This window comes from Vipera ursinii (assembly GCF_947247035.1).
Source record: "Vipera ursinii genome assembly, chromosome: 3".
NCBI classification, from domain to species: domain Eukaryota; kingdom Metazoa; phylum Chordata; class Lepidosauria; order Squamata; family Viperidae; genus Vipera; species Vipera ursinii.
Window position 1 is genome coordinate 82,357,899 of NC_139516.1, and position 144,179 is coordinate 82,502,077.

The window sequence follows — 144,179 nt, forward strand, 5'->3', positions numbered from 1 at the left end:
TTTATTGAGAGGGAGGCAGGGAGGCAGAGAGAGAGGGAGAATTCAAGGAGCCCTTTTTTTGCATTAAGTAATCATATGTGTGCTGCCACCACGTGGCTGTTCTTGGGAAATTACCAATATGCTAATTGGGTCTGCCAGTACCTTCCCCCTTTGTGATGTATTTCCTATCCTGCTCATGATGCTCTACTAGGATCCACCCCTTCTGGGTTGGACTTCCTCCTTCTCCTTGCTCCCTTGTGTTCCATCCTCCATTGTAACATCTGAACACAAGCCATGCGGACAGTAATCCTGTTACTGTCTTTTGACCTTAAAGTACCAACCAGATTCAACTGACCACACCTTCTCTGCTGTAACCACCTTCTACATGCAAAATAAAGGTATTTCAGATGAACCAAGTGCTTTATGAGTTCACTGTCTGCAAAGGGCCATTAAATGTGACTAAATTCGCTTAAACAGACCAATAAGTGTCTTAACAAGGAATTAAAATCACGATCACAACGTGTCTGTAGCAGAACAATATGCAAAACATTTGGTGACAAAGGAAATAGTGTAGAGATCATGAGTAAGAAGGTCATTGCCTTCTTTCTTCCTAATAATGATGGAGTTCCTAATAATGACTTGTTCTTCTGGATTCTTGGGAAAAGAAAGGATGAGTTCTCCATCTGAGCACATGGGAGTCATTCAAGAAGAGAAATGCTCTACCAGACATGTGAAATTCGAGACGTCACGTGACGTCGCGAGACGTATCGGGACTGTTTTGCCATTGCCGGCAATGGGGTGAGCGTGGCTTCTGGATGATGTGTCCGGCCAGCCGGCCGGCAGTTTGACACCTCTGCATGATCTCTGCAAGCTTCTTTGCAAAGCCCATGTGGAAGACAGAGATCCATCTCAGTTCCAGAACTAGTCCAATCTTTCTGAGCTTGCTGAATATGTCTCATGAAGCAGGTTAATATTCCCATCTAGTTAATTTGTACTTTCCTAAGAGCTATGAATGACTTTGCTTTAACAAAAAACAAAAAACAAATAAACTCCAAAGCAACACACATGAAAAAAAAGCATTGCTGGCAGCTCAACTGAATGGGAGCAACTCGTGATCATATTTCAGAATACAGATTTGAATCATTTTGACTGCAACTTTGGAAAACAATACAATGAAAGTGATGTTGGCGATCAAAAGCTTTTGGCCTCTTTCTTTCCCTCCTTACACCAACATTAAAAAAGATGGTTTTTTTGGGGGGGTGGGGGGGTCTGTATCCTGATGTGACTGATAGACTGATAGAATCCAATAGTTAAATTGCAAAGATCTGGAATTAATGGTAGTATAGCGGTAAAAGTAGCATAAACAATTTGCTTAAAAATCTAGCTGGCAAGAACAGAAGCTTTAATGTAGTCTGAATAGAACATTGAGTAACAGGGTTGGAAGGGACTCTATACTAGGGGTCTGCAACCATAACAACTTTAAGACTTGTGGACTTCAGCTCCCAGAATTCCTCAACCAGCTATGCTGGTTGAGGAATTCTGGGAGCTGAAGTCCACAAGTCTTAAAGTTGTCAAGGTTGCAGACCCCTGCTCTCTACCATTCCGAACAAATGGCTGTTCAATCTCTTCTTGAAAACCACCAGCAGTGGTGCAACCCGGAACCTCTGCAGGTAAACCCTTCCACTGATTAATTGTTCTCACAGTCAGGAAATTTCTCCTTAGTTCTAAGTTGAATTTCTCTTTAATGGGTGGATCTTCCACCCATTATTTCTTGTCCTGCCCTCCTGAATAAGTTCAGGCAAACCCATTTTGAATCACTCAGAATTCCAGCCCTGGGTGTCATCAGGATATTTACTACCAAATCCATAAGTAGCTAATTGATCTCTTATTAAAGAGAAAATGCTAGTGTCCAAATGCTACTAATTATTATTATTTTTTTCTGCTCATAAGGTTCTTTAAAAAACCTGATTACCAGCTTTTATAGATGGGGGAATCGGTTATAACTTTGAAGCTATTATCTTATTGGAACCCCCAGAGTAAACTTATCACCTGGAAAACATTTTACATGGACAATTTGACTTTCAAGCAGAGTGTCATAATATACCCTAGATGAAAATCTAAAATAAATTATATGGCATTCAGCCTTTCTAGTGCAGGAATTTATTGTTCCCACACTACAGTAATTTTGAAAACTGTTTTCCTTAAGCTACCAAGATGTGAAATATTATTAATTGCCTGAACTTTTAAGAATATCCTGATTGGCTGATATATAGAAGTTCGGATTCATTTTTATGGAGTAGCAAGCTTATCACAAACTGTATTGCAACAACTAAACTGCTAACTTAATTTCCTTGCAGGACCCAAAAAACACTTATATCACCACTATCCCCAATGTGTGTTGGCATTTCAGTTCAGCTTTTCAAAAAGGGAGAATTTGGCCATGCCTCTCTCTTAATACAGTAGCCTGGGACAAACCTATCCCAATAAGAGGGGCGGGTGTTGTGATTCAGCGTCAGCCTGTTATACCGGCAGCTGAGTCTGATGATTCTGAAGAGGAGGAGGAGGAGGGGTTTGGAGAGCCTTTGGTGTCAGAGGGAGGCTCTGATGCACTGCAGGACTCTCAGCCTGGCCCCTCCCACCATGTTCCTCATCAGACTCAGCCTTGTGAGCACAAGGTATTGGACGTAGATGATTCACAGCTGGATCTATTCAGGGACGCTAGGAGCAGGAGGCGATCCAGCAGAGTAGAACAGAGAAAGGCAATGAGGCAACTCGGTGAGAGGAGGAGAAGGCAATGAGAAGCCACACCTTGGGACTGCTAATAAAAGGGGAAGGTGTGGGAGATGCTGGTTGCTGAAGGCAACCGTTTGAAGATCTTCTGCTAGAGTCCTGGTCTGTTATTCCTGTTTAACTGTTCTTTGAACTTTTGGTTTAATTCTTGTTTGAACTTTTGATTTCTTTGTAAATAAATTTGGTTGGGTTTTTCCAGCCTGTTAACTATAAAAAGGGGTTGTCCCTGACATTCAAACAGGGCTGGTCGTAGGCTGGACCAGAACAGCAGGTTTTAAATCAGCCAAGTTTTTCCTTTCCCTTCTTCAACCCACTGGACCTGAGAATGCATGATTTCAGGCAAATGATTGGGAAGAATAAAAATTGATTGTACTTTCTAATGGGGTGAAGTAAAAAGCAACATATTGCAATTACATGCTTGTGCTTCTCAGTCATGCATTTTCAGTGTCCTCCTTCCTCAACAGAGCTGACTGCACAAGAATAGCAATGCTTTTAGAGGGCAATCACAAAAGATGATGTACACCAGAACTGCCCTGACGTAAGCCAGATCTGCCTATTTAAATTTATAGCCCGGCATTCTGCCTTGTGGCCATTATAGGCTCTCTATATTTCATGCTTCTCTTGAAATGGCGTTGCCAGGGATGCGATCTGTCATCAGACCATCTAAACTAAACCTTTATTTTTTAAGTGTTCTGACGAGTTTGAAGAGCTATAGTTTCTCTCTCATTGCTCTTGAACGGCCAAGAAGAATTTGCTTTTGGAAGGAGACATGGATTTTTTTAAAAAAAATCCACTGAAATAATAAGAGTTGATGACTGGTGTTCCATGATACCCCTCACCAACTGAACCCTCCACGTAGCTCAAGATTTATGCAGATTTAATATTATGGTCAAGCCAAGAGGCCAAAAATGCTGGTTGCAGGAACGGTCATCTCCCTCAGTCAAACTGATAGACTGATGCATAAGGAGGAATTTGGCAGGCATGTCCAGTTGGGGAGAACCAGTTTGGTGTAGTAGTTAAGGTACTAACTAGAGTAAAAATCTGGAGACTGTGAGTTGTAGCCTCATCTTAGGCAGGAAGCCAGCTAGCTGACCTCAGGCCAGTCACTCTCTCACAGCCCTAAGAAAAATATGATCAACCACTTCTGAAACACCTTGCCAGGAAAACTGCAGGGACCCCCAAATTGGAATTAGTGTGCCCTCAGTTGTCTTTAGCATGATCCCTCATGTTCAGCAAATGGGAATGAAAGTGATATTAAAAGGACCTCAAGGTGATTTTTCCAAACATCCCCGCTAAGTTCTTCCCATTTGCATCACTGGTTGCTGGTCTTGGGAGAGGGCAGATATCCTTAAAGAGATTCCATATGGAATAGATTCATCCTGGGTCATTCTTTTCTTTAATCTGAGCAATAGACATATGCTTATCAATTGCTTATCTGTTCTTTGTTAACCAAAAGAACATCCTTTTAGGGCCATCAACCTATTGTTCAGGCTAAGAGATCTGCTTTACTGACTCTCTCTCTCTTTTCTCTTTGAAGCATCTTATCAGACTCCCTTCTGTTAGTCTTGACTGCAACTTTTGTCCCTATTTTCCCAAGGTTAATTTCTTATAAAATGAGAAGTAAATTCCACTTTTCTGTCTTGCTCTAACCTCCCCTCTCCTCTCCTCTCTTTATCCATAGCTGAAGTCACTCAAGGAAAAATTCAGAAAGAGCCAGGTATGGATAATAATAACTCTCTGTGTAGAAATGCCAACAGAACTGGGGCTGGGGCAAGACCCAAGGTCATAATAGGAGAAAACATTGAAGAAGTTTCGAATGAAGTTTATCTTTCTGACTCTTCTTCTTACTCTGTCTCTCTCAATATTGAACAACCATGAAGTTGTTCCATAACTCACTGTTAAGCACCAGGAAATATATTTAGAGGGCTACTAAAATTGTCTCAAAATGTTAATTGGAAGATCTCCTAAATCCAAAAAGTTAATAGCCATAGAATACTTACCTACTAGGACTGGAACTTTAGGGAGAAGAAGGTATTTATTTCACTTTAGATATATGCATATAAAATTTGTCATCTCTTTGGGAAAGGTCAAATTAAGGGATAAACAATTCACAGATTACTGGATTACTCTATTGTTATAGATATAATAACATTCTTGACCACTGAAATTCTGCCAAGTATCCTTTTAATTCTTAAGAAAATCAAAGTGGGATTATCTTGAGTTTCTTTCTCACCCCTTCTTCTTTCCCAGGATTGTCACTTACTTCATGGTTCTTTCATTCCTTGGATTATCTGCATACACTTCCACATAATTACACTCTTAAAATTTGGGGGGCGGGGACCTTTCTAAATGCATAGCTTCTTTACTATCACTGTTTCTGTAGTTTTGTTATTTTTAATTCTGAAAAGCTGCTTTTCATTGCCTGGGAAGGACAAGCGTGACATCTGTCAATGACCCATTAAAGTAGATACCTCTTTTTCCAAGACCACACAGCTGGAGCAGCTGGTATAAAATGCTGCTAAATGGCATTGCATAATTAATAAGTCATAGATAAGTGGTACATTCATGCTCCTATACTTCCTCTCTTCCTTTTGGGAACTGAATCTGAAGCCTTCCTCGCTCCTAAATCATATGTTTTTAGAACTACAAGAAAGCATACCAACCTTTGACGTTGCTAGAATTCTTTTTAGCATTTTTCAAATTATTCCTTTTTAAAATAATCCTTTCCTAACATGGCCCTCTTCAGTTTCATGGGACTAGAATTTTCATCACCCCCATGCTGGCTAAGGAACTAATAGGCTTGGATTAATTCATTAGCAGTCACCAGATTGTGAATGGGGTTTCATTTTATTTTTGTTTTTAATACGTAATCAAGCTTACAAAAAGGTAGTTTAATTAGTACAGATTTAAAAATATATAGAGTGGGTAAAATTAACACTGCTTACACACATTTGGAAATGCAATCAATTGTTGCCTCTGCCAAGAATAAACTAGGAAGGGGAGAGAATGGGAAGGACACAATCTGACCTTAATATGTGTAGTTCTCCAAACTTGCACCGTAGCAACGTATATTTTTCAATATTCCTCTCTGAGCTGAAATCATGTCATTTATATGCAAATGAGACCACATTCTGCAGCTGTATCTTCTCTCCTGAAGCTCTGGGAATTATTTGCACTTAATAATATCTCATAAATAGATTTTGGCCTTAAACAGGTGGGGGAGTAGCAAATTGATCATATCAATTTTCAGTTGCAAGTTTCTTTTCATATTTGAAGCCAGGCATCTTTTAATAGATAGTTTCACAGTTACAAGTAAATCACAATTTCATTTACACAAACAAAAGCTTTCTCCCATGTATATATTATTTTACCATCAATAAGAAGGAGGCTTTTTTTAAAAAAAAAGACACACAAAACATAATTCTAAACGTTGTAATGTTTGATATTTTATAAAATGAACCATCCTCCTAGAAAAGACCACCATCTTCTAAGTAGCCTGGATAGTGACCTTTAAGAGTTTTTGAATTTTTCTTTTGCATGGCTTTCTTACTTGAAAAATTATGTATATAATATAAGTATATTATGTATACTTATACTAAACTATTTGAGTCGTTCAAGCAGGGACTGCTAGGAACCAGAAATGGTAAATGGATGCATTAAAGAAATCTTTCTCCAAAAAATGACATTTTCAGGGAACAAAATACTATTGTGGGGCCAGTTTTGCGGATGGATGGGGTTTTTTTTGGTTATTGTCCAGACACATTTATTGTTTATTTATTAACTTACTTATCCATTTGTATACCACCCAGGGTCATTTTAGGAGATGGATGGTCTCTAAATATGATCATAAACAAATAAATAAATAAATTTAGGTACCACCCATCTCACTGTAAGGTGAAAGACTGTCCTTTTGATGTTCTTTCATTTCTGCCTTTATTCCAAAAAGCTATTTTCTGCACTTGGTGGTTGTCTTCTTCGTAGCATGCTTTACCGAAATAATACCTTTCCTACAAGAATTGCAGCCTTTTTCTTTCACCCTGAATGTATTTGGTAATAGCTGCCCCTATAGCCGAAGCAGGGTTCTTTCCAGTGATGGGATTCAGCCAGTTCGCACCAGTTCGGCAGAACCAGTAGCTGATTTTTTTGTTGCCCAAGCCCAGAATGGACTTCCAGAAGCAGCACCCACTCAGAGAACCGGTTGTTCACATATTTGAATCCCACCACTGGTTCTTTCTCTTCCCTCTCCTTGCCCCTAACTGGGTAGGCAGTGTTTTTCCGTGTTCGAGGTGGGCCAATATTATTGAAGGGATTTTATTGTGCTTATGATTTTAGTATGTTTAAGCTTGACACTAGCAGCTATTTTATATATGTAGTAACCATTTTATATTGATACTTGTAGTGTTACTATGTAGTCATTGTTTTGTTACTTTGTAATCATTATTTTCTAGCCAATTGCCTGAGGAGATGCTTTATGTATATTGGAAAAGTAAAAGTCTCATGTTAAACATATTCCTTACATGAAAAGAGCACAGTAAGGGGAGGTGGAAAAGGAGTTACGGATGGAGCCTGGGATGCTGTGTATGAGTCATCATCTTGGAATTGTTTTTCTGTGCTACCTGGCTCCTGATACAGACACCTGATCTTTTTGTTCAGAAAAGGTACAGTATAAAAGGTGGAAGACATCTTTCCTGGTTGTTGCCTTCATCCTTCTACCAGCCACGAAGAGAGATAAGGTCACCCCTCTCTGTTTTGAACAAAATTAAGTTGTAATTCTTTGCTGAAACCTCGGCTCAGGAGTTTCTTTTGGCTCTTTTAAATTCCTGAGTAGCGCTGGGACAATTGTGAGGCTAAGTGGAAAACCTCACATTATGAAAGCAGGGCAATATTTTTCTAGATCTCTTCTGTGCTTCTTCTTGTTAAATTATTGCTTATTTTTATCTGAATTATCGGAATATCAACTCATGCGCTCTTACATACGTCACATGCTAATATGAAATTGAACTAACGTAATCTCCCTTAATTTGCAATCTTTTCTTTTCTCTTTTGGCCCTTCCCCTTTTTCTTTTTCTTTTCATTGTTTGTGCTGCTTGTCTTAAGACCGACCTCCTAAGGCACGTAGCTATGAAAATGCTATGATATCGATTCCTTGTCTGTGTTGGAATTTGGAACCCTCGCTTCTAGAGACATTCAGAACAGGTGGCTGTGCTCTGGGAAGACGAGCTCTCTGGTATGAAATTTATTTTATTAGGTTGTTTTTTTTAATCCTGTCCTTATTACTTGTATAAGTGATTCCAGGCAGCGAACATACCTAATCCTCCTTCCTCCTCCTATTTTCCCTACAAAAACAACCCTGTAGGAACTGAGAAAGAATGATTTGCCCAAAGTCACCCAGCCAACTTTCATGCCCGAGGCCAGGCTGGAACTGACAGTCTCCTGGTTTCTAAGCCAGCATCCTAATAATCACTAACCAAACTCCAAATCAAAGATGCCTCATTATTCAATTATTCCCCTTTGCTGCAGAAGATGTCTTCACCAAGGGACAGTATGCTGGGATTGTACATCTGACCCTATAACTCATGACTTACAATTATCATGGCTAGTGTTGAATGAAAAAATCTTCATCAGGGTCCAGTCCAAGCTGGGGATAAACAAAACAGAGACTGCTTTCAAAAGGAGGTTGTGGTTTATTGAAGAGCAGAACCACAAGACATGAGGCTCTGGAGCAGCTGATCACATGTAGCTGGGAGTGGTGGAGTTTTTATACCTTCTGGGACTTTTGTGTTTGGAGTTCCTGTTTCTGTGGCATGAACTTTGGCCTGAGCTTTGGAGCGTGCCCTTTTTGGTATTGGTGGGTTAGTCCTCTTATGTCCCAAAGGTCATATCCTGCTTCTCTGGGGCTGGGGCTGATGGCTTATTTCCTGTGTTGGATTTCTTGGGTGAGGGGTGGCTGGTTCTAATTCTATCACTCTGCTATTGTTAACTATCAGTTTTGCTGCAAGTTCCTGTCTTGAATGGGCTTCTGCCTGGAAGTATTTGTTCATGAATGGGGTCTCAGACTTTCTGAATGGGATTATGAAATGTGCATTTCTACAGACCTGACCTGTGCCTGGGGCTATTATGAAAAACTGGACTGGGTTTTCTGCCTTTAAGATCCTTTATAATGTCCCCCAAAATATTTTTTTCTCTGGGGGGGCGGGGTGCTGTCCTCCTACACTAGTTACACTTATTTTACAACAAATCCAAGCGAAGAAGGTTCATCTCCTTCAGGGTGATTGCTTCCCAACAAGCCAGAGAAAGGCATAGAAAACACTCAAATTCTACAGGGAAAATGAACAGGAAGGGTCAATGGGAGTTTGCCAGGGCAATGAGCTAAAGGCAATGGTGGGATTCAGAGGGTTTGCACCACTTCAGCAGAACCAGTAGCTAATTTTATGTTGCCCAGGCCCAGAATGGACTTCTGGAAGCGGCATCCACACAGAGAACCGGTTGTTCACATATTTGAATCCCACCACTGGCCAAAGATAGTCTTTAAGCAATTTTCCCTTTTAAATCAAGAGGTTAATTTGAAAGCCTGGACATAAAGGGAATAAAGAAAATATAGGGCCACCACCAGCAATGCCTCTAGGGACAAATGAAAAGGAACAGATAGAAAGAAGTCTGCAGATCTTGTGGATGTTTATATCAATGCCTGACAATAAGGCAGTGATGTTTGCAGCAAGTACAGTCTTGTAGTGGTCCTTGAAGTAAATGGCCCCTTTTCAGGTGACAAAGAATTTGTCACATCAAATAAGATTTTATAGCAGAAGCAGGCAAAGAACACACTTTCTGCAAAGAAGACAAGTGAATAAAGGAGTAACCCTACTGGTTGAAAATAAAAACTACAAATAAGAGACATTAGAAGAGGTCTCTGTTTCCTTGCAATTCAGAAAGTATCCAGAGACTCACAGAAGAAATGGGTCTGAACCATCAGGGGAAGTAAATAAGACATTAAGGGAGCAACTATGTCCTGCAATAAGACAGAAGTATTGTCTTATCTTCACTTCAACAAAAAGCTAAAATTAGATCCAATTTGGTCCTTTTCTCACTTTACTCAGAAATAATATTGGAGTAGTTGATACCTCACTATTCCAAGGCTTTGAAACAAATGTGTGCCAGCAGGTGTGTGAAATGTATTGTCTACCAAAAGCAAAAATGTGACAGAACAACTTTCAACATTTATTTATTTATTTAGAGGCTGCCTGACTCCAAGCCACTTTGGGTGGCTTACAAAAAGTAGAAATTTATCAAGTCCATTGAAGGGCATTGTTTCTTGCTAATTCACGCTAATTCACAAGGAAGCTATAAATATATCATGTTGACTTGAAAGATCTAGGAAGGATGTATAACATTCTGGAAGTTTGGATGATGTTTTTATCCGTTCTTGAAGTCTATGGAAAGAGATGAGAAAAGAAAACAAGAAATTGACTTTAAGTACCATGAGAGGAGAATTTTGGCTTCTGGAATCATAACTAGAATGATCTAGATCAGTGTTTCTCAACCTTGGCAACTTTAAGAGGTGTGAATTTCAACTCCCAGAATTCCCCAACCAGTGCGATGGCAAACTGGATTAAGGGAAGTTTTAAACTATGGGATCGGAGAATTTTTTAAAAAAATACTGAACAGAGTTTGCCATAAAGACTTATGTGCTGCTAAAAGAATTAGGATGTAACAGTCAGGTTTTTAGAACCAATTGTAAAATAGTAATGAATATCAAACAACAAATATAATTACTTTTCATTATTCAACATTTACTTTGGACCAAATGAAATATAATGGAAAGCACTTTGCTGGCTATTTTACATTTCTATTTTGAACTATTTCATTTCAAAATAAACTACAAAATATAAAACTGCATCTTGCTCTTAAAACAATGTGCCTCCATATTACTGAGCTTATCTGATGTGTGATATTGTATGCTCTGATGTGTTACTGGAAACATGTCTAAGCAGTAAAAGCAAAGGTATTTTTGTGGCGATTCCTTTGAGGTTCTGATTTTTCAGAGAAGGAATTTTTTTTTAAAAAAATAAATGTTTCCATTTCATGTTCAGGTGCAGATTCTGTCAAACTCACTTTATAATTCAAATCAATACACCAGGTAAGAGAAAATATATATATAATGGTGCTGAAATAAAATTAAAAGCAGGTAGCAACATGTACAGTAGTTTATTACCAAACTCAAACCAGTATGATGGCAAATGTGACTCTTGTTATATTGAATTTTCCTTTGTTTACCTTGTTATAAGAAAAATATAGTTGTGATGCAAATTGTATAGACTCTTCTGTTGAATAACAGCTTTAGCATTCTACTATGTCATTTGAGAGTTAGATATCTCATTTCTTTCCTTTCTGAATAAGGAGTGCCGTATAGTGTTACATTTTAGTTGGAGAAATACATGATACTAATGATTTAAGTAAGCATCTGCACTTGGAGTAATTTCTGTAGCAGCTGGATCATTGTCCCATATGAGTTCCGTGTAACCCTAGTAAAACTTTGTTTCAGCAATCAGCTTTTAGAGAAACTATAAAGGTACAGGAGTCCTTGGCTTTCAACCATTTGTTTACTGACCATTCAAAGTAGCACTGAAAAAATGACTTATGACCGTTTTTCACACTTATGACCATTATAACCTCCCCATGGTCATGAGATCAAAATTTGGATGCTTGACAAGTGACTCATATTTATGATGGTTGCAGTGTCCCGGGGTCATGTAATCACTTTTTGTGACCTTCTGGCAAGCAAAGTGAATAGGGAAGCCAGATTCACTTTACAGCGATTTTACTAACTTAACAACTGCAGTGATTCACTTAACATCTGTGGCAAGAAAGATTGCAAAATGGGGAAAATTCATTTAACAACTGTCTTGCTTAGCAATGGAAATTTTGGGCTCAATTGTGGTGGTAAGTCGATGTCTACCTGTAGGCACTCAAACTTCCAAAATTTCTCTCATGGCTTTAAAACAGGGCACCCCAAAGTGGTCAATATCAACCTCCAAGCTTCAATGGGACTATCTAAGGCAGGGGTAGGGAACCTTGGCTCTTTTATGACTCATGGACTTCAACTCCCAGAATCCCTGAGTCAGCATGGCTGGTTCAGGAATTCTGGGTATTGAAATCCACAAGTCATAAAAGAGCCAAGGTTGCCTACCCCTGATCTAAGGAAATGATTATTTTTACTATGACTATTGTTTTTGGTAGCTATATTATACTTAGTTAAAGAAGGAATTATTACATTATTTTTCTATAATAAATGATTGGAGGTTGATGAACAAGCTGAAACTTTATCAAGGGGTCAATGAGCTGAAGAGTTTGGAGACACCTACTTTAAAAGTTACAGACCATGACCTTTGCATCCTTCCTTATTCCACTCCTTCAAGAGTCATGGAAACTTCCACTACTGCAAAATTACATGTGGGTGACAGTTCTGTTTCTTCTGCTTTCCTGACCAAAACAGACTTATCTGGTAAAAGGTACAAGTATGCAGTAGAGTCAGCTAGGTTGCTGATAAGGGTGTAAACAGAACAACTAACAAGCACATGCAAGGCGGGCATTTCTTTTTTACCTTCTAATCTGGAGGTTTAGGGCAGTAGTATCCTACAGTTTTCCACAGTACAGTATATTATTCCTAATGTCGTTCATTTCTGATGAATCTTTAATGTGATAAAAGGTGAACCACCAAAATAGGGCTCATAAAACCAGCTCACATGTTACTATAAGAACAAGCTGAGGTCGGGCCAAAGAGTGTTCCTGGAAATTAGGGAGCTAATATGGAAAATGTTCTGGATGCTGCCTCGTGTTCTCCATTGTCCTAAGAAGTGTGAGTATGGTTTCAGAGAGATCTTGGGGTTTCCCCTGTGGATTTGTTGGGTAGTTTAGTTGAGGCTTTGGGACACATTTCCTCTATGTGGCCACTCCTTATGTGCCAATCCAGGATGCTTCTTGGTTTATTGGAAAGCTCTTGGAAACGAAGAAGAAGAAACACTAAGCACCATTGGAGGAAATTTGAAGCAAATCTGACCAGACAGGTAAGAGCCCACATTAGGGATTACCTTGTAATGATAAAGACAATGAAACATGAATGTGTTTCTGCCATTATTATATCCATTGATAGCCGTCCCTGTTGGGTAAGGAAGGCTCCCTGGAACATCTGCTGAGCCACTATGAAGACTATTTACCCTATCTAGTGGATGGAGGGATGCGGTGGCTCAGTGGGTTAGGACACTGAGCTTGTTGACCAGATGGTCGGCAGTTTGGCAGGTCAAATCCTGAGTGCCGCGTAACAGAGTGAGCGCCTGTTACTCGTCCCAGCTTCTGCCAACCTAGCAGTTCGAAAGCACGTAAAAATGCAAGTAGAAAAATAGGGACCACTACAGTGGGAAGGTAACAGCATTCCGTGCGCCTTTGGTGTCTAGTCATGCTGGCCACATGACCACGGAGACGTCCTCGGACAAGCGGTGGCTCTTCGGCTTTGAAACAGAGATGAGCACCTGCCCCTAGATTCGGAAACGACTAGCACGCACGTGCGGGGGAACCTTTACCTTTACCTTAGTGGATGGAAGTCATTCAAATCTACTCCAACTTAGACTCTGAATGGGCAGGGCAGGCTGAGGTGCATGAGGCACAATCTGGGGTTGTGCACAATCCGGGGTTAAAATTGAGTGGGTGACTCCTGAGAAGGGGACAGGACTCTCTGTAATGTCAGCACCACCAGCTATTTTGTTTATTGGATTGAACCTCTTCGGGGTCATGAAAGCTGCCAGGAAAGTCAGCTGCAGTTGGGTCCATGCTGTGCGGTCAAATCTCTTTACAAAAGGGAGTGACACTTCTTGCCTTGAAAGTGGAGATGGTGTACCCTTTCTCAAGAATCTTATTCTTGGACCTAACTATTGTCAATAAAATGTAAACCATTATATTGATTTTTGAAAATATCAATCATTATCATTCCCAAATTCAGTTGTCCTACATTTGCTTTTTTAATTGAAATTTAATTGAATAAGGACAGCTTCCCTAGGCAGGCCCAAGGTCGAAAGATACTGTATAATTGGGTATCATCAATGTACTGATGACACTGAACTGTAAGATGGTGGATGGCCTTGCCCAACTGTAAGATGGTGGATAGCCTTGCCTAGCATGTAGATGTTGAAGAGGAGGTTAAGAAAGAGTAAAACCCTGTGGCACCCCACAAAGGACCCTATTGATCAACCTCTCTACCCTGACCACATTTTATTATTCTCCTCAATGTAGTTGTTAAATATGCCTGGAGGCTGTGCGAGTGCGAATGGGGAAGAACTGTCTCAAACTTAATCCTATTAAAATTGGCAGAATACAGGGGAGCAAAAGGGAAAAGATTGTGGGAGATAGGCAAGTGAGGGTTGTTGAAGTGCACCCATTGTTGGAGTTGGGCAATGTAAAAATTTAATTAAACATTAAACAAACATTTGAGAACATATTGAAACAGTTATCAAAAAGATTCCCCTGAAACTGATTTCTGGGAGAGGCTAGACTCTAAAAGAAACATGAAACCAGCCAGAATTAATTAGTGGAGAAAACAATATATTTTTTTGTTTGGCACAACACAGATTTTATACTCCTGTAGATTTCATATTTATTATAAGACATTCTTAACAAGAAATGTACTGTAGTAACGAGAGATGTAGCGGAAATTGTTTGTTAAAAGTTTTATTGGACATAGTCTACCAGAAATCTGTTCTATCATTCATAACTTCAAAACTTGCTGATGGATTTTACTCTTATCCTGTGGTAGAATATGGAAATTAAAGCCTCTTAAAATAAAAAGCGCAGTGTAAAGTATATTGCAAAAAGAACTGAAGCTGTTCCCTAAGGTATGAGAGACAGATTATTGATGAGCAGCATATGAAAATTGAAAGCAGTATTACATAAAGAAAAAAAAGTTGTAAGAAGAAACTTCAAATTTATCTTTTGAACATTAATCACTTTTAAGACTGAAATAAAAACATTAATAACTACTAATCCCACCCTTGGGCAAGATTTAATTTGAGAAGAAAAAGAAAGCAACCCGGAGAGTTATTTTTTTTCCGTAGTGCTATCTGATATAAAATCTACCCAAAATGTAAGGTGGGAGGATAATATTCCATTCATTTCATCTAAGAGTCAGACTGATAACCCTCATGTATCTACTAAGAATTAAACCCCACTTATGCCATTGGATTTTCTCCTGGGTAGATAAGTAAACAGTAGGACTAAATCTGTTTATATTGATCAATTGTTTCCAGTATGATTGTGGAATGCTCTAGAAAGCTGCAAATCATTTTAACAGGGGCTGCCACAAAGGAGAGAGAGTCAAGCTATTCTCCAAAGCACCTGAAGACAGGACAAGAAGCAACGGATGGAAACTAGTCAAGGAGAGAAGCAACCTAGAACTAAGGAGAAACTTCCTGACAGTTAGAACAATTAACCAGTGGAACAACCTGCCTCCAGAAGCGGTGAATGCTCCAACACTGGAAGTTTTTAAGAAGAGACTGGACAGCCATTTGTCTGAAATGGTATAGGGTTTCCTGCCTGAGCAGGAGGTTGGACTAGATGGCCTCCAAAGTCCCTTCCAACTTCTTCTTCTTCTTCTTCCTCTTCCTCTTCCTCTTCCTCTTCTTCTTCTTCTTCTTCTTCTTCTTCTTCTTCTTCTTCTTCTTATTATTATTATTATTATTATTATTATTATTATTATTATTATTATTTATTTATTTATTTATTTAATTAATTAATTTTGAGATGAGAGCCACGGGTGGCTGAAGAGGAAAGCAAGTAATAGGTATGACTGAAGGAAGAACAAAGATTTGAATCTAATATATACCAGTTTTCACACCAAAATTAAAAAGACTTGTTTCTTTGGCTTTCATCACTGAATTAGTTTCTGAGAACTTGGATCTGTTAAAACTCAAAAAACTTAATCAATTTCTATTGATTGCCCTTAAGTTTCTGCATACCAACTGGACACATAGTAAGATTCAGTGAATGACAATGGAATATTTACAAACATTTGAGCCGTACTTCTTAGAGCTATACATTTCTGTTTTTATGATTGACACATATATAAACATAAATGGCCAAAGACCACTGTATGTGCTGCCTTTAGTTCTTTAGTACATTTTTTTCTTAAAGTAGAACCCATGGGCTCCTCCAAAGAAGCTCTGATATTGGGGAAAGGGTTTTTTAGAGGTCACCAGAATTGCATGCAGAAGGAACAGCTGAGAAACATACATACATTTACAGTATGCTCATGTTTTTTATAAACAGCATTCTATTCTATATGGTAATATCCCAATGCCCAGTTAAAATATATATTTTCTATGACAAAAAACCCCCTCATTCATGAAAATATTTGGATCCAATGCATTCTTACCCTTGTTGAATAAAAACCAATGTGAGATAATAGTATTTAAAACTACAAAGAGTTGGCAATACACTCACAAGCACACACTTAATTTTAAAATGCAAAGTTAATACAAGTAATTGACAGATATAAAAATCTGGAAAAAGTACTTTTTTCAGTAATAATTTAAGAATAAAGCTATTGTGGTGTAGTGGTTAAAGGTGCTGAGTTAGAGGTTTTGAGGCCATGAGTTCTAGTCCTGCCTTGGGTTTAAAGCCAACTGGACAGCCTTAGCCTAGTCCCACTCTCTCTCAGCCCTAAAAAGAATGCAAGGGCAAGTTGCTTCTGAAATCTTGCCAAGAAAACTGCAGGGATTTGTCTAAGCAGCCACTAGTTGTCAACACTGACCAAAGGAAAGAAAACAATAAAAAAATAAAAAGTAGTTCACAAAGATATTTATTTAAGATATATATTTAGCAAAGATATTATTTTCCAGAATAAAACTGTAAAATTTAAAATTCAAAAATAGTATATTTTGAATACAATCTTATCTAATGAAATGTTTTGACATTTAAATAATATTACAGTTTAAGTATATGAATAAGTAAATATATAATGTTTTGGTAATTGCGGTATTATCCATATAGCAAAATTGACTATCAATGAATTATTAGAAACCGAAAAAGTAGAAAATTCTCATCCTCAAAATTAAGATTTATTCTTCTCCACTGATAAAATATTTTGTTTATGAGCATTAGAAAAGGCCATCAAATATGCCAAGAAAAGGCTTAATATCACCATCATCATCATCAAGCTGTTGCCTAGGACAAAAAAAATCACAAAGAAGATATTATTTCTACTATATAAACCTTATAAAAATTTCTAGGTTTAACATAATACGGAAAAGCTGTTAAACCAAAATATTGTACTAAAGTATAAATTGAAAGAAAAATTATTCCTGGAAACCACTACATAATTTCAGAATGACAACGGTCCTGATATTGATCTGGATGAGGAACAAAGTGTTCCAGGATTTTCTAGAATATTTCATTCCTAAAGCAATGACTTTTGTAGAACCCTAATTATTTGTATGTCAATAGTGAGCATTCTCAAGGGTGTATAGAGAACAGTCAAATATCCATTAACTAAGTCAGGAAGAAAAAGTTTAGAATCTATACTTTGGAGCATACAGACACATAGCACTGTGGACTGCAATAGACAATCTTCTGTGTTTATGGTTTTACTGTTGCCTGAAATATAGAAATTAGTTGAGTTGTGTCTATATACTGTTCAGTTCCAGAGAGTGCAGATTCGCAGCCATACATGGGAGAAGTCTGAGATATATAGTAGGAAGGTAAAAAAAAGTTGCTTAGTTGTGAGTTTAAAGGTAAAAGGTAAAGGTTCCCCTGCACATGCGTGCTAGTCGTTTCCAACTCTAGGGGCCGGTGCTCATGTCCGTTTCAAAGCCGAAGAGCCAGTGCTTGTTCGAGGACATCTCCGTGGTCATGTGGCCGGCATGACTAGATGCCAAAGGCGCACGGAACGCTGTTACCTTCCCACCATAGTGGTCCCTATTTTTCTACTTGCATTTTTACGTGCTTTCGAACTGCTAGGTTGGCAGAAGCTGGGATGAGTAACAAGCGCTCACTCTGCTACGCGGCACTCGGGATTCGACCTACCAAACTGCCGACCTTCTGATCGACAAGCTCAGCGTCCTAACACACTGAGCCACCACGTCCCTTGTGAGTTTATGACCTTTGAAATACATGTTCAGCAATCATTATGCAAATTTCAGTTTGGTGATTCTACTAAAATGTTTCTTAATACCTAAGATCAGCCCCCTTTGTCATATTTCTGTTGGTTAAAAAAAAGTCTGCCTTTCCAGCAATTTGGTAAGATCTCAAGGCTGTTTCTGAGGTTGCAGTTAATTGTGCCATTTTCAGGTTTTCTGGTGGATTATATTCTTCTTGAAGTCTAAACTGTAACACAAAACCCCCCAAAACAAGTGGATATATTTAGCACCATAAGAATAACAATTTACTTCTGTATTACATAATTTTACACAATTGAGTCTTAAATAAAAACTTAAGGCCTAATATTATAACAGGGTGATTCTATGCTATATTGTACAGAGAATATTTCTCAAGGGTCCAAGTATCAAAAGTGACACTAAATTCAGAAATATTTCCCGGTGTATTTCTCTTTACCACAATACAAATATCAAATAAACAATGAAGTCATAACTGATCTTTTCCCCTAGATATCTTCCCTGTAAAATATCCTAGTTAAAATTGATAATTCCTTAGCAAAAAAGAAAACTATGTAGGAGAAGCTGAGGAGGTAGGCCCCAAGTAGATACTTAAGGCACTGTGGGCCACATTGGTCCCATGGACTGGCATCTTGCTATCCATAATATAGTCGATCAACTACAGAGCTAACTAGTGGAAAAAAATAAAGATAGAAAAAAATGTGGCCCCTACTTCCCAAACTTGTAGATATGACCAGGACCAAACCCATTTCACCACTGTACTTAATTCCATCACAGCCATAAACGAGCATCCCTGCCTTCAGAAAGAGCTTCTATCTAACCAAAGAATAGAAACTTCACTCACTGCTTATGCTATAACCTAAGGACGGCCTTAATAAAGAATTGCAATAAAATAATTAGGTGATTAAGGTATCATCCTTAATCAAAGTCAGGCAGTTGATTAGCATCTCCTGAACAATGCCGCTGCCTCTTCTGAAAGTGGCACTTTTGCCTAACAACAGAAATGCCCCAGGCACACAGTCAAGGACCTGCTGAATTTCCCCAATATTTACCAACCAATTCAACTCTGAGCATTTTCTGCCTGTAGCCCTCAACTTCTATAAAACTCTTTGCTTTCCCATTGTTTGGCGTCCCACTTTCTTGTAAAACTCATTGAATAATTTTTTTGGTTATTTCTACTCTTTGTGGAACCCTTTTCTTTTTTCTGAATTTTTCAAACAGCAACAATCTTCCAGAAAATGCTACGGAATCACAGACATCCAAGTATGTGCAACTGTTGTCTCTGTCTCAGTCATGTACACAGACAAACGTCAGAAAAATTTAACAGGTAAAATTGGTAATAAACATAATAAAAACTAGGTGTGTTCTCAATACACATTTAGCACAATTTTAGACCAGCAAGATTATCAGATTTGAGAATCATCACTTACAATATTTTGACTTTCATATTCTGTAAATAATTTGCTACTGGATGGAGGAGTCAGTGAGGGGGAGTAAGAATTTTGCAGGTAGATATCAGGTTTCATTTTATCTATAGAATAACTGGGGGGAAAACAGAACCCAAAACAAAATTAAATACTGTGAAATAAAAAATTATTGTATAAGATTTTAAAAATGTATAAGGTTTTATGTAACATTTTGAAGCATTTTTATTCTAGACGTACAAGATGCATAGTAGCTGTAACAATATATATATTGCACTCCACTCTAATTATACAGTACTTATATTTAGGATGTTTCTGGAGAAGATTTATTTACAACAGGGGTGTCAAACTGCCGGCCCACAGGCAGATGCATCATGTGGAAGCCGCGCCCACCCCATTGCCGGCAATGGCAAAACTGTCCTGATACATTGCACGACGTCACGTGACGTCACGAGTTTGACATGTCTGGTTCACTTAACAACTCTGGCAAGAAAGGTTGTAAAATAGAGCAAAACTCACTTAACAAATGTTTCACTTAGCAACAGAATTTTGGGCTCAGTTGTGGTCATAAGTCGACTACCTGTAGTTATTTTACTACTTTTATAGATACCTTTTAAAAGGTACTCCAGGAGGTTTATTCTGAGTATTTTGGCAAAATGATGAGTTTTTTCTCAAATTCTGCATGCACATGTTTCTAGATTCCAGCGGAGAAGATTCTAAAACATAAAAATAATGCCAAACATCTTGCAAATAGTATCCAAAGATATCTGAAATTGATCTGATATATGTAGCATTTTAGTACTATAATAAAAAGGATTGGTCCTTGATTGATTTAAAAAAAACAGCTGTAGACTAAATAAGTAAAAAGTAATCCCATAAAAAGGCAATGGAAAGACACTTCTGCATTACTGCCAAATATTTGCACTAATATTTTAATACAGTCACAGGAGTTAAACTCAGCAAAACAAAATCTTTATCAAAACAAAATCTAATCAATCATACAGCTTGCTTATTTGTGGTTTAAATCTATCATCTTCCTCAATGATATACTGCAAACTACACCTTTCTTTTTAACATCCTGCTTGTCTATATTCCTAAAATCAATACATGGAAAGATCAGATATGAGAATTAAGTGTATCCAAATTATTAAGTGTATTCCAAATTATTAAGGAATTATCCCGGCATGCCACTATGGGTATGCTATGTTATGTTTTAGAAACTGTATTCTATTATTTTATTTGCCCCTTTTTATATAATAAAAATAATATTTGAGCCATTTGTTAAAAACATTTTATGCACTGTGTTTGTGGCCGGAGAGGCTTTCTATTTTTAAGCTGAAACTAATAATGCAGATTTTATATACAAAATACTAGTACATAGTTTAAACTAAAATTAGATACTACATTTAATTTTTACCTGGATCTTTTAACTTCTGCATATTAGCAGTAAAAGCATTGCCATTTACAAAACTCCCATCATCATAATCATTCCAAATTTCATTTCCTAATTCAAAATTTACATTCAAAGTTTCAGAAAACAAACAGATGCTTTTATCTGCATCAGTCAAGTTGCTCATTGGAGATTCTTCAAGACTTTTGTTTGAGCTCATTGTTGGGTCATTGTTTTCCTCAGACTGCTTGATAGCAAAGAAATCTAAATTTGACATAACAATAATATTCAAATACAATTTCTTACTTTATTAAAATAATACGTTTATCCAATTTAAACAAAAAGACAAGTGAACACACACCGTTTTTGGAAGCAGGTATCTAATAGGGAGCAGATATTTATTTATAAAATGTGCATTGGGTTGCATTCATTTTTACAAGCTTTTCTAATTATTATATACTTATCTGAAACATTCATATTCAGATACTTATGGCACTGTCTTGGACAATACTTGTATAATTTTGTGTTAAAATCTACAAAATAAGGATAGGTAAAGGTAAAGGTTCCCCCGCACATGCATGCTAGTCGTTTCTGACTCTAGGGGCCAGTGCTCATTTCCGTTTCAAAGCCGAAGAGCCAGCGCTTGTCCAAGGACGTCTCCGTGGTCATGTGGCTGGCATGACTAGACGCCAAAGGCGCACGGAACGCTGTTACCTTCCCACCGTAGTGGTCCCTATTTTTCTACTTGCATTTTTACGTGCTTTTGAACTGCTAGGTTGGCAGAAGCTGGGACGAGTAACAGGCGCTCACTCTGTTACACGGCATTCGGGATTCGACCCGCCAAACTGCCGACCATCTGATCGACAAGCTCAGCATCCTAACCCAGTTTATTCCTTTATGTTACCATATAATGAAGCAAAGTAGCATGATATTCCCAAATACTTAGTGCAATTAATTTATATTATTGAAACTGCAGGAATTAAAAGCATTGAACTGTGACTAAATTGTGGCCAAGTAAAATAAATGCTAGAATTGTTAGAAATGTACCATTCATTTTGTGAACTTCAGGTTCCAGTTGAAATCTTTGAGAAACATCAGAACTGTAGACATCTTCTGCTAAAGGGGATCTTGGATGTTGTACATGCTCTATTCTTTAGAAAAATGAGAAAATGAAATTAGTCTTTTAGCCTCATAAAGCCCTGTAGCTGTTGTCATTAGTTTGGTCTTCTTTATGTATAATTTTAATCCAAGTGCTCCTTGATATTCCCTATCAGAGCTTGCAGATCCTTTGCATTTTCAGCTTTCCAAGTTGTGTCATCAGCATACAGCAGTTTACTGATGTTTTTTCTTCCAGTTTTAAAACCACTCTTATCTTCTTCCAGCCCTACTTCTCTTAATGTATATAGAGTATTCATGAGGGCTAAATAAGCTACGGAATGAAATGTAGATTGACCTGTTAGCTATTATGTCATTCTCCAGATTTGCTGGTGTAGCTTGGTTAGAACCTTGACTGATTCTTATCTTCCTTGCCATATTTCTGATTTCATCAGTTCCTGTAATCTTCCTACCAAGTAAAATGTGCCAATACCTATTGATTCTATGAGTGCCGATCTAACTTCATCTTCTAGTACAAGAGACTCTAGTAGAAGTAGGTATCTTAGATATTGAATTTCTGCCACATATACTGTACTTCAGTATACTCGTTCCATCTTTGTTCTTCTTTGAATCAATTACTATCTGCCACTGGCATCCTTTAGTATACCAATTCGAGGTGGGAATCTCCTTCTGAGGTCAAAGATAATGCCTTTGCCATTATCACTAAAGTGATCTTGCATTTCCAGCATCTTCCTGTACTGGTACTGCCCAGTTAAAAGTGCCTACTTGCTTTAGCTGGGCAACTTGCAGAATCTTTATGCCTTGTATTTTTTTAGCCCTTCTTCTTACAAACAGCTCCTCCTGTCGTGTGTGTCTGTGTGTGTGGTTAGGAGTGTTCACTTTAAATCTAGATGATATACAGTATAGTCATAACTAACACAGGGCTTCATCTTGGCATGCCCCTTAATTTCTTCCAGATATTGAACTTCACTATACAGTAATTTAGCAACACTCCCAGATTATATTGTTTCCTAGTAAATCAACGGAATCACAACCTGCATACTATTTGTTCAAGTTATTCGGTATTCATTTTCCAAGCGTGTTTTAATGCTCTCCCCTCTGCAGTTATGGATGGCAGGTATAAAGGAATCCCTTGTGTTTCAGGTGAAACTGAAACACTAAAACATGTTTTTCTAAGATGTAAATTCTATGCAGAACTGTGTTATCAATTAATTCACTTTCTGGAAACGCTACCTTGCCCCCAGATCAAGGTTATCTAGAAGTTTTCTTAAATCACAAACATTCTGAAATCACTGTTTTAACATACAAATCTTGTGCTGTGGTGATAAAGTTATGTCATATCCAGATTTGTTATTAAAGTACATCATGTATTGAACTGTTATATTATTATATTTTGGGATTGTATCAGATTTGTTCTAATTTATGTCTTACTAATCTTGAATCCTAATAAAGAAAGACAATGATGATAGATGACTCTTACTATTACTATAGTACCTTGGCAATGCTGGAAGAAAAGCTTTTGGAATATAACTAAATTGTTTAAGATCAACTTTTCCAGATTTATTTGACATCTGCATCTAAAAGGTAGAAAAAGATTATTATTATTATAATATATATGGACACATATACTTGTTTCCTGTATAGAAAATGAGAAACCATAACTAATAAAAACTATATATTAACATTATGTTTCATACTTGATATGTTTTTATATGGTAGAAAATAGCACTTTGTGTATGTAGAAAATGAGAGAGATCTACTTATGTATGGGTCCAGAGCTTTCTATGGTTAAAATATTGGATTAGGAGCCAGCTGGGTGATATTTTGAACCTGTTACTCTCTCTTAGACTTAGATCTGGAAGCTGAAAAATATCTTGCTACCAACATGTACTAAACCAACAGAATAGATAACAGGGCATAACCTTCAGTGAAAATGGCTTTATATGGGAATGGATTGATCTGGAATGATGATAGAGATTTTATTGAATAGCAGCTTTGAATTATGCAAAGACCTCAGCAAACAAAGGGTGGCTATAAATCTATTTATAGTTTATTATTATAGTGTATTATAGAAATATAATGTATTATATTTCATTTATTATCATGTTGTAATCATTTTATGGTAAGAGAAAATTCCTACAAAAAGGAAGAATAGTTTGAAATCTGTACATTTGTTTAAGTTTAGCAAAGGGGAAGAATAGATGGCAATCCCACAGAAATAAAAAAGTTTGCACCGTAAAAATTTAAGAACAGAGCACAAAATTTATCCCCAAACCTTGCTTAGTTGGCAGGCAAGAAACATTGTCAAACTTTTGTCTGCAAAGAGTAGCACAATGTACAGTATTCAATCTTGATTTGCTATTCAATCCAACAATCATACTCAAATTAGCCACTAATGCTTAAAGAAATCATATATGCCAAAATGCATATAACGTTTTCATTTCAAAGCTACCTACGGTGGAATACTGGTGTCAGCTTCTACCCTACACTGATTCCAAATAAATTGTCTAGAAAATTATAAACATTTATTTCCCAATAGTTTTTTCTGGAATAATTTGTACTATCACCTTAATCTTTTTTGTAGGCATTTTTTTAATGTTAATATAATGTCCTGCCACTTTTCCTATTTCATATAAAATATTCAACATTAGATATTATATTTCACTAACTAAAATGCTCTTAATTGCAAATATAGCTATTTTGTTTAAAAAGGACACATATATTCTTCCAGATTCATATACCTTTAGTCTCTTGACTGGGGGAATGGCAGATTCAGCATTCCGGTTTCTTAAGTCAGTAAGATATGAACAAAAAGCTGACTCATTCTTCGTGTTAGATTTCTCTGAAACTCCAATTTTACCTTAAAAATGTAATATATATTTTCATTTTATATTTAAAATTTATTTTTGTTACAGAAAACTAGAAATAAAAGAAAAATAGTTTATAGAAATTTCAAATAAGCTCTTGTATGGCAACAGCCAACCACTTCTATAATTGCACATACCAATTATTTCTAAATAATTCTTAAATCCATTTTTAATAAAAAAAAACCAGAAGCAGTGAGGAATATAGGGCAGTTTTGAGTAAAATGCAATGATGATCTGTTCATTTTTATTGACTTTTGGTCTGTTTTTTATTATACTCTTCAAGATGCACATTTTTTTAAAATTGTGGGTTTGGGCTGTGCATTGTATGCCATCAAGAGTCATTAGGGAGTCTTGCAAGCAGTTTTCAAATTGAATAAATAAATATTGAGGCAACGTCATAGCATTCACAGAACAAAGCACATTAATTTAAAATCTTAACTCAAAAACCTCCACAAATAAACCCCAAACCAACAACCCTTTTCTGAATATATAACAGCTTAGACCATCAATATTTTCCAAAGCTAGCCTAGGCATATATACTGTGAAAGAATGATTACTACCTGGCTATGTTTACTATAAATGTGCATCCAATAATTTGTTAAAAATAGTTTTTTGCCAGTGAAACAAGAGATACACTTGGATATCTTTCTTTAAAATGTCTACCTTTTTGCTATGGGATATCTGTAGCAAGTATGAAATAATCTTGAACGGCAAATTAGAGAAGGCCTGAGAAAACAGCTACATTTTGAGGAGCATTTTAAAGACAAAAGCTCTGTTGTTCTTTAAGATGATGATAGTTTCTGATCTTGTACTTTGAAATGCTTTTAGTCCCAGTGGCATACGTCCAATTTACCAAATTACTCCTCAGATGCCAGAATAAGGAATAGAATAAACTATAAGGAATCTAAAGATGTCAAAATTGTATATAAATTTTAAATCAGATTTTTTTAAAAAATAATAATAATCACAATGACTTATGAGACAATATAATTCCTCATCTCATTCCTCTAGTCACATATCTGTCATGTTCCAAATGCAAAACCTCCTCCAATATGCCCACTTTTAAAAGATCCACAAGAGTTTACATTTATGAGTATGTACACATTTTCTAAATCTAAACTCAAGAGACTGAGTGAATCCTTCTCATAATTCTTTATATGCAAACTGTTGTGTATGTAAATAGTTATTAACATGGCAAGTAAGAGATTGCAAACACATTGCAGCTTAGCAAGGTTCAGAGCGGGAAATTAAGGTGCATTCATTGGACGCCACAACCTAGGAGCGGGAAAAGAGTCTCCATTGATTGGTTACAGTTCAAAGGCTTTCTCTATAAAAGGGTTGCAACATTTGACAGTTGACAGTTGACTTTGTGTATTCAATAAACTCGTTCATTGTTAAACCACTCTGAGTCCCCGTCAATTAGAACCAAACAACTGGCGACGAAGGTGGGATTGACAGAAGACCAGAGAATTGGCGGAATTGTCGCGAAAGGCGGCAAATTCAGAGCGAGTCACAGTCAACCGAGCGGCCGCGGCAGAATAAGAAAAAAATTCTCCGAATGGCGCAAATAGGGTCATTGAAGGAATTCGACCCAAACTTCCCCGAAGATTGGGAAGAATACATCGGTCAAGTCGAAGGGTTCCTGTTAGTGAACGGAATCACAGATGACCGTAAAAAAGCGGCGGCATTATTGACGATCTGCGGCACACCGGTCTACAGAGTCGCTGTCGGACTGTGTCAACCGCAACCAGTCTCTAGCGTGCCTTATGCCGACCTCCTCGCTAAATTAAAGGTCCACTTTACACCCCGAAGGTCCGAACTCTTTTGGCGGCGCATCTTCGAAAAGAGGAATCAGAGACCGGGAGAGTCCATACAAAAATTTGTCGCTGCCGTCAGGGAAGCCGCAGTACGATGTAAATACGATAATTTAGAAATAAGAATTCGGGACAGAGTAGTACTGGGCTTGCGTGATGAACAACTACAAAACAGAATAATCGCCAAACCCACCGGCGATTTGCAGGAAGTGCTCGACGAACTTCTAACTTACGAGTCAACCGGGTATCGCGACCCCCCCCCGCAGTAGCATGGCAGCAGCGCCCGAGATCAACCAAGCGGGCTATGTGGACTGCGGGGAGGTGGACCAGCAGTGGGAGGAAGAGATCGCCGAAGTCTCCAGGCGATTTGGAAAGATGGCACCTAGACAACCCAGAAGTGAGGGGCCCGAACCTGGCCGCCGTCAACAACCCGCAACTCCGCAAAGACAACCGACCGGGGCACAACGACCGTGGCGGGACACCGCAACCAGACCGCGCGACAACGATAGCCAGAACCGATGCGGCAGCTGCGGCGGCAACCATCCCCACGCATCCTGCCGATTCCGTACTGCCAAGTGCAGGGCATGCGGCAAGACCGGCCACATCCAGGCCATCTGCAGAAACCGCGCTCGCGACAACCGTCTGAACGAAGTCGATGTGTGGCCTGAGGGTAAGGTAACCCCTAATGCTAGTGGCAAGGAGACCCCTAAAAACCGGGTTAAAATTCCAATTCGAGGGGAGGTGGCGCGAATCAATAGGAGAAGGCCGGGAAGTGGTCACAATTTTCCGGATGGAAAATTAAAAATCACAGTCCTTCTACAAGGGGTCCCTTGCAGAATGGAAATCGACTCAGGGGCTTCAGTGTCGATAATTTCCACTGAAACCCTTGAGAGAATTGAACAAATAAGTGGAAAAAGAATTCCACTTAGTCCAACAAATATTCAATTATCGGACTTTCAAAAAAGTCCAATAAAAGTAAAAGGGAAGACCAGCCTTAGTGTAAAATTTAAGGGGTTCAAGGGGGTCTTAGATCTAATAGTTACAGAGGGGAATAGGACTAGCTTAATCGGACTTAATTGGTTCCCTGCCCTGGGAATTTGGATTGGGGGAATAAATTCAGTGATTAAAAATAAGACCCTCGAATCCGTCTGCAATGAATTTGCAGACGTATTCGATGGATCACTGGGCAAGTACAAAGGGCCCCCCATTAACTTCAACCTAGACCCCTCAGTAAAACCAATCAGGCTTAAGGCCCGAAGGGTACCTTTCGCCTTAAAGGGAAAAATCGAGGCCGAGCTCGACCGGCTTGTAGGCCAAGGAGTATTAGAACCTGTTGAGGGCGGTTTGTGGGAAACGCCGATTGTCACACCCCTCAAACCCAACGGGGATGTGAGAATCTGCGCTGACTACAAAGCCACCCTCAACATTGGAATGAAAAAGCATGCTTACCCGGTCCCGACGGTGAAGCAGGTCCTCGCCACGATCCAGGACGCCGCCATTTTCGCCAAGCTAGACTTGGCGCATGCGTACTTACAGTTGACTGTTTCTAAAGAGGCTGCAGAGGCACAGACGATCGTTACCCACAAGGGGGCGTTCCGAGTTCACAGACTGCAATTTGGAATTGCAGCAGCTCCAGGCATCTTCCAAGAAGTGATGGAGAGGACCTTAAAGGGCATACCTGGAGTATGCCCTTACTTCGATGATGTCCTAATAGCTGGAAGGGATGAAGGAATGTTAGTAGAGCGGCTGGAACAGGTACTGGGTAGATTTAGGAAGGCTGGATTGAAACTAAAGAAGGAAAAGTGTAGCATAGGGGTTAAATCCACTGATTTTTTGGGGTTCAGGATTGACAAAAGTGGAATCCACCCTACCCTGAAAAAATTAAAGCAATCAAAGGGGCCCCAGAACCAAGGAACAAGGCGGAACTACAGGCCTTCCTTGGCTTGGTAAATTTTTACCACACGTTTGTGCCACATAAGGCTGCCATTGCAGAACCCTTACACAGACTCTTAGATAAGAAGACCCCTTGGCAATGGCAGAACAAGCACAAAGCGAGTTTCCAAACTTTAAAAGACATCCTTTCCAGTAATTCAACTGTAACCCACTTTATAGAAAACAAACCAATCTACCTGGCGTGCGATGCTTCGCCATATGGCGTAGGGGCTGTGATCAGCCACTTAGACAACCAAGGAATACAAAGACCCATTGCATACTACTCCCGCACACTAACCAAGGCAGAGCGGAACTATGCGCAAATAGACAGGGAGGCATTAGCCATAGTGGCAGGAGTTAAAAAGTTCCACGACTACCTGTATGGTAGGAACTTTACTATACTAACGGACCACAAACCCTTGCTGGGACTGTTTACCACAGATAAACAGACTCCCCAAATTATGTCACCCAGGATGCTGAGGTGGTCCATTTTCCTCTCAGCATACTCATTTTCCCTCCAATACAGACCAGGTAAGGACATGGGTCATGCAGACGCTCTTAGCAGATTGCCCCTAAGCACAACAGAGGAGGACCCTGCCCCAGTGGGACAAATAATGTCCCTACAGGACATTCCTGATTTGCCCTTAACTGCAAAAGACATTGCTGAGGCAACCAATAAGGACCTCACCTTAAGGAGAGTAATGGCCTGGGTCATGAGCGGTTGGCCTAACACCAAACCAGACGAAATATACAGTCCATATTTCAGAAGGAAAGATGAAGTGTCAGTTCATTTGGGATGCTTACTCTGGGGAACTCGTGTAGTTATTCCAGGAATCCACAAATCAGCTATTCTACTAGAATTGCATGAGGGACATCCTGGAATAGTAAGGATGAAGGCGTTGGCTAGGAGTCACTTGTGGTGGCCAGGACTGGACAACGACATTGAGGAATGTGTTGCCAATTGCCATCTGTGCCAACGTTCCAGGCCTGAACAACAACATATCCGCACACATAAATGGGAACAAGCTAGGAATCCTTGGTCCAGGATTCATATCGACTTTGCTGGACCCTTCCAAGGGTTAACGTTCCTAGTAGTGGTTGACAGCTACTCTAGATGGCTAGAGGTAGTACCGGTCAGTTCAGTAACTTCAGGCAGAACCATACAGGCATTAAGGGGCCTCTTTGCCACTCACGGGTTGCCGGATTTAATTGTGTCTGATAATGGGCCACAATTCACATCTATTGAATTTCAGGATTTCCTCAAGGCCAACTCGATTAAGCACAAGACTTCAGCACCCTTCCACCCCTCCACCAACGGATTGGCTGAAAGAAATGTGAGGACCACGAAGGACGCTTTAAAAAGAATTATTCGAGGTGACTGGCATCAGAGACTGGCAGAGTTCTTGTTGGCTCAGCACACGACCCCATGTTCTGCTACAGGGAAAAGTCCAGCTGAAATGAGGTGGGGCAGGAGATTATCCACCAAATTGGACAGATTGCACCCTGACAGACTGCAAACAAACATTGAATTAGACATTCCTAACAGAACATTTAAAGTGGGGGATTTGATCTGGGCCAGAAACTATGCCCAAGGGGACAAATGGATTCCAGGGGTGGTGACTGAAATCTTAGGTCCCCTGTCGTACACTATTGAGGGGGAAGGGAACAGGATCTGTAAAAGACACGTAGACCAGCTGAGGAAAAGATCTAGTGGTTGGGTGCCAGTTGAGGGGGACCAAAGCATAGTAGGGGGAAACAGTACAGATAACAACAGGCCAGAGAGTGGCGTAGAGGAGGGGCAAAATGACTCATTCCCTCGTACCCAACAACAACAATTCAGTCAAATTGAATGGGAAATACCCCTGCGGAGTAGGCCAGTGACCACTGAATTACAAACACAAACTAATACACAAGACAGCACATCTGTAGCCAGCAACCCAGAGCCCAGGCCCAGCAGTGACAAGCTGCCAAGCAGTCAACCAGGAAGAGGGGTCCCTAGCAGCCAAAGTAACAGATACCCTTCTAGAATACATAGGCCACCAAAATACCTAAAGGATTTTGTAAAGAAATAACATCAACTGGGGGGTAAGGGGTGTTGTGTATGTAAATAGTTATTAACATGGCAAGTAAGAGATTGCAAACACATTGCAGCTTAGCAAGGTTCAGAGCGGGAAATTAAGGTGCATTCATTGGACGCCACAACCTAGGAGCGGGAAAAGAGTCTCCATTGATTGGTTACAGTTCAAAGGCTTTCTCTATAAAAGGGTTGCAACATTTGACAGTTGACAGTTGACTTTGTGTATTCAATAAACTCGTTCATTGTTAAACCACTCTGAGTCCCCGTCAATTAGAACCAAACACAAACTATATCATTCATAAGTTACAATAAGAAAATGAACTCACAACAGTCATGTCCACATGTTTCTTTATTTTTGCAGTGGTGATTGCATTTTCTATTTCCATTCTTTATGCTTAGTGATTCTTGGCTACAAGTGGTTTCTACTGTTTTATGATAGTTTGATCAAATGAAAGAAAAAAAAAGCTTTAAACATATCACAATCAAATACATGATAATCAGTGAAAAATTGCAGCATTTGCAAGATATTTTACTGTTTTTTCATAAATTCTATAATGTAATACATAAGTGAAGATGGAACAGATAGAAAACATTTGAAAATGATCATGTAGGAAATAGGATATGAGATGATAAGCCTACTAAAATTACTATATTTTAAGTGAATTTATCCTTAATCTACAAGTTTATACACTGGCACTTTAATGTCAGAATGAAAGGATATAAGGAATACAGTATACATTCTGTTTCTAAAAATTTTGTACCAAATTAAATCCCACTGTGTTCAAAAATTCATCTGAGGATGCTACAATTTAAATAAAAACCAACTTAAAATATACAGATTCAAAAAAACAAGATACATATACATTAGGAATCTATTTTATATATTATTTTTAATGAATTGGCCTAAAATCATAAGAAAGTTGCATGCTATTTAAAGTATTAGAACCAACCTTTAAAACAACAAAAATCCATCAGAATTCTAGCACTATTTATCATCACAAAGAGAATACCTCAGGCAAATTTCAAACATCTACTAAATAAGTGGGATTTGCATTTTGAATATTAACCCAAAAGCACATTGATTTTTCTTGTTTGCCAACTCATCTCATAATTATTTTAATATTCTCAATCAAAAACTTTCGAAGTAGGCCTGTACCCTTTATATTCATACATTATTCACCATCAAACTGGGTTCTGACATCAAACACTTAACCTAAAATCCATTCTGCCCCTAGCAATAAATATTTAGTATAGAATTTTTGTTTACCTTTATTTGTTCTTAATTTTGATGACCCTACTGAAGAAGTTTGAGAGCTATCAGGTTTTCCATGAGTGATCATAATTCCAACCTTCTTTGGTCCTAAGTAAAATGGTTTATATTTCTGCTGAATATCCAGTCCAACTATTAGGGGAGAAAATTATATATTTAGCTTTGCAAATATATCTGCATATATATGAATGGAGGGAACAGAAGAAAAAGCAAGTTTAATGCAAATCCCACTTTCTTGCCAAGAGAATGTTACGATCGCTACATGAACTATGCCCTTCAGGATTTAAATCCAGCCTCCACTCGTCCAGTAGCAAAATTTTGTACTGCTGTAATGATAATAAGGGCAAACGCCTCAAGAACTAAAGATCCTTATTCATATTACTACTTTGCTTCGTTATTTTCCAATAATTTTTAGAGAATGTATATATTTTAACGTTTACCTTTTGTGCTGATCTGTGACCATAATAGATTTGATTCTGATTCTGAATGTCACGATTCATGCATTTTACATTATAAATAGAGTGTAATACTGGATCAGAAGCTAATTTGAATATTTAAATATATCTGTCATTGAACTTCTCCCTTTTTCTTTTTCCAATGTTTTTTTTTCCTATTGACTGTATCTTTCAACAAGGCAGCAGAGAGTGGGAGAAAATATAGGTATGCATTCTGTTTGATAACAATAACACTTTTTATAGGTCCACATGATCTAGGAGCTATATACTAGATAAAATATACATACTATACATACATAATATTTACTTGCCATTATAAAAATAAATCTAGTTTGTTTCATATTTTGTATAATAAAAAATATAAAATAACAATTATTTTATTAATTATATTTTAAATATTATTTTTATAAATAATACAAGGTGGTGAATATCCTTTCTCCTACTTTCCCCACAAAAACCACCATGTGAGGTGAGTTAGGCTGAGTGACTGGCCCAAAGTCACCCAGCTGGCTTTTGTGGCTAAGGCACTAAAACTCATGGTCTCACAGACTCTAGCCTAGAAGCTTAACCCCGGACTAAATTAGTTTATCTTCTATGACAATCTTTGTCAATCTATTGGGCTTCTCTGACAGTTTGGCTGGGAGCCTTGTATGATTGTTTTAGGATATTTCAATCAATAACTTATGTTTCAGATCTCCATCGCTTTTTGTTCAAATTCACTGGATAACTTTTTTCATTACACAAAATGGTGTAAAGCAGAAATGTAGTTTCACTGTAAAATCAGCATATATTGATTTAAAAAAACATGTAACCTGAAAGATTCTCAGTTTAAAACTTAGGAGACTTATTTTTAAAATCCATATCCATAAATGAATTTACCATATTCAGAACTGATTAGATTTATATTAAGCTCATCAGAATTAACAGCTCTTCTCACTTCAATCTTTTTTGTCCAGTTTCCAGTTTTCAGCAAAGCAGAATCCCTGCAAAGTATATAATGAATCAATAGCTTAAAATTGAATATACAAAATTGTACAATTGTTAAAGTTTCAAAATAATTTAAATTTACTCACATAATCTTTTGTCTAAAAATCACATTATTATCATTATCTCCTATTACTAGGGTTGCATAATGAGAATCTGGAGCAGTTCTTTTTATCTGCAGCTGTTCAAAGTTGGTTAATATGATTGTCACTATGATTTCAGCTACTGCTTCGTTGTACTTTGCCATCTTGAAAATAAATGACATACAATTCAAAAATAAAACTAGCTTTGGCATATGATATGTTAAAGAAATATGAATAGATTCATATTGACTGAAGTCAGATACCACACTAAGCTAGTTGAATGTTATGACACACCTGTAATGATGCCATCCCCCCAAATACCACCAGTACATCCCATAGTCTGATACATAAATTATAAAATATAGAATGCAGAATAACAGAGTTGGAAGGGACTAGAAGTCCAACCCCGTGCTCAAGCAGGAGACCCTATACCATTTCGGACAAACGGCTGTCCAATCATTTCTTTAAAATCTCCAGTGATGGAGCACCCACAACTTCTGAAGGCAAGCTGTTCTGTCAGATAATTTTTTCCCTAGTTCTAGGTTGGACCTCTCTTTAATAAGTTTCCATCCATTACTTCTTGTCTTGCCTTCAAGTGCTTTGGAGAATAGGTTGACCCACTCTTCACTATGACATTCTCTCAAATATTGGAAGTCTGTTATTGTGTCACCCCTAGTTGGAGCATTGGTATGATGATAATTTCCCTTGCCCTTGGCCTATTGTATATACCCATAGTATTAACAAATATTTAGAAAATCAAGGCATATCAAACTGAGGAGAAAACATGGATGATGAGGAGATGCCTCTTAAGTAGCTGCTATATCTAGTTCCTAGATCACTTTTCCTTTGCAGGATTCATAGGCTTAGAGATCATACCTGGGTGCATTCTTTTTACCCTCCATACCATAGAATTAAATAATCCCAGGCAGAGGTAGACAATAGTTATTTAAGTGCAAACATCACTCATTAGTGATATGACAGATAGTATGACCAAATAGTGTTATCTTGCTATATTGTAATGAAGCATCTGTTGTTCTAGCCACAGAGCAAATTTCTCAATTTTTCCAATCTATGATTAGAAATCTTCACTATAGGCTTTCTAGTGTATCACACTTCATACTGTACTAGTTGACTCCAGTACATCAATATGAATTACTGGCTCCACCGTTTGAAGACTTTTTTGGTAATTATTTAGTGCAGCACCTAAAACACAAGTGTAGAATAGAATAGAATAGAATAGAATAGAATAGAATAGAATAGAATAGAATAGAATAGAATAGAATAGAATAGAATAGAATAGAATAGAATAGAATAGAATAGAATAGGAGCTGGAAGGGACCTTGGAGGTCTTCTAGTCCAACCCCCCGCTCAAGCAGGAGAACCTATACCATCTCAGACAAGTGACTGTCTAGTCTCTTCTTAAAAACCTCCAGTGATGGAGTGCCCATGATTTCTGAAGGCACGCAGTTCCACTGGTTAATTGTCTTCACTGTTAGGAAGTTTCTTCTTAATTCCAGGTTGCTTTTCTCTTTGGCCAGTTTCCAAACATTGTTTCTTGTCCTGCCCTCTGGTGCTTTGGAGAATAATCTGACCCCCTCTTCTTTGTGGCAGCCCCTCAAATACTGGAATACTGCTATCATGTCACACCTATTTCTTCTTTTCTGTAGACTAGCCAAACCCAAGTCCTGCAGCCGTTCTTCATATGTGCTGGTCTCCAGGCCTCTGATCATTTTAGTTGCTCTTCTCTGAACTTTTTCAAAAGTCTCAACATCTTTTTTAGGAAGGAGAGTTTCTTCTAAGTTTTCTTTTCAATTCAGTTCTTTTGCAATGGGAACACAAAACAAAAATATACCTGCTCTATGTTAAGTTCATATTTTGGAAGATGTGCTACTGATTCTTTAATTTGATTTCCAAAAGGAGGATGTCTGTTCAAAATCTGGAAATTTAAATTCAGATAGCACTCATATTAATTTAGAACATAGACCAATATTTGCTAAACAGAGCACAAAACCTATTTAGAAAACATAGTTCTCCTAGCATTATATTGTTATCATTTTTCTTTAAATCAATCAAAATGGCAACAGTGCCATTTTGGGATAATTTATGTCAGTTTGTCTGTCTTCCTTAGGGCACATCCACACAAACGTATGCCATTGGATTGAAAATGCCTTGTCAAATGTTCATTAAAAATGTATCTCGATGCAGATTTCCCCTTATCCCCAGCCTATTACTGAAACAATTAACTCCAGATTTTTCCAAACAGATGTGGAAATGCTGTTTTCAATCTTCTCCCAACACAAGCCTTGCATGATATATGGTATTTTGGCAGCATCTATATTGACGACATAGTTAGAAGCAGCAATCTGGTCAGGGAATGAAATCCAATAGTCTCTGCAATATAACTTGCCCAGCAGGAAACTCTAAGCACAATTCTCCAGCCTCATTAATGAGGCAGAATGAAGACTAGCTATGTAAATAGAGCAAATATATTCTGACCTTTTATATCCCACCTTATGGGTTGGAGAACAGGACATTAAACTGGCTATCTGAATATGCCTTCAGGATGATCTAAATAAATTTCCCGTATTCAACCAGCTACTTACTTTTTTTTTCTTACTTTCAGCTGCCATTTCCAATCCTCCCCCACCACCAATGACAGTTATCCACTGAATTTATCAAATGAAATAAGAATGGTAAAAACTATGTGTACTACAGCTATAACAAATAATTACATTTTTGTTCAACTCTTCTATCAGTTACAAATAATTCTGCAATTTTGGCAGTATGAATTCCTTTTCTGTTTTTCTCACCTCAGATACCTTACTATACTAGTATCTGGTCTTGAAAAACTATGAATTCCTGACAACAGGATATTTTGAAGATACTGCTTATATTATTACTCAATACATTTTAAAAAATATTATACATAATCTCAGGAATAATAAATCTAGTATGGTGTGAACAGAAAGTCTCTTGTTTTAAGGCATTTTTCTACCTCTCCTCTCTATAACAGACTTATCAAAAAATAAATATAAGGAAAGTTATAGAGGGAAAAGACCTCTCTTATTACCACTTCTGCAGATGGAAATACTCATTTCACTGGAAAAACAGCTGTGTGTTCCTTCAAGTTATTTGTATGCTTTATTTAGAAAACAGCAGAATACAAATCAGATAACATGTGATCAAAAGTAGAATAGTATATGTAACACACAACATAAAAATTATAAAAGAAGTACCAATTCAAGCTCTCTTGCATTTATATCTTCTATTTTTTTAAAGGATGTCAGTCCTGCATTCATCATTGCATTTGATAAAGTCATGCCTGTTGAAAATGGAAATATGCTAAAGATTAATTTATCAAACTGCATTTCCTCATAACTTATCTTTTTTACTAGTAAGCAAGTATAAAATATCATTTAAAGTAAGCATAATAATATCTACTCTGAAATATATTTCAAAATGGCCATCTGTCAGGGAGTTGTGGCTGATGGTTTAAGGATGGTGAGTTTTGACTAGATCGCAGTTTGGGTGGTTTATCCCTGGAGGTATTTTAGACTGAAGGCCAGGTAATAGGGAAAAAAGTGCAACAACAGCAGAGATTGTGGGCAAACTCCAAAGCACCAACAATATCCAGCTGAGTGGCTGAAGCATGGTGTGATGGTTCTCCATTCACTTAATAACTTGAGAAGTAGCTTAATGATCACAACTGAAAGTGCTGGGATGGCAATCATTGAGCAAAGCAGTCACATGGGTGTCTTGTTTACTAAATGCTTTGCTCAACAACCAATATTACAGTCCGAGTTTTGGTTGTTAAGCAAGGATTATCTGTAATTATTTTAAATCTGATATTTAAAAATACAATAGAAAATCTAGGAATCATCCTCAATATTATTTTGCAGTTTGTACTTCTAATGTATAACATACTGCTGTACAAAATTCTCATCACTGTTGCCACTTCCTTTTGTAAAGCTAAGCAGCATATTAATTAAAATAAGAAAGGTCTAGAAATATGCATGGATTCTGAATAGTTTTGCAAGTGATATTTAATGTAATATGATGCACATTTCCCCTGCATTTCAATTTTCCTCAATATCTAGAGAGCTTTCTCCAGTCTGAGGATGGAAAAAGAAAACAATTCTATCATACTATTTTTTATGCTATGAGATTGAAATGATTAGACTTTACCCTAAATAGAAAAATGGTTAACTTTTTTATTGTATCCTAAGTTGAAAGGTAGAATAATTTTTATGGTACCTACCAATTTTTTCTAGCTGCTTGGATATATAAAGTGAATTTTCCCAAAGTCTACATCTGAAGCACTTTGCTAAAATCAAAGCGTTTAGTAATACAGTAAAGTTGTTTTGACGGGTAGCCAGAAATTCAGATAACCCTACACAAGAAAAGAAACAAGTGTAAAAAACAGGAAGAGATAGAAAAAAATACATGCTAATACATGTACATGATAATAGTGTATATTATCATTATTATATTATATGGTTCATTGCACAGTCAGCCAGATGTTGAGACTGGATTTGTCATTTTTGTCTACCTACTGAATTCTTTTCAATGACCTGGAATAGGCAAATGTAGATATTTGATGGTATTACAGATATTGTCGCAGGATGTAAGCTTATTATTATTATTTAAAATACATTGCTTCTGTTTTACTTTTATAAATCACTCAGACTTATTAGAAAATCAGTGGCTCTAGAAATTTAAATTAGTGACTGACTCATTTAGTGACCATCTCCAGTTATGATGGTGATTAGAAAAATAACTTTGTGTCCAGTCTTTGCAGATCTGTAAAGCAAAGGAAAGCTGAACATTTTAAAATTTGCACTGTTTCATTTAGCAGCCACTATACGTAATAACTGAGTTGCCAGTTCCATTTTTGGTCACTAAACAAGAATTAGCTGTATGCAAATATGTAATAAAAATAGTAATTTTAAATTTTACCATACATTTTGTAAGTCTTATGCCATTTCTAAAAATGTTTCCTATATCTTGCGTCAAGGTGAAATCTTGGATGGGAATGCATCCTAACTGTGCCTGAATAAGACTGAAAAAGAAGTTACAAATTTTTCAAAATATTGAAAACACCAATATGTAAATATCATAAAGAGTAAATCCACTGATTTTATAAAAAAAAAACAAGCTCAATAGCAATAGCACTTAGACTTATATACCGCTTCACAGTGCTTTACTGCCCTCTCTAAGCGGTTTACAGTGTCAGCATATTGCCCCCAATAATCTGGGTCCTCATTTTACCAACCTCAGAAGGATGGAAGGCTGAGTCAACCTTGAGCTGGTGAGACTTGAACTGCCAAACTGCTGACAGCCAGCAGTCAGGAGAATTAGCATGCAGTACTGCATTGTAACCGCTAGAGCCATCACGGCTCTAGATAAAAATCTAGAGAGGATGGAGTATAAGAAAATACCATACAATAATTCATCAATAATCCTTATTACTATTTTAAAATAATAATAATATATTGCATAAAATAATTACCAGTTTACTTTCATTTCTCTTGTTTTTATTTTTCCTTCCATTGGATATCTGTACATAAAATATACAGGTTTTTATTTACGTGCTAAACAAGTGGCATTAACTTAGAACATAAAATGAAATGCATTTCCCATTATCAAAATGACATAGCGGTATCATACATATAAAAAAGAGTTTAGTAAGATTTATTTAGAACTATATTACTATAGAGTTATAGTTTCAGAGCAGGGTTATTGGACTTGTGGCCCTCCAGATGCTCTTGAATTAATCTGTTCAGTTTGGGGCATGTGGACTTGAGATGGGGTTTGCCAATCTCTGGGAAAATAAAATTTCTCCATACTTTATGGCTTCAAATGTGCACATTATTTATTTATTTATTATTTATTTATTTATTTATTTATTTATTTATTATTTTTTAATTCCATTTATATCCCGCCCTTCTCCGAAGACTCAGGGTGGCTTACAAGCTTAGCAGTAGCCTTCATTCTATGCATATGCCTGCTTATTAGGGCTTTCACACACACACCCCAAGCGGCATTATTACAAAGTCAGCTTAATTGCCCCCAACAATCTGGGTCCTCATTTTACCTACCTCGGAAGGATGGAAGGCTGAGTCAACCTTGAGCCTGGTGGGATGCGAACCTGCACTAATTGCAGGCAGCTGGTGTTACTTAAGGAGGCATTAGCCCACTGCTCCACCAAGGCCCTATTTATTTATTTATTTATTAGATTTATATACCGCTCTTCTCCCGTAGGACTCAGGGCGGTTCACAAGGTTTTTAAAAGCAATACAACAAATTACAAAACTTAAAATCAATTAAAAAGATTATATTGACCTTGAAATAAAACCCCAATTAAAATACAATTAAAATCCCAATTAATATTCTCAGTCCAGGCCAGAAAGCTCAAAGAGCCAGGTCTTCAGGTCCCTGCAGAATGTGCGAAGGTCAGGGGCAGTCCTCAGCTCTACAGGCAGCGGGTTCCAAAGGGCAGGCGCACCCACAGAGAAGGCCCTCCCCCTGGGTATTGTCCGCCAGCAATCTTTTACCGGCGGTACCCTGAGAAGACCCTCCCTGTGGGAGCGCACAGGATGAAGGGAGCTTGATGCCAGCAGCAGGTGTTCCCTCAGATATCCCAGACCCAAGCCATTTAGGGCTTTATAGGTCATCACCAGCACCTTGAATCTCACCCGGAGGGCAACCGGAAGCCAATGCAGCTCGTGGAGCAGAGGTGTTACATGGGAGTATCAGGAAACCCCCATCACAACCCACGCGGCTGCATTCTGCACCAGCTGAAGCCTCCGGGTGGTCCCCAAGGGCAGCCCCATGTAGAGAGCGTTGCAGTAGTCCAATCGGGAGGTCACGAGCGCATGAGTGACTGTGTGCAGGGCATCTCGGTCCAGGTAGGGCCGCAACTGGCGCACCAAGCGAACCTGGGCAAAAGCCCCCCTGGTCACGGCTCCTATATGGTCTTCAAAACTGAGCCGTGAATCCAGGAGGACGCCCAAGTTGCGAGCCCTGTTGACAGGGGGTAACACCTCACCCCCCATCATTAAAGGTGGAATGGACTGGTTAGTCCGAGATGCCGGTATGCACAGCCACTCAGTTTTGGCAGGAATGAGACGAAGCCTGTTTCTCTCCATCCAGACCTGGACTGCCTCCAGGCAACGGGACATCACGGCGAGGGCATCACTGGGTTGGTTCAGGGTGGAGAAAAAAAGTTGGGTATCATCAGAGTACTGATGCTACCCCACCCCGAAACTACAAATGATCTCACCCAGCGGCTTCATATAGATGTTGAACAGGAGGGGAGAGAGAACCGACCCCTGAGGAACTCCACAAACGAGAGGCCTCGAGGCAGACCTCTGCCCTCCTGTCAACACCGATTGCGAATGGCCCAGGAGATAGGAGGAGAACCACTGCAAGACACTCCCAACCCCCTGAGACGCCGCAATAGGATACCATGGTCAATGGTATCAAAAGCCGCTGAGAGATCTAATAGAACTAAGACAGAGGAGCAACCCCTGTCCCGAGCCCGCCAGAGATCATTCACCAGTGCGACCAATGCCGTCTCCATGCTGTACCCGGGCCTAAAACCTGATTGGTATGGGTCCAGATAATCAGTTTCCTCCAGGAACAGAGGAAGCCGATGCGCCACCATGCTCTCAACAACCTTCGCCAAAAAGCGAAGGTTGGAGACAGGACGATAGTTGTTTAAAATCGCTGGGTCCAGGGCAGGCTTCTTGAGAAGGGGCCTCACCACCGCCTCCTTCAAAGCAGTGGGGAAGATACCCTCACTCAAAGAGGCAGATATTACTGCCTGGAACCAGCTTCGTGTCTCCTCCAGAGCCACATAAATCAGCCAAGAGGGACACGGGTCCAATAAACAGGTGGTGGAACTCAGCCTCCCCATAATCCTGTCCACATCATCAGGGGAAACAGGATCGAACTCAGTCCAGATAACATGCTCAAGACCATCCAATTCCTCCACATCAGACTCTGCCCAGTTAGAGTCCAAAACGGCCTGGATCTGAGCAATTTTGTCCGTTAGATGATGACTAAACTCCTCGGCCCACCCCTGCAAGGGCTCCTCTCTCACCTCCTGATTAAGGAGGGAGCGAGTCACCCTAAACAGGGCGGCTTTTAACATTGAAAGCTCTAATGGGTGTGGCTCCCCACCCACTGATCCCAGTGAGCTGCTCATTTTTTGAGAGCTCTCAAAAACAGGTGAAGAGATGTTTGGACATTTCCTGTGGTGATTACAACTGGACATCTGAGCTTACTCTTTCATGATACAATCGGTAGAGCAGGCTTGCTTATCTACTTTATTGCATCTCTAGAAAGTAAGGTGCACTGTTTAAAATGATCTGGCTCCTACTGGCCATAAGACCAAGCTATTATAATTTTTTGTGATTCTTTTATTGAGCAATTTGGGTATGCAACTGTTCTTACTCATTCTAAATTGGAAGCTGGATAGAAAGAATCTTTAGATGACAGATATATCATTTTGTAATGTTACCCCAAACAATTTGGTGGACTGGAGGAAGTCAGTTCATTGGGATGGGAAGAAAGTTCAGTGGTGTTGATCATAGTATCCTTCTAGACAATTTGTATGGGTTTGAAGGCACCATATAACAGCATTTCTATCCCTTACTGAGTAGGTAGGTCCCATTTTGTGTTGGAGGCAAGAGGTTGGTCCCTCCAGTATGAAGTATCCCAGAGCTCAGTTTTTTTCCTTAATTTTATTTAATATTCATGCAAAACTGCTGGGAGAGGTTATCTTTCAGTTCACAGTGAGACGATATCAACATGTGAACTGATACAAAGCTGCATCATCTACCAAATAGGAGATCTGGTAGACGTTATGACCTGGTGTTTGGAAACTTAGAAGGGGAGAAACAGGTTCAGACTCAATCCAAGCAAGTTTGGGTTAAAGCCTACTAATCCCCACAAAAATACCATAATAGATTCTTGATGAGATTGTGATTCCCCAGGTTTGCAATCTGGAAGTTCTTCTGAATTTGGGGGTCTTGCTAGAATAGCAGGTAAAGGACATGGCCAGGAAAGTCTTTGCCCAAGCATTGACATCTCCAATATGAAATAGAATTAACTGTAAGTAGGGCAGAATTTATAATAACTTATCATGTAGGTTTTAAGCACATATACTATGCAGAAGACAAAAATATTGCTATAATTAAAATTACTCCTTAGTTAAAAATAATTTTAAACTTGTACCTTATGTTCATCCACTTCTTATCTTTGTTCAAGGAATTCAGTACTTTTTTCTCATTTGTTCTTAATTTGATGTCTGAAAATTCACTGCAACCAGATATCAATACAACCTGCAATAGTTTCTTTCATTAATTTTGTTCTATTTTTGTTCTGTTTATTTCAATATATATTTTAAGCATTTACTTTAAAAAGTATCTAATTACTTGGATGGAATTGAGAGAAATAGGTTCAGAATGATCTCTGGCGATTCAGTTTTAATAGTTCACAAGACTTGATGGAGGTATTATTTAGTTTGTTTTTATTTGTGGTTGTTATTTTTATATGATTATTTAGCTTATCCATTTTTGTAGAAAAACAGAATGCATTGATCTTAGTAGAATTTACTTTTGAACAGACAGACATTGGATAATGTTGTTTTTATTACCAAGCCTGGAAGAATAATCTATAGTTTTTCCTGGAATACAGCTGGACAGTTTAATATGCAGCAGCAGGAGGAAAAACAATACATTCATGTAATGGGTTAGTGCTGAGTACTAAGAAATTTACGAACCAAATTTTGAGAATAAAATATATTGCTTACATTGCTGCTGTTGTTTTATTATTTATTTCTTAACTTTATCCAAATTGTCAGTATCAAGATACCACATATTGTGTTGTGTACATAGTTTTGGGAGTGGTTTCCCTTCGGTGGGAAAACCTAGTGCAATCATTGGCTGTTACTTCCCGGCGGGAGATTCTGAGCTGGGGATTGGTTATGTTCGAATGGAACCTAGTATTTAAGGTAGGGTTCAACGGCTGCTAGCCAGTTGACCCATGTGAGTTCTAATAAACGTTCCTTGTTTGACTTTGCTGTCTCCGCTCGTCATTCCAGACATAACATATTGGGTACATTTAACAGAGTCCCTACACAAGCATGTAACACCCTAAAAAACAAAGAATCTGTTTTTAAAAGTATCCCATGCATTTGAGCCAGGAGGTTAAACAAGCTCTGACTGCTACTGTTGTTCTATTATGAGTTGGAATAGCTGTTCGTGACCTCAGGCATTTATGATTTAAGTTGTTTAAATTGTTGCTTTTAATTTTGTATACCACCTAGAGTCACTGCAGTGAGATGGGAGGTCATATAAATTCTACAAATAAATAAAATTTGATTGGTTCATATTTATCACAGTTGTACTGTAAGGATAAAACCTGGCTTTACATATTAATTTCTCTCATTACAGTCTGTATTTCATTGAATACTTTTAATTTTTTGCTATAAACAGACTTTCAAAATATGACTAATACTTCTGAAAATCAGGATAACACCAAACAGCTACAGTTGACAGAGCATCATCATAAACCCATGTTTATTTATGTAACATCGAATACATTCAAAATTAAATGGGAACTAAATTTCTTTGATAGATAATCCCAGTGCTACCATACAAATACCAAAATTCACAGTTCAATGAATATTGTTCAAATTCTCATGCACAGAAAAATGCCAAATAATATCTCAACTGGTCTAATGGAACCCCTCCCAACACTATAGACAAAAAAGAAAAGCAATGAAAAATATTTGTCTGTTTTGCCAGAAAATGCCTTTCTATGTTATATATCACTAAAACAGTTTAAATATCCTGCTTACATTTATTGTTTCATGTATTGCTGTGGTTCTCATATAATATGCTTCAGCACAAAAACTCTGTCATAAAAACAATTTAAAGGCTTTTTCATATTTCTTTCATTAGGTTTTTAGTCCAAATATTATCCAAATACAGGGAAAATTATGTGTGACATTTCAAGGCAAAGTGAGATTTAATTGCTCCACAGGATAAGTATTTCATGAGCAAATTGCCTAAGCAAAACGGATAACTTCTCCCAATTTTTTAGATAATTAATTTTTCATTTAGAATTTGGGGGCAGATTGGGTACATTTTGTCCAAACTGAAATTAAAAAGGGCTTAGATTATTTATTTATTTACTCAGTATGTATGACCCCCCCCAACCTATCACAGTAACTCTGAGCAGCTAATAGCATATAAAAAGAGTAAAAAATAAACATAGGCAACAATACATTGACGTTAGATCCATAACATACACTTTAGCTGTACTAAAGTCTGTACTAAATACTTACTAAAGCTGAACCACAATAAATGTATACAAATAATATAAGTAATAAAGGCAAAAAGAAAGATGAAAAGTTGTATCCACTCAGCATTAGTTATTTATTTAAAGTCTAAAATGTTAAAGTCTAAAATGTAATAAGATTTGACATCTGCAGCAAGAACTTTTCGAAAAAATATTACAGTATTTTAATATGAAAGCCAGGTTGGTCAGTAATTAAGGCACCAGGATAGAATTCAAGAGACTATGAGGTCTAATCCCACCTTGGACACAAAGCTACCTGAGTTCCCTTGGGCCAATCACTCTCTTTCAGCCCTAGGAAGCAAGCAATTACAAACTTCTGAAGTCTTGCCAGTGAAAAATAATGATTTGGTAATGTGGTGTAATGTAATGTGGTCTTCTTTAAATCAGTTATCCCCAACCTTTATGGCTTGGTGACCCAGCAGGGGGCTAGAGGGGAATCGGACTGTGAGCGGTGGGCCAATGTGCACGCGCGTACACACGCAGCTTGACTTGTGTGAGCAACAGGTTGGCGTTCACATGCATGTGTGCACACGGGTGCATGTGTGCCAGCCTGCCACTTGTGCAAGTTGAGGTGCATGCGCATGTGCCCACAGCTCATAGGGCCTGGTTCCAAATAGGCCACATGCCAGTAGTGCAGGAGCTGGGGACCCCTGCTTTAAATAGACTATTCTTGTGAGTCCCAGAGAATTGGTGATCCAGTTCCACAAATGTTATTTTCAAGTAGAACAGATTGTTTTCTAATAACTTTGCATTAGAGTTTAATGCCATTCCTGATAATTGTACTATACAAATTCTTCTAGTAGCTTGCACAATAATTAATGAACTACAAGTAATTTCTTCTCCAGCTCACAACTCTGATCACAGATCTAAACTAAATGGCATGAATTATGTAAAGTTTCAGTAAAAAGCAACTTTCAAAAATCTGAAACCGTAAATGGGTTTTCAGCTTTGTAAGAATATTAATTCTTCATATGAATAATAACATTACCAGTTCAGATAAAGTTACTGTTCCATTAATCATGAAACACTTTTTTACAGTATCAAATGCAATATAATACCAAGCCATCTGCCGTCCAGTTTCTGTAGAAAAAATACATAAAATTAAATTTTTTAATAAGTGAAATATAAAAGGCAATTTTTTATAGTTGAATAATCGTTTTAAATTACATGAACACGTATATTAGGAAAACCCTTTTTTATTAGTAAGTTCTCTTTTGGAACCAATTATCTAAAGAAGTGGGAGATTCCTCTTCACTGGATTGGCTAGATAAAGATTTGTCCCATGTTTGGGGCCTAGCCATGTAATCTAATAGTTAACAAGCATTTGTCATATATCTCCCCTTGCTTCTCTGCTAACAAAGCAAGAGAGATCCTGTGGCTTAGAGGTGAAAACAACTGCCTAATGTGTAATCAGCCCAGGTTCGAATCTCGGAAGGGTATGGCTGACTGATGAAAACTAATAAGTTTGAAATGCATATCAGTCTCCCTTAATTCTTTGTTAGCAACTTAAAAAAATTTTTACACAAATATGAGCTGTCACCGGTGTGACTTCTGCCTGTCGATGGCCTTCAGGATAGGCTGACACAGGAGATAAAGATTTGTCGCATGTTTGGGGCCTAGCAAGGTAATCTAATAGTTAACAAGCATTTGTCATATACACATATACATATACATATAGATAGATAGATAGATAGATAGATAGATAGATAGATAGATAGATAGATAGATAGATAGATAGATAGATAGATCGATCTTTGGTCATTCGGGTTTTCTCCCACGTAGAATTGAAGGTATAAGAGCAACGTTTTGACGAAATCTCATCCGTCATCCTCAGGCTGATGGCTTCAGCTTCGTTCAAGCCACCAGCCTGAGGATGATGGATGAGATTTCGTCAAAACGTTGCTCTTATACCTTCAATTCTACGTGGGAAAAAACCTGAATGACCAAAGATTTACATACAAACACCCATGAAAACCTCAGAAAACACACACACACACACACACACACACACACACACACACATATATATATATATATATATGTATATATATATATATATATATGTATATATGTGTATATATATATATATATATATATATATATATATATATATATATATATATATATATATATTCGGGTTTTTCCCCGCGTAGAACTAAAGGTGTAGGCGCAACGTTTCGACGGAATCCCATCCGTCATCATCAGGCTGGTGGCTTTAGCTTCCTTCTTCTGAGAGAAGCATGTGGCTGTTTGTTCCTCTTTTTTAAACTGCCAGAGGGGGTGTGTTCTGTGGGTGGAGGTGTGCTCTGATTGGGTGGGGGATTAAGTGTGTTCTGATTGGGTGGGAGTGTGTTTTGAATGGTGGGTGTGTTCTGATTGGGTGGGGGTGTGTTTTGAGTGGATGGGCTGGTATCTATATATATCCAGAGGGCAGTTTAAAAAAGAAGAAAAAACAGCCACTATCACACACTTCTCCCACAAGAACGAAGCTGAAGTCACCAGCCTGAGGATGACGGATGAGATTTTGTCGAAACATTGCCCTGATACCTCCAATTATATATAGGTGGCTAGAAAGGCCCAACAGAGGCTTCACTTTCTTAGGGTCTTGCGGAAGAACAGGCTAGAACAACAGCTAATGACCCTCTTTTACCGGTGTACTATAGAGAGCGTCCTCTCGTATGGTATTGTGGTTTGGAATGCTGGTCTGACAGCCGCGGATAGGAAAGTATTACAGAGGGTAGTGAGCACAGCACAAGACATTGTGGGCTGTCCCCTGACACCACTGGATGACATCGCCAGGGCTCGTTGCCTTGGAAGAGTGAGGAAGATTCTCAGGGATGACTCACACCCTGGACGGTATCTCTTTACTCTCCTACCATCCGGTAGGAGTTATAGGAATATAGCCAGCCATACCAACAGGCTGAAAAATAGCTTTTATCCGTGGGCTGTTAGGCTTTTAAATGGGACATAATCTTATGCAGAATTGACTTGGGAGGCCGGTGTGTGGTGTAGTTGGTTCACATAGTGTGGTGGGATGGAGGGTTTGTTGTCACTGTGTGTTGGGGGGAGAGAGCATGGGGGGAGGCTCAGCTAATCTCAATGTACACATGTTGTACTTTGACAATAAAGGCATATATATATATATATATATATATATATATATATATATATATATATATATATATATATATATATACACACACATATATATATACATATATGTTATCAAGAAGCTGCCCTTAATTTATGGAATGCTCTAAGAAAAGGAGGAACAAAGTTTGCAACTGGAATTGGTCACAGTTAACACTTTTCTGAAACCTGAGAGTTGCAGTGAGTAGTGCCATGATACCGGTAGGCAGAACCAGGGCTTTTTTTTCTCATAGAACGCTCAGAACAGAGTTCTGGCACCTTTTTTGGATTGAACCTTGTAGGATAGGCAAGGAGGGTTGTATGACATGTGTGAGTTCCGGCACATTTTTCTTATACAAAAAAAGCACTGGGCAGAACCATGATACTATAAATGTGGCTAACATATTTTGTTCTGATATTATTTTCTACTGGATTTTTTAAAAACTACTGTTATGCCTATTTTATGGCTGATATTACAGTTTTCAGGTGTTTACTGAGAATGACAAAAACTACATTATCAATTTTCAGTCATTATGGAAAGAAACAAATGGATACATAAAAGAGACTTGAGAGAAGTATGAAGTCTTGCAATTGCAGATTGCTCTAGGGTACAGTTTTTATGAGAACAATGCAACCCCCCCCCAAAACATTTGGAATATTAAAATATTAAAAAATAAATTCTGAGCATTCAGATAATAAGACATTATGTAATATTACCTGTGGTTTTGAAATAGAGATTATGATCCATTTTGATCAAATCAAGCGATGACAAATCATTCAAATTCTTCAAACACAGTTCTGTCCAAATTGAAGGGATAATTTTTGACATGCAGGAAAAAATATTTTTTGCAGATAGAAAAAGCAGAACATTTATCAATCTGCTGTGAACAGGCAAATCCTGATTCAACTCAGGCAAGGCAAGCACTTCTGTTCCCCACATTCACTGACCCTATTTCCCAGACGTAAAATCAACTTCTTAAATATCTATGTAATAGCTATGAACATGTGACCAAACAAGAAAAACAAGTTTACACTTGCCCAGATAAAATAAAGGGTTTTCTTGGTGAGTTTAAAATCTTAGTCTCACATAAAAGTAGGGAGTTGCGGAGAAGGTTCTTCTCAGATCTACCTTTGTTTGGGAAAAAGCTTTGATTTGGGACAAAGGGAAACAGCGTGGCTGAAAGAGAAGAAAGAAAGCTTTTCTGGGAAAAGACCAAAAAGGAAGATGCAAGAGAGAGAAGATGTAAGCAAGATAGACTGAAAATGACCACATATTCCTAAAGAGCTAGATCCCAAGAAAAGAAGGAAACTAAGCAATGCTGAAGTGGAAGGAAGCACAATACCGGTAAAAGTAGAGCTGAACTTTGGGATTGGAAGTGAAAAGATTGGAACCAAAACATCTTTGGGGGCATAGAAATAGGTTTGCTTTATTCAGAAAGGCAAGAGATTCTAGGTCAGTGATGGCGAACCTTTTAGAGACTGAGTGCCCAAAAACTGCCCCCCACCCCTGTCCCCACTCCGCCCTGCCCGCTGAGCCACCCACCATCTCCACAGCCCGCCACAGATCACCCAAGTGGCCCAGCAGCACCATGGCGGCCACGCCCTCCTCCTGTGCCCTACAGCATCATCTGTGTGCAATGGGCTGCAAGGGCGGAGTCTTGTCCCCGCTGCCCAGCTACCATGTCCTTGGCTGTGCTCCTTCACGTGGGCTGCGCCTGGGGGTGACTCTCCTCCGGGGGGGCTGCTGGTGAGGAGGGGGCCGTGGGAGGAGGCGGGGCTGGGGCAACGGTGCGTGTGCCCACAGAGAGGGCTCTGAGTGCCGCCTCTGGCACGCGTGCCATAGATTCACCACCACTGTTCTAGGTAAAGGGAAAAGAATTCTAGAGTTGGTGGTAAGAGCAAAGCTATCTGTCTCTGTGCTAGAGGGGAAAAAAGAACCACTTCATTGTGGTCCAATAATCTTTAAGGAATCAACAGGAGCTAAGAGGATAAACAAAAGAATTAGCAGAACTAGTACTAGGATGCGAAGCAAAATGAGCAAACAAATTTAAATGTCAAATTAAAGCCTATTTAAATACATTGTTCTTTGCGTTTTCAAGAAATCTGACCTTGTAATTTTGCTTCAATTCCATTTCTGTCAAGTCCAGCTGAAAACCCTTGATTAAAAGAATATTTTTGATTATTAATACTTAATTTGTAAAACAATAATGTGCAGCTCTTTTGTTATAGAAACCTATGCAAAGTTTTGCAATCAACAGATTTGTATACTAAGCACACAATTTATTATGGGACGCAAAAGGATTCCTAAAGAGATTTATAAATTATTTATTAATTTTACATTTATCCAAGTTTAAACAAAAAAACCCCACATTACACAGTTTGGGCTTTTATTTATTTGTTGTCATCAGCCAGAACTAAATTTAAAAAGTATGTATGTATGTATGTATGTATGTATGTATGTATGTATTCATTCATTCATTCATTCATTCATTCATTTACAATGTGTTGATCCAATGTATATGGCCACCTATCTATCAAAGAAACTCTGGGTACAAAACAAACAAAAACAGGAAATTCTAAAAAAATCAATTAAAACTACATTGAGGCTCAAATATGTCAAAGCTCCCAACTGACACCTGGAGGAAGAGCCAGGTCTTGACTGCTTTGCTAAAGGCCAATAGAATAGGAGCTGTCTATATTTAAGGGGGGAAGCTGTTTAACAGAGCAGGTGCCATAATAGAAAGCATGCTTCCATGCCCATTCTGCCAAATTTGTTTTTTAAAAAAAATATATATTGTAAAATAAGTAATCCTAAGAGAAGCAGCACTCGTAAATAAATAAATTAAAAATAAATTTAAAATAAAAATAATAAATAAATATGGTTCTCATCCGTACAAGCTTGTCATATGTTATCTTGCTTTACTTCTGTGTAATCATGTACATGTTTTTCCTGTACAGTTCTTCAGAAAATACATATTACATCCAGTCGAAATTTATTTATTCATTTAAATTTATTGGTCACCCAGCTCCCATGAGTGGCATACTAAACTAGTGAAAACATAAAAACATTGGATTACACAGATAGTCCAGATTAAATGGACCTCAAAAACAACAAAACGAAACATGGACCACTGAACAAATAATACAATTCAATCTCAGGCCTGGATCCAGAGCCAGGTTTCAAAGAGCTCCATTCCTGAAGCTCACCAAAGTATTTTCCCTCCTTGCACAGAGGGGAGCTGAAATCCTTTCACAGGCTACAGGAATGTTCAAAAGCAAAAGGGCTGCTTGCCAGGAGGATTTCAGCTTTTCATGGAGCTTAAGTCCTCTCTCTAGGCAACTCTTTCATTCTTCCACTTAATGACCTAGGACAGGGGTCAGCAACCTGAAACAGCAAAAGAGCCACTCGGAACTGGTTCCGTCACATACACAAAAAAGTGGGAGCTGCAAAATGTGCGCGCAACAAAGCAAAACATGCACCAGCCCTGCCCTCGTCCACCTCTAGCCTTTTGTGAAGCTTCGGGATCAGCTCCTGCCCTGGATCTCTTGCACTGCGCCGATCCTCGGCAGCCCTGACGCCCGCACTGCATCCTGAGCAGCACGCACCTGTTGCTACCCGGTGCCGCCAGCTTACTGGGGGGGACTCGCAGGCTGAGACGACCACAGAGGGCCGCGCGAAGATGAGGAAGGCCCCCCTCAGAGGCAATGGGCCCTTCCTTGGCTAAAGGAAGCCTCGCGAGCATCTCCTGCAGCGTGGCTCCCCCGAGCCGGGAGGCACTCCCTGGTGACAAGTGCTGGGTCGCAGTGCCAACTTCAGCCCGGGTGCCGCTGGAGCCACCCGAGCACCCTGCCCCTACCCCGGGGCCTCCAAACCGCCGCTGCCCGTTTGGAGAGCTGCCGCCTCCGTCAAACATGGACAAAGGCAGAAGCTCTGCAAACGGGACGGTGGAGGTTTGGAGAGCTGTGCACGCAGCTCCCCAAACCACTGCCACCCGTTTGGAGATCTGCCGCCTCCGTCAAACATGGACGAAGGCAGAAGCTCTGCAAACAGGACAGTGGAGGTTTGGAGAGCTGCGCATGCAGCTCCCCAAACCTCCGCCGCCCGTTTGGAGAGCTGCTGCCTTTGTTCGCGTTTCTTTCAGCCCCAAAAGGCACCAGCTCTCCAAACCTCCGCTGCCCCATTCTCTCAATGGGACTTTTTTACTCCCACTTTTTTTTCAGAATGGTGGAGGAGGACTGGGAGCCGCAGGAGACAGCTTAAAGAGCCGCATGCGGCTCCGGAGCCACGGGTTCCCAACCCGTGAAGTAGGAGATCATCTAAAGACTGCAACCGGGAGAGATAGGATTGCAGTTGTTGAACAAAGTTGTCATGTGGACATCTCACTTAAGAACCACTTTGCTTAACAACTGAGATTTTGGTTCCAATTGTGTTCATTTACCTCTACTGAATAAGATTTCCTATCACTCTTCTAGCTCTTTTATACACATACACATGTACCATCTTTTCTTGTGCAATTTCCAACTTCTGGAACAGATTTCCAGTGCCTGCTGGTACACTGCTACACATATTGTTGTCCTTCCAATATAGAAGGAACAGTGAATAAGAAGACCTAGACACCATACACTATGTTTTAGAATGTATCAACCCATAAATTCATGCTATAGTATATAGCTGGACAGCTAATGATCTAGATCAGGGGTGTCAAACTGCCAGCCCGCAGGCCGGATGCGTCATGCCAAAACTGCACCCACCCTATTGCTGACAATGGAAAAAAGTCATGACACGTCACAACATGTCACATGATGTTGCAAGTTTGACACCCCTGATCTAGATATACCAGAAATTTCAAATTTCCCTTGAAACTGGCTTGTAGAACTAAAGTAATTGCTGCTTGTTGCTCTCACATATAACAATCTGTCATAGCGCTTCATCTTAGGAATTGAATACCCTCCTCTCAGAGCTCTGAATTTCTCCTTTCCTCTTTTAACATAAGCATCCTAATTGCACAAATAAATATTTGTTCATTATTCATGATACAACAAAAGAATCTGTTCCAGAAATAAAAATGGCTTAGAAAATAATATTCAGTTTTCACAGTTCAAAATGCTTTCAGCATTTGACATATTCCCTATTTTCTATTTCTATTTTTTAAAATCTCAATTACAGAAAAAGCAAGACAGCATTCAAGCATTAACATTTGTTCCATTATATTTGTGGCAACAAAATAGACCTTTATTTTTTTAAAAAAATATTTATTTTTGTGAATAATTTTGCAGTGACTACTACAAAGATTTTATATGTGCTTTCATCTCTCTATCTCGCTTTCTCTCTTTCTCTTTCTCTCACACATACACACATATATACAAAATCAGTGTGAAAACAGATGTAGTGAAAGGTGCTAAATGTCCTAACTGTTATCATTTAAGGGCATTTCAAGAAAGTAAGTATTTCATTTACCACTTTTTCTCTCCCCCCTTTCTTTCACAGTTCTAAAAAGCAGCTGTTCCACATACAGAGAGATCCTACTGTGCTGAACACTGCAGAATGCCTTATGCTGTGGTGATGACAGCAAGAAGGATCAGTGAAGAAACAGAAATTCTGCCTTTGGGGAAAATAGATCTGCATTCACTTGATATAAAATAGTTTATGAATTTTAATGTTCTCATTTGATCCTCTATAAAAACAAGCTTATTTAGCTGAAAACTTTAGAAAAATTATACAGTATTCAAGAAAGTGAATTCATCTTTTTCAAAAGCAGGCAACCTAATACTTACTGTAGGGAACAAAATACTATCTGTATCACATTCCAATATGCTACTAACATTTTAATATTCTGAAATATTGCAGAGAAACAGTTATCAGACTTTTACAAAAGAAATTGCAATATGAATCTGCAATAAGCCTGTTAAAAGTCTAAGTATCCTCAAGGCTATACATGGAACAAGAAGAAATAGGAGCTTCAGCTACAATATCCCAGACTAATTTTCTGTTTCCAAGTCCTCCGATATAATTTTAACTTTCCGTTTTGACTGCTTAAATCCAAGCATGCCATTTATAAGCTTGATAAAAATTCAAATTTGTAATTAGGATGATAACCTATCAAGTAGTTTACAGACTATGAAATAATTAGTAAGCAAAAGATACATCAAGATACAAAAGAGGTTCAGTATTCATAAAAGACCTTGCCAAATCTAACTGTTTTGAATTACGTACATACAGGGCTTTTTTTTCTCATAGAACTCTCAGAACGGCGTTCCGGCACCTTTTTCTTTGCAAAAAAAAAAAGCTCCCTCTGAAAGCCTATTGCAGGGCTAGGCAATCTTGGCCCATTTTTATGACTCATGGACTTCAACTCCCAGAATTCCTGAGCCAGCCATGCTGAGGGGAAAGGGAGAGGTTTCCAAGCTGAGCCATGCTGGCTCAGGAATTCTAGGAGTTGAAGTCCTTGAGACATAAAAGAGCCTGCACTAGAGGAGGACATTAAAATTATTTACAGGGTTACTTCTTTAGGAACTAAACTTTTAGAATCTAAAACAGCTAATTCAAAAAAGCCAAAAGGAAAGAACCTCACATTTTTCATCTGCTTCTGTCTTTTGGAAGGTAAAATTAGATAACAAAATAATCTATTTCCTATGTTAACATCTCTGCAATGATGATTTCATAAAGGTAACAGGAAAGAAATGAGAAACATTTTTCTCAATGTAATATGTCTAATTTAGCTGATGCTAGAAAAAAATAGTATCTTTTGTACATACTCTTGAAAACTATTTTAAATCTAACCATCTATTACAACTAAACCACTTTAAATTAAACAATTCTTAAGAATGAAATATTCTTAATCTGGACTTTACTTTTACTGTTTGGACTGTTGTGTGTTTTGAAAAATAGATTATTTAGAATCTAGTTATGTTGCACTTCAGTCTTTAAATAATTAACCTAGTATATACATAACAATATATGATGTTTTTCATGGTGAGCTTAACATCAATAACAACATTTATTAAAAAGGCTAAAATAATTTCTGGTGGTATTATCTGTACATTAAAATTTTGTTTAGTCACAATCTTTCACTTTTCACATTCTGGAAAAGCAGTGGTCATGTATCCTAGCAAAAGAAGTTACATATGTGCATAAGCGTAGTCAGTAGCATATGCCTTTTTTAAAATATCAAACATGCAAAGAAACAAAAATAAGTCCAAAATATCTGTATTACATCTAGAAATGCCAACTTTGCAACCAATATTTCTCATCCATAACTATGGCACCCTAAGGATACCTGCATACATGCAAATGCTTCTCTGGGATCAGGAATGCAGCAGGGATTGCTTTTTCCTTCCAGTAACAGATTGCTGGGAAATACCAAACATGGCCATAAGAATTCCAATGTTTGTTACAAATTTTTCTGGATGTGGTTGGAAAGAGGCCTAGAAATGCCAGCACAAATACATCACACTTGCTGAATGTGCACATGCAACTAATTACAATCTTCAATTATATGTGATATATCCAGAGCTTTTTTTCCCATAGAACGCTCAGAATGGCGTTCTGGCACCTTTTTTTGCACACACACAAAAAAAGCTTTTGCACAAGCTATGCTACTCCCTTATTGGCTTTCAAAAGCCTTTTGGCTTTCGAAAGCCAATAGAAATTGCTGCTGAGTGTGCCAAAAGACCTGGCCGGCAAACGTTGCAGCGGCAAGTTGTCTGCAGCGAAGGTGAGTTGGCAGGAACTTTGCATCCCTCCCTGCTGCCCAACTACACCATCTCAACTAGGTAAGTAAGAGAGGACAAGGAGTGGGACGTGGATTCTGCGGAGTCCATATGCACTCCTTCCTTGTGCTCACCCGTGTCAGCCAGGCTGGTGGCCTACCTGGTGCTGGACCTGTGCCACTGTCACCTCGCCCTGCATGCCTAAGTGGCCACCCTGCATCGCCTGGTCCTCACCGCCTCCGCCGCCCGCCCCGTGCAGCCCCGCCATATAGAGCAGGCCCCTCTGCTCCCACAGCACCACCCGCGCTGGCTCCAGCTTGCCACCAACACCCCTCGCACCCATGACCACAGCAGCACCACCCCCCTGCCATCCCACCTCCTGCGCCCGCCAAGATGACAGTTCCGGCACCTTTTTTTTTTTAGAAAAAAGCACTGCGTACATAGCTACAGATAAGGTAAGGAAAATGTAGATAACTTGACTGGGCTTCAGTAATTTTTCCCAACACTTTTATTAAGTGTTGGAGGGATCTGTATTTTCATCTGTGTAACAAAAGAATATGTTGCATCTATGTGTATGTATATGTATATAAGCAGTGCTTTTTTTCTTAAAAAAGAGGTGAAGAACTCTCATCTTGTTAATCTTTTATTTATATAATTTTATTTATATGTTTATTTGTATAATTAAAAATTATATATTCAGTTCTTAATGCATTTTTCAGGCATTCACCAAATAAACTAGAATTTGTTGTGAGCATCTCCTTAAATACAAACAGCTCATAAGCCAGACCTACCTATATTAGCAACCACATTACTGATGGCTTGTACATACCTTTTTAAAGATATGATCACATTGAATGAGATGCTTCTATAACCCAAAATGCATGCTATTAATTCATCCCTGCCAAAATATTTTCATCAGACTTAGTTCATGATGAACTTAGAACACTAAGTTCTGTTTTATCAAATTAATCATGAAGACAGCATAGTAGGCTGCCATAGGGGTGAAAAATTGTGGGATAGCTCCCCCATGTTTATATACTGCAGGTGGGTACAGTAAAGATGGAATATATTTTTTGTCTACTTGGAAAATGATGTATTGCACTTTAATAAATGAGGAGACAACTTTTGCATATATAGTATGACATATATTGAGTTCCTTTTGGAAGGACTAGCAGTGGGAGATAATAGATATCTAATACAAGTGCACATGCTGCCTTCAACGTGTATGTGTTTAATTGATGGAGTCATGTTGCTGACAAGATAATGAATTGCAAAGAAATTGTTATTAATACATAAGTTAAACATTTTGTTTCTATTTCTTTACAACTGCTGATAAAAAAATGGCCTGACTATGTTCAAATTATACACACAAGAGAACAGGCTTAGGTGATGGGGAAAGTGTTACAATTCAGTCTATTTATGAATATGAATGAATATGTCCATAATTGTCCAGTGTATTTTAACAATGATATAGAACTATGCTATGAGGAGTTTACAATTTACATTTCTTATTCTTGGAGAATTAATGACAGAAAGAAAATAGATTGAAAAAAGTAGATGCAAAAGTAACATTAAATAAATATGATAAAATATAGTTGCATATCCTTAAGTAATTTATGAAAAAAATGCTTAAGATTACCACTTCAGATAGACGTACAAAATCTGCAAGAACCCAGATAACCACTAAAATAGTAGCCATGAGATACAGTTCCTGGCTGAGGGAGTAAAGGAGACCATTTTTTAGAAAGCTAATTTTCACTCACAGGGGCCATTGAGGACCACTTCCTGAGCTTGGAGCTAAGTAGGGTCAAATCTAGTTAGTGCTTGGATGGCTGACTGTCAGGAAATCTCAGAGATGTAGGTTAGATTGGGGAGTTGGGGATGGGGACGTAAGGACATCATAAAGGAGACAATGCAAACCAGTTATATACTGTTGCAAAAATAAAGGCTACCCAGATGTCTCCATGAAATGAACAAAAGAGGACTTTAACTGAAGAAAAGTTTACCTTGCTAATCCTACATGGTTCTAAAATTAAGAAATGCAGGGATCTGGTGACAGACAGGCCCAGTGTCACACTTTAATGGACCTCCCCTCCCTGCCAGGCCCTCTTCCTTCACACCTGCTGCTAAGCTGCAGCTCGGGCAGCCTTGCGAGCCTCCTCTGAACTTTGCTAGCAGCTGACACCGCAGCAGCAGCTCCCTCTCCGGAAGGAGAACAAAGAAAGACCCTATTGGCTTTCAAAAGCCAATAGAGGGAATAGCACAGCTTCTGCAAAAGTTGAAAGAATCCTTAAAAAAAAGGTGCCGGAACGCCATTCTGAGCGTTCTATGAGAAAAAAAGCCCTGTATATAAGTATGCATTGGAATGGACAGGGCAGGCTGTCCACTCTTTGCTCTTGGTCATATGATTAATAAGAACGACAGAGGGGAGTTTAGAATGGAGATGCTAAAAACTATCGCCCATCTCCCATAGGGATGCACTGGGGAACTTTTTTTTTCTGGAAATTTTTTCTCAGTTCCCAGCTTGCTCAAGAATGTTCAAGATGAACATAAGCAATAAGAGACTACACATTCTGATCATCTAGACTTGTACTGAAAAGGTAAATGCATAAGACATATCTTTAATGTTTTCTATAAATTATTTCCCAACAGAAAACTGTTTTATCATAAGAAATTACCACATCACTTTTAAATTGTCTATTTCAATTCACAAATTTTAAGTGCCACCTACCATAATAAGCTGGATTTTTCAAAGCTCTGATATAGAGGAAAGTTGATCTCACCCATTCTAAAGCTATGTTCACATCTGTGATGGTGTGAAGCACTATTTCAGCATTTAAGTGCTCAATTAGATGTTTGTGCAAACTAATATAAAAAGAGAGAGAAAATGAAAAAATAAGATACAAATTAAATGCATAAAATAGAGAACTAGTGATTTGGAATTTAGTGCTGAATCCCTTAAATATAAACATTTAAAAGAATAATACATTTAATATTAAATATTAAGATGTAAATAGTTGATTTCATTTCTTTATGGGAGAGCTTAAATACATTTTTATGTCATCCAAAGGAAAAACAACAAAACCTGGCAGCCTTCAGCATAGGCCTACTACAGTCTGATTTCTTCTAAGGATCTTGAATTCTCTAACTGAAATTTTCAGACTCAGAAGCAAAACTTATAATACCTCAAGTACACTGTACATTTTATTCAAATGATAGAAGCTTGAGACAGTAGTTCTAAATATGAAATCAAATATGAAACACTTTGCTGAAATACTTTAGTCAGAACCTGATCACCAATCTTCAAGGCATAACAATCCCAAAGCTCCTTCTAAGCTGCTTAAGAAAAAAAGAATATAAAGAATCCTATGTATTTTCTTATTCCAATTCTCATATTACTACTATTATACTACAAATGGTTGCATATGAAGGATTGCAACATAAACTTGTTTCTCTTCTATTCAGATTATGACAGAAAATACTGTGTGGTCTATTTGCCTTATTGCTTACTCTTCTGGTTCATGCTTAAAATACTAAGATTTTCCAAATTTTTTTCCTCATAGGCCTATCTTCATGAACCTAGAGAAACATTTTTTAGCAATAATCAAACAAATATGGACAGCATTTCTAGCTATATATTAAAAACAATTTTAGTTACCTGCTTTCTATTGTATCTGCACCATTTAACATATGAACATACTTGTCTCTTGTACTTAGCCTTGTCATGATAACTGCTGTTGCTGTTGTATCAAACTGTGGAAATATATATATATATATATATTCAATACACCTTCAAGTATAATAGGAAGTAAGTAAGCTGAGGTCTTTGGGATTTTTAATTCTAAAAGCTTCAGGAAAGAATTTTGTTGTTATTATTATTATTAGTTAATTCAAGACATTATTTGCTATTGAAAATCACGACATGGCTGAGGGATTGTGGGACTCTGCCCCCAACACCTGATTTCGTCCTGCCAGGGGACCCTAAATGGGTTTAAAGTCGCCCTGGAGAGGCAACAAAGAAAGACACACACACCCCTGGTCAATCATGGAAATACAGTGGTCGATCTGTTTGATCTGGGGGAAGCCCTCCAAACTGACAGGAGAAAGGCTAGCTGCACCATGGTGACTAGCCCAAGTTACTAGCAGCCAAAATCCAAAAGCACTAACCAGAACAGCAGTGAACAGCGTGTTTGAAACTGGGTGAGAATACTGATCTTTTCTCTTCTCTCTTGCAACTGATTTCCTGGAAAAGATCCTCAAGAAGAAAAATCCTCCAAAAGTGAGAAGGAAGGGGACTACAGTTCAACCCTTCCATAGTTGGAAGCGGTTCTAATTTTTATGGCGAACGGAAACATATTGAAATGGAATTTAATATAAAGATATAGTCTGGACAAACCTGAAAATTGTGGAAATTGTTGAGATCTTCCCTTTGAAAGAGTATTGATGAAACTATAAGAAAATAATTTTCTGTTTTAAAAGTTGGAAAAAGAAGAGTTACTGATATCTACTGGTGGATTAGAGTATAAAATTATAGCTGCTTTGGCTCAGAAACTGGCAAGATGCCCAGAAACAGATAACAACCTGTCTCTTTGATCCGCAGTGACTCTAAACTAAACAAAGAACAGATGGGAACAGAGGAGAGAAAATACATTGGGCTATCTACTACAGAGTGAGAACTACAATTGTTATAAAAATTGCTGACCTTCTTGGATTATAAACACTTACTGAGCTGTGACTTTCATGCTCAAGAATTGTTTGCAGTGAAAGAAAAACCTTGACTTTTGGCTACTCTTCTAGGGGGGAAGCACCTGGATTGCTTTTAGGTGGTTGAACATTTTGGATTGCAAATTTTGGCTGATTGATAATTGTAGGACCCCTGAATAGAAGAACCATTATAAAATATTGCTTTTAGTGCTGGATTGACAATCAGAAACACATTGGACTATAAAGACCATACATAAAGATAAGAACTACACAAGACTTTGTTGTTTGGATTCTAGGGGGGAGATAACATGGATGTTGCATACCTAACTAAAAGTGGTAAGGAACCACACCCAAGACTCTTGTGAAGCTCCCAATCTGGAATGCTAGAGACCTATAGGAGTAATATTTTTAAGACAAGACAAATATCTTCCAGGAGGCAATGCATGCTATGTTGCACCTAATTCAAATGACAATTGTTTCAAATCATGATGAGATTAAAAATAATTTAATGACATAAATGAGCACATTTTTAACCTAGGATCACAACTAAAAAACTCTCATAAAATGACAACAAAGAATGAACAAATAAATCAGACAATTGAACACAAATCAGAAGAAAGTGACCTAAAGATGAAGACTACAAATGAAGGGAATTACAACTCAGCACAGGCAAAGAAAAATCTGCAAGTTTCTGTTATAATATTGGAAATGGAAAAGGCATTCTATCTTTCAAGACTTCAAAATAAACCAGAGAATAAGAAAGAAGATCTGGTAAAATGGATTATAGAGACATCAGGAGGGAGACAAAAAATGAAAAGAAAAATTGAGGGAGAAGGAAAGTTGAAGCTCTTTAACAAATATAAATGGGTGAAACTCCCCCTCAAAGTATCTCACCTAATCTGTCTTCCGCATTCCTAACAACATTCATAAAAATACAGGAAGAATTCCCTGGCAAGCTGAACACACTGACTCGGAAAGGTATTGGGCAAAAGAAGAAGGCTAGAATTAGATTTAAGAGATCTGATGACTTGAATTATCAGATGGAGTACTATATGATTAAACACTTGTTTGAATATGGCTAAAAGAATAGATAAATTTTGGATATAAATGGGTTCTATAGTAAGAGGGATGTGATTTATAAGTAGTATAGTATTTTTTCTTTTTTTATGATATGAGAAATGTAAAAATATTAGGATGGCTTATGTTGTCCGGACACTTAAATGTAATTAATTTTGAGAAAATTATAATTGACAAGAATGTTTTGAATATTGTGGGGAAATTAAGCTCAAATAAGAACTTTGAAAACAGGACTTATAGTGATTTAATAAAATAACTTTTTGAAAATACAATTGAAACATAAGCTGTTTGTAAAAATATTATACACTGATGTTAATATTATTTTTATAAATATTACAAAAATATTTATATTTAACTTTGTATGTATCAAAAGTATTAAGAATTGTATTCACTCAATGTTGGTAAAAGGAAAATATTATTGGAAGAAGAAAAGATCAAAGAAATGTATCACTAGTTAGTATGTTGACTATGGAATCATAGAAATTAACTTATTGATTGTTGTTAAATATATGAATCGAGACAACACGTTGTTTACCAAGCTATAAAAACTATATACATATAAATATACATATACATATACATATACATATATATATGAGTATGGGCTGAACACTGCTCTAATAATTTCTTCATAAACTCACAGAATGAACATTAAAAATAGCAAGTTTTGGATATTTTTAATATTATATTAGAAATAGAACTTATATGAAAATTACACAAAATGGTAAAGTTGCCAGCATTATACTTCATATGCATTTTTCTTGCAGCCTTGCTTATCAGTTGCAAAAGTTAAAATATAAAATTAGAGCATTCTAGCTAGTGCTAACAAGCAAGTTCTTTTTTTTCCTATTGATGTTTTATAGGTTAATTCAGAAACATTTAACCTTCAATTTTAAACTCTAGTAACAACCATATTTTTTCTCAGCTATATTAATTTTTCAACAATAGCTCTAATGTGCTAATAAAAAACTTTGAAAATAAGATGGTGAGGCATTCATTTACAACATAATTAATATATCAAACGTGAGATATAATTTGGTGTAGTATTAAGGCACTAGGTTAGAAACAATGAGATTGTGAGTTCTAATTCGGCCTTGGGTACAAAGCCTGCTGCATGACCTTAGGCCTGTCATACCCTCTCTGCCCTAGGAAGCAGGCAATGGCAAACCAATTCTGAAAGCTGGCCAAGAAGACATCAGGGATTAATGGAGGCAGTTGCAAAGGGTTAGCCATGACTCCAAGGCGCGCGCGCACACCCACACACACCCACACACACCAAACATATCCAATGCTAAATTTTACTAATGTCATATAAAAGTTGCTTTAAGATAAATTAATCTTACTTGAGGTCTTCCTGCTCTCCCAATCATTTGCAAAATATCAGTTTCACTGTACTCTTGAAACATTCCTCCAGCATAATGCATTGTTGATTTTATAACTACCAGGTGTGCTGGTAAATTTACTCCCATGGCAAGTGTACTAGTAGTAACTGCAAAAATCAAATATTAAAATGTTACAAGAGATGAATTTTAAAAAACTGAATATTTTTATAATGTACTAGACTTTCTCCCTTTCAATACAATGAAGTGAGGAAAAAAAGTTTTAAACTTACACTTTCAATTCTCTATCATAACATTATATATTATATTTTGCTGACACCTCTATATTTCAATCAAGTATACTCAAATACTGTGTCAAATTGTAGCAAGTTATTTCATTTTGCATATATATCATATGCAGCAGTAGTGTAAGTACTATACATGGCACATATATCCAAAAGGCTGGGAAGTGGAGATATCTGTAGGTCCAATTAAAATTTTGAGATATTGATGTTTGCTGATCTTTGCTTCTTCTTCCAATGCTTTATTACCAAAGTAGCTAATATCATCAGTGCTCTGAACAAGGTAGTAGAGTTTACACATATAAAATTTAACAAACACATTTGCTTGAGTCAAAAAACTGATAATGTTACTACTTTGGTAATGAAATATCTATAAGAAGTTAATTAGTGAAACTGAAATTCAGAAAATCTGCAACAAAATAGGAATTTGACTCCAAGCCCTCTTCTTCATGTCCATAACCATGATTACTTTTCCATGCTGTGTTGCCTTTGCATTTAGATAACTTTGAATAGCAATTTTTTTTAAAAAAATAATTATTAATTTACCAACAGGCCCTCCCAGAAATCCAGAAACCAGAGTTTTCCAGAGTTATAATTAAAAATGACAGCACATAAATATAAAATAAAAGTGCAAAAAACAGAACATCTCATCATGATACTTAGTTTCAATATTATTAAGTGAAAAAGGGATAAATACCTATTCTAAGTCTTACTTTTGAAAGTTAATTGCAAGCCAAATTGCCCTTCTGTCCCCATACCACATTTATAAACTATCATAACAAATTCCATTTTTACAAGTTAATGTTTTTTAAGATTATCCTAGTTTTAAAAAATAAACTCCAAGCTCAAACTATCCTACTTTAGATATATTATGTGGAAATTTAGGTTTCTGCAAAAAACTTTAATGCTGGGGAAAGTAGAAGGAAAGAGAAGATGACCAGCAGCAAGAAGGTTACAATAGCAAAGAGTGCATTTTTGGGAGAGCTGAAAGGAACAAATTGTCATGAAGAAATTCTATCCATGTGGTTGCTGAAAGTCAACACTGATGTGATAGCACATAATTAATCAATTAACTAATCAATCATTCAATAACAGGTTGACTGTTAACTTTTTAAAGAAATGAAGTATTAAAATTATTTTTATTCTGAAATGTCTTGTACTCACAAAGAACTGGTATATCTCCCATATTAAAAGCTGTTTCAATTATTTTTCTATCAGACATTTCTACTCCAGCATGATGATAAGCAACTCCACAAATTAAGAGATCTACAAATGAAATTCAAACTTGAAATATTGTTGATTTGTTCCCCTTATACATAAATAATTATAGTTTCTCCAATTAGCATAACTTACATACCCCTGAGCTTGGCTTCTTTTATTAAATTTGCAGATCTTTGTAATCTTCAGGGAGAGAACAAGAAAATATGGCAGTTGCAATAAGTCATTAAATAAGTACAAAAAAAGTAATAGTTGTGTGTGGGGTTTTTTTGAAAGATCACTCTGTTTTATTTCATCATTCATCAGATTGGACAGGGATGAAAAACAGGAGAACCCCATTTCTCACCTGATAAAGCTAAAAGGTTTTCACCCATTTCATGACAGCAATAACTAAACTCTTTTAGTTCAGAAAATTTCCATTTTTAAAAAACAATAAAAATATTCAGCACTAATGCTCTGTTTATGTATCTGCTACATAACTGCAGAGGGCAGAGAGATTTACTTTAAATGTTCCAAAAGCAATTACTTTACAAAAGGATGACTTTAACTATATCATAAGTAAGTGGTCCGATGCTATTAATTTGCATTCCCTGAAATAGTCCTATGGAAAACATTCTTAGCAAAATCACTTCATTATCTAATCACCACATGCTATTGTGGGGGTAGTGATGATATAGTAGTCCATTATAAATTGATGAGAAACACAGATTTTGCTACATATAGACTCTGCATATGTTGTAACTAGGAGAAAGCCTGTATTACAAGGTACCTTTGTTTTTGTTCTATAGTCATAATAAATTTAGCATCTTTTGCTAGTACAGAAGCAGCTTGCTGAACTCCTTTCCTTGTGGCACAGAACTGTAAATAAGAAAATCCATTGTTTATAATAATTCTGAAATGTACACTAGAACATGACAACTGTTAAGGGGGAAATTGTGATGCATACCACAAGTGTTGGCTTTTGTTCAGAATACGTTTGAATAACACTAGCTACTTTATAGTTAAGTGTTAAGTCAAATTTGAATGCAGTTTGATTGCTACTGCAGGGAAATCCAAGCACAACTTTGTGAAGCTTCACTGGACGGTGTCTTTCATCTATTTTCAGGCATACAGCAGGCCTCTTGCCATCTGAAAGCCATTCTGCAATCTTTAAAGGAAAAGAAAACATGTTAGGATTGAAATGGGGAAAAGATGCCTTGGGCTGCAGTCCTGAAAGTACTTGCTCAAGAGGAACTATACTTTAATCATGAAAGCTCCACTGGCAGAAATATTTTTAGATTTACTGCACTGGGTATTCAGTGTGTTTATTTGTGTCATGAATACAAAGTACTGTTCCAGAATTTTTACCAAGATTTACCAGCTAATGAAGGGACGCGGTGGCTCAGTGGGTTAGGACGCTGAGCTTGTCGATCAGAAGGTCAGCAGTTTGGCGGGTCGAATCACGAGTGCCGCGTAACAGAGTGAGTGCCTGTTACTCGTCCCAGCTTCTGCCAACCTAGCAGTTCGAAAGCACGTAAAAATGCAAGTAGAAAAATAGGGACCACTACGGTGGGAAGGTAACAGCGCTTCGTGCGCCTTTGGCATCCAGTCATGCCGGCCACATGACCACGGAGACGTCCTCGGACAAGCGCTGGCTCTTCGGCTTTGAAACGGAGATGAGCACCGGCCCCTAGAGTTGGAAACGACTAGCACGCATGTGCAGGGGAACCTTTACCTTTACCTTTTAACAGCTAATACTGCTAAATACTGCCTACATGTCACTCTTTCTACTAGAGTGCTTCCTACTTTATATGAAGATGGGTGAGTGGAGAATGTTATTTATATGCAAGATATTAGATGTTCTGTATAATATTCAATCACTGCATCTCTGTCATAACAGTCAGAAAAACTGAGTAGAAACTGCAGTAAATATAAATATTGAGAAAATAGAACAATACAATTTCAAAGTCACTTGCACTGATTTATTGGCTGTTCCACGCACAACAGGAATCAGAAATGAGCATTATGAATGTAGTAAATGAGTGATCCCTTATTCACTCAAGTAGGATATAGCAAACAGTTCCTTCCTCCACATTCAACCAAATAGCCAGTACACATATCCTAGATGTCCGAGCAAACAGGCTGGAGAATCCATAACTATAAATGCAAGCATGTATAAATGCAAGTTGGGATAACTTCTCTTTTTTTTAGCTATAGAGGACAAATACTATGCTGTTTCTGGTATTCTGGCCTTTGGCAGGTAGTAATAATACTGACTGAACTTTCCTGAGGAAAACCAGGAGGAAATTACACATTGTTTCCCCTTTTGTTTTTTAAAAAAATCTATCTTGAGACAAATAACAGGGAGGTAGCTAGACGTAACAAGAAGCAGATCAGTCAGAAAGGACCAAGGGAAAGAAAACATAGAAGAAACTTTTCTGATTGCAGAAAAATGTAAGCAAAATGGAGACTGGAAAAATAACCACATGGGTTTGATAGGCTAGTTTCTAGGAGAAACGCACAACCAAGAGATGCTCAAGCAGGAGGGGTTGTGATAAGAGCAAAGATAACCATTTCTGACACAGGAAGTGAGGAAGGGCGATACATCTGAGCCAAGAAAAACTTTTGGAAACATAAAAGCACTGTTTGCAGGAACAATAAAAGTTTCTACCAGTGGTGGGATTCAGCCAGTTTGCACCACTTTGGCAGAACTGGTAGCCCAGAATGGACTTCCGGAAGCGGCATCCACACAGAGAACTGGTTGTTCACATATCTGAATCCCACCACTGGTTTCTACCTGATCAGAGTGGGACCCATGGTAAAAGCAGGCCAAAATATTTTGGTGTTGGAGGTAAGATAAAGCACTGAGGCATAAACCAAAAATCTGTAGAGAGCCAACAGGAGCTAAGAAGTGCTTCTACAACTCTGACTGAAGGTTGCAAGCTATGAGAGTCAGGGATTACTTAGGACAAGCTAGCTAGATAAGCACAGTGAGAGAAATCACTAGGGTTAAATGATTAGGGTCAAATTTTGCTTTTAGATTCTTTTGTTTTGAAACATAGTAGTCTAATGCATTAGAGGATCAGGAGAGATATGACAGGGTCTGCATATCATATTTGAAGGGCTGTCACAGAAGAGAGAATGAACTTATTCTTTATTAATGGTTAAAACTACTATGAAACAGATTCAGACTAGACATCAAGAGGGACAAAACTGATTGAATGAGCTTTTAATCGGGAACATGCTGCAAGTGCAGTAGTTCATGGAATGGACAACAGATGAGGTGTCCCCTGGAAAATAGGTGATGCTCAAACTTATTTTATTTTATTTATTTTATTGAATTTATATACCGCCCTTTCCCGAAGGACTCAGGGCGGTTTACAGGGTACTTAAAACATTGATACAAAAATTAAAAACAATTTAAAAGATTAAATTTAATCCCTGAAAAAATATAAAAAACCCCAATTAAAACTGTCAGCCTGGGCCGGAAAGCTCAAAGAGCCAGGTCTTCAGGTCCCGGCGAAATGAACAAAGGTCGGGGGCAGTCCTAAGCTCCGCAGGCAGCTGGTTCCAAAGGGCAGGCGCACCCACTGAGAAGGCCCTCCCCCTGGGTGTTATCCGCCAGCAATGTTTTACCGCCGGCACCCTGAGAAGGCCCTCCCTGTGGGAGTGCACAGGATGAAGGGAACTTGATGCCGGCAGCAGGTATTCCCTCAGATATCCCGGACCCATGCCATTTAGGGCTTTATAGGTCATCACCAGCACCTTGAATCTCACCCGGAGGGCAACCAGAAGCCAATGCAGCTCGCGGAGTAGAGGTGTTACATGGGAGTGGATTGCCCCAAAGCAGGAGAAAGGTCAAGATATGAATTACCAAACTATATACTATTGGACAGAAAATCCTGCAAAAGTCATGCTGACTGAGGTTATACAGCTGGATAGAAAAAGTATTGCCTTTTTTGAACTTTGGTTTTGGAGAAAACTCTTGATCATATCATGGATAGCCAATAAAACAAACAAATGGTTCATGGAACAATCATCCAGAATTCTCACCAGATAAAAATGACACTGAAAATGTAACATACAGTATTGGACATATTATGGAACACTGACTTGTGGTAAAAAAAAAATTGAATATTTAGAGATGACAGTGTGAAATGGAAACCTTCACTGTGCTAAGCACATATATTACAAACATATGACCCACGATGCATTTTGGAATCCAGTCATTCGATTGCCAGTACTGTAACCCGTAATATATTCAACAAATATGAGAGATGGACAGAGTTTGCCCATCAAGGATAGCTTTTTAAATTTAAAGTACTGTAACTGTCTTTTCTTTAAAACAATAAAGAAATCAGTTGATAAATGCTGATAATTTTTTTTCTTTTTTGATGTTTGGTTTTGGATAGCAAGCAGTTGAACAGAGAAAAAAATATTTTTGAAATATAAAGTACAGTATAAAGTATAAAAAGAAAAGTTAATTCATGTTTCTTACATCTTCTGCATTTGGAATCGTTGCAGAAACTGCCACAAATCTCATGGGAAATACTGAGCTAGGATTGTCAGAACTTTGCAAGAAAGAAGACTGAATAGTTTTCATCCGGCTGACCACAACTTCAAGAGTAGCACCCCGGCTCTCATCTTTTACAACGTGTACCTATGGAATTAAATACAATTGTATATAAAAACATATATTGCTTTCCATCACTATATTTTAAGCCATCTGTTACTACTTTACCTCATCAATGAGGATAAGTCTCACTAGCCGAACTAAAGAGTTATCTCTCCACTTTCTAGTCATGCTATCCCACTTTTCCTAAAGAATAGGGGGGAAAAATCATTGTAATACCATCTAAATCTTCTGTTTTATAGGGTTAAAAATACTGTTGGTACTGTCAATCACTATTATTACTACACCTAGCAATGAGCTTTAGCGTTATAAATACTAACAATTATTTCAAAATGTCTTCTTTTCAAGCTAGCAGCAATTTAATATAAAAAAGTACTGCAGATCAAATTCAAACAGAATTTCAGAGTAATGCTGCATTTTCACTTTTCAGATTTAATTATTGTGTAGCCGATGCTACTCTATGCAACAGCAAAGAAACCTCTCATGCATGCCATGTGACCAATTCACAGTGAAACTATAGATAAATCAACTGGAGACTGATCAGGCTTATTTCTAAACATAAAAATATAACTTGAATGGTACTGAATATTTCTAGTTAGCAAGCCAACATTAACTAATTTTTGAAACTTACTGGTGTGGTCAAAATAATGTGAGCATGCTGTATTTCAAATAAGTCATCCATTGCTGTATCTCCTGTTAGCTCCTTACAGATGAGTCCAATGGGTCCAAATTTTTCTCTCCAGTCATCAAAGCGCTGACTGCAGAGAGCTTTAATTGGAGCCACTAAAAACAATACCAAGTGTTGTGAGAGAACAAGACATCCACAAAATAACTCCAGTACAATATCCCCAATACTTTTCCGCTTTTTTCCGCTCACAACTTCAAATTCAAAGTTAGGGCTACACTCTAAATGATTTTTCATATACTATATATTCTACTTCTTTCACTGAACCTTAACTGTATACTCTTTAAAATATTAAACTTTTTTCTCAAGTTTTTTCTTAAAGAGCATACATTTTTATTTTAGTTTACGCATTAATTTTGTAATGAACCAACATTTAAAAAGAGCAATTCTACATTATTGGGGAGATTGGCTGCGATGCTGTTATATCTCATGAATTTCTTTTTGCTAACTTGCCCATATTTTATTTATTTATTTTATTTTATTAAACTTATATATTGCCATCAGTAAAGGGCAATTATTCTGATGGCAGTACAGAAAGTAACATATTGAAAAGGACCAGGCGACACCTTGCCACTGCTGGATTCAAGCCCTATTCCTGGTGCCACTAGAAAGTACAAAAATATTTAGCAAATTTGGAGCTTCTGGATTTATTTTTCTTACTAGTGAAATAAATAAAATAAATGTTTTAATAGAAAAAGGCAACGAAAGCAAAGGATATCCTGCTCCCTGAGCAGAACTATTTTTGCCTCTCTGTGCACTGCCGAAAGAGTGTAGCCCAATCATTACATAGCACTGTCTGCTTAAAACAAGGGTTACCTTTCTCTGTGTAGGAAGAATTTCCAGTATAAAGTGACAGAAGCAAAGTTTAGACCAGCAGACTAAGATTTGGAGGAAGATCTTCCTATATCTACAACTTTACCCATTGAATCATATCAGGAAAGGGCACAGCTAGGTTTCTAACTAGTGGCCTAAGAGGCCTTCCAGAACCAGACTTATGAAAAAATAAATCAAAACCACATTATGCGTAACTATAAAACAAAATAAATTAATCATTATTAAAATATATAAACATAGTTTTGTTGCTGCCATAAGGCTGCATGCAATAACCAAAACATCAAGCAAAAACAAAATAGTTTTATGAGCAGTAATAATAATTGCAACAAATAGTATACTTACTATATACAATTTTAATATTTAACCAAGGTATTGGCACCTTGATTAATAATCTGGTAACTGCAAGCTCAAACATTACAGTTTTTCCAGAACCAGTTGGTGCGCAGATTACAAAATTTCTGTCTGTGTAAAGGAGCTACAAAACAGTAACAAATAGTAAAATATAGCACACCAGCCAACAACACCTATTTTGACTTTTAAAAAGCCACTTTTAAAAAAAACACGAGAAGCAAAGGAGCCTAAACTGGAATATATATTTTTTTTAATTTACATTTGCCAATGAACAATTGTGAATAATATATGGTATTTAAAATGATTATGTGGCATGGTCTGAAACAACATTGCTTACATAAAACCAGTTCTCAAGTCCCAGGAGGAAATAGTGCACATAGGAGAAAAATAGCATATGACATATCATATATGGACTAGCAAAATATATTAACATTTCAGCTACATTAGTAAAATACAATAAAATATAAATGTTCAAAAGATTTATGTTCAAATACCAATGTCTAGGCCAGGGGTAGGCAACCTCGGCTCTTTTATGACTCATGGACTTCAACTCCCAGAATTCCTGAGTTAGCTGACTCAGGAATTCTGGAAGTTGAAGTCCATGACTCATAAAAGAGCCGAGGTTGCCTACCCCTGGTCTAGGCTATCTAACCATTGAATCACACAATATCACTTATATTAAAAAATAATAATCAGATACTGGACCGGTATATGCCCTCAGCTTATAACTGGTCACTATGTGATCTACAGTTTGACCTGGGACCCTGCACTCACACTGAGGGGAGGATACGATGACCCTTTTAGACAGAGAATGCTGGCAGATGCCATGTGAGGTGTAAATCCTACTCAGGATTGTCCATTCCTGATGTGGTAGTTCAAAGCCTGGCACTTTTTTTGGTGGGGTCATTTATGTGTCTACCTATGTCTGGGCGTTCAGCGACCCATTTGGCTTTCCATTGGGAATCAGTGTTAAAGTTGTTGGGCAGATGTTGTGCAAGTGCCATTGGGGGCTTCCTGGGTTTGAGCCTTCTGGCTGATAAATGTCTTTAATATTTAATTTGTCTTTACAAATATACAATAAAAATTGTCAATCATATACATCCCTATCAACATAGGAGTTTGAAATATTGTATTTTCCTGTATAAATTGCTTATACTGTGATCTTATAATATTTATCAAAAGATAAATCCCATAAAACTAAAAACTTCATTCCAAAATAAGAAGGTATAAGACTGTAGCTTTGGGCAATTATGACATTCGAAAAGATTTTGGAAAATATATCTTTTAAATTTGCTCATTATACTCTTAAAAATATTTCTTTACTGTAGCATAGGCCATAGATCACAAGAAGAAAAGGAGGTCTGTTGGGATTTTAGCATGCTGCTATAAATCACAGTGGATATATATTTTGACAGAAGATAACAAACTGCAAATCTCTGGAGCACAATATAGGGAGATGCTGCATTTCCATGGTGACAGGACACATGAATATGATAGGAGGCATTGGTCAAGCTGTTCCAGGTGAAGGTTGGCTATAAGGAAGTTTTGTAAGATGGTAGTGAAGCCAGAGCTACAGACAGTTCTGGGAAAAATGGATTTTCCAGACTCTTTTCAGACTGAGTTGGAAATCGCATCAGTCACCCTGCTGAACCACCTTTATTGGATCTTGGAGAAAGTGCACCCCTAACTGTCTCCCCAATGCTATGTAATTATGTACATGAAATTGCTGTGTGAGATCATCCATTTGTTTGGAATGATGTGCCATCATCTGCAGATGATACTCAATTGTATAACACTCCAGACCAGATTGGAGATGGGGTAAGGACCTGACCTGATGCCTGGAGGTTGTTAGAGCTTTGATGGGCTTTAACAACCTCAGATTAAATCCCTGCAACCTGAAGTTGTTGTTCGTTGCTGATAAATCTGACTTATTACTGGTTCCAACTGACTCAGAATAGGATTATCTTTAACATTAAGAAAACCAAGATCATGGCATCCGGCCCTCTCAATTCCTGGCAAATAGATGGGGAAGAAATGGAGATAGTGACAGATTTTATTTTCCTGGGCTCCAAGATCACCGCAGATGGGGACTGCAGCCAAGAAATTAAAAGACGCTTTCTCCTTGGGAGGAAAGCCATGGCAAATCTAGACAGCACACTAAAAAGCAGAGATATCATCCTGTCAACAAAAGTGCGTATAGTCAAGGCTATGGTCTTCCCAGTTGCAATGTATGGCAGTGAAAGTTGGACCATAAGAAAGGCTGAGCGCCAAAGAATTGAGACCTTTGAACTGTGGTGCTGGAGAAGACTCCTGCGAGTCCCTTGGACTGCAAGGCGATCAAACCGGTCAGTCCTAGAGGAGATCAACCCTGACTGCTCTTTAGAAGGCCAGATCCTGAATTTGAAACTCAAATACTTTGACCACCTAACGAGAAGGAAGGACTCACTGGAGAAGAGCCTAATGCTGGGAAAGATTGAGGGCAAGAGAAGAAGGGGACGACAGAGAATGAGGTGGCTGGATGGAGTCACTGAAGCAGTAGGCGTGAGCCTAAATGGACTCCAGAAGATGGTAGAGGACAGGAAGGCCTGGAGGAAAGGTGTCCATGGGGTCGCGATGGGTCACACACGACTTCGCAGCTAACAACAACAAAAGAAACAGGTGTGTAACTAGAAATTACTCCTGAACTTGCAGTTCCTGATAAAGCAGTGAGCTGAGGCAATGGTCTGAAGCATTTTGTCCATGTCTGATAGATGTGTCATTTGAGAACCTTTCTGAATTATAAGGGTAGGATATCAATAATGCAATCTTTATGTGTTAATTTTGAAGATAAACCAGAAATTATAACAGATCTAAAATGTGACAACCCATCCCAACTCTAGACAATAGATTTAACGATATAACACCAATACTGTAGTCACCTCATTAGCTCCCCTTTTACTTGCAATTTTAAAAAGTCTTGTTGTCACCTTTAAAGTCCTACATACTTGATTCCTAGATTCTTATAGGAACATCTTTCCTGGTACGAAGGTCAGAGGACACTGAGGGTTCCCACCTAATGGGAAGTGATGTAAATGTAACCTGATAATGCTTCTCCTCAGTAAATGTCTTACACTGCATAAAACCTTGCTTCCTAAAATAAAGAATGACCTCCTGGTCTTGAAGAATGTGCTTACGATCCTACTATTCTGCAGGACATTTGGGTGATGAGGATGGAAGTCTACTTCTGGATATTTATTTATTGTCTTAAAGTTTTTGTTATAGTTACTTCCCAAGAATGTAAGAATTGTTTAATACCAGTGTTATTATAATTAGCTCATACTTACATCGTCCAAAGCCTTAGATTGAATATAATTAAAATAAGGGAATTCTTTGAAAATATTTCTAAATTGAGAGGCTTAAAACTCGTATTAAGGAAACACTTGAGTGAAGTACGGGTACAATTTTATCTAAACATAAGCATAAAACCTTCGAATTTTCCACATTGCTTGCATTTCATAAAATAGGTCTTAAAACAAAGGAATAAACACAAGAGAAAACTGAAAGAAGAAAACAAATGTCTTGGGGAAAATCTGTAATAAATATTTATAAAATTACTGATTAATTTACGAAACTTAAACATTATTCATTTATATCAGGGGTGTCAAACTGAATTTCATTGAGGGCTGCATCAGCATTGCGGTTGCCCTCAAGGGGCCGGGTGGGTATGGCCTGGGTGGGCATGGCCTACTGGGTGGGCGTGGCTAGAGTGCATATGGCCTACTGGGTGGGCATGGCCAGCTCTACATCGTTCGCATCAAGGGTGCCTATGGGGGCCTGGGCAGGAGTGGGACAGATCTGAGGGTCTCTGGCAGAAGGAGGGTCTCTGGGCCAGGGCCAAGGCAGTGGGGGCCGTTCCCTCACTGTTTCCAGGATGGCTCCGCGGACCACATGAAACCACTTCGCGGGCCGGATCCGGCCCCCGGGCCTTGTGTTTGACATGTCTGATTTATATGGATAAATTAATCCAACGACCCTGCTATGCTAATGGGCCACTAAAGCCATATAATAGTACTGTACCTCAATCTATGAATAACGTAGAGATGTTTATTATTCATGTTGTGGATCATGACCCTTGGTATAATGATGAGTTTGCTCAATTAGCTTTCCTGATATTATACAGCCATATATAGGAACCCCTTAGCAACATGATGAATTTTTGGATTTTAAAAGTGCTATTGCTTACATCCAAGAAATGTTATATAGTTATAGCAATAACTTATAAAAGGATACGGATTTCAGTCACAGGCCTCAAAATCACGGAGTCATTTTTGGATATTACTAGTAACAAAACAACAAAAAAAAAATGTTGGTTTAATTTTCTTTCTTTCTCATTCACATTCACATTATACTTGATATTAGCCAATATTTATTTAAACAGCACAAATAAAAACATATTTTGGACCAAATTTACTTGATATCTAAAATTTTCAAAAGTTATCTGGTGAGATAAGTGTTTTGAATTAATTTGAAATCTGCAAACTATGATTCCATGCTTTATAAAAGTATAACAAACGTATTCACAAAATATAGCTTACAAGAAGGTAATGCTTGTAAAAAGCTTCTTTGAAGGCATTAATAAAATATATTCCTACTCCAATTTAAATAATTTCTAACCCTAACTTGATCTTTATAATTGTTTCTGGGTGCTTCTCTGATGGGTGTTTCTAAACAAAGCTTCTCTGATATAATCAAACCTTCATGATTCATATGACCACAGGATGCTGCAATGTCCCAACTGTGCATTGGTCCTACTATAAGTGTCAGTTATTCAGCATTGTTGTAAGTTTGAATAGTTGCTGAATGAGTGGTTGTTAAACAAGGACCACCTGTACTTTGATATTTCTTCATTGCTATATAGCTAGATTAAATTGATAGGGATGGAACCAAAAGAGAAAAGAATATGTGAAGGTAAAAATAATATTCCCCCCCATCTATTTGTTTATTTGGTTTTAAAATAGAGGAATACTAAACTCTATGTGACTGGCATTTTCTTGTACCCTATTATAACAACTTCAGTGTTATCTAGCTTATGTATACTTTTTTGTGATTTGTTTTTTACTAATTTGAATTTACCTAATTTATCCAATTTACCTTCTACATAAGTAGTGTAGCCCTAACCCTAAGCTTTGTTTACATAATTCTAACAGATTAACTTTCTGTATTTCTGAATCTGATTCTGTTCATGAACATACATTATTCATAGTTATTGCATGAAAACTGTAATTAAAGTACCTTTTTGCAGGAAAAAGTGTAGAAAAAAGTATAATTTACCTTCCATACTAGAGTTCTCTAAAATACATGGTGCTTTTTTAATTTCTTTTGTATTTGTAGAAGCAGAGAAAATATTATTTATAGAAAGATAATTAAAATCTGAGTTTTGGACTATCTGCACATTATTTTTCCATAAGTCTTTTTTCATCTCTTTGTTGTTAATAATATTGCAATATGTATCCATTTCTATCTTTCCCCTGGTATTATCTGCATATGTATAAGAAGCTGGTTTAAATAAGCTGTAAAGAATGCAAAGGATTTTTTTTAATAATATACACAAACACACACACCTTTTTATATGACAGTTATATATATTTGTTCTGTTGCATTGTTTCTAGTAACTAGTTTTAAAAAACTTTATAAACAACTTATATAACTTTGATTATTCAGTTGACCGGTCCATTAGTGCAGGTAAGTATTGTATGCTCTCTTGCTGAGAGGTATTCCTCAGATCATCTCTCATATATATATATCTGCTTTTTCAGTCTTCCATAACATCCATTTCTACTGAGCTTCTGAAAAATTACATAACTTGGATATGCAGTAATTCAAAGTTTTCAAAGAACTGAAGAAGAAAACAGAAGGAAGCAAAAGCTTTCATTCTAACTTACTACTTTCTTGTTTTCATTTCATTTCATTTTTTATATCTGGGTACTTAATGAAGGAAAAACTCAATGATCACTATACATTCAATAAACGAAGATATGCATCCCTCTTTGAACTCAGCCTAGCTGAAAGACTTTCTTAACATATTCTTGAAGAAGGACAATCTAATGAGCTGAAATAAATCATTAAAAATTACTTTCTAATGCCAAACTAATGGGATGTTACATTCCCATTAATGTAGTAAAATTTTTATGACTAACATCTATAAAACCTGGGTTACAAACCTATATTCTGTAAGATGCCACAGGACTATGTCTTTGTGAGCAAATTGAAGAGTGATGGCAAATCAGTTGTCCCAAAGATGAAACATTTAGCTTCTAATCCAAGAAGCGTCTTCAATTCTAACTGATTGGTAGAAGAATTTATATTCTTTGCAGTCATCTGGATGTTAGCACTCTGAGAGTCATTGAGCCACGTGGGGGTTTATCTGTATTCTCAGGCACCTGAATCAGAGTGCAAATGGGTGTAGAAACTTCTTGGGATGTTTTCAAAACAAAAACAAGTCCAGTTGCCTTTTGGAAAAAGCATCTTTGGGACAACCATGACTTCAGTGATTGACAATCTCCATAGACGTTTGGCAAATAAGCTGTTTCTTAACTAAAATAAATTAAATTCTGTGTTTAAACTCCTATAAAAGATGTTTTGCCTAAGGCATATCCAATCACTGTACTAAAATATTGTTCTCAGATATTTTACATTCGAAAGAAGAGTAATACGGTTTTGATAATTATTAAAAGTGGCATAGAATCATACCTTTTCCTGAATGTTGAACAAGCACTTTCATCACCATTTTCTTCTGGAAAATTAATTAATATTTATTTTCTAAAGGTCTCTATAAGACAAGTTCTGCTTATGTTCTAATTAAGACATGGAGAACAATGGATTTGATTGCAATTTGTTGCCCCCCAAAATACTATATTCCTGCCCCAATTTTAGTCTGTAGTTACTATAATTCTCTTTATAAGCAGTCCTCTAAAAATAAACAATGTCATGCTTGTCATTAATCTGTCAGTTCAATCATGATTATAGTGTACTCATTTTTTAAGATTTTTTAACATGGATAACAATTTTTATATCTTCCTTGCATATGTCATGCATAATATTCTTTCAAAATATATAAAGCAAAGTATAAATTCAAATTAATTTCACTTTAAAATATAAATTCAGAACACCACAGTAAAATTAAGAAAATCTAAAATAATTTGTCACATAATCTATCACTTGTTACTTGTATGTACACTGAGAGCTTATGCACTGGAGGCAAATTCCTTGTGTGTCCAATCACACTTGGCCAATAAATAATTCCTAATTCTAAATAAAGGGATTCCTCCTCTTTTTATAGACTGGCATTTCAGAAGATATTCATACACTGAAGCACATGTGAACCTTCTGTTCATTTTTGAGCTGATTTCCACCCCAAAACACTTACCATATAGCATTATTTAAACACATAAACATACATTTACTTTATTCAATGAAATGTATAAATTGCCACAAGAATGATATAATAGGCTTGCATGTGGCCAGCAGCTAGCTAGCGAAGGGCCAGGCAGAGTGTGCTTAGTCAGCAGCAGGAGAAAGAAGATGATGAAAGTGGCTGGGGCAGCAGAGTGGAGGGTAGCAGGCTGGGGCCTCAGAGGGCAGGGCAACTAGGGCAGATGGGATTGGTATTGGGCTGGGGCAGCTAGGGCTTTGTGTTGCATTGCTGGGCCGGGCTAGGATGATTTCAGCTTTTGGGGATGGCTATGGATTCACATGGCACTGCCAAGCTGGGGCAACTAGAGCTTCCTGGAGCAGCTGCAGCTTTGCATGGTACTGCTGGGTCAGCTATGACTTCATGTGGCAGTCCAGGGTGGGGCTTCCCAGAACAGTTACAATTGTTTTGTCTAAGGCAAAGTATTACTCCAGGTTTTTCTCCTGGAGTAGGTAGCAAATAGCTTTACAGATTCAATATATGCACAGAAGCATCATCATATATTATCTATATTAAATCATATATGATTTAATTCCTTGTGTTTATCAGGACAAACTCTCTAAAATAAAGATACTAAGTTTTATTTTCTATTTTAACTTTTATGAGTTGTCATATTAATACTAATCACAGATTCTACCTTTTTGGTTAGTTTTTGCAAAATCCATTTGTAGCTCCTGAGTGGGTGGAATTTCAAAAACAGATGGAACAGGTGCAATATCCCAGTTTGTTGGCTCTTCATTTTCTACATACCTTTCAAAATATGCATATACAAAAAAAAACCTTTAAGATTTTCCATCCAAATTGCTGACAAACCACCAAACATATCGACTTCTAAATTTGCTATTTTAATATTACACTTGACTAAAAAGTGTTATATTTAACACTGGAGGTTTCTGTTAACCCACTTCAGTTAAATATGAATTTGCTATGTGGTGACCAATGGTGGGCAGCCATAATTCCAAAGACCCAGAGGTTTTCTGCTTGTACAACTGTATTACATGTAGAAAAACAATTTAAATGCAGAACAAATTTGTAAGATAATTCAAACTTCAAAAAGGATCAAATATAAAATAGAATAAATCATTTACTGTGGAATAAATGTTCAAAGCTGTATCAGCATAGCCTATAAAATCTAAAGGATGAAAGTAATAGGTATCAATTATTTCTAAAAGAACCGTTTTTAAACAGAGATGTTCAATTAATGTAATGGAGATTGGTATTTCATTGTACAGAAAGGATACATGATTGGCTCTGTATTCAGCCAATACTGCATTACATAGCTGCCAATATTGACACCATATTTTAAATTATCAGTATTTTTCACCAATCACTGGGCCAACTTACATTTGTGCTGTGCCTGGTCCTTCAAAAAATAAGTTATCTAAAGAAAAGGCAGGTTCTGTCATTGTTGAAATCTGATTTCTCAGTAAGCTGTAAAAACATGTAATAAACAATATTTATGTATTTCATGTCAGTTTATTCTCATTGTCCTTCCCCACCATTTTATTCTCATAGCCAACTTGTGAGGAAGTTTAGGCTAGAGGGTGATAATAAAGAGCTTAATAGCCACAATTATTTTAATCTGGATGTTTTAATATCTAATATTCTGTACCATATATACATATTCACCAAAAACATACATATTCTAATCTATTATTAAAATGAGTATCATTTAAAATATCTACCCTAATGATTTAACTAAGCACAATATAACAAGATTCATTTCCTTTTTAGAAAAGCTGGGAGGCCTTTTGGTAAATTTAAGGAGGTGATGCTTGTTCTTAATTCCAAATAAAACAGTCCCAATTTTCATGAATTAAGGTAAATATATGTGTTCCAGGATAATCTTGCAGGATCTATTCTGGGTCGATCATAGGACCACAGATTTAGTCTTCCTACGGTAGCTTTCAACTTGTGCTGGAGCCCATTTTCAGGGAACTTTTCTCTACCAGAATATGTAGACAATTTTGTCCAGTAATGCTGTCTCAGACAGTTGATTTGATGAGCTACATAATTTTGGAGAATACAGTCTCCCTCCTATCCATTTGGGAAGAGATAAATTTAACGCCGTCTCAAGTTGTTTTCAAATTCTCTACTGGCATTTAAAATCAAATTAACAAGCCATTTAAGCATTGTGAGTAGGCAAGGTAATAGTATTTCAAATCAGTAGTTCTCAACTTTTCTCTTTTTCAAATATAAGGAAAGGAAAGGAAAAGAAAAGAAAGGGAACACATTAATGATAAAGGAAGCTTTGTGGAGGAATTCTGGGAAGTGTAGTTTTTTTCCAGGTCTCTCATTTCAAGTATCTCTAATGTATCACTGAATAAATGAAGAGAGACACAGACAAGAAAATTAAAAACTGAATTGCAGCATGTGGAAAACAGTAAAAAAAATATCTTATAACTGCTCCATTTTAGCTTCTCATTGTGTGACATATAAACCCACTCATAAAGCACTATTGTCAAAAGTGAGTCCCTTCCAGTGGTGGGATTCAAATATGTGAACAACTGGTTCCCTGTGTGGATGTCGCTTCTGGAAGTTCATTTTGGGCCTGGGCAACAAAAAATTAGCTACTGGCTCTGCCGAAGTGTTGCAAACCAGCTGAATCCCACCATTCCCCTCCCTTATTTTGGGAGAAAATAATATCTGTCTAGAAGTATTTAGAGCATATATACATCAAATGTTTAGGCCTGAAACTGGTTCATGGCTAAATGTAATTATTAATACAGTAACCTGAACTCTGATCAAGAATCTGTTTGCAGCCAGTTTAATTTCTATAAATCAAATGTCTCATAGTTATTTTTTATTAAATTTATATGTCACCCATCTCTCTGTCAAAGGGGCTTTCGGTGGCTCTAGGTCTTTGTATTCTGGGAATAGTTTAGGAATAACATACTGGTCTTGTCTCCAGTTTTCAAAATGTCGTTCAGAGCAGTTCTACACAAAGAGAATTGTGATAGTCTATATCAGTGTTTCTCAACCTTGGCAACTTTAAGACATGTGGATTTCAGCTCCCAGTATTTCCCAGCCACTCTGGATGGAAAGTTATCATCAGATGAACAATGATCTTCCCCTAAATTTTAGATTACACTATATTTCATATGTGGCAGTGAGACACTGACTCCATAAGCTGTTTTCATGGTGTGGAACTTTCCAGTTACTCAGGGAATAACCCAATCTCCTTAGAAGAACCATTTACATTGGAACCCATGAAACCAAATTCTAGCCTGATTTCCCAAAATTACCAACTTCCAAAATTTTCAGCAAGGGCCATCTTGGCTGGAGAATTCAGGGAGTTGAAGTCCTCACTTTCTGGAGGTTGGGAAACACTAACATACCCCAGTGTCATACAAATTTGCTTTCTAGCTTCACATGTTAATGATGATAGATGCCAAAGGGCAAGGCAAACCATAGTGGAATATATTATCAAGAGTACAATTAGTAGTCAACATGGCCTGTTTTATTTCAGGTAGGCAAGGAGGAAAGGAGGAAGGAGCTGACTAGGAAGTTACCCAAAAAATGTGATACGGTAGCAAAAACTAAACAGAAAATATCAGAAATCTCAAAGTAGCTAAAGAAAAACCAAACAAGCAAGATTAATATACCTCAGTGTGAGGGGAAAAAATCAGAAAAAACAGATATCTGAGGGAAAAAAATATTTTAAACTGTGGCTCAGGGAGCCTGCCCTCCTTCCTAGATTCCTAAATGTAGGCCTAAATATGGTTAGATTTTAAGATAGGGAGCATGTTGTTAATTCAACCACAGCTGCAGCTCTACAGTCTGGCAATTTTAACTGGATGTGAGAGGAAAGTAGCAAAAATGATACTGAATTTCTCACATGATTTAATCTACTTAAAATAAATTAAAGAAATAAAACGTATTTATTTTGGTTAATTCTTGGGTTTTAGGTTCAAATCATTAAAACCATTTGCTAAATTTAAAATGAGAATATATATATATATATATATATATATATGTGTGTGTGTGTGTGTGTGTGTGTGTGTGTGTGTGTACGTACGTACATACATACATACATTTAATTTAGTGTTTTAGGAAAAACACTATAATGATTTCTTAACATTGCTATTCTAATAGTGGTTCTGTATATCAATAGAAATTAACAGTGAAGCAATTATAGTTTAATTATGTATAATTCTGAGCCCAGATTCATCATGTAGGATCTGAGGCAACAGTACTCTGTACAGAGCCATTTCACCCAATAAAAAGCAAACTACCTTTATAGAAAAAATAATTGTACAGAATTGACTTGTATGTACTCTGAGCTTTGGCTAGTGTTCCAACTGTGATGAAAAAAGTCTTTCTTGCCACAAAATGATCAAAATGTTTATATGAATAACATCAGAGTAAAGTTGTTGACACTGATTCATAGTAGGGGGCTCATTGATATTTGAAATCTCTTCAGATTTTAATATTTGAATCATTTTTAGTAAACCTCTAAAATATTAGCCATTAGAAACAATAACATATACAAAACCAAAACAGTCATTATTTAACCTAAAAAATGCAGTGAACACAACCTAATTTAAGTACTTCATAATAGAAATGGCTAGTATTTGTTAAATTGATAAAGTAAAAAGTTAAGGCTGAAATCTTGTTTTATATTTTACTGCGCTGAAAAAAGTTAGAAGTCAGTGCCTTTTTTTTCTTTCCACCTTTGCCCTACACATCTCTTTCTGTTTAATATTCCCCTACCCTTTTTATTTTCCTTTGTATTTTATATTATGATAATCCTAACAATTTTTTTAAAAAAACAACCTAATTTAAGCAGCCTAAAACTCCACTACTGATTTCAGCCACAAAGTTTCTGCTGAAGTCACTTGGATTTTAAACTGTTAAACTTCCTGGATTTCATCCATCACAGTTTTCAAAAGCAGGCCCACTTTTTTAATGACTAAAAAGTATGCTCTCCAATCCTTTTGGCTTCAGGCAAGTTTCCATCTTAATTTGTAACATCTGCTTTTAGATGACCAGACTTTAAAGCAACTATATAAACAGTTCATTTTTCAGAACAATTTTTTTCCTCAGAGTTTTCCCCCCAAGATGGCATCTCCCTCTACACCCGTACAATACACACATCACATAAAATATATAGCAAAGGAGACTCTTAACAGCTCTGAGACAGTTTAATTTTTGATTTCCCCCAAGCTTAACATCTGATCGTCCATATGTTTTGAGTCTTTTCCCTCACAGAGATCACATAACAAGTCATAAACCTGTGTATTCTGCAGCAATATTAACAGAAAAATCTCTACCACCAGAAAGTCAAATCCATTCTAAGAACAGTATAAAACCTATCTTGTCTATGAAGAAGTAGACAAGAGGCAAACACATTCTAAGGGACTTTATTGCTGAGAAAAACAAATACAAATATTTTTCTAATGCCCAAAGTATTCAAGACTGAATTGCCATGGCAATAAGAAAAAAATACAAGCAGTGTAAAAAAAAAAGTTCAGTCTCCTTATGTGGAGAATTGTCTTCTTTTAGAATCAGATTTTTCTAAAAGAATCCTGCAAGTTCTATCTAAACATTAAGTTTTCAGAATAATTCTTACTAATCACAAATGAAACATTGCTACCTATGACTTTTGACTGTCCTTGGTTGTTGTTTTCAATGTTTAGATCTAAGAGATTGTTTTTATCTCCCAATCCCTTTTAAATGAAAAATACCCCAAGCCTCCCTAACTGTTCGATGCATTTTTAATGGTCTTACAATAAGCCACCATAAGCAAGGCAGTTTGCTTGGATGCGATATTGTGATGGGGGTGATTTGACAATGTTTACTGACCTCAATACCCATCCATTTGACTCATTGTGTCCCGCAAACACTTACACACTTGAGTAAGATTGCTCATGCAAAAGACTCCCTTCAAGTTAGCCAAGTGTGTAAGTGTTTGCCAAATTGGGCCCTAAGAGAACTAAACACGGCTCCCTCTGGACCTCACCAATACTGTCGGTATGTTCGCCAGAGGGAATCTCCCAGGAGTGAAGTGACAACCTTTTCCTCTCCGGGGGCTGAACATTTTATGCAGGGCTGCCTCACTTCTGCTGGTTCAGGAAATTCAAGTCCCAAAGCTTGTCATTTTCAGTTAAACTTCATTCCTGTTTAGGAAACACATAGACATAGACACACACACACACACACACACACACACACAGAGTCCTCAACTTACAGCCAGAATTGAGACCAGAATTTCCATTGCTGAGCAAGGCAGTTGTTGAAGGAGTCATGCCCAATTTTATGATGTCTTTTTACCATGGTTGTTAAGCAAATTATTGCAATTGTTAAGTGAACCATCTAGTCATTATGCAATTAAGCTTCCTCCCTTGATTTTGCTTATTGGAAGCTGGCTGGGAAGGTCACAAATGGTGATCACATGACATGGGGACTCTGCAACCATTTGTAAACACATGCCAATTGCCAAGCACCCAAATTCTGATGTATGTTCAAGGACTTGTTGTAAGTCACTTTTTTCAGTGACCTTGTAACTTTTAAACTGCTGCTAAATAATTGCTTCACTGTTAATTTCTATTGATATACCGAACCACTATTAGAATAGCAATGTATATACACACACCTGTATATACACACACATACAAACACACATATACATGTACACATACATACACATACAAACATACACTTGTCTTTTATGGACACTAATACTTCTAGAAGCTTAATAAATGCACATTGCTGGCTGATAGGGCCAAAAAGAGGACTTTGAGGTGTTGAGTCCTTTCATTGCCTTCTAACATAATTTCTTTTTGTTAAATAAAGTTCCTCTGATGATAAGTTATGCATCAAGAAGCACTGAGGGCAAGAAAGGCTTGGATTCCATCAGAACCTCAGCAAGCCATCCATTTGGCTCCTGTTTACTCCTATGGCCCATCTTGTTAAACAAACATGTTTTCAACTCCTAATTATTCTATAGCCACTAAGATCACAACTAAATAACTGCCACCCCAAAAGAAATATTGTCAGTAAATTCATAAATAAAAAGAAAGTCTGGGCTACGCTAGTATCCTTATTTTGGCTAACTACCAAAATGCCAGAGTAGATGGTACCACAGACAGAAATACCTACAATCTGTACCTACAGCCATGATTACATATGTATACCATTTATTTGGGAGAAAAATATATTGAAAATAAGAAGTGCCAAGCCCCAAATTCACTCAGGATCTGCACTCTTGGACTATGAAATAACAATGGATATTTGCTCAGAGGAAAAAAATGGAAACTTGAATATTTACTTACTCAGCCATATAATGCTTTGTGAAAAGATAATTAAGCTTTATCGTATGTGCTACTTCCTTAAGGAATACATCTGTGGCTATGAGTCAGACAGTTTGAAGAACTTTAAAAACACTTGATGACTATTTTTCCCCAATAGGGAAAATGTGAAAGAAAGAAGGGAGTTGAAGTTTTATTTCTGGTTTATAGAATTAAAATAGCTTGTTCTCAACAACAGTGGGAGCTGATGTATGGAACTTTCTAAAATGCAGGCAATGGATTAGTGAAAGAGCTCTGAACTAGAAGAATCAAAAGCTAATCCTATGTTCTCCTCTTCTTCTCCCATACAGTGAAGAAAAGGCTTTCAACTAAACATGGTAATTATTAATAATTTAGTTGTGAAAGTCTCATTTTGTCAGGACCCACTTCAAGCCCACATCTTAAGAAAGCAGAACTCTTGGAAACAATTTCTTCCAAGCAAGAACTTTTATTAAGAGTAGGTGATAGCAGGCATAATAGACAAGATCTGAGATTTTTCCATGCAACGTAGTAGATTATAGTGTCCCCAAGCAGGACCCCACCCCATAGATTGACCGCCTGATGTGGGATAGCCAATCCCCAGGTGTTAAGTCCGTTATGGGAACCAGGGAGATAACATTGGCCCATCTCCAGCTCACACAGCGAGGGTCGGCGGCTTCTTCACACCTTTCTCTGGGAGCATAGACATAAACCAGGCATTGAGGTTACATTCCTTATTTCCTCCTTTGTTCTTAACTGACAGTTTAAAAGATAGAGTTCAGAGAGAGAGATAACTCAGGAAACAGGATACAGACCCAATAAACAAAATAAAGGATTACATTGTAGCGAAAGGAGGAAGTGAAAGCAATAGCTCTGCAGGCACATCCCCTCTCCCCTTTGGAAGCATGGCAAAACCCAGGAAAGGTGGGATGAAATTGAAATGAAATGAAATAGGAATGGGTTTTGACACATTTACTCATATAAATTCTTATTTATGTACAGTTGTAATCACTAGACCTAATCTTTATTGTAGGACTTTATTTTTATTTGTTTGTTTTTTATCCTGCTACAATGGCTCTTAGCAATCACATTGTCACAATATATAAATAGAATTTAATGTAAAAAGAAAATGAAAGTAGAAACAGAAATGAGAATAAGAAGTATTGATGATGTTACCAAAAGGTTCTTTTTAAACTTTTTAAAAAGTTATGTTTTCAGTAACTTACACAAGTTACCAGGAAGGGGCCAATCTAATCTCAGTGGAAAATCTATTCCATAGCATTGGCTCCAGGTGCAATTCAACATTCTGGTCATCACCTTTATAGGCTCATATGACACAGGTCTAGGTTATCTGCAAAATTGCTTTTCCCTATGGACATCTATCTGTCCTAAGGTCAGATAGGATGAACACATTCCTAACCCTGGATTCAAATGTCTATACACCAATGCACAGAGTATGAACAGTAAACAGGGTGAATTAGAAATTCAGGGCAGATATGATATTGTTGCCATTACGGAAACATGGTGGAATGAAACCCACAAATGGAACACACAGCTAGAAGGATTTAAATTATTTAAAACAAACATACCAAATAAAAGAGGAGGCGGGGTTGCTCTCTATATAAGAAATAACTACATCTCTACAGAAATAGAGCACAACAATGATGAAAACTGTCTTGAATGCATTTGGGTCAATATAAAAGGGGGGGGGGAAATGACATTGCCATAGGTGTATACTATAGGCCACCCAACCAAATAGAGGAAATAGATGAACTTTTTGCTAGTCAGCTAACTAAAGTATGTAGGAAGCATATCACAATAATAATGGGGGACTTTAATTATCCTGACATCAACTGGGAGACAAACTCTGCACCAAGTGGAAGATCAAACAGATTCCTGACAAAGCTAGCAGACAACTTTATCTCCCAAAAAGTAGAGAAGGGAACTAGGGGATTAGCCATATTGAATCTAATTCTCACTAACAGAGATGAAATGATAGAAGGTGTTGAAGCAACAGGAACCTTGGGGGGAAGTGATCATGCAATATTGGAATTCAACATTATGGAAGCACAAGCAATATAACACAGTCAAACTAGAGTCTTGGCCTTTAATAGAGCTAATTTCAATAAAGTTAGAGAGGGCTTGCGAAGGATTCCATGGATGAGAATCCTCAAGAATCCTTGAAAACAACTCAAGAAGCTTGGGAAATTTTGAAAAGTAAGATAATAAAAGCCCAGTCTAGCACAATACCAACAAAGAAGAAAAATAACAGCTCTAAAAAGAAACCAGCATGGCTGTATATAGAACTCTCTGATAAATTGAAAGACAAAAAGGACAAGTATAAAAAGTGGAAAGAGGGGCACATAACTAAAGCAGAATATCAGCAAATAGTCCAAGCCTGCAAAGATGAAGTGAGGAAAGCTAAGGCTCAAAATGAACTAAGGCTTGTGACCAAAGTTAAAAATAACAAAAAAAAAGCTTCTTTCAACATGTAAAAAACAAGAAAACAGTTAAGGAAATGATTGGTCCATTAGTGGGGAAAATAGCAAGAAGGTGACAAGCAACAATACACAACTTTCCCAAGATTCAATATTTGTTCCCGACAAAGTCTACACACCACAGCGGCTCCTTATATCTCAAACCCCAGGTGTGCCTTATGGGGTGGTGTGGGACGCTCTCCTCTTGAGTAAGTGAGCCTGCCTGCATTGTTCCCTCCTCCTCTCCACTCTCCTAGCTTTAGGATCAGGTGGGGGTGGGCCTTGCTCCTCGCCTGAACTCTGTCTCCCCTGTTCCAAACCTGAAGGGCCCTGGCCTGCCTCAGCCTGCTCTTCCCCACAGTCCTCTGAAGCCACAGACACCTCTCCCTGGGCCTTGATATGGTCCTGTTCTGGCTCCATTTCCTCCTCCAATTCAGGCTCAGATGGAGGAATGAAAAGATATCAAGCTGGCAAGAATAGCCAACACTCCAGAAGATAGGCTTAAGATACAAGATAATCTGAACAAACTGGAACACTGGGCGCTATCTAACAAAATGAAATTCAGTGGTGAAAAAAGTAAGGTTCTACATTTAGGCAAGAAAAACCAAATGCACAGGTATAGTATAGGTGGTACCTTGCTCAATAGTAGCAACTGTGAGAGGGATCTTGGAGTCCTAATGGACAATCACTTAGATGTGAGCCAGCAGTGTGCTGCAGCTGCCAAAAAAGCCAACACAGTGCTAGGTTGCATTAACAGAGAGATAGAATCAAGATCACGTGAAGTATTAATACCACTTTACAATGCCTTGGTAAGGCCACACCTGGAATACTGCATCCAGTTTTGGTCACCACGATGTAAAAAAGATGTTGAGACTCTAGAAAGAGTGCAGAGAAGAGCAACAGAAATGATTAAAGGTCTGAAGGTAACACATATAAAGAACGGTTGCTGGAATTGGGTATGTCTAGTTTAGTGAAGAGAAGGATGAGGGGGGACATGATAGCAGTGTTCCAATATCTCAGGGGCTGCCACAAAGAAGAGGGAGTCAGCTATTCTCCAGAGCGCCTGAAGGCAGGACAAGAAGCAACGGATGGAAACTAATCAAGGAGAGAAGCAACCTAGAACTAAGGAGAAACTTCCTGACAGTTAGAACAATTAACCAGTGGAACAACCTGCCTCCAGAATCGGTGAATGCTCCAACACTGGAAGCTTTTAAGAAGAGACTGGACAGCCATTTGTCTGAAATGGTATAGGATTTCCTGCCTGAGCAGGGGGTTGGACTAGATCACGGGTCGGCAACCTGTGGCTCTTTCAGCCTTCTCCTGTGGCTCCCAGTCATCCTCCGCCATTTGCAGAGAGAGAGACAGAGAGAGGCACTTGCGCTTCCCTTCTCTCTCTCCCCCCCTCTGTGTGTGTGTGTGTGTGTGTGTGTAAAAAAGAGAGTGGCCTCATGCTGTCCTCTGAGAAGCTGACAAGCTTTTTGAGTGGGGCTCCTGCCTTTGCTGTGTCTCCATAGGAAGCAGGAAGCAGCAGAAAGCAGGGCAGGAGACCCAGCCCAATAAGAATGTGTGTCATTCAGCTTGTCCGAGAACAGTGTGAAGCCAGATTGCCAGGTGAGCAGAAGATCGGAGAGAGGGAGAGAGAGAGGGAGGGGGAGAGAGAGGGAGGGAGAGAAAGAGAGGGAGAGAGAGGGAGAGAGAGAGAGAGAACTCATGTCCAGCACCCTCTATTTCTTTTTAATTAAACTCTTCAGTCAAGCTCCCCTCCTTGCATGCGCGTGCACGCATGCACGCAAGTTTTGTGGCTCCCAGCGTGTTTTTTTCTCTGGAAAACAGGTCCAAATGGCTCTTTGGGTGTTTAAGGTTGCCGACGCCTGGACTAGATGACCTCCAAGGTTCCTTCCAACATCATCATTATTATATTGTTGTTGTTGTTGTTGTTGTTATTATTATTATTATTATTATTATTATTATTATTATTATTATTATTATTATTATTATTATTATTATTATTATATATTGCCCTCTGATGGGAGTGTTGCATCTAACAGCATCATAAACACCATTAAGACTCTAAAAGGTCCTCAGCAATTTCTCAGTAACATTTGAGTTGCCATCTAACCCAATGACTCAGCATCCAGGCTTATGTCAACAATCACTTTTTCTTGTCTCCAGATATGTTTCGGGTAAAATACAGAAACATTTTATCATTGTCTTCTCTTGTGCAGTATGAAATGATGTCCTGTCCTCACTGAAATGATCATCCATCTTCAGCATTTTCCTATATCACTGCTGCCCAATATAAATACCTGCTTGTTTTACCTCTTAATGTTCATTTACCCCTCCCAAGAAAACCGTCCACCATCATGAGTCAGCACAGTAGCAGATATAGTGAGGAAGTGCCTGTTTTAAATCAGTACAATTCTCCCCAGCTTTGATAGATGTAGAAAACAAGGCAAATCAGTTATGTAGATGATCCCAATAATACATTAAATTGCTGGATAGTATCTGACCAGTTTTTAAAATTAACACTCTTTGAATCTGTTATGATATGTAAAACTGTTCAGTCTTGCCCATTTCATATCTCTGTTCAGAACACCCAGAAGATGAACATCCATCACCACTGCCCAGCTGGATTCTTTCCCCTTAGACCTTGTTTTCTTCAGCTTTATTTCTAAAACAAGGTTGTCCTCTTTCTACCTCAATGGAGCTTATTTCAAATTAATTATCAATAGGTCTGAGCTCTTCAAGCTACAGACCAAAGAACTGTGAAACTCTAGTTCCAGGCAAATAAGTGGATTTGGGCTCTTTATTAATAAGTAGCCAAATACCATACAACTATAGCGATCATACATTCTTTATTATAAATTGTTATTATTTCAGAAAGCTGTCCTTTAGGTTTATTTAAGTTAATTATTTATTTTCTTGGGTTTGCTCTTAAATTTTTCTTTGAAAAGCAAAATTATAAATAATTTTTAAAAATCCTTATGAATCTCTTTCAGATTTGTCTGTTTTTCAGGTTTGTCCTTTATTTTTTCAAAGAAAGTATGGTAACTGTACATGTGACACATTGCATTTGTGCTCAGTGAAATTAGTTTGAAGATAGCATAGAATTTTAACTGAAGGGAATCATAGAAATATGTAACTGCATGCATATAGATACATACTAAGAATCCAGCACTTGCAGCAATTAAGAAAGAAAAAATGTTAATTTCAGAAAACATTTTCAAGGTATATTCCTTGAAAGAATTTTGGGACATTTGAGGAAGGTGTGGAGAGACGCTAAGATACTAGAAGTGTTGGTTCCACCTATAAATATTTGACAAAAGCGATGCTGTGTTAATTTATCATAACAGAATCTATTGTGTAACACAAACAATGCACAAAGATTTGCAGGAGAAAGCATAATGGACATACCCAACAGCAACAGCTTATTTTGCCACTATAATAATTTCACTGAAGTAAATCAGTTAATCCCTTTTGTTACTTGTTTGGCATACTTTAAACAGATGTAAAATAGCTTTAGTCATATTCCCTGTAAGCCTGTAGGGAGTTTCTAAGACTAATTACAACACACAATGATTTGAAAATACCTTACATTTGAAATGGATATTTGTGCAGAAAAGGGAGGACTTTATACTACAACAATGTTGTTGTTGTTGTTAGTTGCGAAGTCGTGTCCGACCCATCACGACCCTATGGACAATGTTCCTCCAGGCCTTCCTGTCCTCTACCATCTTCTGGAGTCCATTTAAGCTCACGCCTACTGCTTCAGTGACTCCATCCAGCCACCTCATTCTCTGTCGTCCCCTTCTTCTATTGCCCTCAATCTTTCCCAGCATTAGGCTCTTCTCCAGTGAGTCCTTCCTTCTCATTAGGTGGCCAAAGTATTTGAGTTTTAGCTTCAGGATCTGGCCTTCTAAAGAGCAGTCAGGGTTGATCTCCTCTAGGACTGACCGGTTTGATCGCCTTGCAGTCCAAGGGACTCGCAGGAGTCTTCTCCAGCACCATAGTTCAAAGGCTTCAATTCTTTGGCGCTCAGCCTTTCTTATGGTCCAGCTTTCACTGCCATGCATTGCAACTGGGAAGACCATAGCCTTGACTATACGCACTTTTGTTGACAGGGTGATGTCTCTGCTTTTTAGTGTGCTGTCTAGATTTGCCGTGGCTTTCCTCCCCAGGAGCAAGCGTCTTTTAATTTCTTGGCTACAGTCCCCATCTGCAGTGATCTTGGAGCCCAGGAAAATAAAATCTGTCATTACCTCCATTTCTTCCCCATCTATTTGCCAGGAATTGAGAGGGCCAGATGCCATGATCTTGGTTTCTTAATGTTTAGTTTCACCCCAAGTTTTGCACTCTCCTTCTTCACTCGCAACAAGAGGCTCTTTAGTTCCTCTTCACTTTCTGCCATTAGAGTGGTATCATCTGCATATCTTAGGTTGTTGATGTTTCTTCCGGCAATCTTAATTCCATCTTTTGATTCATCTAGCCCTGCTTTTCTCATGATGTGCTCTGCATATAAGTTAAATAGGCAAGGCGACAGTATACAGCCTTGCCGGACTCCTTTCCCAATTTTGAACCAATCAGTGGTTCCGTGTCCAGTTCTCACTGTTGCTTCTTGGCCTGCATATAGGTTTCTCAAGAGACAAATAAGATGGTCTGGTATGCCCATCTCTTTAAGGACTTGCCAGAGTTTGTTATGATCCACACAATCAAAGGCTTTAGCATAGTCAATGAAGCAGAAGTAGATGTTTTTCTGGAACTCTCTAGCTTTCTCCATGATCCAGCGTATGTTGGCAATTTGATCTCTAGTTCTTCTGCCTCTTCAAAATCCTGCCTGTACTTCTGGTAGTTCTCGATCCACATACTGCTGGAGTCTAGCTTGTAGAATTTTAAGCATAACTTTACTAGCATGAGAAATGAGTGCAATGGTGCGATAGTTTGAACATTCTTTGGCACTGCCTTTCTTTGGAATTGGAATGTAAACTGATCTTTTCCAATCCTGTGGCCACTGTTGAGTTTTCCAAATTTGCTGGCAAATTGAGTGTAGCACTTTTACTGCATCGTCTTTTAAGATTTTGAATAGCTCAGCTGGAATACTGTCACCTCCACTAGCTTTGTTGTTGCTCAGCTTTTCTAAGGCCCACTTCACTTCACATTCTAGGATGTCTGGCTCGAGGTCAGTGACCACCTCATTGTGATTATCAGGGACGTTAAGCTCATTCTTGTATAGTTCTTCTGTGTAATTTTGCCACCTCTTCTTAATCTCTTCTGCCTGTGTTAGGTCCCTGCCATTTTGGTCCTTTATCATGCCCATTTTTGCATGAAACGTTCCCTTCATCTCTCCAATTTTCTTGAAAAGATCTCTGGTCCTCCCTATTCTATTGTTTTTTTCTATTTCTTTGCATTGTTCATTTAAGAAGGCATTCTTATCTCTTCTAGCTATTCTTTGGAATTCTGCATTTAATTGGGCATATCTTTCTTTTTCTCCCTTGCCTTTCGCTTCCCTCCTTTCCTCAGCTATTTGCAAAGCTTCCTCAGACAGCCATTTTGCTTTCTTGCATTTCTTTTTCTTTGGGATGGTTTTGGTTGCTACCTGTTGTACAATGTTGCGAACCTCTGTCCATAGTTCTTCAGGCACTCTGTCTATCAGATCTAATTCCTTAAATCTATTTGTCACCTCTACTGTATATTGAACAGGGATATGATTTAATTCATACCTGACTGGCCTAGCGCTTTTCCCTACTTTCTTTAATTTAAGCCTAAACTTTGCAACAAGAAGCTCATGGTCTGAGCCACAGTCAGCTCCTGGTCTTGTTTTTACTGACTGTATAGAGCTTCTCCATCTTTGGCTGCAGAGCATATAGTCAATCTGATTTCTGTGTTGACTGTCTGGTGATGTCCATGTGTAAAGCCGTCTCTTGGGTTGTTGGAAAAGAGTGTTTGCTATGACCATCGTATTCTCTTGACAAAATTCTATCAGCCTATGCCCTGCTTCATTTTGTACTCCAAGGCCAAACTTGCCTGTTAGTCCAGTTATCTTTTGGCTTCCTACTTTAGCATTCCAATCTCCCATGATGATAAGGACATCATTTTTGGGTGTTAGTTCTATAAGGTGCTGTAGGGCTTCATAGAACCGGTCAATTTCATCCTCTTCAGCACTGGTGGTTGGGGCATAGACTTGGACTACTGTGATATTGAAAGGTTTGCCTTGGATTCGAACTGAGATCATTCTGTCATTTTGAGGGTTGTATCCCAGTATTGCTTTTCCTACTTTTTTATTGACTATGAAGGCTACTCCATTTCTTCTGAGGGATTCTTGCCCACAGTAGTATACCTGATGGTCATCTGAATTAAATTCACCCATTCCTGTCCATTTTAGTTCGCTGATACCTAAGATGTCGATGTTTAGTCTTGTCATCTCTTGTTTGACCACATCCAGCTTTCCTTGATTCATGGATCTTACATTCCAGGTTCCTATGGAGAAAGAATCTTTACAGCATCGGACTTTCCTTTCACCACCAGATATATCCACAGCTGAGCGTCCTTTCGGCTTTGGCCCAGTCGCTTCATTCTTTCTGGCGCTACTAGTACTAGCCCTCTGCTCTTCCCCAGTAGCATATTGGACGCCTTCCGACCTGAGGGGCTCATCTTCCAGCGTCATATTGTTTTGCCTTTTGGTACTGTCCATAGGGTTTTCATGGCAAAGATACTGGAGTGGTTTGCCATTTCCTTCTCCAGTGGATCACGTTTTGTCAGAACTCTCTGCTATGACCTTTCCATCTTGGGTGGCCCTGCACGGCATAGCTCATAGCTTCATTGAATTACGCAAGCCCCTTCGCCACGACAAGGCAGTAAAACTGTACATTGTAGAAATAAAAGTATATTCATATTGTTGTAAATAGTCCCTTGTGTTCAGTGCAATTTCTAGTGATTTCATGGACAAGTCCATATTGTTTTCTTTGTAGTGATAAAAAAATAGTTTATCACTACCTTCTATGATGCCCCCCACCCCCCAAGTTTACCAGTTTAGCAATAACATTTCTGGAAATTTTCTACCTGGATACTATTAAAACTTACTCTGATTAGTTCCTCAGGCCGGATCAATCAATATCCACTTCAGATATAAGATCTCTGGCAAAATTAAAGCTACAACTTTAATATCAATATCAATATCTTATATTAAAATAAAATAAAACGCTGTCATTTTGCAATAGGTCTTAATTCCTATCCAGAATTATTTTTTTTATTGTAACTACACTGCTGCTACACAGAGCATTTAACATTTCACTTCACAGTAAAATGTGAGAGACTGGGAAGCAGGAGAAGGAGTTCAGTTTGTATGAAAATAAGCAACTCAGCCCAGATGTGGGAGCTGTGGGAAAGAAATATTTCAAAGAGATCCTGCCTTAATTGGCTTGCTAAAAGTCTGCCTGAAAACTTAATTTTACAGTTTTCAAGATTATGTTCTTACTCCTGACTAGAATTAAAGATGCCTTTCTAAAATCTGTGAGGTTCTCACTTCTTGAGTTTGCAAGCTAAGTGGGGCTTGACACGAAAGCAGTGAAAAATAACTATGAAATCATTTCATAGTTCAACAATAATACCTATATACACTGTTCAGACAAACCATTAATGCAATGAAATTCAGATTGTGAAAAATATTCAGAAGGAAACAGTTTCTCAAATAATACTTATCTCAAGTACTACCTACAAAAGATACTTTAAATAAAATTACTTTTATTTAAAAATATTCTAAGCAATCATGGTTTAGGATCAATATCAGTTAAGCAAAAGTAGTGATTAATTCTTTCTAGTAATAACAAAATCTATGTCTTTTGATATCCCCTTCCTCAATTCCACTATTATTTATAAATTTTGGAAATTGTAAGTTAAACTGCAATTCAAAACTCATTTTATATGGGGGTTTTGCTTAGTGAACTCACTCAATAAGATTTAATTTTAAGTAAATTACTATCTTAAAGCATACTGAAATATTAACCAAAACCATTGAAATGGAAACGTGGATTTGAATCAAGAGGGAGTGAAAATACAGAATTTGTTATATTTGCTGGCTGACAATAAATACTTCTAATGAAATTTATAGGCAATTATATTATAAATCTTTTGGAATAAAGTTTTAGAATAAAGTTACGATGACAAATCTGGGGAAACAAGACTGCATTTAGTACTGATAGGAACCATGTCACACCATGTTCACTAAGGGAGCCCATTCAATGAATATAACCTAAGTTTTCCTGTGGAGACCTTTCTTAAGGCTATTAGAACAGATTGCATAAATCTGCATGACTATTAAAAGACCGTAAAGTGTTTTCTGTGTCTCTTTGCTCCATCTGGTGACTGCTTGGATTTTTGCAATTGGGTAAAGCAATGTTATGGTTATGATTCCTGTTGTGTACTGGGTTCATTGCGCAGGAATAAAGACGAGGTGAGTGAGTTCAGCAAAAAGCATGTTTATTTCTTGCAGGATCTGAACTAGAGAGCTGGCTGCAGATGCAGCAATTTATACCCTGGCCCCTAGGCGGCAGCCAATAGGTTTGAAGCAACCCATTGCCGCCTAGGGGCAACCAATAGCAGCTCTGGAGATGGGTTGTCTGAGGTGCTGGGAGCCGTTAGCTAGCTCCCAGCTCAAACAGCCTACCAACTGTTACCACATGGTGTTACAAGCAAGCCCAATACATTAAAATTCCATTGTCCCTTTCCACTTGTGGAATGGATATACATATCTTTAAGATTATTCTAGAGGATGGGTGTTATGTATATATGTATATAGATGTTCACAGAGATAGCCACTGACACCACCAGGTGGCAGGGTGCCCTGTCTGGATTGGCAGGGCAGTTTTTGGCGGGAAATCCGGACAATGGGATTGGTTCCAAGTATACCTGGCTAGGTATATAAGAGGGGCAGTTGCCCCTTTGTTTGCCAAAGAATGTTATGCTGAACCCTGTTGTCCTGCGTCATCCATCTTGGCCATGCAGTCCAGAGCCCATGATCTAACAATGGGAGAGCCTTTTCAGAAGATATGTGGCATTCGTAGGTGAAGAAAAATGAGAGAAGTCTGTTTTAGATGTCAAACAGAAGTTAAACTAGGTACATAAAATATAACTCTTTATCCCATTAATTTTTTAAAAGATAAGCTATTCTGTCATGCACCCACAATCTAATTTATTTATTTTATTTATTTATTTTAATTCCATTTATATCCCGCCCTTCTCCGAAGACTCAGGGCGGCTTACAAGCTTAGCAGTAGCCTTCATTCTATGTATATGTCTGCTTATTAGGGCTTTCACACACACCCCCAGCGGCATTATTACAAAGTCAGCTTAATTGCCCCCAACAATCTGGGTCCTCATTTTACCTACCTCGGAAGGATGGAAGGCTGAGTCAACCTTGAGCCTGGTGGGATGCGAACCTGCACTAATTGTGGGCAGCTGGTGTTACTTAAGGAGGCATTAGCCCACTGCTCCACCAAGGCTCTAATACTTGTTTCTTTTTCTTTTTCAATCTTTTCTTTTTTACTTATGTAACCTCAATTTCTATATATTTTGTTGGGTTAATATCTGTCTTCCCCAAACCAATGTCAATATGGATTTGTTTGTATTATACATGTTAATTCATGTATCAGTCTTTGGAACAGTTCATATCAATATGGCAAAGTGGATTTGGCCTCTCAGTCATATACTTCCAAAAGATAAGATGTTAGAAATTGTTAACTTCTGACCTTACTATTTATATCAGTGTCAGGATACTGTTGTAAAACTTTATATTGTATTAAACATTCGATTCTGACACTAAAGCATCATTTCATTTATATGCAAATAAGATACTCTGCGAATTCTTCACAGAATAGTTTGAATTATTTACATCTTATTAACAAAGCTTCACAAATACGGTCTTTTTTACTCAGTTAGTAATAACCAGCCGAAAGAACTTTAAGGAGAGCCTAACTGTAGATTACAGGTATGCAACAGAAAAAATGCAACAAAAATGCATTATCTAGATCAGGGGTTCCCAACCGGGGGTGCTCACACCCCCTGGGGGTGCAAGACGATATTCCAGGGGGTGCGAAAACTTGGCTTTTCAAAATTATAGTGTACATGCCTAATTTGTTGCCATTATTTTGAACTTTTGTAAGGGGTGCGAGAATACATCAGAAGCGTTCTAGGGGTGCGGGATATAGAAAAGGTTGGGAGCCGCTCATCTAGATGGAAAAAAGGTCCTTACCTCTGCACCATTCTCTTTGATACTCAGCATTTACTTTAATAAAGTAAATTAGTATGAATTAATATACCATACATTTATTTAATTATGTACTTACAATCTTTATATGTACCTAGTAGCCAAGCTAGCCATATGGTTTATCATTAAAAGAAAACAGAACAGAATACAGCCGACAATCGCACTAAATGCTGAAAAACAAACTAAGGTGAAAAAAAAATGGGAAAAGATCTTCACTGAATACAATGTAATCAGACTAGCCTGTTTTTTTTTTAAAAAAAAGATCACCAAAAAGCCTCTTTCTCTAGCAACCATTTGCTTATATCTGACTTGGCTTCTGGGTCTAATTCAAGGTGCTGGTTTTAATCTTTAAACCCATGCATGAATCAGCAACTGTGGACCTCCGACATCTTCTCTCTTGACCAGAATCAACCCATCCTATGCATTCACCCAAGGAAGGTTGCTGAGGATCCCCACACCCTATGAAGTGAAAACAATAGAGATCACAGGTACTTCTTGATGGTGTCCTCCCTGCCTCCTGCAGTTAGAACACGTGTAGCTTCTATTCAGAAATATAACCCTTTTAAACTTCAGTTTACAATCTTACATCCAAGCCAAGTGAGATTTATTTCTAACCAAACTAGGAAAGGGGTTATATAATTAATTTTGTAAAAATATTAGGAATGTATATATATTCTAGAGGAGATATATATATTACAGTTTATCCCAAATCCAGCTCTTTTTACTTTTTGTAATGGTATGTGGGGATTGTAAAGTATTGGGATTTTTACTTGTACTGATTCACGTGTCTGTTTGAATGCTGCTTAAGGTTGCTCAGTGATGTGTCTGTGTAACTGTTACTGACTAAGCCAGACTTGTTGTCTCCAAGAAGATCATTGGATGATTTGGGGTGGGAATGGGTTCCTTTAAACCTATTGGCCGCTGCCTAGTGGCCAACTGTATAAGTAGCTGTGCAGCAGCCACTGTTTCAGTTCTGTTCTACTTGACTCCAATAAAGCATGTTCCTGTTGCAACCTTCCGTATCACTTATTGCCTGCAAAGAACCAGCTACACAACAGGAATAACCTTGGGAGAACTGGGCAATCAGGTGCAAGCAAGGGAATGGCCAGATAAAAGGCAGTTTAGTCCACTGCAAGCTCAGAAGAGACCCATCCTAGTTTCTTGGGCTGCAAAGCAGGCAGGAGAAGTACTTTCAGATTTACAATACTATATAACCTTACAGTAAAGTAGAATTTAAACTAATTCTACCCAGTTATATCATGTGATCTATCTTGTGGCTGACACTTTCAGAGGCAAATGATGATTTAAAATGGTTGCTTGCTGAAAACTGTTGGAATACAAAGATCAGATTCTACAGACAGAAGGTGCTTTCTCCAGAGGACAGTTACTAATGTAAGGAGTTACTTATCGTCAGACTCCAGTAAGAAGATGGGAAACAACCACCAGTAGGCTAAATTTGATCAAATGCAAGAGGCAAAAGTCTTACCAACAAATCATCTGTGGATTGCAATCTCAGGGTTGGGGGAGGTCTGAAAGTCCAACTTTGTAAAGTAGGACATGTAGCTTGACCTCTTTGGTTATATATTTCAGAGAGATAGATACTGTGTTTCCTGCAAATAAGACCCAACCAGAAAATAAGCCCTAGCATGATTTTTCAGGACCCTCGTAATATACGCCTCACCCCCAAAATAAGCCCCAGTTAAGATAATCAGCCAGACGGATGCATTTAGTACCGTATTTTCCCCAAAATAAGACCTAACCAGAAAATAAGCCCTAATGCGTCTATTGGAGCAAAAATTAATATAAGATCCAGTCTTATTTTCGGGGTAACATGGTACTAGTTGTGTGACTTACATTCACTAAGAGTAGAAAAGGTCAGGCCTCTCTACCAGAACTTCCCTTTTTTAAAAAGAAACAGATGAATACACTAGGCCAGGGCTTTTCAACCTTTTCACCCATTGTACGACTTTTAGGATAAGGCAATGTCCGACTACTACCAGTTGCCTAGCAAGGTGTCAAAAACTTGACCAAAAAAAATAAAAGGAAAAAAATGATAAAGTGCAGGTAGTCCTCAACTTACAACAATTCTCTTAGTGACTGTTCGAAGTTACGATGGCACTGAAAAAGTGACTTATGACCATTTTTCACACTTATGACTGTTGCAGCATCCCCAGGGTCATGTGATTTACATTCGGATGTTTGGCAACTAATTCATACTTATGATGGTCACAGTGTCCCAGGGTCATGTGATCAACTTTTGCAACTTTTTGACAAGCAAAGTCAATGGCCGGGGGGAGGGGGCAGCTCATCACTCAGGTTGCAGGGTGCCTGTGTGGGGGGAATCCATGGGTCTCTGGTGGAGGGGTGGGTGGGACCCTTCCTTCCTCCCTCTCTCCCATTTTCCCTTCCTTCCTTCTTTCCTTCCTTTCTTTCCTCCTTTTGTCCCTTCCTCCTTCCCTCCCTCCCTTCCATTCTCCCTCCCTCCCTCCCTCAAGTTGCAGGGTGCCTGTGTGTGTGTGTAGGGGGAATCCATAGGTTACTATTGTGAATGGGCAGGAGGGAAACCAAACTTTTCAATAGGCATATTACTGTTTATACTCTGAAGGGCAAAGTTCCCTACCTTTCTTCTTTCCTTCCTTTCTTCCTTCCCTCCCTTTCTCCCTTCCTTCCTTCCCTCCCTCACTCCCACTGTCCCTCCCTTTCTTCTTTCCTTCCTTCCTTCCTTCCTTGTTTTTTTTCTTTTAACTTGATTGTATTTGAAGAAGTTCTTTTTATTCCTCCACCAACCTCAGTTCATTCCCAGCAGTTCACAATTCTGGGCTTCTTTTGTCATCTTTTTGTTTTTCCAGTTCTTCCCTAAGATTTTTGAGTTGCTTCTTCTCTTCTTTTATCCTCCATTCTCCGAGCAATTGTGCTTTCAACAAGTCCAACTTCCCCACCCCACCCCACCTTGTCTCCTTTCCCCATTATTTCCTCTTGCTACCAGGCACTCTCGGTTTAGGAAAACTGCTTTCTGAAGTCCAAGATAGGGAGGTATCAGATACAGTCACGCTTCCATTGCAGTTGCCCTTAAAGTCCCGAAATTGGGCTTATTTTGCTTCCATAAAGATCGTTCTTTCCCACATTCTTTGGCTGCCTCAGAAGATCCGAGGGGCCTTGCTCCTTATCGGAGATGCGCAGAGGGAGGCCAGAAATCCACTCTCAGACAGTGGCATTGGGTGGGGGCAGAGCCTGGAGGGAACTCTTCGGAGGGAACTCACTGCCCGTCCGCCCACCTGCCTCCACAGCTCCTTCCCCGGGTGCTTCACGTCCTGCAAAGGGCGATGGGAGAGGAGTGGGCACAGGGCCAATCAGGAGCCTTGCTAGGGGGCAAGCCAGCATGAAGAGAGACACACACACACAGAGAGAGAGAGAGTGCCTCTCTGTCTCTCTCTCTCTCTCTCTGCAAATGCTGGAGGACTGGGAGCCATAGTTGAAGGCTGAAACGCCTTCAGCTGTAACTGCTCGTACGTGTTTGGGTGTGTGTGAGAGCAGGGATCAATGCTGCTTTCCAGGTGATGTGCTTCTTCGGGGCTCAGCAGACGTGCTGGGATCAGTGCTGCTTTCCAGGTGATTGGTGCTTATTCAGGGCTCAGCAGCTCTAGCTGGAGACTGGCGCTGATCCTGGTGCTTCTGCTGAGCCCTGACTGCCCCGAAGAAGCGCCAGACAGATGGAAAGCAGCGCTGATCCTGGCGCTTGAGCCCTGACAGCCCCAAAGAAGCACCGATCAGCTGCAAAGCGGCACTGATCCTTGCTGAGCCCTGGCAGCCCCGAAAAAGCGCCGATCAACTGCAAAGCAGCGCTGATCCTTGCTGAGCCCTGGCAGCCCCGAAAAAGCGCCGATCAGCTGCAAAGCGGGGCTGATCCTTGCACTTGAGCCCTGGCATGCCCAGTGCCGGGCCGCCACCTCCCTCCCAGCCTCCTCACTGGCCGGGGCTGCTGCTGGGAAGCTACTGACCTTCTGGGAGTTCTCTGTGGACTGGAGCCCATTGGCGGAGGTCGGGGCCGTCTGTATGGAGTTGCCAGCTGATCGGTGCGTACGGCCAGCCCCAACATCTGCTGATGGGCTCCAGTCCACAGAGAGCTCCTGGTGGGTCAATGCAGCAAGGCTGGTGCATGGGTGCAATGTGGGAGGGGGAGGAAGGTGACACCGCGTACCACCAGCCCGGTGCTCGCGTACCACCAGTGGTACACATACCACTGGTTGAAAGCCCTGCAGTAGGCCAGGGGTAGGCAACCTCGGCTCTTTTATGACTCATGGACTTCAACTCCCAGAATTCCTGAATCAGCTATCCTGAGTTGAAGTCCATGAGTCATAAAAGAGCTGAGGTTGCCTACCCCTGCACTAGGCAATCTACCACAGAAATAATATTCCCCCAAATTAAATCAACTTCAATTCCCAATTCAGTACAATTATTAAAGAATTTAGCAAAGAAGAGACAGAAATGGTGAGTAGCTGTGTAATTTTATCCAGAGATTTATGGCTAACTTTGATAATTGTACAAGAAACGCCATTACTAAATGGGAAAATTGCAGATTATATCAAGGTGAGCGCAGGAATATATCAAGGAATTTCACCAGGAAGTTCAGCACGTGGTTGGAATAAATTAGGTTGAGCAAATCACTTTTAGGAAAACCTATTTAAAGAACTCTGGGCTGAACCAGCTTGTCAGAGCAAGACATATAGTTTAGCAGAATTGTTACACCACCACGTAATTACAGATGAATGCTGTGAAAAAAAAATGTCTTTCCATACTTGCTCCCTCTTTTTCTTCCTGATTCTTTGGATCTTCTGTTGTCCCAACTATGTCATTAAGACTACAGTAATTGGAACCCTCCTGTTTACTCCAAAGAAGCAACAGAGGTGGTGTCAGACCTGCCCCAGTCTGATCTCTTAAGAAAGAAAAACCCTCGACTCCATTTGATTGAAGTGAAAGATACTTTTACCAAGAGATGCTGCTTGCAGTAAGGTCAGGCGGAATCGTAAGGTTTCCTGCGTAACAATACAAAACAACCCCCTTCCAACCCATCCCGCCCCCACCCCCATGACCACTCCAATCCAGCCAATGTGATGTCGCTGCAATGTTTTGGGAACACTGAGCTGCTTGGGCTGGTAACTCTCCACACTCAGGGTAAACAACCTTGGAGATGCCTGGCACAAACTGGTTCCACACATCTCTGCTGTTCTTCAGCTGTCATAGCCCTCCCTAATTCCCACAAGCTGTATACAGGTTTATTGTCCATTTGTTTTCCCCCCCAGCCCTCCCCCCTAGTCCTTTTGATGGCAGAACACCATCAAGGCGTGAAGCCGGAGATGGTGGAACTGACAGGTGGGCTCTCAGTTTATTGTGTCACCTCAGATGACTTCTTCCTTGCCTACCTTGCTAAACCTGCTTGCCCTGAATCAGCTATGAAATATTACCTGTGGAATCAAAGTCTACATTGCTATGTTTCAGAATTTGAGGGGAAAAAACCCTTTCAAGAATACAGAAGGGAGCCATTCAATAACTAAATAAAACTCAGATATCCAATGCGAGAAACAACTTTTTTCCTGTGATCTTAAGCTTTCAAACAAGCCTGTTTGTGTATCCTTTTTCACTATTGATCTCAGGAATCATGGTTAATTTTATTGATAAGAATACTACTCAGCAATTGCATATATATATATATATATATATATATATATATATATATATATATATATATATATGGATCTTTGGTCATTCGGGTTTTTTCCCCGCGTATAATTGAAGGTGTAGGAGCAACGTTTCGATGGAATCCCATCCGTCATCCTCAGGCTGGTGGCTTCAGCTTCCTTCTTCTGGGAGAGAGCTGAAGCCACCAGCCTGAGGATGACGGATGGGATTCCGTTGAAACGTTGCTCCTACACCTTCAATTCTACGCGGGAAAAAACCCGAATGACCAAAGATCCACATACAAACACCCGCAAAAACCTCAGAAAACATATATATATATATATATATATATATATATATATATATATATATATATATATATATATATATATACATACATATATATATATATATATATGTCTTAGCGTATTTGGGTCTTTTCCCGTGTAAGGTTGATTGGTTGATGGGGTTATTGTTTGTGGATTAGTCGGCTGTTTTGTAACATCCTGTGTGGCTGAGTTGTTGGCTCAATCAACATGTAACAACACAGCCAACCAACCTGCTTACAGCAACAAAGCCAGCACCCCCTACCCCCCACCAATATTTATAGAGAGACGGCAGCTCCGATCATGCTTTGCTCGCACAAGCACGAAGCCGAAGACACCAGCCTGAAGATGACAAGTGGGACCTCATTGAAACGTTGCCAAGACACTATCAATCTTAAATGGGAAAAGACCCGAATACGCCAAGACCTACATACCTGTACCCATGAAAATCTACGAAAACAAATATATATATACCTTATATGTCTTATATGTTCTCATTATTAGAGTTTGGGATTGGCTAGAAACTTTTAATTTTGATATTTATTAAGGTGAAGAATTTTCTTACAATTTTTCCTAAGAATTCTTACATTAAGAATTGTCTTAATGTAATCTCTTACATTAAAATAAGTGGTAAGATCATTAGTTGCAGGAGCTAAAGTCCCATTCCCCCATTACTGTAATTGTGTTGCATGCTTTCTAAACCTATTCCTGGGTCTTTCTTATCAATTCAGTTTTTGGAACTGCTTCAAGCCAATATTCTGTGATAAAAAGAGTTGACTTCTTTTGCTAAAATTTGCTGATGGCAACATTAAGAAAGGATTTATTAGAATTTCTTAGTCTGCTGCCTTTGTACTTGTGACTGACCCACACTTTTTTAGTTGACACTAGAAAGAGAGGGTGCTTAAACAAGCTTATTCTATTTACTGAGCAGCATGCCTTGCTAAGTATATGTAGTGAGATATCAAACTCCTAGCTATAAGTCCAGCTAGATAATTATTTCCTGCTTTTGCCCTAACTAAGCGCCAAATATCTGTTAGACGCTTAACAATGCAGCTAATCCTTACTAATATGTAATATTTTAATTAACTGCAATTGTGCTAGTGTATGTGTTCCCCTGTGTATTCCTCCTTTGCTGTCTGACCCCAAAATACTAAAGTGACAATAGAAGATTGTTTACAATTTCACACTTTTGAAAAAGATAACCATCATTATTCACTGTAATTTATCTCTGGTCTTCTGGAACATTTCCAAAGGCAAATATTTTTTTTTACTAAACTTGACTTGTGAAGGGCTTGGAATTTGATCCATATGAAGGATAGCCATGAGTATTTTAATTGGCTTTGACACATACTGTGGGAGATTTTAATGCCTGGTCATACCCCAAGGACTGTCTAATTGCCCTTCTGTAGTTGTGAGATTCATGAACAATGTATTTCCTGAGTCCTGGAAACTTATATCATGATATATTTAGATGATATGTTTTTATTTTCCCAATTTGACTGTCTACACCAAGGGTAGGCAACCTCAGCTCTTTTATGACTCATGGACTTCAACTCCCAGAATTCCTGAGTCAGCTATGCTGACTCAGGAATTCTGGGAGTTGAAGTCCATGAGTCATAAAAGAGCCGAGGTTGCCTACCCCTGGTCTACACCAATCATGTCAGAAATGTTTTGGAAACACTGTGCATATACAGGCTATATGCTAAGTTTGAAAAATGTGCTTTTAACATCCTTGCCTGGATCTCTACAGACAATCTGCAAATGGATTCTACTAAGATGGACTTCATTCTATCCTGCTGTTCTGCATAGACTACCAGGGATAAGCAGCGGTATTTAGGCTTCTGCAATTTTTACAGTTTTTTTTTTTTACCTTATGTTGCTGAAGATACCAGATTTTAAAAAGGGGGCTTCTGCTTAAGTGGATTGCTGACTCAGGAAGCATTTTAGCATTGAAAACAAATCTTTACCTCCCAGATTTTGCTGCACCATCTGGACCACCTTCACTCTTTCATTGTGTAAATTGATGCTTCAGACTTTGCCTTAGGTGGTATTCTCCTTTAAGACACTACCGGAGAGGAGAAAAGATCCCTTGCCTTCTGCCATTTATTCCACACTGCTTTTACCAGTTGAAATGAACCATGATGTTTTTAACAAGGAACTGTTAGCCATAAAATATATTTTCCAATACCAGAAAGATCTTTTACAGCAGGGGTGTCAAACTCCCGGCCCACGGGCCGGATGCGTCACAAAGAAACCACGCCCACCCCATTGCCGGCAAAAAAGTTTCGATACATCGTGTGACATCACGTGACGTTGCGAGTTTGACATGTCTGTTTTACAGGGTTCAGCACATTACAAAAGACTCTGAACTGATCATAAAAACTGAGATCATCTACAGACTTCCCAGAAACTCACTAATGTCAAATCAATTTGGTACACTCTTTTCTCAATTTTACCATTGTCCTCAGGGATTAAACATTTAACCACAATTTTGGTTGTTGCGGATATTGTTATTAAGATGATGCACTTCATAAAAAAATCAAAGTGAACAAGCAGAAATTCATATACTCTGGGCATGCAATATAAGCAGATGAAAGGACTTATCAGCCAGGTGATGTAGAATTCATCTAAGTGCCCAGCAATTTTTCCCATGAAAGAAGATATTAATTTTCTCTTTGAGGTGTAGTAAAAATGGCAGTATAAAAATATAGGTCCAATTAATTTGATAGCACCAACACCGCAGAGACATTTACCAGTTAGAAGCATCTTCTTTCTAAAACTGACAATGGAAATGCATCAACTTTTGCTAATAAAAAAAACATTATTATGCAAAGGAATTGAGAAAGGTGTGAAATAACTTTTGATTTGACTGGCTGCAACAAAGATACTTTTCAAATAAATCATAAGAAATCATGAGAAAGGGGAATTAAGCCTAGAAAGGTAGACTAATTTAAAAGTTTTTCAGCTTGGACTGACTAGAAATGAATATATTATCTAAAATGAATTTTCCATTTCAAATGGTTTATGGTTTCTACCAATTTCAAACAAAAACCTGCAAGATTGGCAGTCAATAGTTTTATATGAAGCAGGAAAAAAAATCTGGTAAGTCTGATTCAGTATTACCAATAGGAGGCATTGTATGTCCAATTTTGGGAGGGGGGGGTTGGAATCCATGGTCCTTTCCTAGTCTGAAAGGTCAAATGAACATGAAAAGGTATACCTGTACAATTCATAGTATTTATAAGACTGCTTTAATAATTTTGACAAGGATTGGTTCTGGTGCTAATATTTCCATGATATGGAAATAAAGAAATTACAAGGAAAAATTAAAGGTGCTTTTCCAAAAGCCAACTGGACTGTTTTTTCCCCCTGAGGAAGAACATGTTTCACTTCTCATCCAAGAAGCTTCATTGGTTCTGGTGGGGGGAAAAATAGAAAATCAAGCTGAATTCAACAAAAAAGCTATACATTAGTCCCTAATATCATTGGCTTCACCCTTCTCAGAATTAGCCCACATTTGAAAAACCTAGCTTATAAATGTGGAAGTAAATATAGCTTTGCAAAGGCAGGTAAATATATATTTCCAAAACTGTAAGGAATATAGATGCTGTTAATTGCATAAAAAACATGGATAGCATATTCACAGGTGAAATCTGCTTTCCATTGTTCAAAAAATCGGAAGAGATAATGCTTCTGTAAGAACAAAATGTTAGTAAGATTTAAATTAGATGCAGAAGTGAATATATAGCCCACAGAAACATTTTAGCAATTTTCTTGTAAAAAGTTACTGTCAAGAACTCAAACCAATATTTAGTAACCTGATAGTACGACTGGGAATAATTAATTTGGAATGCATTAGTGGATATCTCTGCATGAGCTGCATTAGGTAGATGTTCTACGTTAGATAGAACAGCATGTAAAAAATTAGACTTAGCTTGCTTGCTGAATATTACTGAAGTATCTGAAATAACAACAAAATATGTTATTAAATTCAAAAGTGGATGTTTTCAAGGAAAAATTTAAAGAAGAATGTCACACACGTAATACCTTGCAATAATGTTAGTGATTTATGGATAGACAAAAGTGCTATTTGTTGTACTTAAACTTAAGGAGACATTGCTACATTTGGAAAACAGTGGGGTGTTTTCTAAGGTGGAATGATCCACAAAAGCGGGTCAATAGCTTTCCTATTATTCAAAAGAATACTGGTAATATAAACATTTGTTAGATCTGCAAGATTTTAATAAGGCAATCTACAGATAAGTCATATGACACCAATCACTAATGTGGTTTTAGGTGGGGTAACAGATAAGACCTTATTTACCATCTTAGATTAAAGATAGAGAGATTGGCAAATTAAACCTCTATCACAGGCATGTCAAACTCGCAACGTCACGTATCGGAACTTTTTCCCATCGCTGAAAATGGGATGGGCGCGGTTTCTCTGTGATGCTCCGGCCTGCGGGCTGGCAGTTTGACACCCCTGCTCTATCACCTTGACTCAGCCAAGTAGAAAAGGACAGATGGCAATAGAAGGACTCATCCTACTATGCAGGACAGGTTCATCTACCAGCCATTGTCCTGCCAAGAAGACTAGACCTCCCCAGTCTAGCAGGGCAACTAGACTGGGCCAAATTGGGAGCTACTCAAACCCAGGCACCCTGTGCTACTCCTGCCAAGGAGTGAGAATTTGAACAGTCAACCATTGATTTCTTAGGATAGATTTCTTAGAATTGTTGGTCATCCATCAAGTCTTTTACATCCAATTGGAAAAGGCTAAGGAAGATTACAAGTGATCTGAGGATAGACTCCATCAATCTGGCTCTTCTTTAGCCATCATAGATTTAGTCAAAAGATCTCACAACACAACTTCTAAAGCAAAAACTGGTCCATAGCTTTCTGGGCTCATTTCCATCATCAACCTAGTGGTCTTTCAAATTAAATTACCTCCTGGCATCTGTGTGCATCTAGGATTCCATCATTCCCTCTTGGTACCTGCATTGGCCAAAAACCCTTACCAATCTGTGGCAACTTCTATCACCACCTATCAATTCTCAGGTGCACACCTGGTGCCTCAGCTGCTAGATAAAGTTGGTAGAGTGAATAGAGACTTGGAAGCTAATATAAATCTAGTATATATAAGGAAGTAGCAGAGTCTTAAAGCCTCACAAGCCTTTCAAAAAGGCAAACCAGCCAGAGTCAGCAACAAATAATTGTTTTCTCCCTCATAAGCTGATCATCATCATCATTTTAGCCATTGCCTATCTACTGTAGGATGAAGGCCTATTCCTCATGTTTCCAACCAATACGGTCCTGAGCTTTCTTTTGCCAATTGGGCCAGCAATACTCGCTGATGTCATTGATCCATCTTGTTTTAGGTCTCTTTCGTGGAAGCTTTTTATTAAGTAGGGTCCATTCTGTGATGGCGTTGGTCCACCTGCCATCAGTTCTTGCTGTGTGACCAGCCCATTTCCATTTCAGTTGTCCTATTCTCTTGATGATATTGTATAATCCATGTGTAGGTCTTTCTAGCTTGTCTTGTAACGCTGACCATGTATCTTTCCATGGCTCTTTGCGCCACTCATAGCTTTTGTATTGATTGTGAGGTTGGTTAGTTTTCGATCAGTGTGTGCTACCTGCTCCTAACATATGATGATGAAACATGGACACTAATCTCATAAACTGATAAGATCTTTTAAAACTCTGAAATTACTGTAAATCCAAAAGTGATTAGAAAGTGAGATTAGATAAACCCAGTGTCTTAAAAGGCTCCACGATGGTTGAGAGCTTGTTGACTTCTCTTGTCTCCTGATGCTCAGACCTGTAGGATCACTATTTTCTGCAGTCTCCCTGTCAGGAGTAGCCATGTGGCACACAAATGGGCAATCTGTCAACCTTTCCTTGTTTGGAGAGATTTCACTGCACCAAGCCTACAGCTGATCTGTCAGTTGTTGATATATTGACTCTTTCTGAAATGTCTAGAAATGTCTATTTTTCCCATTTTTCCTCATTGCATGGATAATATAGCACATTTTCCAAAGTCCATTCTGATGTCGCTGCTAAACAGTTGAACTGTGTTGAGTATTGATTCAAGTTCAGTTTGGCTTTTCGTATATAGTTTTAAGTCATCCATGTATAGTAGATGGTTTATCTTGCCATGGTGGCTTGAGATGTGGTATCCCAGTTTTGTTTTTTTATCATCATCATCATCATCATCATCATCATGCTTCCAAAAGAGGCACCAGGTCTTATTTTTGGAGTAGGCCTTACCTCACCTCCGGCACCGACAGCCCCACCCAGCCGGTCCACTTCTTCTGGGGCCAAAGTTCTGCAGCTGCATTTGGGCCTGCACTTTTCAGTCAAGCAGCCAAGTACCGAGCGATGGATTCAATCCATAGCTTGGTGCTTGGCTGCTGAGGTCTTGCAGAACTGAGCTATGGATTGAATCCATAGCTGGGTTCTTGGCTGCACAGGTCTTCCGGAAAGCCCTGGGACTGAGAAATGCAGGCCTGGCTGCAGAGGAGGCCTCAGAAGAAGAAGTGGGCCGGCAAGGAGAGGACTGGCTGCAAGGTAAGTGAGTGCAGGGTGGGTGGGGCAGCTCCATCCCCCACCCTAGCTTGATTTTTAGGTATGTGCCTTGCCCCAAAACTAGGGCTTATTTTTGGGATAGGACTTATATTAGGCCCACCTCCAAAAATTAAGCTAGGGCCTTACTTTGGTGTAGGCCAGGGGTCGGCAACCTGAAAAAGCAAAAGAGCCACTGGGTACCGGTTCCATCACACATAAAAAAAAGTGGGAGCCTCGTGCGTGCAGTTCTCTGTCCAAAATGTGGACTTTGATGTCTTCAGAAGAGTGGCCTTTTTCTCTTAAATGGAGATGGACTGCTGAACCTTGTCCTCCTATGTTGTGCCATGCTTTTATGAAGTGGCTGTTTTGTTTCTTCAACGTACAGATCCGCACATGGCTCACTGGCATCAGCTGGACTTCTGTAGGAGGTCCAGAAATCTCCTGAGTGTTGCATTTCAGCAATCAGGATTCTGGATCACATCCGTTGTTTTCATATAGCAGCATAGAATTTGTCAAATTATATGAACTTGATTAATAATTTCAGGATGAATTGAATATGAAGTTTCACCATACTGTAATCTAGTCTAAAGAAAAGAAGAAATAGGGGAGACCTGATAGCAATGTTCCAGTATCTGAAGGGCTGCCACAAGGCAGAGGGGGCTAGGTTGTTCACCAAAGCACCAGAGAGAAGGACGAGAAACAATGGTTGGAAACTGATCAAAGAGAGAAGCAACCTGGAATTAAGGAGAAACTTCCTGACAGTGAGGACAATCAACCAGTGGAACAGCTTGCCTCCAGAAATCGTGGGCACTTCATCACTGGAGGCTTTTAAGAATAGACTAGACCAGGGGTAGGCAACCTTGGCTCTTTTTTGACTCATGGACTTCAACTCCCAGAATTCCTGAGCCAGCATAGCTGACTTAGTAATTCTGGGAGTTGAAGTCCACAAGTCATAAAAGAGCCAAGGTTGCCTACCCCTGGACTAGACATTCACCTCTCTGAGATGGTACAGGTTCTCCTGCTTGAGTAGGGGGGTTGGACTAGAAGATCTCCAAGGTCCCTTCCAGCTCTATTCTATTCTATTCTATTCTATTCTATTCTATTCTATTCTATTCTATTCTATTCTATTCTATTCTATTCTATTCCACCATTTCCTCCCCAGAAGTCAACCCCCACAACTATTCAATTATCCCTAAAGTTATTTATAGAAGTAATGAAAGTGGGAAAATGAAATGGAGAAAACAAAAAGAAATTAGCACCTCAAAATGACCACTGTCTTCCCATTTCAACTTGATTGCTCTCTTTTCTCCTTTTCCTAATCCCATCTCAAATTAATCATCCTCACCCACAGGCAGAGCCTTCTGTAATCCTATCTCTACAATCCACACTCAAACACAGTTGCAATGGAGATTAGCATTCTTACTTCAAGGCTGAAGATATAATAGCGAACAAAGAATGTAAGCAAAACAGAATCTTGCTTGAAAAGTTTGCTTTTAATAGGAGCATGCAGAACAGTCCAAATCCAAACCAGAGTTTTGAAAGCCAGGTCAGAAGTTCAAGGTTTTTTATACAAATAGGATTCACAGGAATGTCATACAGGAGTCAGAGATCAGGCATTGTTTTCCACAAAGGGAACATGGATCAGAGCTGCTTCTTAAATCAGCTGTAGCCAACCATCATCAATCAAGAGATTTACTTCCTTACTTGGCAAGAAGCTCCATGGAACATCTCTGCTCTCCTCTCTACTGACTGGGTTCAGGCCTGGGAGACCTTATGTCCTTGTCATTTGACTGTTCCAACGATTTGGGTGGTGCCGGGGTTTGATCAGCCTCATGTGATTCTTGACTTGGTATCTCCTGAGGCTGACATTCCAGATGTCCAGCTGGAGCAGCTTCTTCAGATTCAGATTCAGAATCTGAATCCTGAGTATGGGTCATGATATAATAAACCTTTATTGTCAAAGTGCAACATGTGTACATTGAAATTAGCTGAGCCTCCCCCTGTGCTCTCTCCCCCCAACACACAGTGACAACAAACCCTCCATCCCACCACACTATGTGAACCAACTACACCACACACCGGCCTCCCAAGTCAATTCTGCATAAGATTATGTCCCATTTAAAAGCCTAACAGCCCACGGATAAAAGCTATTTTTCAGCCTGTTGGTACGGCTGGCTATATTCCTATATCTCCTACCGGATGGTAGGAGAGTAAAGAGATACCGTCCAGGGTGTGAGTCATCCCTGAGAATCTTCCTCACTCTTCCAAGGCAACGAGCCCTGGCGATGTCATCCAGTGGTGTCAGGGAACAGCCCACAATGTCTTGTGCTGTGCTCACCACCCTCTGTAATACTTTCCTATCTGCGGCTGTCAGACCAGCATACCAAACCACAATACCATACGAGAGGACGCTCTCTATAGTAGACCGGTAAAAGAGGGTCATTAGCTGTTGTTCTACCCTGTTCTTCCGCAAGATCCTAAGAAAGTGAAGCCTCTGTTGGGCCTTTCTAGCCACCTGGGTTGTGTTAACTTTCCAGGGCAGATCTTCCTAGAGGCAGACTCCCAGAAATTTAAAGGAGGAAACTCTCTCTACACAGTCCTCCCCAATGTAAAGTGGGGCAGGTTCCTCCTTTTTTCTCCGGAAGTCTAACACCATCTCTTTCGTCTTGCCGATGTTTAGGTGCAAGTTGTTGTTACTACACCATATGGATAGTTTTTGTACCTCCGCCCTATATGCTGTCTCATCCCCACCTGTAATAAGACCCACCACAGTTGTATCATCTGCGAACTTGATTATCGCAGTGGATGGGTCAGATGATACACAATCATAAGTGTATAAAGAGTACAGGTAGGGGCTAAGCACACAGCCCTGTGGCATGCCGGTGCAAAGCTTCAGGGGGATGGACAAAGCAGACCCGACCCTCACTGTTTGAGGGTCATCATCAGAATAGAAGCTGTGCTTACCAAATCTGAATTAAGTCCAAGGGCAGCCTAGCAAAGAAATTGTAACACATAGCAAAATGAGAAACTACAATGTTCCATTGTCAATTATCACATCTGGTTACCTCAACAATTTATTCCCTTAAAATGGATTCCTTCCTCTGCCCAACTGCCTCTGAAAGTCCAGCTTTTAACTGACAATAGACATTACCTACAGGATCATTTTCATTTATAAGCAGGGCTTTTTTTTTCTCATAGAACGCTCAGAACGGAGTTCCAGCACCTTTTTTGGATGGAACCTTGTAGGGTAGGCAAGGCGGGTTGTACGACATGTGTGAGTTCCAGCACCTTTTTCTTTTACAAAAAAAGCACTGTTTATAAGGATCCATCTAGCCCCCCCCCCACACACACACACACAAACCTGTTCAAGAAATTTGACCTCTTGGGTTTACCCACCCTACAATCTCTCCCTTTCCATATGAAAGTCTTGTTTTCCCTTTGTTTGGACTTCCTCTTTCTTGTACAGCAGGGCCCAACAATCATTGCAGTAACTGTGATTCCTCTCTGTGTTGTGCTGCTTCTTTTTGGTGGCATCCACAATAAACATTACACTGAATTATTATTCAGTATAAGATTATGTGATATATTACAAATGAATCTATGTTTTGTTGCATTATTTTAATTTTCTCTCCTTTCCCAACTTCCCATCACAAGGAAGATGCGATGCTAAGTTTGTTTTGTTGTGTACCTTTTATGTGTGCAAGAAATGGTGCTCATGTTGACAAGAACATTCACAGATTTCCAGAACAACCTACACAGGTATGGGCTGGCATACATTCCCCAAAGAGGCAAGCTTCTTTATACTTTTAAGAAACTTCTTCCTGGAAGAATAAATTTAATCAGTAAAGAAGCACAAAAGAAAAACAAAGCCCATTTTCAGTTCTAGCATAAAAAATTAATTTAGGGAGGGTGTTCAAGGTATACAACCAAAAAGCACAAGCTAGTTCTATTCAAGGCTCACTATTGAATCTAATTTAAATAAAGACCATCTTTAAAAAAAACCCAAACTGTTTGTTTGAGAGAAGAAAACTTGATTTATTTTCAGCTCTCAGGGTAAATATTCCTCAGGAGAGCAGCAAGAAAACATTTCACAAGCAGCAGTTGCTTTGAAATTTCAGATACGTTTTGCATATTTTATTAAAATGCTACTTTAACGTATATATTTTTCTTACAGTATTATATATTGCTGGGGTGAATGTATATTTTCCAATATGAAAATATGATATATGATTTATGTATACAGATAATACATGTGGTATAATTGTAGGGAAATATTTGTACACAGTAATTATAATTTGCCCTTGTTTATATGCTTAACTGGCTCATACGCCTTTGTATTTCTGGATGACTGGGTCAGGGGAACAAATTCAAAACTTTTAATGAGACCAAGTTTTTAAACATACTAAATCTTCTCCAAAGCTAGCATTCATATGTAGTACAAGGGTATTCCAATTACATAAGGCACCTTCTGTATCTAGTTTGTGTTTTAGCATTGTGTTTCTACTGGAAAAGATCTGCTTTGCTCTTTGCAAGTACATACCAAATCCAACAAAAAGCCACACCAGCTGGAAGGATGGTGGCAGAAGGCAGGAAGAAACCTTTCATGCCCTATGTCATTCTTTCTTCCTTCTCTTCAGACAGAATCAAATAATCCAGTGTATCTGGCTAGTGCCAAATTAGGGAAAGCTGGATTAGATATCCTCTGAGGAAAATTAGAAAATCCAAATTTAACACAGCAGAACATTATTGTGAATTCTCCACCGACACCTCTAAAAGAACAATCCATTGTAAAGAGGTATATAATTTTTTTTCCTATATAGGGAAAGCTATACCCACCACCCTTGAGTGCAGAAATAGGGATGGTGTGAGCCTTGATTCATTCCCAGTCCATGGGAAATGCAATCTTGGTGCCTTGGAGCCTTGGTGGAGCAGTGGGCTAATGCCTCCTTAAGTAACACCAGCTGCCTGTAATTAGTGCAGGTTCGCATCCCACCAGGCTCAAGGTTGACTCAGCCTTCCATCCTTCCGAGGTAGGTAAAATGAGGACCCAGATTGTTGGGGGCAATTAAGCTGACTTTGTAATAATGCCGCTTGGGGGTGTGTGTGAAAGCCCTAATAAGCAGGCATATACATAGAATGAAGGCTACTGCTAAGCTTGTAAGCCGCCCTGAGTCTTCGGAGAAGGGCGGGATATAAATGGAATTAAAATTAAAAAAAAATCTGCACCAACATTTTGCATTTGTGGTTCACACGTTATTTTCTGACCAGAAACACCTTAAGGCCTTCAGAATGCACACTTTATAGCGCTTAAATCTTGTGACAGTTGCCACCCCTTAGCCTGCTAAGTTCTCAGCTGTTTGGCAGCTGGCATTTTTTAATTAACATGTACTTGATCCAATAATGGCCTGTTTTATTTACTTATTTGATTGATTGATAAAACCACCCAGCTCAAACACTGTCTCTGAGCAGTGTACAACAACAACAAAACAAACATTAAGCCAAAATAAGAATCACATAATGTTAAAACAGATACAATTAAAATTTGAATATTAATTATAAAATGACGACCAGACACTATAATGAAAAAAAATCAGAACGGGACTCTTGTCAACTGGCCCCAAAGGTCTGGGGGAAACCCCAGTCTTAACAGCTTTCCTAAAGGAAAGCAGGATCATGTTATATATGAGTGAGATCACTGCAGAGAATGGGGACACACCAAAAGGCTGCCCAGGTCTCCTATGGTACAAAGATTTAAAAGACAAGATCTGGATCATGTCCTCCTTGTGGGAACATATTGGCAGGCAGATATTGTTGGAATAAGGCAGTCCCACAATTAACCTGGTCCTATGCTATATATATATAGCTTTAAATGTGATAATCAGCACTTTGAATTATAACCAGAAGCCTAATGGAAGCCAATGCAATTTACAGAGCAGCAGTGTTGCATTGGCGTAATGAGCTGGGCCCATAACTATTTACACCACTGCATTCTGAACCAAATGAAGTTTCTGGGTGTTTTCATAGAGTACATTTCAGTAGCTCAAACAGGAGGTAACTAAGGTGTGAGTGACCACGAGCAGGAATGGGTGCAACTGGCACACAAGATGCAATTGTGTAAAGGCCCCGCCTGGCTATAGCTGCCAGGTGCTTTTTGAGCAGAGCTGTGAGTCCAGGACAACCCCCAGATTACATACCAAGGGCTAACAGGGTAACAGCACCCCATTCAGAGCCAAAGATGGAAATATTTCAACTATTGAATCCAGGGGACCCCCAAATCCATTAAATCTGTCTTGGCAGGGTTGAACCACAACCTGTTGTTTCCCATCAAAGTGCCTACTATTTCCCCACATATAATCAATTTCCCTTTAAATTCTTTTTGTAAAATCAGGTGCTGGAAAAATCTTCAGAATTGGATCTCTTCTTCTTACTAAAATCAATGTAAAATACAGTATGTGCATTAAATTGTTTTAAAATTGTAAATAATTTTTAAATTGTTTTATTATTGCTTATCCTTTTCACATGGTTTCTTTATTATGTTGTCTTTGTACTGTGTCTGACTTGGTACATAACCTACAGCAGTGAGGCAATTTATATTAGTTATAAACAAATAAATTACTGCAATACAAGTGTTTAAAGCCAGCTGGCTCGTCAAGGACATTAAACATACTTGAAAGCAATTTTTGAAAGAAAGCTCATATAGAAAGCACCTGTTTTTCTATATTAAAACAATGCTATATTAGCATTCTTTTCTGTGCTTTGAAAAAAATAGTTTCATTTATGTGTTAACTAAATGACAAAGTTTAAGGTAGTTTGTGCTTTAAAAAAAAGAAGTATTTATGCTTCCAAACTTCAGTTTAAATGTAGTGGAAACTCTGTATTTGACCAGGAGTCTTGCTACAAGGAGCTACCTTGTAAAGTTAACCGGCTTTGACAAGCCCAGATGTTGTTCTTTTCTCCAAATCAGTGACTTGATGGAGCTCAAAGTGATCATGGAACTATGATTTCTACATTTTCAGCTCTAATAGGTAAGCACATTCATCCAATAATACGCACCAAGGAAATGCATGCCACGAATTCTACTGACCATTGAATTGCTCAAAAGATTAATTCTTTATCTGTAACTCAGTGTGCATCTGTACAAGAGAACAGGATAATTTGTTCCTTGCCTGGTTCCTGAATAAAAGTTGATTCTGTTAGCCTGCTGTCCTGCCTGCTTCTTACAATAGAGCATTAATAATCTGTCATATACTGTCATATACTGGCTACTTCCAGTTCTCCATTGAATTGGTTCATCTTTATTTTATATTTTGTACCTCGTTTCCATCTGTAATTCATTGGTCTGATGGCATTTTTAGCTTTAAAAATAAGAAGGTTGATATTTTACTTTCTGAAATTATTTACTAGGCTAATGTAAGGGGTAAATACGTTATTTTTCAGACATAATCTTTGCCTTTGAGATGACTCCAATGGAAAACAACAAATGGAAATAGAAACGGAAAAGGAGAAATAAATGTCCAAAGAACTACACCAGCGTGGAAGAGTGGGACAAATTTTATAACCAGAAAGTTATAGAAGACAAAGAAGAATCAGATACCGTAGTCCAAAAGGTGATAAAGGAAATGTTGGTGATAGTGAACAGATACTGTAGGCATCTGCACAAGGATGGAAAATTGGCTATAGAGCTACTGTAGTGATAAACAAAATGTTCATAGCCATAAGATGGAGGAGGAAACAAACATTTCAACTGGGCCTTAAGGAACCAAACTTTAGGAAGAAGATTGATGCCCTCTTCTGTCATAATACAGTCAAAGTGGATTTGGGTTAAAAAGTATCTTATGCAATCAACTACTGGACAAAACAGAAGTCATGTGATCCTAAATAGAAAGGCTATCACTCCAATTCTGAGAGCTGAATTCCACACTTCTTAAAATCTGTGGCAAACAAATCAGTGGAGAGGCAGTTTCCTGCAAATAAATCAGGCTACATATTAATGAAGAGTAACCAGGAATATTTGTCAGAAGCACTTAGGCTAAAAGTAGCCCAGATAACTGTTTAGCTGTAGACCTCATGCACCACTATCACACCATGAATGAGCAAAGAGGAAAGGCAAATAATATAGTTTCTCTCCCCAGACTTTTGCTATCGGCAATATCTGCAGCAAACCCTAATAACACCAAAATGGCAGCACAACATCAAGCAAAAACTGCATTTATGGACTTGGGTCAGGACATCCAGTTCAAGCACATTTAAAATCCATCATTTACATGGTTACCTTATCATGTATGTACCATCAGTAGAGATACAGAAGATACTGATGTCTGCTAAATCAGGGGTCTCCAACCTTGGCAACTTTTAAGACTTGTGGCCTTCAACTCCCAGAATTCTGGGAGTTGAAGTCCACAAGTCTTAAAGTTGCCTAGGTTGAGGACCCCTGTGCTAAATAGTTTGGTTCTAGTTGGGCTATGAATACTTTGAAAGAGATACAGAAGTTCTTTGGAGCACACAAGGGGACATCTCACCTCTATTAGTTAAATTTAGATTTCCATGCACATCTGAGAAAAGATGCCACTACTTTAAGAATAACATTAAACTTAATTAATGGATTTATTAAGAAGCAAACATTTCTTTTTACGTCCTTCAGGAAGACATTTTTTAACAGGTACTGCTTATCCACATTATGTAATGTCATAGCTGTCATGCTTGCCCACCAAAAAAGAGATAACTGCTCATGGAATAAGAAAAGATCGATATGAATTAAAGGAAATGGATAAAGTTTGTCCTTCAGGACCACTGCTTTGGGCCCTTTTAAAAACATCAGCTTTATAGATTAGATGAAGGTGGAAAATTGAAAAAAAGAGGCACTTAATTCATGGCTGTTGCTTTTGTCTGGAAAGATGGAGGAACTGCATGAAGTGTTGGTAAAAATAACTGTTTGCTACGTAACCATACACATTAGTCTTAAACCACCCTCCAGTCACACAATGATGCTTAAGTTTGTGAACCCTTTTGAATTTTCAATATTTCTGCATAAATATGACCTAAAACATGATCTCTTCTTCACACAAGCCCTAAAATCTGATAAAGAAAACACAATTAAACAAATGAGTCAATACATTATACAAGTTCATGTATTTATTGAGGAAATTGATCCAAATCTACCTGTTTGTGAACAATTGCTTTCAGAAATCTACTTTTAAGTCATATTTCTCCTTCAAATGAACTGATAATCCTAGAGGTTTGTATACAGTATACATGACACACAAATACTGTATATACATTTAGATAATTTTCCTCAATGAATAAATGAACAAGTATAATATTTTGACTCATTTGTTTATCTAGTTTCAAGGCTTACGGGAAGAACAGATTACATTTTAGACCATATTTACACAGAAATATTGAATGTTCAAAAGGGTTCACAAATTTTTCAGCACCACTGTATGTTAGTGATAGGGCAGTATTAATAAGGGCCTGAAAACCTCTTGTGGAAAGAAGATACTATTGTTATGGGGATGAAATGGAATAGCCACATAAATCAGAAGAAAAATAAATAGTCAAAAGAGTGTAGATTCCATTAAGAATTTTCAAAAACTCCTTTTTTCAAAAGACACAGTTGATATATTGATTGTCTGGAAATTTATTAGCTTTGAAAATTTTAAACTTACCGTACTCTTGTTTTTCTTGTATATAAGCAGAATCTTAAATAAAATACTTCCCATACTTCCATATTTTTGCACATTTCAAAGCCAGTTGTAATCATATTTCATACTTGGCTCCACTTGGCTGTCTACTATTACCTCAGAATAAACTGTAAGGTAAAATGGAAGTCTATAATGATATCTAGGAGGGCATAGTTCCTTGATACCTGAATTAGGCAAATCCAAAATTATGCAGAATAATACGTTATATGTAATATTACTAGTATTTGTACTAATACTGTGAAAATGTAATATACAGTATGTAAACTTTTTCCTCAATACTGAAGCATGTAAAAGAGATGCATGGAAACCAGACATTTTTAAAAGAACTATAGGAAAGATAAACATAGAAAATTATTTATAATCTTAATATTTTTAACTTATGGAAATACTTCTAAAATACAAGAATTTTTCAAAGCATATTAAAATATTGACATGATATTTATATTCAAAAGATAAACATGGAAGCCATTCTAATGTAAGATCCAAAATATATTTTCTCAAAGATGACTCACTAGTGCTACCTAAATTTTGATTATTGTAGTGAAGTTTATTCTGTTTCAATTTCACTTAAAATAGAAGCACTGTAGAAAGCAGAAAACTGAAACATTTTCTTCACTTTTTAAAAAGTATAGAACTGTTAATTGCTTATTAAATTTGAAATCTTCTCAGAACAAAACCCTAGTTCCTCTAGTCATAAAAACTACCAACATTGAAATTATTCCACAAAGACTAACTTTTTTAACTGATAGTGTTCAGTTAACAACCACTGGTTTCTTATTATTATTCTATATACAGTATAACTGACCTGGATACATGATTGTGCTGTAAAAAAGTACAATTTTACCTGTTATTTTCATGTCAATTTTTTTAAAAAAAATTGTATTGAGAAAATAACACTTTCACCTTTTTATGCTGTTAAAACAATGTCCTTTGTGATGTAATCATTTGATTATTGCTCTAACTGAGTCCATCAAATTACTGCATGAAATATTTCTATCACTTATGGAATAGTCATGCTCCCGAAGTGTTGGGGACAATGGACCTGGCCTGCAAATATAATCAAAGGTAAATACATTTCTGTATCATTTTCTGCTATGGGAACAGAATATGTAATATTATTTGTAAAAATAAACCTGATTATTGTTATGGAAATGTAATGTTTTAGGACAAGGAGCCCAATAGTTTCAGTGTTCTATGTAGTTACCGTATTTTCCGGTGTATAAGACGACTGGGCGTATAAGACGACCCCCCAACTTTTGAGATGATTTTCAAGATTTTTCATCTTATACGCCGGAAAATCAGCGAGCCCGGGAAGGCACACCCTCCCCTCTCACTGTGGAGGAAGCAGGGCAGGCTGGCGTCTGGCGGGAGCTGGCAGGGCAGTCCTGCGCACGCGCGCGCTCCCCAGCTGTTAAGGAGCACTCCTTAGCAGCCGGGGAGTGTGCGTGTGCGCAGGACTGCCCTGCTGGCTCCCGCCTGACGCTCTTCCCTCTTCAGGCAGCATCGCTCCCCGGCTCCTAAGGAGTCCTCGGGGATGCTGCCTCAAGAGGGAAGAGCATCGGGCGGGAGCCGGCAGAGCAGTCCTGCACACGCGTGCACTCCGGCTGCGCGTGTGCAGGACTGCCCTGCCGGCTCCCGCCAGACGCCAGCCTGCCCTGCTTCCTCCACAGTGAGAGGGGAGGGCGTGCCTTCCCGGGCTCGCTGATTTTCCGGCGTATAAGACGACTGGGCGTATAAGACGACCCCCCAACTTTTGAGATGATTTTCATGGGTTAAAAAGTCGTCTTATACGCCGGAAAATACAGTAATGGTTTGGGCTCTTTCTTCATCAGATTGCTTATACCTACAGTATTTCATTATGGAGAGGAATGTTCCGCCTGCCTTGAAAGAGGCATTGGCTTGCTCATTTCTTAAGAGACCTGCCCTTGATCCAACAATTGGATAACTATTGACCAATGCACACCCTCCCCTTGAGGAAAAAGTGTAGGGAAAGTGGTGGAACAACAACAGAGGAAAAGTGGTACTTGGGAAGAAATCACACTGGTCATTTCATTTATGACTTCTGACAATGCACGAGTAGCGTGAATATAACCATTCCGTCCTGCTATCAACCTCAACACCTTTTGACACTGTTGACCACAGGATCCTTTTAAACTGCCTATGAGAGCTTGAAATGGGAGGCACTTTTCTGGAATTATTCCACTCCTTTGGAATACTCTTATGGAGTACTTTAAGGCTCAGATCTCTCCAGTATCCTGTTTAACTTCCACTAGAAGAGGTTCTCTGCCATCACTGGCAGAAAAGGTATGATCAGTATGCCGACAGTACCCAAGTATACCTTTCTGCCTCAGACTGAATACGATGGAAATCCTGATCCAGTGTCTGGAGGCTGTCAGGACTTGCACGGAAACAGGCTCAGAATCAATGCAAACAGCTCAGAGTTAATGTTGATTCAAAAGCCAACCAGTTCTATAATAATACCATCCTTGACTCTTTATGGGATTGTCCTCCCTCAAAAGTTCAGACTTGCAATCAGGGAGTCCACCAAAGGACCTTTGCTGAGTTTTAACTAATACATCACCTTGAGCTTTAGCAAGGCTAGGATTATACTTGGAAGATTGTTGCTTGGCACCTTGCACTTGGATTCACTCAACATGGGGCTGCCCTTGAAGGCTACCCAGAACCTTTAACTGATACAAAATGCAGCTGCTTGGGTGCTTAATGGACAGCCACAGTATTGCCACTTAACATTGTTCCATGTGAGCTACACTGGTTGCTGAGTTGTTTCCAAGTATAATTCAAGGTGTTACTTATAAATTCATGTATGGTTTTTGGTCTTGGTACCTTAGAGATCCTAAATCTACTCTGTCTACCTGATCTGGATAAACAGGAGTGCCTGCTGAAGGTCCCGTCCCATTAGGAGGTAAAGTGTGAGGAGGTATGACACCAAGGAGGTATGTGAGGGGCAGGAATTCTTGGTGGCTCTTTTGGATAGCTATAGCAGGGTTCCCCAAAGTAATCAATATCGGCCACAAAGTGTCAATAGGGCTATCCAGCATTGTTATTATTACCTGTAGTATTGTTAGTCAAGTACAATTTATTATTTTCATATAATAAATGTTTAGGGAATCAGTGAACAATCTGAACCTTTATGAAGAGGTCAAGGAGCTGAAAGAATTTGGCCTATCCCCTGAGGCAAGAATGGTGTCTACTCTATGGCTTTCCAAAGGTTATTTTTAAACCTGGATTTTTTGGAAGACTTTTTGTGATTATAGGTTCACGATACTTAGTACAGAACCTATGCTTGCAGCCATCTCCCTTTTTTTGTCAAAACAGACTTTTGCTTCATCTATTTTTTTTTAAAAAAAGAAATACTGTATGAGAAGTCAAGTGGGTTTTTTTTTGGAAGTATGCCAACCTTCTAACAAATGTTCATATACAGGGAGATTCAGGAACTTGGGCAAACTGATACTAATGATTATATGGCTTAAGGCAATCATTTAGTCAACGGGAAAACTGACGCAGTAGAATGCCCAGAAAACATTCTCAAAATTACAACTGTGTCTAACTGACCCCAAATGCTGGCAATCTCTGACCCAGGGACTGCTCCTTGCCTTCTAGTTTAATTTACACTTTAAAAATCCATTATTTTTTATTTTTACTAGTGAGAAATGTTTTCAGAGAGAACAAAGCTCCGAGCCGCTGAGGGGCACAGCCCAGGCTATCCTACAGTAATTATTTATATAGATAGCTACAAGATAAAGCTTCTTCCCCACTGTAACTTTTTTTTCTCAGATCAGAGACTGGAGACCACACTGTACAAGATAAAACAACTGAATGCAAGGGTATGTAACTACAGGCAATTTGTGATTAGCTGTGGGAAGGCATTCTTTTATTGCAGCCTGCTTTAGGTGAAGTTATAGCACTGTTTTTAAACAACTGTTTTATCTAGTGTTGTTTTATTCATTAAATATAAATTTAACAAATATTCTACCTCTGGAAGCAAACCAACCATGAGATTCAAAAAAAAGGATTAAAGCCTTTGCAGAAAAGACACTAACTTTTATGTATACTTTTGAAATCAGTACCACATTTCCAAACATTTCCCCTCATTTTCAGCCACCGACAAGGAAGCACCTAACCCAGGGGTCAGCAACCTGAAACAGTGAAAGAGACACTCGGAACCGGTTCCCTCACAAAAGGAAAAACTGGGAGCCGCAAAAAATGTGTGCGCATGTACGTACATGCACGCATGTGCAGAACAGGGTTTGACTGAAGAGTGGAGCCAAGGCGAGATATGCACCTACCCTGCATATTTGAATTGATTGGTTGAACTTTTTTAGTCCCACTTTTTTTTTTTGGACTGCACATGGCAGAGGACTAGGAGCCGCAGGTTGCAGACCTGTGACCTAACCCAAAATTTGTGGGGAAGGGGTCACACATTGCATATTTTAACAAGGTAAATGCTGCCATCTTATATCCCAGTCCCAGGGAGTAGATTTGCACACTGCACCAAGCCTGGGTTTTCCAAACTTGGCAGCTTTTAAGATGTCTGGACTTCAACTCCCAGCATTCCCCAGCCAGAATACTGGATGGGGAATGCTGGGAGTTGAAGTCCAGACATCTTAAAAGCTGCCAAGTTTGGAAAATACTGCACTCATTCATATATTAAGATTGGAAACAAGCAAGCACGATGTGTAAAACAAGGTGAACTTAGCCACTGAAGTATATTTATTTATTTATTTATTTAAATTCCATTTATATCCCGCCCTTCTCCGAAGACTCAGGGCGGCTTACAAGCTTAGCATGTCAAACAACTCATGTGTGAACTCTCTAGAAATGAGCACACTACTTCCAGACCCATCCTTTTTTTCTTTTTTTTCTAAATACCAAGACCTTTTCAATTGAATGTAGGTGATTTAGCTTCCAGGAATTCTAAGAATAATAAGATCAAGCCTCCCACCTGCCTTCGCTCTGCCCACTAAACCCAACCCAATCCAAGAAAGTTGCTTTAAATGTCTCAACACTTTAGCATTAAAAAAAACAAACCTGTCCCCCCCCCCCCCTCAATACGTTTCTTCTGCCATTGCCGGCAGAGGTCAGGTTTTAAAATACTGAGACCAAAACAAAACAAAACAGAAACCAGCCTCCTCCCCTTTCCCGCCCTTAACCCAGCGGAAGGAAAGGGACGCGGCTTCTATCCCTCCTCTCCTCTTTCGCCCTCTTGCGTGTAGAGTAACTTCCCGCCTCTCCCCAAGACGTCGTCTGAGTGACAGCACCAGTTCAGCCAGCCAGCATCTGCCCCTTGTCACGTGTATCCTCTCTTTTCCCCCCCTTCCCCCCCACCCCAGGTCTCGTCCTCACGGGCCGGCCTCTTTTCGCCTTTTCAGCTGCCAACCACGCGCTTGGCGCTAGGTACAAATGGGGGAATTGGAAGTTCTCGGAAAGGGCGGCTCGCGTGTCGCCGCCGGTGGTTGTTGTACACGGTAAAAAAAAAAAAACACGCCACGGGAGATGCGGGATCCTGCAAGGGAAATCGGCTGGATCGTTACAGTTGGAGAGCCCACTTTCACGCCACTAAGCCGAGGAGTCGCGCGTGTTTTAGAGGGCGAGAAGAACAAGGAAGGAAACAGCCCAGTAAGGAGTTAAAAGAATGACATCCTTTCCTCGAGGCTGAAAAAAATGAATTCTGCGGGGCCTGTAATTGGGGTCTGGGGCTTCCTGGCTGGGACATGGCTTCATTCTCCCATCGTAGAGTATTTCGTTGTGTTTTACACCCAAAATCGAGAGGTCTTTGTTGTAGGGAACGTGTGTGGCTGGGTATTCTGGGAGATGTTTGTTCGGTATACTAGTCTAGATGGAAAAAGCTGATGCAGTTAATCAAATCGGGGAATTTTGCATTACCAGAAGATTTTTTTGTTTTTATGCAGCACTCTTGATTTTGTTGTGTACTAAAACGTGGTCCAATGTATTAATTTTCTTTCTTTATAGCGCAGTTCGGTTTTAAATAAAGCTACACCACTGCTGAACAGCCTCACTAGACACCTAAGGACTTCCAGTATCCAGGATCAAATTATATTACACAAAGGGAGCATGTTTGGTGTAGTGGTGAAGGCACAAGACTAGAAACCAGGAGACTGAGTTCGAGTCTTGCTTTTGGAATAAAAGGTTGGGTGCCTTTGGGCCAGTCATTCTCTCAGCCCAACTTACCTCATGAGGTTGTTTTCTGGGGAAAATAGGAGGAAGGAGTATTAGGTATGTTCGCCTCATTGAATTAAAAAGTAATAAAGGTGGGATAAAAATAAAAACAACAAAAAAGTCCCCTGGCCTGTGTTTAGTATAGGCTCCACATATGCACACCCATTTCCCAGACTTATTTAGGGAAAACAAGAAGAAGCTTGTTTAAGTGATTCTGTTAACTCTTAGGAAGCCTCAGACATTACTTTGAAAATATTTCATTCTGTATTATTTGTTTCCTTTCAAATAGTTGGTCATGGAGGCAATTCATCTAGATGAACAACCTCCCTTGAATGCCGAAAACTCATTTAAAAAACATGAGAGCAACAAGAAAGGTATGTATATTTAACAGTAGTCTAAAAACTTCTCATTATCATTTTCCTGAACATTTATGCTTCTCCTTTTGGAATCTTGATTAGCTTTTGAACACTCCACAAATGACTCTTCAATTTTCATAGTACCCAAAGATGCTTTTCAAAAGGCAGTTGGACTTTCTTAGTTTTTTCCTTGAAAATGTTTCGCTTCTTCTCCAAGAAGCTTCTTCAGTTCTGACTTCATTGTCATGTATGTTTTGTTGGTTGAAAATACTCCTGAGGTTTTCAGATATTCCTGTAAAATATGGAATGACAGTGTTGCTTCGTTTGTGGTTCTCTTCTTTGTTATGGAGGAGCTTCTGCTGGATCTTTTTCTAGATTTGATGAAGGCCTAAGTTCTGAAGGGTTCCTTGATGTGTTTTAGTTCTTTTTCTGTTCCCCCTTTGCTGGTAGGCAAACCTTCAGCCTGGTGAGGTAGAATTCTGATCACTCCCATTTTGTGCTCACCAGTATGTGGTGAGAATCAAAATGTAACACTGATCTCTGTGTGTGGGTCTTCTGTATGCTTCAGTCTTCAGGTTTCTGTCTTCCTTAATGTTACGACTTAGTCCAGGAAAGCCAGACTATTTTCCTTAATATCTTCCCATGTGAACTTAAGGTACCTGAGAGTTGATATGTTTGGTGATAGCTTCTGCTTCCTATGTTTTAATCTTAACCCAAGTGTCATTCACATACCTATACCAATGAGTAGGTGGAATTCCTGTGAAGGGAGTACAGGAGGATTTTCAACTAATACAACATACCTGCACACTTTAAACCCAAGAATACATGTAAGGCAGAAGCTCGTCCACCTCAAAGATAAAACACCCAAACACAAGCTGAGCAATGTAGTATATGCAATATAGTGCAGTGAGATGTGCAGATCTGGACCTTGGGGAATCAACACATCACTTCAGAAAGGCATAGCACAGCATAGGAGAACAAACCTATCAGGATAAGATTCAGCAGTATATCTGCATTTGAAAGACAAAGGTTACTCTTTTGAAAGGCAGAAAAATTCTGGATAGAGAGGACCACTGATTTGAAAAAGGGGTCAGAGAGGCCATCTGTGTTAAAATTGAATAGCCCTCTGTCCACAGAGGGAGAGGAATACAATACCACTTATCTCCTGTCTGCAACACAGTTCAGCAGTTCCAAAAAGGTTCCCACCCATTTACACTCTGATTCAGGTAATCCTGAGATAACTGATAATCTCCCAAGGACCCTCAGAGAGCTAACTCAGAACTAACCAGATGACTGTAAAGAACATAAATACTTCTAAGGCAGACATGTCAAACACAAGGCCCGGGGGCCGGATCCGGCCCGCAAAGTGGTTCATGTGGCCCACGAAGCCATCCTGGAAACAGTGAGGGAACGGCCCCCACTGCCTTGGCCCTGACCCAGAGACCCTCCTTCTGCCAGAGACCCTCAGATCTGTCCCACTCCTGCCCAGGCCCCCATAGGCACCCTTGATGCAAACGATGTAGAGCTGGCCACGCCCACCCAGTAGGCCATATGCACTCTAGCCACGCCCACCCATTAGGCCACGCCCACCCTGGCCATACCCACCCAGCCCCTTGAGGGCAACCGCAATGCTGATGCGGCCCTCAATGAAATTGAGTTTGACACTCCTGTTCTAAGGTAATCCCCCAGGTAGGAAAGTTCATTTAGTGAGTTTTCACATCCTTTTCACATTCAGAAAGGATACTTACATTAGGAATTCAAAACTATGACCAAAAAGAGGCTTCTGTAGCCATGTGGCTTGGGTTCAGTCACTGTTGCAATGGCAGCCATTTTTAACACTGTGACTTGCCTGGGCTGTCTGGGTTACAAATGCAATTTCCTGAAGTCAGCAGGTTTTTTTTTATTTGAAATTCTTTTTTGTCCCTGGTCACATGGCCAAACGAGCTGGTGATTTTTGCAACCTGCACCAGTTAGTTTTTGGTTTTTGGGTGCTGGTGGAGGATCTGCTGCTGCCTGGACTGGAGTGCTAGAATTGCTTCTGTTAAGTTTTTAATTTTTTTGTTGTTGTTGTTACTCTATAATGCTTTGGAAAAGCACAAAGCATTCTAAAAAGTGCTTTTATTTTGGAGATTTGCATATGTTAATGTAGTTTGTAGGTTTTAAATTTAAATTGCCTCTAGAAGTTGTGGGTGCCCCATCACTGAAAACTTTTAAGAAGAAATTGGATAGGCATTTATCAGAAATACTCTCTTGTGAGAGCAGTGGGTTAGACTAGATGACCTCAAGGTCTCTTCCATCTCTGTTACTGTTGCAAGCTGACCTTCTGTAAGGTAAAAGGTAAAGGTTCCCCCGCACATGCGTGCTAGTCGTTTCCGACTCTAGGGGCTGGTGCTCATCTCCGTTTCAAAGCCGAAGAGCCAGCGCTTGTCCGAGGATGTCTCCGTGGTCATGTGGCCGGCATGACTAGACGCCAAAGGCGCACGGAACGCTGTTACCTTCCCACCGTAGTGGTCCCTATTTTTCTACTTGCATTTTTACGTGCTTTCGAACTGCTAGGTTGGCAGAAGCTGGGACGAGTAACAGGCGCTCACTCTGTTACGTGGCACTCGAGATTCGATCCATTTGATTCTATTAATGAATTTATTTCAAAAATTTCTAAAATTGAATCTGAGCCATTTGACAAATTTTTTGACTTACGAGCCTAATGGGCAGGCTCCATTAGGTTCGTACCTCAAGGACTACCTGTATTCCCCACCATTCAGTTCAGAACTTGAAGAAGCTTTTTGGACGAGAAGCAAAATGTTTTTAAAAACCCCAAGTCCAGTTGCTTTTTGAAAAGCACCTTTGTGACAACTGTGACCTGGGTGATTGTGAATCTCCATAGACATACCAGGAATTGATATAAATTTTACAGAGATCGAAAACTGGTCTGGGGTTTAGAAGAATACAGTTGAATATTTCAAGAATAACATAATTTTTAATTTACTGGTTTATTTAACATTTCAGAACAACTTGCTTTCCGTAAATAATTGATTAAAAATACAGAAGCTGGATTTGCACATCAGTCTAAGCCATAGTCTAAGTCATGAGATGTTTATTTGGCTTAGGCTTAATATATGGAATTTATTTATAAATATAACTAGTTATAAATATAGCTAGAATACATGAAACTTCTTGGAACTGTAGAAGGGCTGGTAAGTAACCAATTATATGTTTATGTAGAAGTTGTTACTACTTTGCAACTCCAGGCAGGAAAAAACTGCCAGGACAGTAATGACATCAATAGCAAGAGTTGAAACTTCTGATAAAACAGTCCAGGAAAGGCTTAAACTATGACTCCAAACACAGCATCTTAGCTATTCAATCTCTTTTCCTTTTCTTCCTGCTTGATAGTTGTTTAATATAGCTACCAACTCGGGTTCCATTACACATATACAGAAAATAAATACAACATCACTGCTGTGCCATCTAGTGATAGAAACATGAAAAGCCACAACTTTAATTTTTCTGAATTGAATTTAATTTCCTCAAGCTTCCTGGAAAGTTTTGGGTTATAGTCCACTTTTGTGATTTTATCTGAAAATAATAATTACTGATTATTTGGGACTTTTCAGTCAGATTTCAGACATACTATAGCATCAAGATAGCGTTAGTTGCACTTGTGGAAGGTATGTGTAGGGCTCAGGATGTGTAGGATTGATCCTGCCTCGCCCTCCTTGATCTCTTGAGTGGCTTTCAGTACCATCAATCATGGTATTCTGTTGGGCCATCTTTGGAGGGAGTTGAATACAAGGAACTATTTTGTAGTGATTCTCCATTTATCCAAGGTTGGTTCTAGTGTGGTGGGGAAAAGTTGAGTGTAAAATGCTTTGGGTTGCAACTCTCTATCACCAGACATTAGTGGAGTTAAGTGTGTGTTCATTTATTTTGTGGAATTGCTTTTGTGTGCCTCAATTTTTCTTCTCTGAGTTGCATTATTTTTAACTTTGGTCATAGTTTTTTTTAATACTGGGGCTTTTTTTTGTAAATTGATAGTTCACAATGCAGTTATCTGTTTAATATGGCCATATAAAATATCTCAATAAAAATTTGGGGGGGCGTTAGCCATACTTCAGTATCAGCTTTCAGCATGTTGTAAACTGGAGGTGATGTTTAGTGTCATTTGTCTTATTACTGTTTATTACGTAGAGGTTTTAATTTTTTTATTTTGATTACGGTACTATTTATTATGTAAGTTTTTTTAAAAAAATTTTTTGAAATCGTAAGCAGCTGCATTTGGGCTGCAGATTTCCTAGCTCTCTTTAAAGGACAGCACTTGGTGCTTTAAATGTCACTATTAAATCATTACATTGCAAACATTATGTAAAAGTGTAAGGGATAATGATTTCAGTTTCTAAAATGACTTATTTTAAAATTTTCTCCATAGGAGCACTTACAGATATTGAAAAGCTTTATCAAGCAGTACCTCAGCTTTCAAATGTGTTCAGAATCAAAGGGAAAATTGGTGAAGGTGAATATGATTTAAAGCTTTTTGAAAATCAAAGTTAAGAGGACTATAGATCAAATATCCAAATTTTCTAGAGCCCTTTTTATATACATTATTTCAGAGTTTAGTAATTTTGCCTGCTTGGTTAAACTACAGACTGGATTATCTGAAACCTTATAGACAATGTCTCTAATTTTAAAAATTTAAACAACAGGGGAAAAAGACTTAATCAGTGCTTTGGAATACAGGGAGAATTTAATTTGGCCGTGTTGCTCTACAAGTAAGCTTCTTAACCACCCCTACATATTGTTAGTTTGCCTGGTAGATAGGTTCTCTTAGCATTTCCATCCTACAATGAATAGTAGGTAGGAAAGAGTTAACTCAATTTTTTTCTTGTGTCATAGTTCGGATTCTTCTTCTGTCTTCTTTTTCCTCTGGGAATCCCAGAGGTGCTTTTTCAAAGGCAACTGGGCTTGTTTTTTCCTTGAAGATGTTTTACTTCTCATTCAAGAAGCTGAAGAAGCTTCTTTGATGAGAAGTGAAACGTCTTCAAGGAAAAACAAGTCCAATTGCTTTTGAAAAGGCACCTTTGGTACAACCATGGCCTGGATGATTGAGAATCTATCTAGACATTTTCCTCTGGGAACTGCTTTACATTTTACTTGCAATTGCAGTAGGTCTCTTGGCTCTTAGATATAGCATTGCTAAACAGTAAACAGTGTTTCTTCAGGTTATAGATGGAAGCCTGCAAGACTGCAATGATAATCCCCACTGCCACCAAAAGTCTTTAAAAAGGCTAAGATAGAAACTGGTTATTCAAGATGCTAGTAGCCCTTGACTTATGACCAGTTGCTTAGGGTGCATAATAGCCTGCATTTACAGCAGTTTGCCCCATTCTGTGATCGTATGACCTCATTTTATGACACTTTTGGTGAAAACTTTCAGTTTTCATGGAAACTGTCCCATATAACAAACCCACTGGCTTGTTTAATGACCATGGCATTAGCTTAACGACTCGCAAAAAAAAAGATAATAAAATCAGGTCAGTCTCACGAGTAACATGCTTTATGACTATCATAACTTAATGACTGTGATAAACAGGCTTTATTATGCTTTTAAGTGGAGGACCTTATTCAAGAACTTCCCTTTATGGAGAAGAAAAGTATGTACCTCTGTGAGTTCCAGTGGAACTAGCCAGTAGCAGATTTCCCATTTCAAAGCTATAATTAGGTTTGTAGGTGACCATTGTAAGGCTGATTTGTGCTCTGGAACAATACAGGTAGTCCTCATCTTACAGTGGTTTGGTTTATTTTTTTTATTTTTTTTATTTTAATTCCATTTATATCCCGCCCTTCTCCGAAGACTCAGGGCGGCTTACAAGCTTAGCAGTAGCCTTCATTCTATGTATATACCTGCTTATTAGGGCTTTCACACACACCCCAAGCGGCATTATTACAAAGTCAGCTTAATTGCCCCCAACAATCTGGGTCCTCATTTTACCTACCTCGGAAGGATGGAAGGCTGAGTCAACCTTGAGCCTGGTGGGACTCGAACCTGCACTAATTGCAGGTAGCTGGTGTTACTTAAGGAGGCATTAGCCCACTGCGCCACCAAGGCTCCTTACTGACTATTCAAACTTACAGCAGCACTGAAAAGAGTGACTTACAACTGTCCTCAGACTTAAAACCATTGCAACATCCCCATGGACACATGATCAAAATTCAAGCACTCGGTGACTGGCATGTAGTTCCAAAGCTGCAGCATCTCAGGTCACGTGATCGCCATTTGCAACCTTCCCAGCTGGCTTCTAACAAGCAGAGTCAATGGGGATTCACTTGATGATCATGTGATTCACTTAATAACTGCAGTGATTGTTTTACCGTGGTGGTGGTGGTGGGGGGGGAAAGGTTGGCAAAACATTGGGTGCAACTCACTTAAAAACCGCCTTGTTTACAATGGATATCCTGATCCCATTTGTGGTCATAAGTGGGCTCTGTATACATAGTTGGGAGATATCCAACTTCATGCTTGCCGTTATTTTGACATTATTCAGGAGCATGGCAAGTCAATAGTAACTTGCTTAGGACTTGTCCATTCATTTTCTTTAGTAGTGCTTTTTTTCTTAACTCTGATAGGTTAGAAACCTCTTTGAAGAACAAGGAAGTAGCTCTACGATAGTATCACAGGCACAGGTTGTGTGGCTGAAACAGCTTCAAATTAGGTGGAAGGATTTTAAAGAAGGGAGAAAATGTCATTAAAGGAAAAAGAAAAGAAAAATATTATTTCAAGTAACTATTTTTTTCAATACACTAACTCAGAGCAGATTTTAAAAAATGGAAATTGTTTAAATTAGTAACCAATCTTGTCTGAATTAGAGTATTAAAAGTGTATTCGGAACCTTAAACTTTGCAAAATGGTAAGATTCCTATAGAGCAGACATGTCAAACACAAGGCCCGGGGGCCAGATCCGGCCCGCGAAGTGGTTTCATGTGGCCCGCGAAGCCATCCTGGAAACAGTGAGGGAACGGCCCCCACTGCCTTGGCCCTGGCCCAGAGACCCTCCTTCTGCCAGAGACCCTCAGATCTGTCCCACTCCTGCCCAGGCCCCCATAGGCACCCTTGATGTGACCGATGTAGAGCTGGCCATGCCCACCCAGTAGGCCACGCCCACCCTGGCCATACCCACCCGGCCCCTTGAGGGCAACCGCAATGCTGATACGGCCCTCAATGAAATTGAGTTTGACACTCCTGCTATAGAGGTATAGTTGTAAATCTGCAAAGGTATTATAAGTATCTGCAATTGATAATCTACCTTTATTTTGGGAAGACAAATGAATTAAGGTGGGTGATTTCTTTTCCAAACCTCAGAGGGAATGAATTTGGTGGATATGGTGTTGGGCTGATCTTCTCTCTTTTGTTTATTTTTGATACAAAAAGCCAATGTGATTAAATCTTTTGTCAAAAAATAAAAATCTAATATGCCCTTTTCTGGGCAGTATAGAATATATTCTCTATCCCCATACTTTGAAGACATATAAATCCATAAGTTTGGAGAAGCTCAAAAAACAAAGAACAAGCAACAATTTTTTGAGGATCACCAGCTATTTTTAAAAATCCAAGTGTACAGCTGCAGCCCAGTGAATATAAGCTTCCTTCTTAAAAGTTCATCTGAACTATGTATCACAATGACAGGGCTCATGTTCTTGCAATTGCACAGTACTTTAAAAAAAAACAATAAAGTTTAAAATACTTATGCAAAGATCCAAAAAGCTTTGGATGGGGATCTGGTGGTTTAGAGAAAGAAAAAGTTTATAGAAAAACAAAATTGACTACTATTCACAACTGGAAACTACTAAATTTTTGCTATGTAATATATCTATATTATTTTTTGTAGGAACATTTAGTTCTGTTTACTTGGCAACAGGCCAGGTACGAGGAGGCCATGAAGAAAAAGTAGCTTTGAAACACTTGATTCCTACCAGTCATCCTGTACGAATTGCTGCTGAACTTCAGTGTCTTATAATAGCAGGGTATGTGTGGACGTAGATGTATACAAAGATCTTACATTTCCACAAGACTCGCAATGGACTTCTTGGCATTTAAATTACTTTGATTTATGCTTTTTATAGAGGAAAAGAAACTCACTTCTACCACCTTTTTTACTGCCATTTAACATTCCATTGTCTCTCTCTCTCTCACACACACACAGATATATATATATAATATATTATATAAATATATAATATATTTATATTTACAGGTAGTCCTCAACTTACGGCCACAGCTGAGGCCAAAATTTATGTTGCTAAGTGAGAAATTTGTTAAGTGCGTTCTTGATTTACAACTTTTCTTTCCACATTTGTTAAGCGAATCACTGCAATTCTTAAATTAGTCACATGGCTGTTAAGTGAATCTGGCTTCCCCATTGACTTGGCTTGTCAGAAGGTCACAAAAGGGGATCACATGACTCCAGGACACTGCAACCGTCATAAATGAGAGTCAGTTTTCAAGCATCCAAATGTAAATCACGTGACCACGGGGATGCTGCAAGTCATAAGTGTGAAAACTGGTCATAAGTCACTTTTCAATGCTGTTGTAACTTCGAACAGTCAGTAAATGAACTGTTGGGAAGTCGAGGACTATCTGTATGTATAAATGGACCGTGGAATAATACATAGATACTATATATATTATTTCATTTATTTCATTTCAACAGGACTACAAAAAGTGACTTATGACCAGTTTTCACATTTACGACCGTTGCAGCATCCCCATGGTCACGCAATCCAAATTCAGATCCTTGGCAACTTGCATGTATTTATGGAAGTTGCACTGTCCCAGGGTCATGTGGTCACCAGTTGTAACCTTTCCACCCAGCTCCCAACAAACTAACAGGAAGCCAGATTCTCTTAACAACTGCATTATTTATTTAACTGCAGCAATTTACTTAACCATAGCAAAAAAAGGTGATAAAATGGAGCAAAACCCACTTAACAACTGCCTTGCTTAGCAACAGAAACTTTAGGCTCAATTGTGGTCATTAGTCAAAGGTTATCTATATTCTAATACTGAATAGTGGTGAAGTTGTAATGTGCCCTAAAATTATTCCCCCGCACATGCGTGCTAGTCGTTTCCGACTAGGGGCCGGTGCTCATCTCCGTTTCAAAGCAGAAGAGCCAGTGCTTGTCTGAGGACGTCTCTGTGGTCATGTGGCCGGCATGACTGGACGCCAAAGGCGCATGGAACGCTTTTACCTTTCCACCATAGTGGTCCCTATTTTTCTACTTGCATATTTACATGCTTTTGAACTTCTAGGTTGGCAGAAGCTGGGACAAGTAACAGGCGCTCACTCTGTTACGCGGCACTCGGGATTCGACCCGCCAAACTGCCGACCTTCCGATACATATTTTATATATATATATATATATATATATATATATATATATATATATATATATATATATACTGGGCACATGACCACAGAGACGTCCTTGGACAAGCGCTGGCTCTTCGGCTTTGAAACGGAGATGAGCACCGGCCCCTAGAGTTGGAAACGACTAGCACGCATCTGTGGGGGAACTTTTACCTTTACCATATATGTGTGTGTGTCTGTGTGTGTGTGTAAATTGCTGCAAAATCAATTTAAGTGATGGCACCACAATGCATCATTTTTTTTTTGCTAGGCATATTTTAGGGCATTATATCTAGCCCATGGAAGATATTTTGTGTGTGTGTGCGCATAGATGTGAATATTTTAAATCATCTTTATTGTGTAACTTAAATTTGGATCTCGCTTCATGATTTTGAATGTCCTTAGAATTACAAAAGTAGTTTTGAAAAATGACATCAGCCATTTTGATAAACTTGTTTTCTGGATTTCATCAATGGAAAGCTGTTAGTGTGAAATGGTTTTCCTTAAAGAATAATGAAGTATTTGTTTAGAAAAGCTCAGTGGAAACATGCTAACAAGGCTATTGTTCTCTTTATTTTCCCCTTTTGGTAGGGGGCAAGATAACGTCATGGGAGTTAAATATTGTTTTAGAAAAAATGATCACGTGGTAATCGTTATGCCTTATCTGGAACATGAATCATTTTCGGTGAGTCCTAAATTCCTTTTTATTAAAAGAATTAAGAGAGTTTGATTGCAAGTTAATGCACGCTTAACTTATTACAACATTTGTACAGGACATCTTGGATTCTCTCTCATTTGACGAAGTAAGAAACTACACATTTAACCTCTTGAAAGCTTTGAAGCGCATTCATCACTTTGGTATCATTCACCGTGATGTCAAGCCCAGTAATTTTCTCTACAACAGGCAACTGCAACAGTAAGTCTAACCTACCATGTTCTTATATGGTATATTAAATCTAGTAAATTAATCATGTATTTAGTAAAAAATAATTGGGTCACGAATGTCATGATAAGGTCAAGAAAAATCTAGTATTTATGGTAGATGGGAGGAGATGTATTGAACCTCGTGGCCTGCCAGTTTGGTAAACTGGTAAATTTCCAAATCAATTTTGCCACATTTAACAGACATGTTTTTTGCATACAGTTTTTCAGTAGGTTATTCTCATTCTGTTATTAAATACGGATATTAAACGTAATATGGTACAAATTTTATATACAGTGTTTCCCCGAAAATAAGACCCAACCGGAAAATAAGCCCTAGCATGATTTTTCAGGGTGCTTGTAATATAAACCCCACCCCCAAAATAAGCCTCAATTAAGATCGTCAGCCAGACAGACATATTGAGTACCGTATTTCCCTGAATATAAGCCTTAACCAGAAAATAAGCCCCAATGCGTCTTTTGAAGTAAAAATTAATATAAGATCCGGTCTTATTTTTGCGGAAACACGGGTATGTGCTTTCAATATCTGAATAATATTATTAATTAATTAATTAATTAATTAATTAATTTAATTGGATTTGTATACCACCCTTTCCCGAAGGACTCAGGGCAGTTTACAGGGAATTAAAACAAGAAATACAAAAATTAAAAAACAATTAAAAAGATTATAAGAGTCCCTGAAAGAGTAAAACCCCCAATTAAAATTAAAATTCTCAGCCTGGGCCAGGTCTTCAGGTCCCGGTGGAATGAACGGAGGTCGGGGGCAGTCCTCAGCTCCACGGGCAGCTGGTTCCAAAGGGCAGTCGCGCCCACTGAGAAGGCCCTACCCCTGGGCGTTACCCGCCGGCAATCTTACCGGCGGCACCCTGAGAAGGCCCTCCCTGTGGGAGCGCACTGGACGAAGGGAGCTTGATGCTGGCAGCAGGTGTTCCCTCAGATATCCCGGACCCAAGCCATTTAGGGCTTTATAGGTCATTACCAGCACCTTGAATCTCACCCGGAGGGTGAAGGAAGAAGTTGTTAGATTCTTTTACAAGAAAAGTGAGTATTATCATTAACTGTTTGTATTTTTAATTGTCTTTAGATATGCATTGGTTGACTTTGGCTTGGCACAAGGAACTCCTGAGACAAAAGTGGAACTTCTCAAAGTCATACCATCCGAGACCCAGCAAAGAGGTTCTGCTTGCAACAAACCTTTGATAACTCTGGGAAGCCAAATTGCTTCCCCACCATCAAGGCAGCTCATTCATCAGTCAGCTACAAAAACAGCTAATAAGCGGCTTTCTTCCGTTTCACAAACCCAGATTAAACAAGGACACAAAAGAAAGGTTCTAGTTCCTTTCCTCGTAATTTTGCTGGCTGGATGTATTTAATAAGTAACTTTATCCAACAGGGGGAGATATAACACCAGAATAATATGTCATTCTGTTTCAGAGTTTTTGTATTTATATGAAACATTGGGGGGGGGGGTGGAAATCGGTATCTGATATCACAGAAAACCGGATTTTATTACTCTGAAATATTTATGCTTACATAATATTCATATGAGAGTATTGTGTATTAATGGGTTCCAGTTTGGTTACTACGGAATAAAAAAAAAATCTGCGTCTGTTCCATTATATACCTCTTTGTATTAAGCTGTAACTACTCGAAGCATTACACTGAATGAATATGGGGTGGCAACATAGGATCAATCTAATGTGGACTTGGAAGCCAAGTTCCTATCTCACCTATGGTGTAGTGGTTGTTATACTGGTACTGGAGAGACCCAGGTTCTGAACCACCTCAATCCCAGCAGCTTACTGGGAAACTTTGACCCAAGCAGCTTCTCAGTGTCTCACAGATTGATCGATGGGTTGATTATATGTAATCCGGTCGCATACTTTTCACGATGACCTGACCTTAGCTGGTTCCTCACCACTATAACTGACTCTAGCTACATTATTGCTGGCATTTTCTTCTCTTTCCGTTGCCTTTCCCAGCTTGAGGGTTTTCTTCAGAGATCTAGATTTTCACATAATGTATCCAAAGTAAGATAATTTGAGCCTGGTCTTTTGTGCCTCTTTGGGTTGACTTGTTCAGTTATGGATTTGTTTCTTTTCTTGGCTCTCCATGGTTTTTCAGAAGTCGTCTTCAATGTTAATGCTCAAAGGCATCAATACTGGTTTCGTCTTGCCTCTTCAGAGTCTAACTTTCGCTTTCGTAGAGTGTTGCATGAGTACCGTTAGCTCAGGGGTCCCCAACTCCCTGAGCTGCAGCCCAATACTGGGCCTTAGCCCGTTCAGAACCAAGCCGCGGAAGTGGCAGGTGAGCACACGCAACTCCATTTGCGCGAGCAGTGGGTGAGCGCACACGCAGCTCGATTTGGGCAGGTGGCAGGCGCATGTGCCCGCTGCTTGTGCAAATGGAGCTGTGCTCTCGCCCGCCACCTGCCTAGAACCATCCTCTCCCCCCATAAGCCCAGAATGCCAGAAAGGTTGGGGACCACTGCCATAGCTTGTACAATTTTGATCTTTGTAGGTATAGAGGCATCGTGGTATTTGAATAAGACCTTTTTCCAAAACCTTTGTGACTGCTGTACCAAATGCTAGGCTGTGGTGTGTTTCATGATGCTTCTTCCTTTATTGTTGATGGTGGATCCTAAAAGGCAAAAGATACCCATCGTTCAGTACCTTCATTGTTCATTGTAAGGTTTGTTCTGCGTGCTGTTGTTAGTTTGAGGTTTATATTTAATTTTAGCCCTATTTTTTACTGTGCTCCTTGATGTGTGTTACCAGATCTTGCAGATCCTTCACATTTTTGGCTTTAAGGATAATGTCATCAATAAAGCACAGGTTTATTCATGTTTCTTCTTCCAGTTTCAAAACCATGCGAATTTTCTACTGTCTCACAGGGAAAAATGTTGAAAAATCGGAGGATGGAGCACAATGTATTCTGTCATGAGCCCCGGAGTAAAAACAGGATAATTGATAAATACAGTTCTTTCAGTATTTGCTCATTAACTTAAAGGCTGCACTGCTGTGAATGCTGCATTAGAGAGAGAATCCTCATTGTCCTTTCTTGACATCACAGGAGGATCCAGACTGTCATTCTGTTCAGCGTTCGGTTTTTGGGGAGAGAAATTTCAATGTGCGAAGCTCAGCATTTCAAGCCCGTTCCACAGTTAAAGTAAGTATTCTTATCACAGAGGAACATGTTGAGAGGAAGAGTTTGTCTTTGGTCAACCACCATTCATTCATTTTCATTCATTCAGTGACCAAAGTTACAGCGGTCTTGAACAAATGGTATTTCTGTCTAGTCCCCAAAACTACATCCATTGCAGTTTCTCTTTGGTCATGTGATCAATATTGAGCGTTAGGTGGCACAGGGGTGCTTTAACGTCTCCCACCTGTCTTGTCTCCCCCTCCCATCTCTGCTGTGTACTCCACCACCTCTGCCAGCCCTATTGCCCTGTGGCAAACCAACTAAGTGGTTGGGGCAATGGGAGGCTTTGCACTGGGGAACTGGCTGCAGCGTGGGGTTTGTGGCAGTACTTTGCGGTGGTAGCAGTGCTAATGGTGCTGGAGCTGAGTTATAGACTGGGGGTCATGGTGGCTGGCCTTGATTAGTAAAGGTCCAGGGCAGTACTTTCGTCCTAGTGGCACTTTGTAGGATAGCCAGAAGGGAAGAGGTGAGGGGAACATGGATGGATGGGGTTCAAGGGGCAGCGTAGCCTCAAGACAGGCCGGGAGCAAGCTAGGAATGGCTTGAATCAGGGTGAATCTTCACCTAATGGCCGGATGGGATTCAGTTAATACGACAAGGACTGTCACGATTGTTGTCACTGAATGATGCAGTCATGTGATGCTGTGCTTTACAACTGCGTAGCTTAATTCTGGTCCCAATTACCATCATCAACCAAGGAATACCTGTATTTATAAAAATTGGAAGCCTAGACTGGTTGAGTTCTGCTAAGCAGTTAGGGAATAGGGATGGCATTTTATTTGTAATGGTGTTTTTTTTTAAAAAAAAATCCATGTAATTTGATATGTTTTCTTGAGTAAGTTTTTATATTTAACCCTTTTTTATTTATAATTGTGCATTAGTGCAGTTAACCATTACAAGTCTCACGAAAGAAATCGGTACACCTCTTCCTGTGTTTGAATATGCCTTGCATTAAAATGCAACTTTTATTTTACTGCTCACAAAGCAACCCAGGATAATGGATATTCCAGTTAGGAAACTGTCGGTGAAGAAGAAGGCAACTCCAGTTGTAAATAATGGTTTAGGCAAGAAAGCTGCCAGCAGCACCCCAACTCACTTGGCCTGTGACTGTTACGCAAAAGATAGCGTCTGCACCATTTGTCTTTCAAGGTAATTCATTATTGATGCAGTAAAAGGACTCACTCTGTTGCCAAGCAGCGTTAAAACTATAGATAAATTAGTGGATTTAGCAAGCACATGCTACATTTAGAACCTTGAAGTGTAACAGTAGGAAAAAAATATCAAACACTTAGTTCACCCACATGATGTTATAATGGCGTACACCTTCAGTACAAGGATTCTCAACACCAACATAGGCTTGAGCCCTTTCCAGTTTCCATGATAGCAGTGTCAATTTGGGAGGATGTCAGATATAGAATGCATAGAAAAGTAGATTTATTATCTACTTGTTACTCCTTCCTGTATAAACTGATTTAGTTAGTATCAGCTAGATAGTTCATACAAGTATCAAAACAACAATCGTAGACATAGAGCGGTAGGAAAAATAGCATCCAGGTTCTATAGGATAAGTTTAAATAGATAGGTTCTCTAGAACCAAAACGATACAACTACAAAACAAATCCTTTGCAATTCTACTCATGAGTACTGTATAAACAGATGTAAGCTGTGTATGTATATATTCCCAATAACAGGAGAAGTAATTATATGGTTTAATTTTAAAAATGTTGTAGCTAGAGAGCAAGATATCAGAACAACATGGTGTCCTGTGGGTGTAATTGGTTCAGATTTTGGGCTTCCAAGTTAGCATTTGTGTTGGCAGAGAATTCTGGAGTTGCAATCGCAGCATGCTATTTATCCTGCTAGACATCCTTTAATATTACCATATAAAAGTACATCCCAGATCAGTCCTGTATAGTATACAGGTAGCATGTTGCCCACCAAGCAGCCTTGTGTGGTCTGCAGACTTTTTTTTTAAAATGTAAAGTTACAGCAATCACAAAAGACACGCTGCCAAGCGGCTCCAGCATTTCCGCTGTTTCCCAAGACACACAATCATCACTCCAATAATCTCTTTGTGGCCCATGAAGATTTTTAATGTATCCATATGGCCCTTTGCCCTCAGTGAGTAGAGCAGTCCTGATCTAGAAAGTACTTTGGTTGTTGAATGTTCAAATTGTATGCTATTATTTTCTTTTTTCTCTCTCTCTATTTAACCCCAAGACGTCAGCAGGTTGCCCCAAGGGCAGGCACTCCTGGATTCAGAGCACCAGAAGTATTAACAAAGTGCCCTAATCAAACTACAGGTACAATAAATCAAACTTAAAACAGCTACTAAATCCAATAAACTATTAAAACTATTAAAATGTTCTTTTATTAAAACTTGTTAGCTAAAATAAGAACCTTAGATAGAAACGATCTTTATCTGAAGTATTTACTACGTTGTTTCTATTTTAAACAAAGGAGAAAAAGTAGAAAATTCAAATGATTTAGTTTTGTGCTATTTTTTTTAAAGCTCTTGTTCTGAATATGTAATATCCATTAGCATGCTGTCTTAGAGCAAGCATAATTAACATAATATTCTTCCAGGCAGATTTTTAAAGTTTCAAACTGACGAAAAATATTTAATAAAGCTGTCAGATGTGGAATTTAAGCATTTTGGAAATATGAATACTACTTCCACCTGTCTCAGAAAACCATCCAGATTGATGCTGTTTCAGTCAGTGTATCTGAATTCTACAAGATTTTTCTTTTAAACTTTTCTGCTGCTGAAACAATAATGTTTTGATATCTTTTAGTATATACTGTAATGGGACAGATAGTGACGAACCCAGGTTTCCTCTTGAAAAAAAAAGTCACGTAAATTCGGGCTTATCAGAAACATTTTGCTGTCATACAATTTTGAACTAATTCCTTCATTGAACTTTCCACAACGGCTTGCTTTACCCTTTTCATAAATTGCACTGAGTATTTATAAGGTATTATTGCAGATCCTTCATCCTTGCTTGGTTCTTCCTGAAGTTAATTTGGGAAAGATTATAAAATATGAAAAGCCAAAGAAACACAACAGTCTTTATGTTGAAATATATTAAATAATGCTTTCTATAATATGCTTTGACTCTTCAGATTTTTTTTAACACTGGGAATCTAATCTTTGTTACTAAAGTCTTGTTTCTAATTACAGCAATTGACATGTGGTCTGCAGGAATTATATTTCTCTCTCTGCTGAGTGGTCGGTATCCATTTTACAAGGCGAGCGATGATTTAACAGCTTTGGCACAGATCATGACTATTCGTGGCTCCAGAGAAACCATTCAAGCTGCTAAAACATTTGGTACGCAGGTTTTGTCATTCTTTTTTGAGCCTGTTTGTAACTAACGTTATTATTATTTGTCTATATGTAGATAATTAGGATTATGTTCATGGATTTCTACATAATTTCAGATAAAACGGCGTTGGAATTCATTCATCTAAACGTCAGGACCAAATTCCTTAAATCATGTCAGACTTCTAAATAATCCCATAGAAAACAAACATACAAATCAAATCAGAGGCATCCAGTTTGTGAAATAAAAAGGCTGCAAGCCAACCTGTAGCTAGTTAATTCTAATCAGTGTTACCGGCTCTGAATCGCCCCTCCTCAGATTTGTATTCCTCTTTCATTTCCGTTCTCCTTTCCCAGAATTGTAACCAGACCTCTTTTTGCTGCATTTCTCT

General features: G+C 38.5%; 2 protein-coding genes across 2 annotated transcripts in view; one reads left to right on the forward strand and one right to left on the reverse strand.

Annotated features, from left to right (window-relative positions):
• Positions 1-16,907: 16,907 nt before the first annotated feature.
• HFM1 (helicase for meiosis 1) lies at positions 16,908-79,500 on the reverse strand (the record flags this gene model as incomplete). The annotated part of the gene is given in 39 exon segments (XM_083358151.1): positions 16,908-16,974; positions 17,981-18,132; positions 19,352-19,463; positions 19,956-20,061; positions 20,763-20,999; positions 21,783-21,886; positions 23,346-23,428; positions 24,593-24,711; positions 30,868-30,966; positions 31,809-31,943; positions 33,146-33,249; positions 33,340-33,497; positions 35,186-35,269; positions 36,570-36,655; positions 37,592-37,723; positions 38,295-38,392; positions 38,843-38,890; positions 42,574-42,680; positions 45,692-45,783; positions 48,550-48,630; positions 49,941-49,988; positions 58,274-58,407; positions 59,201-59,295; positions 62,667-62,812; positions 64,109-64,210; positions 64,302-64,345; positions 64,932-65,020; positions 65,109-65,309; positions 68,640-68,801; positions 68,883-68,960; positions 69,406-69,557; positions 70,636-70,768; positions 73,968-74,038; positions 74,914-74,961; positions 76,482-76,519; positions 77,374-77,434; positions 77,437-77,442; positions 78,732-78,844; positions 79,439-79,500. Coding segments are annotated over 39 exon segments (3,987 nt in total).
• A 46,244-nt stretch (positions 79,501-125,744) lies between these two features.
• The window catches only part of CDC7 (cell division cycle 7), a 23,469-nt gene continuing 5,034 nt past the window's right edge, over positions 125,745-144,179 (forward strand). The window contains exons 1-11 of the mRNA XM_083357949.1: positions 125,745-126,004; positions 126,855-126,939; positions 131,348-131,431; positions 134,802-134,937; positions 136,911-137,004; positions 137,093-137,235; positions 138,346-138,589; positions 140,334-140,429; positions 141,451-141,614; positions 142,686-142,768; positions 143,647-143,796. Of these exons, the coding sequence (XP_083214075.1) occupies positions 125,882-126,004; positions 126,855-126,939; positions 131,348-131,431; positions 134,802-134,937; positions 136,911-137,004; positions 137,093-137,235; positions 138,346-138,589; positions 140,334-140,429; positions 141,451-141,614; positions 142,686-142,768; positions 143,647-143,796 (1,402 nt within the window). The 5' untranslated portion in view covers positions 125,745-125,881. The remainder of the gene's footprint in view (positions 126,005-126,854; positions 126,940-131,347; positions 131,432-134,801; positions 134,938-136,910; positions 137,005-137,092; positions 137,236-138,345; positions 138,590-140,333; positions 140,430-141,450; positions 141,615-142,685; positions 142,769-143,646; positions 143,797-144,179) is intronic.